We start from the raw sequence: 137,366 nt of genomic DNA, 5'->3' as shown, positions 1-137,366 counted from the left end.
ATAGTGTAACATAAATGAAGCGATGAGAAGTGAGGGGTTTTACATGGAAAGGACAATAAAGCCCAGACTAGCTGTATACATAGATATTTTCCTTTGGGCAGGGTAGGGATCAACAGGCCAGTTTATACCTGTGGTAACACCACTATTTAACTTATTCACCACTTCTAATTTTGGAAAATTAGTTTTTGAGGCCAAGCACATTATTGACAGCTGTCATAGAAATTTACTAACATAATGAGAGATACTGTGGACCTGAACACGTGTGAAATATCCCCGGAATAAAGAGAGTGGGGCAGCTTATATAGTATGTGTAACGTAGTGTAACGCCAACAGGCAAGACGTTAAAGCGACACGTTCTTTCTCATGGAAAGTTCCCGATAACACATTTTAATCAATGTCTGAAAACTGGTTAGAAGAAATCCTATCTTTGATAAAATCAGAGATGTATAAAACAGATGTATCAGTCTCCGATATAATAGAATATTTCACAGGACTAACGTTATTGAGCGTCGAACTGTCAGAAATCACAGGCCACGCTGGTATTTTCAATAGATACTTGGATATCATATTGTAAGAAGACGAAATCGAAGTATGAAAACGAGGCGCTTTTCTTCCAATGATACTCTCCGTATTTAATACTGAGGATATCGTAACCGATTATAAGATCAGCTTGCTTTTCATCCACCGTAATTTGGAAGAACACACAAAAACAATCAGAGATTAATATGTTATAACTGAGATAAAAGGTCTCATATAATAGCGCATTACCAGTCCGAGATAATTGGTTTATTTTCTTTAACATCCTATTAACAGCCAGGGTCATTTAAGGACGTGCCTGGTTTTGGAGGTGGAAGAAAGCCGGAGTACCCGGAGAAAAGCCTACGGTCAGCGCCAGTCCGAAGTAATTCATAGAGTATTTTGAATTACACGTAGTCTATACTAGGTCTCGAGCATAACTTCTTAATAAAGATATACGTGTATTTAAAAAGATTAGAAATATCTAAATCAATTATGCTTCGCGATTCCGAGATACTTCATAAATGCATGTATTTTGAATTACACGTAGGTCTCGAGCATACCTTCGTAATAACAATCGACTCTTCCACTTAACTAGAGGTGGTGAATCAGTTTGTTTATCTCGATGCTATTCACGACCCCATTATTTCGACAACAGGTGATTGGGGGTCGAGGTTACAATGCAAAATCAGGATAAAACCCAATACATCTCAGTACGTAGGTATCAAATTAACGACCTAGTACATCTCAGTACGTAGGTATCAAATTAACGACCCAGTACATCTCAGTACGTAGGTATCAAATTAACGACCTAGTACATCTCAGTACTTAGGTATCAAATTAACGACCCAGTACATCTCAGTACGTAGGTATCAAATTAACGACCTAGTACATCTCAGTACGTAGGTATCAAATTAACGACCTAGTACATCTCAGTACGTAGGTATCAAATTAACGACCTAGTACATCTCAGTACGTAGGTATCAAATTAACGACCTAGTACATCTCAGTACGTAGGTATCAAATTAACGACCTAGTACATCTCGGTACGTAGGTATCAAATTAACGACCTAGTACATCTCAGTACGTAGGTATCAAATTAACGACCTAGTACATCTCAGTACGTAGGTATCAAATTAACGACCTAGTACATCTCAGTACGTAGGTATCAAATTAACGACCTAGTACATCTCACTACGTAGGTATCAAATTAACGACCTAGTACATCTCAGTACGTAGGTATCAAATTAACGACCTAGTACATCTCAGTACGTAGGTATCAAATTAACGACCTTGTACATCTCAGTACGTAGGTATCAAATTAACGACCTAGTACATCTCAGTACGTGGGTATCAAATTAACGACCTAGTACATCTCAGTACTTAGATATCAAATTAACGACCTAGTACATCTCAGTACTTAGGTATCAAATTAACGACCTAGTACATCTCAGTACTTAGGTATCAAATTAACGACCTAGTACATCTCAGTACTTAGGTATCAAATTAACGACCTAGTACATCTCAGTACTTAGGTATCAAATTAACGACCTAGTACATCTCAGTACTTAGGTATCCAACTAACGACCTAGTACATCTCAGTACTTAGGTATCAAATTAACGACCTAGTACATCTCAGTACGTAGGTATCAAATTAACGACCTAGTACATCTCAGTACGTAGGTATCAAATTAACGACCTAGTACATCTCGGTACGTAGGTATCAAATTAACGACCTAGTACATCTCAGTACTTAGGTATCAAATTAACGACCTAGTACATCTCAGTACTTAGGTATCAAATTAACGACCTAGTACATCTCAGTACGTAGGTATCAAATTAACGACCTAGTACATCTCAGTACGTAGGTATCAAATTAACGACCTAGGTTTGGGGAAGTTAGTACTTCGACAACGTAATATAGAAAATACAGGCCATGTCACTTTAACAGTCAGGGATGGTTAACTCAAACACAAATTGCAATAAAAATACAGTTCACCTTAAATGCTATATAATGGGACATTCGGAAACCATCGACAGTCAATATATGAATAATAAAAAGCCAAATAAATTACAAGATGACTCGGAAGGCTGCGCTGAGTAAACGATGCAGCATTAACAGTTGGCCTGTGTGTGTACAATACCGTCTGCAATCTAAAACATTAAACAACTTGATGTGTTTCGTTTCTCCGTGTGGAGTTAATTTCAAAGGGCTAACATCAATCAATTATCCGAATAAAAAAAAACCTAAAAAATCTTAAAAGTGTACTTGTGTCATGTGATACGTGTATGATGCTACACAAGCGGGCCGACTGGATTGTTAATTAATATACCCGACACGGCGTACAAGGCTTTCATCGTTAGACGTGTTGTATACAAGTCTACGATGATAAAGCTTTGATAATGGATAGAATCTTTTCTGACCTACACATTAAACGCATTAAGAGCTATTTCAAACGAGATTCAAACTCAACCCGTTCGGGTTAATGTTCCCTTCTCACATAACAATTTAGTCTAGTCATAATTCTAAGGTTGAAACTATAATTCAGAGTTTTTATTATCTGTTTTTTCACGTTGACGTATCAGGATAATTGGCATTTCATCTGAAACGTAGACGAATTGCATAATAAGGAACTTCTTTTCAATTGTTTATTGTTGTAATAAGTTATTGTACTCATATCAACCACTCTCCAAAGAAGTGAGTCACTTGACGTTCTCAAAATTAGGACTGAGGAGTGAGTCACTTGATACTCTCAAAATGAGGACTAGGGGAAGTGACCACTTGACGTTCTCAAAATCAGAACTGAGGAGTGAGCCACTTGATACTCTCAAAATGAGGACTAGGGGAAGTGAGCCACTTGACGTTCTCAAAATGGGGACTAGGGAAGTAAGCCATTTGACGTTCTTAAAATGAAGACTGAGGAGTGAGCCACTTGACGTTCTCAAATACAGGACTGAGGAGTGAGCCACTTGACGTTCTCAAAATGAGGACTGGGGAAGTGAATCACTTGACGTCCCTCAAAATGGGGACTAGGGAAGTAAGCCATTTGACGTTCTCAAAATCAGAACTGAGGAGTGAGCCACTTGATACTCTCAAAATCAGGACAGGAGAAGTGAGCCACTTGACGTTCTCAAAATGAGGACTAGGGGAAGTAAGCCTCTTGACGTTCTCAATATGGGAACTGAGGAGCGAGTCACTTCACGTTCTCAAAATCAGGACTAGGGGAGTGAGCCACTTGACGTTCTCAAAATCAGGACTGAGGCGTGAGCCACTTGACGTTCTCAAAATCAGGACTGAGGAGTGAGCCACTTGACGTTCTCAAAATCAGGACTGAGGAGTGAGCCATTTGACGTTCTCAAAATCAGGACTGAGGAGTGAGCCACTTGACGTTCTCAAAATCAGGACTGAGGAGTGAGCCACTTGACGTTCTCAAAATCAGGACTGGATAAGTGAGCCACTTGACGTTCTCAAAATCAGGACTGAGGAGTGAACCACTTCACGTTCTCAAAATGGGGTGTCGATAAATGAGCCACTTGACGTTCTCAAAATCAGGATTGGAGGAGTGATTCACTTGACGTTCTCAAAATCAGGACTGAGGAGTGAGCCACTTGACGTTCTCAAAATGAGGATTGGAGGAGTAAGCCACTTGACGTCCTCAAAATGAGGACTGAGGAGTGAGCCACTTGACGTCCTCAAAATCAGGACTGAGGAGTGAGCCACTTGACGTTCTCAAAATGGGGTGTCGATAAATGAGCCAATTGACGTTCTCAAAATCAGGACTGAGGAGTGAGCCACTTGACGTTCTCAAAATCAGGACTGGATAAGTGGGTCACTTGACGTTCTCAAAATCAGGACTGGATAAGCGAGCCACATGACGTTCTCAAAATCAGGACTGAGGCGTGAGCCAATTGACGTTCTCAAAATCAGGACTGGGGAGTGAGCCACTTCACGTTCTCAAAATCAGGACTGAGGAGTGAACCACTTCACGTTCTCAAAATGGGGTGTCGATAAATGAGCCACTTGACGTTCTCAAAATCAGGATTGGAGGAGTGATTCACTTGACGTTCTCAAAATCAGGACTGAGGAGTGAGCCACTTGACGTTCTCAAAATGAGGATTGGAGGAGTAAGCCACTTGACGTCCTCAAAATGAGGACTGAGGAGTGAGCCACTTGACGTTCTCAAAATGGGGTGTCGATAAATGAGCCAATTGACGTTCTCAAAATCAGGATTGGAGGAGTGAGTCACTTGACGTTCTCAAAATGAGGACTGAGGAGTGAGCCACTTGACGTTCTCAAATACAGGAGTGGGGAAGTAAGCCATTTGACGTTCTCAAAATGAGGACTGGATAAGTGAGCCACTTGACATTATCAAAATCGGGACTAGGGAAGTAAGCCATCTGATTTCCTCGAAATGAGGACTGCATTAGAGAAGTGAGCCACTTGACGTTCTCAAAATAAGGGCTGTATTGGAGAAGTGAATCATTTGACGTTCTCAATATGAGGACTAGGGAAGTAAGCCATCTGATCTCCTCAAAATGTGGACTGCGTTGGAAACTTGGAGTAGTGAGTCACTTGACGCTCTCAAAATGAGTACTAGAGAAGTTAGCCACCTTACATATCTAGCATCGAATACGTCTAACTTCATACCACACACGTAAATGATAAGACAATGATGTAGACCTAAAACAATGACTCCATCAACTAGCAGTCGACATAAATTAGTCGGGAAGCACTGTGACATCGCGTTAGCCTTCCACCGAGGCGGCCTGGGTTTGACTCCCAGATCAGACATGAACATGTTTATGTTGGGATCACATGCCCGATCACGTGGGCTTTGGGTAGGTCATCTGGTTTCCTCATAAAGTCCGACCCCTCACACACTTTTATCCGGACCACCAAACGTGATTAATACTGTATAAGTTACAACTTGTTTCGCATTTGCCACAAAATGAATGAAATTTACAGCTAGTCTTTAACATTTATTACCGTGATATTGGACACAAGCCATTAAATATCTCTGAAAGGGATACAAAAACAAACGTAACTCGCTTTCATACAGTATCAGTATAATGAGCCGGGAGAGATGCCATACAAATCTGCCTGCGATATATCAGTGAATACCACTATGAAGTGACCCCGAAGTCGGATCTAATGAAGTTTGTTTGTTTGTTTTCCTGGGTTTATCGACCCCTTAACAGCCAGGGTTATTTTGAGGGGGACATCCCTGTAGTAGTAAGTGACTACCTCACTGAACTGTCAGTTACGTGCCACCCAGTGCAATTAGGGCAAAATATTCTGCCAAAAGAAACAACCATGACAGCACAGACCGGCCCGTTTCTCAGATTCCCGAGAAGCACAAACGGACACGGGTAGGGAGTGTCGAACCTTGCACCTCGGATCTTCACCTGAGGTTACGTAGCCAGCGCTCAAACCGACTAAGCTACAACGGCCCCTGAATTAAGAAGTACATGGTGGATAAGACCAGATGTTCCAGAAGTGTAAGCGTCATTTTGGTTCATTGATGACATTAACCATACAAAGGACTGGTCCCCCCGTGGTCGGTATAATGTGACGGGGTGCGCTATCATACAAACGTGTCCCTCGCTCGGGTGATGGGACTCGGGACAATAAACCCCAAAACAACTTAGAATACCGACATTTAAACGAAGCTGTAATTCTGACTCAAAATTTACAAAACGATGTCAAAATACGAACAAACTATATATTTGCACAGAGACTCACAGACAAGGAGAAGACCAGGTGTCCCGGACGATAAAGCGTCTTCTACTTCATCGACGACACCAACTACACAAAATAATCTAGGTCAAATCTGGTTAAATAACATTCTTACAACTAGTATCATTACAATAACGGACATACTATCGGTAGGTATTGGACACGTCTGACTAGCATATCGCCATCAGTTACAATCGCTATCATGAGTCCGTTAGAAATGGATGTTAAACCGTCTTAAATCACAATAGGGACTTAGTACGAATGTCCAACCATATTTATTGTATCTACTAGTATAATAAATATATTATATATGGTCAGTGGGTAGGGAATTGGTGCATTTTAACAAATTTGCAATAAATTAATAACAAACAGACAAGAGGTTGAATTTGTTCTCAAACTGTTTTGTGCACGCGTGAACGAGGAACTATATGTTATTTTTGCATGGAATTTCGTTGGTGGGATTTGAACTTGCTGACGTCATTATTTGATTAAAACTCCTTTTTTTTCATTCAAAGTATTATGATGAAAAATTGAGAATAACAATATAAGCAATGAATCGTCCTATCGGGTGTTAGTTTGAAGTCTAATATGATTAGGGTGACAAATAAACAATTCTGTCGCGCTAGCGGCCGACATTCCATTGTAACTCTAAATGAATTTCATCATGTCAGCTTAGAAGTTCTTAGCAACATCTTTTTGATAAAAGAAGCCCATTTTCCCAGTATAACGTTAAAATCAATGTGACGACAAAATGGTGTAAATTGAAGTTTATTTTTATATGAATGGAACTTTTATATAAAAAAGAGGAAATTCCATTCCAAACTCGTATTAAACTTGACTAATCCCGCGACGGAGATAGAAACACGGCATAAGGGAGGTAACTTCGCTTAAATATCCTGCCGAATGGCGAAAAAGTATTACACGACAAAAAAAAAGTTTGTGATCACATCTAGTCCTACAGTAGAACAGTTTTCAAAAAATCTTTCCACCAGATTCGTACGACATGAAGTATAGTGTGGCCATGTTAATAACCTCATAACATACTATCATACTGTCACAGCCAAATGAATAACAATATATATTCACTGCTGCTGATCCGTTTATCCCCCCCCCCCCCCCCCCCCGACATGGACGAGACAACAAGATAGACAAAAACCCCTTCACCAACTTCACATAGTTGTGTCGAAATGTCTACATATAATAAGTAGTGTTCATGAGCAAAGGACCCCAGAGGATACGTCCTGGCTGCTCTATACCGGCCGACTGCCATGTACCGCGAAAGTATAAGAGTTTTATTAACCTACACACGCACTTTTGCACGACATTCTCACCTATCACACCTGGACACAACACTGCCAAATATAGACACACACGGACACTACCGACAGGTGGTAACATACCGTATATGGTAATACACATCAACGTACGAACAGTAACGAATGTACTTAGCCATACAGATACAAGATAACTAATTATAGAATAATTTACCTAATACCTATATTATATATATATACTTTGTATCCCTGTGACAATACTATCACAAAATAGTTGACGGACTGACAGACGGACAGTGGATAACGGACAACCACCCCTGCACCATACCATAAGATTACTGGTACTTTGTGCCATGTGAGCTAACAGTTTGTTGTTGATATTTGTATGCCATCTACCATGTGAGCTAACAGTTTGTTGTTGATATTTGTATGCAATCTACCATGTGAGCTAACAGTTTGTTGTTGATATTTGTATGCCATCTACCATGTGAGCTAACAGTTTGTTGTTGATATTTGTATGCCATCTACCATGTGAGCTAACAGTTTGTTGTTGATATTTGTATGCCATCTACAAAGAGCGGCATGTTTGATGACATGTGCTGTACATCCACATACCTATCCTGATTCCCTGTGACCATAACTAGTCCGAATAGTTTTCAAGACAATCTTTCCAGATTTGTATGACATGAAGTAGCACATATCGTTAATGGTGTGGCCATGTTAATGCGAGTTATGGTCCTTTTAGTCCGAGTTTCCTCTTGCCCTCACACTAGACTCGGGACATTCTCACTGCTAGACATCTGGTTGAATTGTCTTTTTTTTTTTTATCATATCCTACTCGAAATATCTGTTGACTGATCATTGAAAACAAATATCAACAGTATAATAATACAGATAGAAGTGGGTTGATCTATTTTTCTCTGAAATCTATTTTACTGTATTACATCTTTACCAGTGAAATATCGAAAATTATTCATTCTAATCTATAAAAGTAATATTTTTCACTGGTGTAAAAAGAAAAACACTGTTTCTGATCTGACCAATCAAAAAATATATATGTATGTACTTTGACTAAATTCCTCCACCATGTAATGGGGGGTGGGTGGAGGTGGGGGTGGGTGGTGGTGGGGTAATATAAGCTGAGACAGTGGTTATATACATTCAATTTTAATTTTTATTCTTTCATATTTTACAACAAAAACATAACCAAGAACTGTCAAAATCTTAACGTTTATTCTTGAACATTGCAGGAACATTAAATTCAGCATTTTTCCCCTCCAGCTTGGTATAACTGATGTGGGTCAGTTTAATAATATCAGACCAACCAGTGGCATGCTTCTAGTCAGAACCTTTAACAATTATTTAGAAGTCATTTCTGTCATAATACATCTGGCCCACAACCATGAATATTAATCACGTTGATAATGTTAAAGCCCAGCAAGCCCTAACCTCCAAGGTTGACAGGCACTTTGTGAGATTACAAACTATCATAAAGACAACACTCAGATATGGGTCACAGGCTCGACCACAATGGCTCTCCCAGCACTATAGGGGCTAACAACGGTGATTTACTTATACTTTCACTCCTGCATCCTTCCTTCTTTCCATGAATTTGTTTAAAGCGATTAGCTGCTACCTTAAGGCTGGTGGACGACACACACTGTATCCTGGCACAAGATTTCTTCACAATTTGTGTCAAACAATTTAAAATCACAAGCAACTTCTCTAACCATTTTTTCCCAAATGTTTTTGTCTTGTTACTCCAGTGTTTCCTCCAACATTAAAACTCTCATGGGTACAAACATGAATGATTAATGACAAAACCTGTTTTGCTATTTTTGTATAGTAAATAAAGATGAATCATTATTGAAATCATTCACAGATGGCCTTGTAACTGGTAAAACCTGCGGACATCATGTAAACATTAGTAAGTGTTGACCAGTTTACTCCCCTATAATTGACTGATGTAGCTGACCTCCCTATAATTGACTGATGTATTTGTGTAAACATAAGTAAGTGTTGACCAGTTTACTCCCTATAATTGACTGATGTAGTTGACCTCCCTATAATTGACTGATGTAGCTATGTTTGTGTAAACATAAGTAAGTGTTGACCAGTTTACTCCCCTATAATTGACTGATGTAGCTATGTAAACATAAGTAAGTGTTGACCAGTTTACTCCCCTATAACTGACTGATGTAGCTATGTAAACATAAGTAAGTGTTGACCAGTTTACTCCCCTATAATTGACTGATGTAGCTGACCTCCCTATAATTGACTGATGTAGCTATGTAAACATAAGTAAGTGTTGACCAGTTTACTCCCTATAATTGACTGATGTAGCTATGTGTGTGTAAACATAAGTAAGTGTTGACCAGTTTACTCCCTATAATTGACTGATGTAGCTATGTTTGTGTAAACATAAGTAAGTGTTGACCAGTTTACTCCCCTATAATTGACTGATGTAGCTATGTAAACATAAGTAAGTGTTGACCAGTTTACTCCCTATAATTGACTGATGTAGCTATGTAAACATAAGTAAGTGTTGACCAGTTTACTCCCTATAATTGACTGATGTAGCTATGTAAACATAAGTAAGTGTTGACCAGTTTACTCCCCTATAATTGACTGATGTAGCTATGTGTGTGTAAACATAAGTAAGTGTTGACCAGTTTACTCCCTATAACTGACTGATGTAGCTATGTAAACATACGTAAGTGTTGACCAGTTTACTCCCCTATAACTGACTGATGTAGCTATGTAAACATAAGTAAGTGTTGACCAGTTTACTCCCCTATAATTGACTGATGTAGCTATGTAAACATAAGTAAGTGTTGACCAGTTTACTCCCCTATAATTGACTGATGTAGTTGACCTCCCTATAATTGACTGATGTAGCTATGTTTGTGTAAACATAAGTAAGTGTTGACCAGTTTACTCCCCTATAATTGACTGATGTAGCTATGTTTGTGTAAACATAAGTAAGTGTTGACCAGTTTACTCCCCTATAATTGACTGATGTAGCTATGTAAACATAAGTAAGTGTTGACCAGTTTACTCCCCTATAATTGACTGATGTAGCTGACCTCCCTATAATTGACTGATGTAGCTATGTAAACATAAGTAAGTGTTGACCAGTTTACTCCCTATAATTGACTGATGTAGCTATGTGTGTGTAAACATAAGTAAGTGTTGACCAGTTTACTCCCCTATAATTGACTGATGTAGTTGACCTCCCTATAATTGACTGATGTAGCTATGTTTGTGTAAACATAAGTAAGTGTTGACCAGTTTACTCCCTATAATTGACTGATGTAGTTGACCTCCCTATAATTGACTGATGTAGCTATGTTTGTGTAAACATAAGTAAGTGTTGACCAGTTTACTCCCTATAATTGACTGATGTAGCTATGTAAACATAAGTAAGTGTTGACCAGTTTACTCCCCTATAATTGACTGATGTAGCTATGTAAACATAAGTAAGTGTTGACCAGTTTACTCCCCTATAACTGACTGATGTAGTTGACCTCCCTATAATTGACTGATGTAGCTATGTAAACATAAGTAAGTGTTGACCAGTTTACTCCCTATAATTGACTGATGTAGCTGACCTCCCTATAACTGACTGATGTAGCTGACCTCCCTATAATTGACTGATGTAGCTATGTTTGTGTAAACGTAAGTAAGTGTTGACAAGTTTACTCCCCTATAATTGACTGATGTAGTTGACCTCCCTATAATTGACTGATGTAGCTATGTTTGTGTAAACATAAGTAAGTGTTGACCAGTTTACTCCCTATAATTGTCTGATGTAGCTATGTGTGTGTAAACATAAGTAAGTGTTGACCAGTTTACTCCCTATAATTGTCTGATGTAGCTATGTAAACATACGTAAGTGTTGACCAGTTTACTCCCTATAACTGACTGATGTAGCTATGTAAACATAAGTTAGTGTTGACCAGTTTACTCCCCTATAATTGACTGATGTAGCTATGTAAACATACGTAAGTGTTGACCAGTTTACTCCCTATAATTGACTGATGTAGCTATGTAAACATAAGTAAGTGTTGACCAGTTTACTCCCTATAACTGACTGATGTAGCTATGTGTGTGTAAACATAAGTAAGTGTTGACCAGTTTACTCCCTATAATTGTCTGATGTAGCTATGTAAACATACGTAAGTGTTGACCAGTTTACTCCCTATAATTGTCTGATGTAGCTATGTAAACATAAGTTAGTGTTGACCAGTTTACTCCCCTATAATTGACTGATGTAGCTATGTAAACATAAGTAAGTGTTGACCAGTTTACTCCCCTATAATTGACTGATGTAGCTATGTAAACATAAGTAAGTGTTGACCAGTTTACTCCCTATAACTGACTGATGTAGTTGACCTCCCTATAATTGACTGATGTAGTTGACCTCCCTATAATTGACTGATGTAGCTATGTGTGTGTAAACATAAGTAAGTGTTGACCAGTTTACTCCCCTATAATTGACTGATGTAGCTATGTTTGTGTAAACATAAGTAAGTGTTGACCAGTTTACTCCCCTATAATTGACTGATGTAGCTATGTAAACATAAGTAAGTGTTGACCAGTTTACTCCCCTATAATTGACTGATGTAGCTATGTAAACATAAGTAAGTGTTGACCAGTTTACTCCCTATAATTGACTGATGTAGCTATGTTTGTGTAAACATAAGTAAGTGTTGACCAGTTTACTCCCCTATAATTGACTTATGTAGCTATGTGTGTGTAAACATAAGTATTGACCAGTTTACTCCCCTATAACTGACTGATGTAGCTATGTTTGTGTAAACATAAGTAAGTGTTGACCAGTTTACTCCCCTATAACTGACTGATGTAGCTGACCTCCCTATAACTGACTGATGTAGTTGACCTCCCTATAATTGACTGATGTAGTTGACCTCCCTATAACTGACTGATGTAGCTATGTGTGTGTAAACATAAGTAAGTGTTGACCAGTTTACTCCCTATAATTGACTGATGTAGCTATGTTTGTGTAAACATAAGTAAGTGTTGACCAGTTTACTCCCCTATAACTGACTGATGTAGCTATGTGTGTAAACATAAGTAAGTGTTGACCAGTTTACTCCCTATAATTGACTGATGTAGCTATGTAAACATAAGTAAGTGTTGACCAGTTTACTCCCTATAATTGACTGATGTAGCTATGTGTGTAAACATAAGTAAGTGTTGACCAGTTTACTCCCCTATAACTGACTGATGTAGCTATGTAAACATAAGTAAGTGTTGACCAGTTTACTCCCTATAATTGACTGATGTAGCTATGTAAACATAAGTAAGTGTTGACCAGTTTACTCCCCTATAATTGACTGATGTAGCTATGTGTGTAAACATAAGTAAGTGTTGACCAGTTTACTCCCTATAACTGACTGATGTAGCTATGTAAACATAAGTAAGTGTTGACCAGTTTACTCCCTATAATTGACTGATGTAGCTATGTAAACATAAGTAAGTGTTGACCAGTTTACTCCCTATAATTGACTGATGTAGCTATGTTTGTGTAAACATAAGTAAGTGTTGACCAGTTTACTCCCTATAATTGACTGATGTAGCTATGTAAACATAAGTAAGTGTTGACCAGTTTACTCCCCTATAATTGACTGATGTAGCTATGTTTGTGTAAACATAAGTAAGTGTTGACCAGTTTACTCCCCTATAATTGACTGATGTAGCTATGTGTGTAAACATAAGTAAGTGTTGACCAGTTTACTCCCCTATAATTGACTGATGTAGCTATGTTTGTGTAAACATAAGTAAGTGTTGACCAGTTTACTCCCCTATAATTGACTGATGTAGCTATGTAAACATAAGTAAGTGTTGACCAGTTTACTCCCCTATAATTGACTGATGTAGCTATGTAAACATAAGTAAGTGTTGACCAGTTTACTCCCCTATAATTGACTGATGTAGCTATGTAAACATAAGTAAGTGTTGACCAGTTTACTCCCCTATAACTGACTGATGTAGCTATGTAAACATAAGTAAGTGTTGACCAGTTTACTCCCCTATAATTGACTGATGTAGCTATGTTTGTGTAAACATAAGTAAGTGTTGACCAGTTTACTCCCCTATAATTGACTGATGTAGCTATGTGTGTGTAAACATAAGTAAGTGTTGACCAGTTTACTCCCCTATAATTGACTGATGTAGCTATGTAAACATAAGTAAGTGTTGACCAGTTTACTCCCCTATAATTGACTGATGTAGCTGACCTCCCTATAATTGACTGATGTAGTTGACCTCCCTATAATTGACTGATGTAGCTATGTTTGTGTAAACATAAGTAAGTGTTGACCAGTTTACTCCCTATAACTGACTGATGTAGCTATGTAAACATAAGTAAGTGTTGACCAGTTTACTCCCCTATAATTGACTGATGTAGCTATGTAAACATAAGTAAGTGTTGACCAGTTTACTCCCCTATAACTGACTGATGTAGTTGACCTCCCTATAATTGACTGATGTAGCTATGTAAACATAAGTAAGTGTTGACCAGTTTACTCCCCTATAACTGACTGATGTAGCTGACCTCCCTATAATTGACTGATGTAGTTGACCTCCCTATAACTGACTGATGTAGCTATGTGTGTGTAAACATAAGTAAGTGTTGACCAGTTTACTCCCTATAATTGACTGATGTAGCTATGTGTGTGTAAACATACGTAAGTGTTGACCAGTTTACTCCCCTATAATTGACTGATGTAGCTATGTAAACATAAGTAAGTGTTGACCAGTTTACTCCCCTATAATTGACTGATGTAGCTATGTAAACATAAGTAAGTGTTGACCAGTTTACTCCCCTATAACTGACTGATGTAGCTGACCTCCCTATAATTGACTGATGTAGTTGACCTCCCTATAACTGACTGATGTAGCTATGTGTGTGTAAACATAAGTAAGTGTTGACCAGTTTACTCCCTATAATTGACTGATGTAGCTATGTGTGTGTAAACATACGTAAGTGTTGACCAGTTTACTCCCCTATAATTGACTGATGTAGCTATGTAAACATAAGTAAGTGTTGACCAGTTTACTCCCTATAATTGACTGATGTAGCTATGTAAACATAAGTAAGTGTTGACCAGTTTACTCCCCTATAATTGACTGATGTAGCTATGTAAACATAAGTAAGTGTTGACCAGTTTACTCCCCTATAATTGACTGATGTAGCTATGTGTGTGTAAACGTAAGTAAGTGTTGACCAGTTTACTCCCTATAATTGACTGATGTAGCTATGTAAACATAAGTAAGTGTTGACCAGTTTACTCCCTATAACTGACTGATGTAGCTATGTTTGTGTAAACGTAAGTAAGTGTTGACCAGTTTACTCCCTATAATTGACTGATGTAGCTATGTAAACATAAGTAAGTGTTGACCAGTTTACTCCCCTATAACTGACTGATGTAGCTATGTAAACATAAGTAAGTGTTGACCAGTTTACTCCCCTATAACTGACTGATGTAGCTATGTAAACATAAGTAAGTGTTGACCAGTTTACTCCCCTATAACTGACTGATGTAGCTATGTAAACATAAGTAAGTGTTGACCAGTTTACTCCCTATAATTGACTGATGTAGCTATGTGTGTGTAAACATAAGTAAGTGTTGACCAGTTGACTCCCTATAACTGACTGATGTAGCTATGTAAACATAAGTAAGTGTTGACCAGTTTACTCCCCTATAATTGACTGATGTAGCTATGTAAACATAAGTAAGTGTTGACCAGTTTACTCCCCTATAATTGACGGATGTAGCTATGTTTGTGTAAACATAAGTAAGTGTTGACCAGTTTACTCCCCTATAATTGACGGATGTAGCTATGTTTGTGTAAACATAAGTAAGTGTTGACCAGTTGACTCCCTATAACTGACTGATGTAGCTATGTAAACATAAGTAAGTGTTGACCAGTTTACTCCCTATAATTGTCTGATGTAGCTATGTAAACATAAGTAAGTGTTGACCAGTTTACTCCCTATAATTGACTGATGTAGCTATGTAAACATAAGTAAGTGTTGACCAGTTTACTCCCCTATAACTGACTGATGTAGCTATGTAAACATAAGTAAGTGTTGACCAGTTTACTCCCCTATAATTGACTGATGTAGCTATGTTTGTGTAAACATAAGTAAGTGTTGACCAGTTTACTCCCCTATAATTGACTGATGTAGCTATGTGTGTGTAAACATAAGTAAGTGTTGACCAGTTTACTCCCCTATAATTGACTGATGTAGCTATGTAAACATAAGTAAGTGTTGACCAGTTTACTCCCCTATAATTGACTGATGTAGCTATGTACCTCCCTATAATTGACTGATGTAGTTGACCTCCCTATAATTGACTGATGTAGCTATGTTTGTGTAAACATAAGTAAGTGTTGACCAGTTTACTCCCTATAACTGACTGATGTAGCTATGTAAACATAAGTAAGTGTTGACCAGTTTACTCCCCTATAATTGACTGATGTAGCTATGTAAACATAAGTAAGTGTTGACCAGTTTACTCCCCTATAACTGACTGATGTAGTTGACCTCCCTATAATTGACTGATGTAGCTATGTAAACATAAGTAAGTGTTGACCAGTTTACTCCCCTATAACTGACTGATGTAGCTGACCTCCCTATAATTGACTGATGTAGTTGACCTCCCTATAACTGACTGATGTAGCTATGTGTGTGTAAACATAAGTAAGTGTTGACCAGTTTACTCCCTATAATTGACTGATGTAGCTATGTGTGTGTAAACATACGTAAGTGTTGACCAGTTTACTCCCCTATAATTGACTGATGTAGCTATGTAAACATAAGTAAGTGTTGACCAGTTTACTCCCCTATAATTGACTGATGTAGCTATGTAAACATAAGTAAGTGTTGACCAGTTTACTCCCCTATAACTGACTGATGTAGCTGACCTCCCTATAATTGACTGATGTAGTTGACCTCCCTATAACTGACTGATGTAGCTATGTGTGTGTAAACATAAGTAAGTGTTGACCAGTTTACTCCCTATAATTGACTGATGTAGCTATGTGTGTGTAAACATACGTAAGTGTTGACCAGTTTACTCCCCTATAATTGACTGATGTAGCTATGTAAACATAAGTAAGTGTTGACCAGTTTACTCCCTATAATTGACTGATGTAGCTATGTAAACATAAGTAAGTGTTGACCAGTTTACTCCCCTATAATTGACTGATGTAGCTATGTAAACATAAGTAAGTGTTGACCAGTTTACTCCCCTATAATTGACTGATGTAGCTATGTGTGTGTAAACATAAGTAAGTGTTGACCAGTTTACTCCCTATAATTGACTGATGTAGCTATGTAAACATAAGTAAGTGTTGACCAGTTTACTCCCTATAACTGACTGATGTAGCTATGTTTGTGTAAACGTAAGTAAGTGTTGACCAGTTTACTCCCTATAATTGACTGATGTAGCTATGTAAACATAAGTAAGTGTTGACCAGTTTACTCCCCTATAACTGACTGATGTAGCTATGTAAACATAAGTAAGTGTTGACCAGTTTACTCCCCTATAACTGACTGATGTAGCTATGTAAACATAAGTAAGTGTTGACCAGTTTACTCCCCTATAACTGACTGATGTAGCTATGTAAACATAAGTAAGTGTTGACCAGTTTACTCCCTATAATTGACTGATGTAGCTATGTGTGTGTAAACATAAGTAAGTGTTGACCAGTTGACTCCCTATAACTGACTGATGTAGCTATGTAAACATAAGTAAGTGTTGACCAGTTTACTCCCCTATAATTGACTGATGTAGCTATGTAAACATAAGTAAGTGTTGACCAGTTTACTCCCTATAACTGACTGATGTAGCTATGTGTGTGTAAACATAAGTAAGTGTTGACCAGTTTACTCCCCTATAACTGACTGATGTAGCTATGTAAACATAAGTAAGTGTTGACCAGTTTACTCCCTATAACTGACTGATGTAGCTATGTGTGTGTAAACATAAGTAAGTGTTGACCAGTTTACTCCCCTATAATTGACTGATGTAGCTATGTAAACATAAGTAAGTGTTGACCAGTTTACTCCCTATAATTGACTGATGTAGCTATGTAAACATAAGTAAGTGTTGACCAGTTTACTCCCCTATAACTGACTGATGTAGCTATGTAAACATAAGTAAGTGTTGACCAGTTTACTCCCTATAACTGACTGATGTAGCTATGTGTGTGTAAACATAAGTAAGTGTTGACCAGTTTACTCCCCTATAATTGACTGATGTAGCTATGTGTATGTAAACATAAGTAAGTGTTGACCAGTTTACTCCCCTATAATTGACTGATGTAGCTATGTAAACATAAGTAAGTGTTGACCAGTTTACTCCCCTATAATTGACTGATGTAGCTATGTAAACATAAGTAAGTGTTGACCAGTTTACTCCCCTATAACTGACTGATGTAGCTGTGTAAACATAAGTAAGTGTTGACCAGTTTACTCCCCTATAATTGACTGATGTAACTATGTTTGTGTAAACATAAGTAAGTGTTGACCAGTTTACTCCCTATAATTGACTGATGTAGCTATGTTTGTGTAAACATAAGTAAGTGTTGACCAGTTTACTCCCCTATAACTGACTGATGTAGCTATGTAAACATAAGTAAGTGTTGACCAGTTTACTCCCCTATAATTGACTGATGTAGCTATGTGTGTGTAAACATCAGTAAGTGTTGACCAGTTTACTCCCTATAATTGACTGATGTAGCTATGTGTGTGTAAACATAAGTAAGTGTTGACCAGTTTACTCCCCTATAATTGACTGATGTAGCTATATGTGTGTAAACATAAGTAAGTGTTGACCAGTTTACTCCCCTATAATTGACTGATGTAGCTATGTAAACATAAGTAAGTGTTGACCAGTTTACTCCCTATAATTGACTGATGTAGCTATGTGTGTGTAAACATCAGTAAGTGTTGACCAGTTTACTCCCTATAATTGACTGATGTAGCTATGTGTGTGTAAACATAAGTAAGTGTTGACCAGTTTACTCCCCTATAATTGACTTATGTAGCTATGTGTGTGTAAACATAAGTAAGTGTTGACCAGTTTACTCCCTATAATTGACTGATGTAGCTATGTTTGTGTAAACATAAGTAAGTGTTGACCAGTTTACTCCCCTATAATTGACTGATGTAGCTATGTAAACATAAGTAAGTGTTGACCAGTTTACTCCCCTATAACTGACTGATGTAGCTATGTAAACATAAGTAAGTGTTGACCAGTTTACTCCCCTATAATTGACTGATGTAGCTGACCTCCCTATAATTGACTGATGTAGCTATGTTTATGTAAACATAAGTAAGTGTTGACCAGTTTACTCCCCTATAATTGACTGATGTAGCTATGTAAACATAAGTAAGTGTTGACCAGTTTACTCCCCTATAACTGACTGATGTAGCTATGTAAACATAAGTAAGTGTTGACCAGTTTACTCCCCTATAATTGACTGATGTAGCTGACCTCCCTATAATTGACTGATGTAGCTATGTTTATGTAAACATAAGTAAGTGTTGACCAGTTTACTCCCCTATAACTGACTGATGTAGCTATGTTTGTGTAAACATAAGTAAGTGTTGACCAGTTTACTCCCCTATAATTGACTGATGTAGCTATGTTTGTGTAAACATAAGTAAGTGTTGACCAGTTTACTCCCCTATAACTGACTGATGTAGCTATGTTTGTGTAAACATAAGTAAGTGTTGACCAGTTTACTCCCCTATAATTGACTGATGTAGTTGACCTCCCTATAATTGACTTATGTAGCTATGTGTGTGTAAACATAAGTAAGTGTTGACCAGTTTACTCCCTATAACTGACTGATGTAGCTATGTAAACATAAGTAAGTGTTGACCAGTTTACTCCCCTATAATTGACTGATGTAGCTATGTAAACATAAGTAAGTGTTGACCAGTTTACTCCCTATAATTGACTTATGTAGCTATGTTTGTGTAAACATAAGTAAGTGTTGACCAGTTTACTCCCTATAATTGACTGATGTAGCTATGTAAACATAAGTAAGTGTTGACCAGTTTACTCCCTATAATTGACTGATGTAGCTATGTAAACATAAGTAAGTGTTGACCAGTTTACTCCCCTATAACTGACTGATGTAGCTATGTAAACATAAGTAAGTGTTGACCAGTTTACTCCCCTATAATTGACTGATGTAGCTATGTTTGTGTAAACATAAGTAAGTGTTGACCAGTTTACTCCCCTATAATTGACTGATGTAGCTATGTAAACATAAGTAAGTGTTGACCAGTTTACTCCCCTATAATTGACTGATGTAGCTATGTAAACATAAGTAAGTGTTGACCAGTTTACTCCCCTATAATTGACTGATGTAGCTGACCTCCCTATAATTGACTGATGTAGCTATGTAAACATAAGTAAGTGTTGACCAGTTTACTCCCCTATAATTGACTGATGTAGCTGACCTCCCTATAATTGACTGATGTAGTTGACCTCCCTATAATTGACTGATGTAGCTATGTTTGTGTAAACATAAGTAAGTGTTGACCAGTTTACTCCCTATAATTGACTGATGTAGCTATGTGTGTGTAAACATAAGTAAGTGTTGACCAGTTTACTCCCCTATAATTGACTGATGTAGCTATGTAAACATAAGTAAGTGTTGACCAGTTTACTCCCTATAACTGACTGATGTAGCTGACCTCCCTATAACTGACTGATGTAGTTGACCTCCCTATAATTGACTGATGTAGCTATGTGTGTGTAAACATAAGTAAGTGTTGACCAGTTTACTCCCTATAATTGACTGATGTAGCTATGTTTGTGTAAACATAAGTAAGTGTTGACCAGTTTACTCCCCTATAATTGACTGATGTAGCTATGTAAACATAAGTAAGTGTTGACCAGTTTACTCCCCTATAATTGACTGATGTAGCTGACCTCCCTATAATTGACTGATGTAGCTATGTAAACATAAGTAAGTGTTGACCAGTTTACTCCCCTATAATTGACTGATGTAGCTGACCTCCCTATAATTGACTGATGTAGTTGACCTCCCTATAATTGACTGATGTAGCTATGTTTGTGTAAACATAAGTAAGTGTTGACCAGTTTACTCCCTATAATTGACTGATGTAGCTATGTGTGTGTAAACATAAGTAAGTGTTGACCAGTTTACTCCCCTATAATTGACTGATGTAGCTATGTAAACATAAGTAAGTGTTGACCAGTTTACTCCCTATAACTGACTGATGTAGCTGACCTCCCTATAATTGACTGATGTAGCTGACCTCCCTATAATTGACTGATGTAGCTATGTGTGTGTAAACATAAGTAAGTGTTGACCAGTTTACTCCCCTATAATTGACTGATGTAGCTATGTGTGTGTAAACATAAGTAAGTGTTGACCAGTTTACTCCCTATAATTGACTGATGTAGCTATGTTTGTGTAAACATAAGTAAGTGTTGACCAGTTTACTCCCCTATAATTGACTGATGTAGCTATGTGTGTGTAAACATAAGTAAGTGTTGACCAGTTTACTCCCCTATAATTGACTGATGTAGCTATGTGTGTGTAAACATAAGTAAGTGTTGACCAGTTTACTCCCCTATAACTGACTGATGTAGCTATGTTTGTGTAAAGATAAGTAAGTGTTGACCAGTTTACTCCCTATAATTGACTGATGTAGCTATGTGTGTGTAAACATAAGTAAGTGTTGACCAGTTTACTCCCCTATAATTGACTGATGTAGCTATGTAAACATAAGTAAGTGTTGACCAGTTTACTCCCCTATAATTGACTGATGTAGCTATGTAAACATAAGTAAGGTGGACCAGTTTACTCCACTATAATTGACTGATGTAGCTATGTAACATAAGTAAGTGTTGAACCAGTTGACTCCCCTATAATTGAATGATGTAGCTTATGTAAACATTAAGTAAGTGTTGACCAGTTTATCCCCATTAATTGCCTGAGTAGCTATGTTAACCATAATTAAGTTGTTGACCAGTTTACTCCCCTATAATTGACTGATTGTAGCTATGTAACATAAGTAAGTGTTGACCAGTTACTCCCCTATAACTGACTGATGTAGCTATGTAAACATAAGTAAGTGTTGACCAGTTTACTCCCTATAATTGCTGATGTAGCTATGTAAACATAAGTAAGTGTTGACCAGTTTACTCCCCTATAATTGACTGATGTAGCTATGTAAACATAAGTAAGTGTTGACCAGTTTACTCCCCTATAATTGACTGATGTAGCTATGTAAACATAAGAAGTGTGGACCAGTTTACTCCCCTATAAGTGACTGTGTAGCTATGTTTGTGTAAACATACAGTAAGTGTTGACCAGTTTACCCTCCCTATAATTGACTGAAAAATTGAGCTGACCTCCCTATAATTGGACTGATGTAGCTATGTAAACATAGCGTAAATGGTGACCAGTTGTACTCCCTCATAATTGACTGATTTAGCTAATGTTTGTGTAACATAAGTAAGTGTTGACCAGTTTACTCCACCTATAATTGACTGATGTACTATGTAAAACATAAGTAGTGTTGGACGCATTTACTCCCCTATAATTGACTGATGTAGCGCTGACCTCCCCTATATTGACTGATGTAGCTATTAACATAAGTAAGTGTTGACAGTTAACTCCCTATAATTGTAATGATGTAGCTATGTAAACATAAGTAGTGTTGACCAGTTTACTCCCCTATAATTGACTGATGTAGCTAGTTTTGTGTAAAACATAAGTAAGTGTTGACCAGTTTACTCCCTATAATTGACTGATGTAGCTATGTAAACATAAGTAAGTGTTGACCAGTTTACTCCCCTATAATTGACTGATGTAGCTATGTTTGTGTAAACATAAGTAAGTGTTGACCAGTTTACTCCCTATAATTGACTGATGTAGCTATGTTTGTGTAAACATAAGTAAGTGTTGACCAGTTTACTCCCCTATAATTGACTGATGTAGCTATGTAAACATAAGTAAGTGTTGACCAGTTTACTCCCTATAATTGACTGATGTAGCTATGTAAACATAAGTAAGTGTTGACCAGTTTACTCCCCTATAATTGACTGATGTAGCTATGTAAACATAAGTAAGTGTTGACCAGTTTACTCCCCTATAATTGACTGATGTAGCTATGTTTGTGTAAACATAAGTAAGTGTTGACCAGTTTACTCCCTATAATTGACTGATGTAGCTATGTGTGTGTAAACATAAGTAAGTGTTGACCAGTTTACTCCCCTATAACTGACTGATGTAGTTGACCTCCCTATAATTGACTGATGTAGCTATGTTTGTGTAAACATAAGTAAGTGTTGACCAGTTTACTCCCCTATAACTGACTGATGTAGTTGACCTCCCTATAATTGACTGATGTAGCTATGTTTGTGTAAACATAAGTAAGTGTTGACCAGTTTACTCCCCTATAACTGACTGATGTAGTTGACCTCCCTATAATTGACTGATGTAGCTATGTTTGTGTAAACATAAGTAAGTGTTGACCAGTTTACTCCCCTATAACTGACTGATGTAGCTATGTGTGTGTAAACATAAGTAAGTGTTGACCAGTTTACTCCCCTATAATTGACTGATGTAGCTATGTTTGTGTAAACATAAGTAAGTGTTGACCAGTTTACTCCCTATAATTGACTGATGTAGCTATGTTTGTGTAAACATAAGTAAGTGTTGACCAGTTTACTCCCTATAATTGACTGATGTAGCTATGTAAACATAAGTAAGTGTTGACCAGTTTACTCCCTATAATTGACTGATGTAGCTATGTTTGTGTAAACATAAGTAAGTGTTGACCAGTTTACTCCCCTATAACTGACTGATGTAGCTGACCTCCCTATAATTGACTGATGTAGCTATGTAAACATAAGTAAGTGTTGACCAGTTTACTCCCCTATAATTGACTGATGTAGTTGACCTCCCTATAATTGACTGATGTAGCTATGTTTGTGTAAACATAAGTAAGTGTTGACCAGTTTACTCCCTATAATTGACTGATGTAGCTGACCTCCCTATAATTGACTGATGTAGTTGACCTCCCTATAATTGACTGATGTAGCTATGTAAACATAAGTAAGTGTTGACCAGTTTACTCCCCTATAACTGACTGATGTAGCTATGTTTGTGTTAACATAAGTAAGTGTTGACCAGTTTACTCCCTATAATTGACTGATGTAGCTATGTTTGTGTAAACATAAGTAAGTGTTGACCAGTTTACTCCCCTATAATTGACTGATGTAGCTATGTTTGTGTAAACATAAGTAAGTGTTGACCAGTTTACTCCCCTATAACTGACTGATGTAGTTGACCTCCCTATAACTGACTGATGTAGCTATGTTTGTGTAAACATAAGTAAGTGTTGACCAGTTTACTCCCCTATAACTGACTGATGTAGTTGACCTCCCTATAATTGACTGATGTAGCTATGTTTGTGTAAACATAAGTAAGTGTTGACCAGTTTACTCCCTATAACTGACTGATGTAGCTATGTTTGTGTAAACATAAGTAAGTGTTGACCAGTTTACTCCCTATAATTGACTGATGTAGCTATGTTTGTGTAAACATAAGTAAGTGTTGACCAGTTTACTCCCCTATAATTGACTGATGTAGCTATGTAAACATAAGTAAGTGTTGACCAGTTTACTCCCTATAACTGACTGATGTAGCTGACCCCCCTATAAGTGACTGATGTAGCTATGTTTGTGTAAACATAAGTAAGTGTTGACCAGTTTACTCCCCTATAATTGACTGATGTAGCTATGTAAACATAAGTAAGTGTTGACCAGTTTACTCCCCTATAATTGACTGATGTAGCTATGTTTGTGTAAACATAAGTAAGTGTTGACCAGTTTACTCCCCTATAATTGACTGATGTAGCTATGTTTGTGTAAACATACGTAAGTGTTGACCAGTTTACTCCCCTATAATTGACTGATGTAGCTATGTAAACATAAGTAAGTGTTGACCAGTTTACTCCCTATAATTGACTGATGTAGCTATGTAAACATAAGTAAGTGTTGACCAGTTTACTCCCCTATAACTGACTGATGTAGCTATGTAAACATAAGTAAGTGTTGACCAGTTTACTCCCCTATAATTGACTGATGTAGCTATGTAAACATAAGTAAGTGTTGACCAGTTTACTCCCCTATAATTGACTGATGTAGTTGACCTCCCTATAACTGACTGATGTAGCTATGTGTGTGTAAACATAAGTAAGTGTTGACCAGTTTACTCCCTATAACTGACTGATGTAGCTATGTTTGTGTAAACATAAGTAAGTGTTGACCAGTTTACTCCCCTATAATTGACTGATGTAGCTGACCTCCCTATAATTGACTGATGTAGCTGACCTCCCTATAACTGACTGATGTAGCTGACCTCCCTATAATTGACTGATGTAGCTATGTTTGTGTAAACATAAGTAAGTGTTGACCAGTTTACTCCCTATAACTGACTGATGTAGCTATGTAAACATAAGTAAGTGTTGACCAGTTTACTCCCCTATAATTGACTGATGTAGCTATGTAAACATAAGTAAGTGTTGACCAGTTTACTCCCCTATAACTGACTGATGTAGCTATGTAAACATAAGTAAGTGTTGACCAGTTTACTCCCTATAATTGACTGATGTAGCTATGTGTGTGTAAACATAAGTAAGTGTTGACCAGTTTACTCCCCTATAATTGACTGATGTAGCTATGTTTGTGTAAACATAAGTAAGTGTTGACCAGTTTACTCCCTATAATTGACTGATGTAGCTATGTAAACATAAGTAAGTGTTGACCAGTTTACTCCCTATAATTGACTGATGTAGCTATGTAAACATAAGTAAGTGTTGACCAGTTTACTCCCCTATAATTGACTGATGTAGCTATGTAAACATAAGTAAGTGTTGACCAGTTTACTCCCTATAATTGACTGATGTAGCTATGTAAACATAAGTAAGTGTTGACCAGTTTACTCCCCTATAATTGACTGATGTAGCTATGTTTGTGTAAACATAAGTAAGTGTTGACCAGTTTACTCCCTATAATTGACTGATGTAGCTATGTAAACATAAGTAAGTGTTGACCAGTTTACTCCCCTATAATTGACTGATGTAGCTATGTAAACATAAGTAAGTGTTGACCAGTTTACTCCCTATAATTGACTGATGTAGCTATGTAAACATAAGTAAGTGTTGACCAGTTTACTCCCTATAATTGACTGATGTAGCTGACCTCCCTATAATTGACTGATGTAGTTGACCTCCCTATAATTGACTGATGTAGCTATGTTTGTGTAAACATAAGTAAGTGTTGACCAGTTTACTCCCTATAACTGACTGATGTAGCTATGTTTGTGTAAACATAAGTAAGTGTTGACCAGTTTACTCCCTATAATTGACTGATGTAGCTATGTTTGTGTAAACATAAGTAAGTGTTGACCAGTTTACTCCCTATAATTGACTGATGTAGCTATGTTTGTGTAAACATAAGTAAGTGTTGACCAGTTTACTCCCCTATAATTGACTGATGTAGCTATGTAAACATAAGTAAGTGTTGACCAGTTTACTCCCCTATAACTGACTGATGTAGCTATGTAAACATAAGTAAGTGTTGACCAGTTTACTCCCCTATAATTGACTGATGTAGCTGACCTCCCTATAATTGACTGATGTAGCTATGTAAACATAAGTAAGTGTTGACCAGTTTACTCCCTATAATTGACTGATGTAGCTGACCTCCCTATAATTGACTGATGTAGTTGACCTCCCTATAATTGACTGATGTAGCTATGTTTGTGTAAACATAAGTAAGTGTTGACCAGTTTACTCCCCTATAACTGACTGATGTAGTTGACCTCCCTATAATTGACTGATGTAGCTATGTTTGTGTAAACATAAGTAAGTGTTGACCAGTTTACTCCCTATAATTGACTGATGTAGCTATGTTTGTGTAAACATAAGTAAGTGTTGACCAGTTTACTCCCCTATAACTGACTGATGTAGCTGACCTCCCTATAACTGACTGATGTAGCTATGTAAACATAAGTAAGTGTTGACCAGTTTACTCCCCTATAATTGACTGATGTAGCTATGTAAACATTAGTAAGTGTTGACCAGTTTACTCCCTATAACTGACTGATGTAGTTGACCTCCCTATAATTGACTGATGTAGTTGACCTCCCTATAATTGACTGATGTAGCTATGTTTGTGTAAACATAAGTAAGTGTTGACCAGTTTACTCCCCTATAACTGACTGATGTAGTTGACCTCCCTATAATTGACTGATGTAGCTGACCTCCCTATAATTGACTGATGTAGCTATGTTTGTGTAAACATAAGTAAGTGTTGACCAGTTTACTCCCTATAATTGACTGATGTAGCTATGTTTGTGTAAACATAAGTAAGTGTTGACCAGTTTACTCCCCTATAACTGACTGATGTAGCTGACCTCCCTATAATTGACTGATGTAGCTATGTAAACATAAGTAAGTGTTGACCAGTTTACTCCCCTATAATTGACTGATGTAGCTATGTTTGTGTAAACATAAGTAAGTGTTGACCAGTTTACTCCCCTATAATTGACTGATGTAGCTATGTTTGTGTAAACATAAGTAAGTGTTGACCAGTTTACTCCCCTATAATTGACTGATGTAGCTATGTAAACATAAGTGTTGACCAGTTTACTCCCCTATAATTGACTGATGTAGCTATGTTTGTGTAAACATAAGTAAGTGTTGACCAGTTTACTCCCCTATAATTGACTGATGTAGCTATGTAAACATAAGTAAGTGTTGACCAGTTTACTCCCCTATAATTGACTGATGTAGCTGACCTCCCTATAATTGACTGATGTAGCTATGTATGTGTAAACATAAGTAAGTGTTGACCAGTTTACTCCCCTATAACTGACTGATGTAGCTGACCTCCCTATAATTGACTGATGTAGCTGACCTCCCTATAACTGACTGATGTAGCTGACCTCCCTATAATTGACTGATGTAGCTATGTTTGTGTAAACATAAGTAAGTGTTGACCAGTTTACTCCCCTATAATTGACTGATGTAGTTGACCTCCCTATAATTGACTGATGTAGCTGACCTCCCTATAATTGACTGATGTAGCTGACCTCCCTATAATTGACTGATGTAGCTGACCTCCCTATAATTGACTGATGTAGCTATGTTTGTGTAAACATAAGTAAGTGTTGACCAGTTTACTCCCCTATAATTGACTGATGTAGCTGACCTCCCTATAATTGACTGATGTAGCTGACCTCCCTATAATTGACTGATGTAGCTGACCTCCCTATAATTGACTGATGTAGCTGACCTCCCTATAATTGACTGATGTAGCTGACCTCCCTATAATTGACTGATGTAGCTATGTTTGTGTTAACATAAGTAAGTGTTGACCAGTTTACTCCCCTATAATTGACTGATGTAGCTATGTAAACATAAGTAAGTGTTGACCAGTTTACTCCCCTATAATTGACTGATGTAGCTGACCTCCCTATAATTGACTGATGTAGCTGACCTCCCTATAATTGACTGATGTAGCTGACCTCCCTATAATTGACTGATGTAGCTGACCTCCCTATAATTGACTGATGTAGCTGACCTCCCTATAACTGACTGATGTAGCTGACCTCCCTATAACTGACTGATGTAGCTGACCTCCCTATAACTGACTGATGTAGTTGACCTCCCTATAATTGACTGATGTAGCTGACCTCCCTATAATTGACTGATGTAGCTGACCTCCCTATAACTGACTGATGTAGCTGACCTCCCTATAACTGACTGATGTAGCTGACCTCCCTATAACTGACTGATGTAGCTGACCTCCCTATAATTGACTGATGTAGTTGACCTCCCTATAATTGACTGATGTAGCTGACCTCCCTATAATTGACTGATGTAGCTGACCTCCCTATAATTGACTGATGTAGCTGACCTCCCTATAACTGACTGATGTAGCTGACCTCCCTATAATTGACTGATGTAGCTATGTTTGTGTAAACATAAGTAAGTGTTGACCAGTTTACTCCCTATAATTGACTGATGTAGCTGACCTCCCTATAATTGACTGATGTAGCTGACCTCCCTATAATTGACTGATGTAGCTGACCTCCCTATAATTGACTGATGTAGCTGACCTCCCTATAATTGACTGATGTAGCTATGTTTGTGTTAACATAAGTAAGTGTTGACCAGTTTACTCCCCTATAATTGACTGATGTAGCTATGTAAACATAAGTAAGTGTTGACCAGTTTACTCCCCTATAATTGACTGATGTAGCTGACCTCCCTATAATTGACTGATGTAGCTGACCTCCCTATAATTGACTGATGTAGCTGACCTCCCTATAATTGACTGATGTAGCTGTGTGTGTGTAAACATAAGTAAGTGTTGACCAGTTTACTCCCCTATAATTGACTGATGTAGTTGACCTCCCTATAATTGACTGATGTAGCTGACCTCCCTATAATTGACTGATGTAGCTGACCTCCCTATAATTGACTGATGTAGCTGACCTCCCTATAACTGACTGATGTAGTTGACCTCCCTATAATTGACTGATGTAGCTGACCTCCCTATAATTGACTGATGTAGCTGACCTCCCTATAATTGACTGATGTAGTTGACCTCCCTATAATTGACTGATGTAGCTGACCTCCCTATAATTGACTGATGTAGCTATGTATCCATGGTTTCCTCCTGTAGTAGTTTGTTCTGTAGGTGTTCCCTGATTGTGTCTGTAGGATTCTCAATATAAGATGGATGAGCTAACACTTGCTTAAATAAAGAAATGTTGTTCAACCTGCAATAAAGAAAAGATAGATTACTGTATTTATCCACAAATAAGTAAGTATCGGCCCACATAAAAGCTCTCTCTTTTTTTTTCAGAATCATCAATTTAACAAAAAACCAAATGGGCTTGTCACCTGATTCTACAGTAATTTTGAAGTTGATCTATGTCATTTCTGCATATACAATGTACTAAGGTGATTACCACTTTATTGTAATATCAGAGTAGGCTAGGTTTATTTATGTCAATACATTTTCTAGTCCTTCATTTCAGCATACTACTTGCCTAATATCAGGGCTCTTGGCTATGGAAAAATCATAGTTTAAATATATAAGCCTATTTGACTCCTGTGACCTTGGATGTGGGTCAAGGTAATTCATTTGAACGCTCTTGGTAGCCCTTGACTCCAACACGCTACAGGCACAATATCAAGGCTCTAGGCCTCTTAGTTATTGAGAAGAAGTTGTTTAAAGATTTTGGCTTTTTGACTAACAAGTCATTCATTTAAACAAACTTTGGATGAGCTGAAATAGTAAGCTAACAAATAAGCCTTCCCCAAGCTTTCATACAACAGTTGTAAACTAGATAAGGGAGGGGGCTTATTAGAGGATGAATAAGATTAAATGTTGTCAGGGATTACCACAGAAATGTACTTAATAACAGGGACTCGGGGTCCACATAGAGTGGATTTTGGAAGACCTGTGTGTATTATCATTACTGTAATACAGTCTTCTATACTTTTACAAATGCTGTTCTCATATAAACCACAGGGACTTGGCAAGACTTCCTAGCCCAAGTTCATAAAATATATTTTATGTATCATTAGTAATATAATACATATACATGTAAGGACTATGGGCTAGGAACTTGTGTCCTTGTGCTGTCAACTGACTTCCTGTCATAACTTCTCACTTTCATGATTCACAAAGTACAAGTACCTTTTGTGAAACAGACTATACTTGACACTAGCCTATGCCAAACACCCCCGACCCCCCCCCCCCCCCCCCCCCCCCCCCCCCCATCTGATATCTAGTGATTACCAATATCTATTGATTACTGATATCGATTGATTATTGATATCTAGTGATTACTGATATCTAGTGATTACCGATATCTTGTGATTACCGATATCTAGTGATTACTGATATCTAGTATTACTGATATCTCGTGATTACTGATAGTAAAATGTATATTTCACACATACTAAATCTTCCCCATCTTAACCTGATGATACTTTATACTTACATTTGTTTCCGCCTTTGTTTTTCTCTCGGAATACTTTTTGTAGTAGTCTCTTTTTTGTCACTGAAAGTTGAATAATGTAAGCTAATTAAAGACACCTATTAGTGTTTTCCTCTATAAACTTGGCTACAATTTTAATTAGTTTCACTTTGACCTTTTCAACTATTTCATTTTATATATAATATACACATACTTTATGATTTTGAGTCTAGTAAAGACGATTATTTAATCCTGTACTGGAAATAAACTTAACTATTGGAGTTAAATATTGATGGATTGTACAAAAGACACATAAAATATTAGCAGCTTGAATACAAGTTAGTGGGTCACATTGAGCCAAAACATAATTGAACTGCATCACGCAGCTGTTCTGTCCTTCTAGATCTCTTCAGTGATATTAACGATCGATGGTGATGATACTCCTACAATGGAGGCAATAGAAAAAACTACAAATAGGTCTAAATAAAATTAGATGCCAATATCAACTCAATTAATATCAAATAATAAAAAATAAATAATAAATTTTCAATATTGGATATATATATGTATATGCATCTCCCTTGTTCTAACTGTAAGAGTTACCTCCCCTCCAGTTGCGAGTGTATGGACAGGTTTTATTATTTGTTGTTATACAGGAGAGACAAACTCTGATCATCACCCTATGATCTTATTCTCTTGGTAGCCATTTATTATTCTTGACACTGACCTTGATTTTGGGCCTGATGACCCCTTTAATAAAAGATCGAGGGTTGGCAGGGCGTCACCAAGTATTCTGATATCACCAACTACCGGTGTTTGTTGTCTTTTCTTCTTGGCTTTGGCTTCTGTCTTAGCTTTGTCTATAGAACTCAGCTCTGTAAATTTATTTTAAAAAAAGATATGTTAAAATATGATGCATTAGATTCATCATCTCATCATTTTCTGTTTAATTTTATTTTGGAACATCATTCTAACTCTTATCCCTGTAATGATTAGTAAGAATTTTATCTTACAGAAATATTCTTACTTTTCATCCATAGTTCATGCCTCAATTTCTTCTTGTCTTTTTTCTTCATGTTGAGGCCTTTGAGAGACTTGCTGGTTATCGTACTTCGGGTATCAAAGTCAGGCAGCTCCTGTTTTAATGTCTCTTTGTTTATCTTCAGTCCTAGTACAAGATACAAGAATTTTTCTTAGAGCTGTACATCTTAAACAATGAACATTTGTTCTGTAGAGCTATTTCTAGGAGTAAACAAACACAATAAACATCAGTGTAAAGAAAACAGTTCAAGTACCCTAAATAAAAATCTTCTTAAACTAACATGTGTTCTAATGAATAGTGTTGGCAGTCCAATATTTCGGACCAATTGTCGGGCCTTCAAGATGGATCCACAGACAATTTTCGCTTGAAAATTTTAAAAAACATAGAATCTCATAATAACTGAACTGACTTGTAAAATCGCCATCATTTATCAGCTTGTAAAAGGTGAGAACGTGAAGCACTGCACAGACCATAATAATGTAATTCTAACATCGCTACATACTTCTTGAATTCGGAAATCAGGTTTCAATAAGTAAGTGTATTAACATGTCTAAACTGAGTAATATTACATATCTAAACATCAGAACTGACATAGCTCCCAACATATCTTTTTAGTATAAAATATGAAATTGAAAGCAAAGAACTATTGATGACTGTGCCATTTTCTATGATGTTCTGTCCTAGACAGAATGCCCAGTACAGTGGAACCCCTATAAACCAAATATGCATGGGACATTGATATTTGTTCATTTTACAGAGGGTTTCGGTTTGGAGAAGTTGATCGAAATGACTGGTCAAATTCCAGATATAATTTATCAGACGGAGCCTTTTTTTTGGAATGTACCCGATTACAAACCGGCACTAGGCCTACTGTAATTTTTGGTATATTTTGACAGGAACTGGATACAAAATTGGTCTGATATTCGGAAATTAGAAGGATCAGTATTTGGAAGTTTTTTAATACTATAATAAAGAAGGACCAATTCCCTATAATGACAATTTGTTCGGTATTCAGAAGTGTTCAGTTTTTAGAAGGTTCAGTTTTGGGAAGTTACACTGTATATAAGTATACCCCCCTCCCCAACTTTGTATGACATAGTTGTTTAAACAATTAAACAGATTCTATACCATATATAGTACATTGTTATTTACCTTTAAATATGTTATCATCTTCAAAAGTTGGTGCCGGCGGCTGTGAAAATAAAATCCATCATTATATTAACACACTCATATGGTAACATTTATATTGTAGCATCATATCTAAATCTGCCAATCCTCCCTTGATTGGAGGGGTCCCAGGGACTCACAACAACTACCAGGTCTAACTCACATAAACTTTTCCTTAATTCACACTGACCTATGTCACTTAACCTAGAAAATACTCACACACAATTAATATACTCAGACGACATTAAATATAAAAAATACGCTGAAAAATTCACACTTGCGAGAGGAAACTCTCTCTGTGTTTTGCAGATTTCCATGTTCATGAATATAACATAAACTGCATGATTGATACATATAATTATACATGTGTATTACAATAATTTTTCATTTTGAAATATTTGTCATATAAAATCTTCTATTTTTCCTTCTTCTTTTAAGCTTATGGGTGTTCATTACATTGTGTAACAGTAACCACATGCTTCCTGACATCAATTTACAGTTTTATTTGTTTTCAGACTCTAGAAAGATTATTTTAGCTCTCACTTACTTACATATTATATTGTTTATATAGTACTCTCCTTTAAGGTGGTAAAGCATTACGATCACTTTTGATTAGTATGCTTAGTGTCAAATGCTTTTCCACTACAAATGTAGTCAACTATGTCCTAGGGACACTTTCAGACCACTTTTTATGATTCCATACACACATACTTGCCAACTTTTTAGAAGTCTCATGGAGGAGAAAAGTGAGTGACAACATTTTCAACTGGGCAACATGCTTTGCATGTCACACAAGTAAACATAATCTAAGGGAAGATAATTTGCTTTTGAAATCTTACTTCCCTTCCTGATTATCTCCCCTCTGTCAGTTAAAAAAAAAGGTTTCATTTCAAACTTGTCCAATGATCTGTAAAATTCAACTTTGGAAGGTATCAGGTATTTAGCAGTCAGTAACAAATTAATATATTATGAAATCCTTTAATTTTTTATCAGTTTTTGAAATTACCTGTATTTTGGTAATTGTTGATCAGACTTTTGTTTTAAAATAAAATTATTGTCAATTAATGCAAATTGTCCCTAAAAATGTTTTGTAAAATACTTATACCTTCATATCAGTTTCCATATCCAACATATCCACTATTTCAACCTTGTTGTCATCTTTCTTCTTGGCCGCTGCATGGAACTTCTGTCGGTTCTTTTTCATTTTACCCATTATGGTCTACATTAAATGTTAATAAATCAAATGTGAAGCAAATGAATTTGTTATGATTTAATGAATATGAAACCTATATAATGTAGTAACTGATCATTTACATAGAGGGATAATCTGGGTATTCCCCTAAAGAAAATCATGTGAAAATTCCCAATATAAAAGTCAATTTTTCAAGATTAAATATGCTTGACAATGTGAAAAGACCTCAGGCAATTTTGAATAGATAACAGATATAAATACCAAATGAAATAAAAGAAAGAATTAATAAAGGTAATAATCTATTAAGAAGAACATGCATTTGTTTGAATTTCACTTTTCCCGTTTCCAATTTCACATTTTGTCGCGTAAAAATTCCCAATTCAATGGACCCTGGGCCCGGACGAAAAATTGTAGGAAAATCCCTGTACCTAACCTTGACAGTACGCTGCCCTTTTTATAGATAATCATTAGTATTGTTTGATAATTCGATTCTCTTTCCATAAATTAGTGGTCCTACAGCAATGTTACGTGATTCTATATGGCGAGAAAGTCGTGACAGTCACAGATCCGCCAACACAATTAGACTGAATAAGACCACTTATATAAGTATATAGTAGAACAGGTCCAACACTAACAGTGAATACACTATAGACTACAGTACGCCTACCTATAAATCGTTTCAACAGTTCAATGTTTTGTATCAGTCTTGGAGAAGCGTTTGGAGCGACGAATTACTGTCGTTTAGATCTACAATGAACTGTGAACTATGAGTGAATTATGTTTCCTCTTCAATCACACGAGTTCCAAGTCAGATTTTTCTGTTAAAAACAATACCATGAACTGCGATTCCACGTTAGGTTTGATAACATGGGCGCCGCCATTTTCGTACAAACTAACTACTGTCTGACATCCGGAAAGAAAATCCGAAATAGTGTAATGTCGGATTATGTATTATATGACATTCGGAATGCATGCATATTAAAATCACAGATCTAAAATCCTACTCGTTTGAATTAATATAATGATGATTTTTTAAAGATAGCATTTAAATGAATAAATAATAAGATAAATATGTATATCTACTTGACATTCTTTATAAGCAAAATATTTAAAATTATAAAATTAATCTTAATTTTGAGTTTCCACCATCGCCTTATAAGTCAAAACAGCTGTAAGTGATGCAGTTAAGTTCTTTTTCAATCTACTGTCTAACTCTTTATTTGTATGGAAAGTTGCTCCTTTAGGGAAATTTCTGTTATCAACTGCATGTAATCTCATGTTTCATTAAACACCCAAATAGACTTATAGATTCCAGGATGAAGGAAATCAAAATTTCATAAAATTAAACCTAACATATGGAAAATAAAACAAAAACAAAAAAGCTGCCCATGGGCCCTAGAAGTCACCTGAATTTTGATATCTTTTTGCAGATTTGATTCCTCAGAGACCTTGAATTGGAGGTCAATATCCTAAATCACCCCAGCATGCCAAATATCAGATTTCTAGGTGTGTTGGTTCCTGGGATAAAGCTGTATAAAGATTTTAGCATATCTTAAGAGTCTGGTGACCTTATATGAAGGTCAAGGTCATTCATTTGAAAAATAAAACTTCATAGCCCTTCACCCCAGCATGCTAAAGGCCAAAAATTTCAGGCAGCTGGCCGGGCTTCTTGGTTAGCATACATGACCCCTGTGACCTTCAATGAATCTAATGTCATTCATTTGAACAGTCTTAATAGGTCTTAAATTCACACCAGCATGCTAAAGGCCTACTATCAGGGGTCTGAACATCGATCTTGCTTGGTGAGAAAAAGTCATTTAATTAAAGAGTTCAGTATATTTGATCCCTGATACCTTGAATGAAGGTCAAGGTCATTCATTTGAACAATCTTATTAGCTCTTCACCCCAGCATGCTAAAGGCCCCATATCAGGTCTCGTAACCTCCTGCTTAATCAGAATAAGTAATTAATTTTTTTTAGCATATTTGACCCCTGTGACCTTGGATGAAGGTCAAGGTCATTCATTTGGACATTGCTATAGGCCCAGTATCAGGTCTCTAAGCTTCTTGGTTATTGAGAAGAAATCAAAAATATAAATTGTTTATGCACAACGTAAAAGGAGAAATAGAATAGATCACGTAATTCAGACTTTGTCTCAGGTGACCTAAAAATAGAAAAGGAAAGAAAGAAATACATTGAAATCAAGCTTCTACCTCAAAGGTGAAAAGTCATAATTACAAGAAAATAGTCTATTATGAATTTCAAAGTTATTATCACTACAAAAAATTGTTATTGCCAGATAAAAAACGTTAATACAAGAACAAAATCTATAGACCTGGTAATATGAGATACATGACATAATATGTACAGGATTTACAATCCTTTTGAAGTGTATAATACAATACACATCATCATAATAACTATATTTTTCTTTAAAAACAGTATCTTTATCCAGTGTTCATCAAATCCATATTACTGACAGTGTTCACTACTTAAGATGGGTCAAGTTATTCCTCTTCCTTAAATTAATGCTGAATGTCCTTAATCTAAATATAATTTAAGGATATACCTTGCATGTTTTAACTTTCTTTCGAAATGTGTTGACTTCTTGCAATGGTCACATGAACCACAAATAATTTAAAAACCTCAATCATATCACATGATCTTCAATATGCTAATGTTGGTAATTTTAATTTCTGTAGATGTTCCCTGTATGATAAATGTCAAGGTACCAGGGTACCTGTTTGTGGCTTGACACTTTAAATTTTCTATCACTATTACATACTTTTCTGGATGATGGCACAGACTTGATTTGCATACCCTATATGAGGTAGATTTAATGCAGTGTGTACCAATAGATTAAAATTATTGATATCCATGTATTCCATTGTTCTCTGTAATATGCTCATTCTAGAATTGACTTTATTAATGATATGCTTGTCAAATTCAGTTTTCCATCAACGGTCTGCTCCTAATATCATTTTCTGAGTTCACAAACTTTAATGGTTGTAAACTTTCTGCTAAGGTGTATTTGAATGTATCCATCTTCGAGTTTCCAATGTGCTTCATTTTACATTTGTCCAGATAAACGTGTAGCTGCCAGGTTTCTGGTCATTTTCATGAGAACATGTCCCTATCGAGATTAACCTATAGCTGCCAGGTTTCTGGTCATTTTCATGAGAACATGTCCCTGTCGAGATTAACCTATAGCTGCCCGGTTTCTGGTCATTTTCATGAGAACATGTCCCACTATAGGATAGCACCATCTTGTTTGTTATTCCATTGGAAGCCTTTGTGTCATCAGCGAAAATGAAAGTGTCTCTTCCAACAATTGTCACAATTAACTGGCCTTTCATTTCTGTACAATTCAAAAATAAGTTGCCCAAGCACCGAGCGTGTGGAATGCTGCGCTCAAATTGAATATTAACTTTATTTCATTCATTTAAGCATTGATGTCATTTTTTTTTAGTTTCATCGGGGTATGAAACAAATTTTGTTTGCAAACTTCTGTAAGAATCCGCTACACGGATTCATACAGTTTGCAAACAAAATTTGCGAACAAAAATTGACATCAACGCTTATAATTAATTTTTGAAAATGATTTTCTCATTTAAAACATGTTTTATGTACAATTTTACTGGTTTTAAATGGGATTCTTTTTCTCAAATCAATACGCAACGTCAATTGTCGTATTGTGACGTCACATTTTTCGCACCATTCTCAGAATTTCTTTCATAGAAGAATGAAAAGAATTTTTCGACCAATCACATTTGAGTATTTACCATGAAAACAAAGAGAAATTAATTATATAAACATGAAAATAACATAAAATCATTTTCCTTCATATACATTGGATTCAAGTTTTTCAAATTATATAAATGGGGCTTTAATTTGTTTCTTACCAAGCATTAAGGTATGGTGGCTGCTAGAAGGACATGATGAATATATAATTATTGCTTTCACAGGTAATGATAATTCATTCCCACATAATGATTTTATTTTGTCACTATCATCATGTCTGTTCCCATTCTTACAAAGAAAATTCAACTTGAAAACAATGTTGCACTTCTTTATTAAAACATCGTCATCCTCACAACATATCATAATGAACATGTATTTTATACAGGAAATATGATGAATTTTAAAATTAATACGAAACAATTACTTTCATTAAAACAAATAAACTAAACAGTATGGCCAGCAATCTCTCTCCACATCTCCCAGTCCCAGAGTCGGGACATAACCCAAATTTAGAATGTGACACTTGCAATCTCAAGTGGCATCCACAATAATATAGACCATTGTAGCCATTGTACATGTAAATATTGACTACTTATATTAATGAAGAGGACGATGAGAAATAGGACATACCTAGCACAAAGTTCAAAGGGACGTAACTCTTGGTGAGGTCATGAGACACAGTATGTGAAATGGTATAAAAGTCATAAACTAGGTTCACAATAGCTTTTAAGTAAACTCCCTTACATCTCATTAACATGTCTTCTGTTATGTAACAATCCAGTGAAATATTTTAAATAAGAGGGAATTTTACAGGCTACTTTTGAAACCCCTGAGAGATATGTTCACAGCACTGCAAAAACTTCAGAGAGTCTTAAATATCTGTGGGGTGAAATTAATGTGACAGTGTGCATGATTACTAAAATAAAATCACTGCTAGGGATCGAACCAAGGACATCTGGCTTGCTACAGTCTTACGTTCAACTGATCAAGATAAAGAGAAATTCTCTCTAGCCAAGCAGAATATCATTAAGGGTAATTTTAAAATAAGATGAATCTTTCTTTCTTATCAATGTCCTACATATCTCATGTCAAGCAGTAAAGAAGCTGTTCTTTATGAATTACATTTGTGGATTAGGCTTAAAGAAAACTTGGCTTTATGGACGTTGAACGTTGTATGATGAAGACAACATTGTACACACATAAGTTGTAATACCAAGTAGCATGAAAATACATAAACTTCAAGACTTTCAGTGGAACAGATAATCACAAATACACTTTCTATGCATCTATGAAAATACCAACTTCTTGTCAGCATTAATGAACATGAATCTACATTAATTTTATCGCAATTCTCTGCCCCCATCAACTGTCCAGCTGTCACTACACCTGGGACCTCTGGCTTACGTACAACCGATCGAGCTAAAGAGAAGATCCCTCTAGCCTGGTATGTTACCAAGGCAACATACATTCAATATTCTGTGTAGATGGTTTGCATCCACAAAATGAAGAACTCAAATATTTCATGGTATACATTAGCCTATACAATACTACTAACACTTTAGATTCTAGTAGAACATGTAATTGACCCCCCAACAAAATTCCAACTTAAATCAACACTTCCCTTCTTTCTACTGTATGTAAATGTTTGGAATCATGTCAACTTAAACGATACTTTTGTTGGAGCACATCCCAAGATACAGTTACGCTTGAACACATCCCAAGATACAGTTACGCTTGAACACATCCCAAGATACAGTTACGCTTGAACACATCCCAAGATACAGTCACGCTTGAACAAAAAAATTCTGACATTTAAATACCCGTTTATTAAAACAGTAACAAATCTCACATTACAATCATCTAATTACAACATTCTACTTTTCCACTTATCTTATACACAACATTGAACAATGTGGCGATTCAACTTCTTTCACTACAGACTGCTTTCAAGCTCAAAAACGCCCCATTGTGTCAACATTAACCAATACAACCTCAACAAATCTCCTCACAGAAAACATGGTCGGAACTGAAGCTCAAAAGCGCTCCATTTTATAAACATACATGTATCAGAAGTCCTGTTACACACCGACAATTCTTATCTATGTTCATAATAAAGACACTGTGTAACACATACACACCTTAATATATTGTTCAAATCATTCAGATCTACAATTCATTTTATTTCATTTGGATCTCAATTCTGAGATTCTGTACCCAACATCAAACTGATGATTAATAGTTAAAAAATAGTTAAAATCATGTATCTCCAAATTGTTTCTCTCACTCCCCAAAAAATTTAATCATCCTATGTTATTCACTAACTAGCCGTTTCCTCGACTTCTTTCATGATTCCTCTATGGAAAATCTTGGTTTACGAATTAAGAATGTAAAGGACCGTTAAACTGGGTACTGCTATCATGAAATGATAACATTTAACTGGGTACTCCTATCTGAAATGATCATGTTAAATTGGGTACTGCTATATATCTGGAAATGGTATTAAAAGTTATTAATTTCAGTAGCAGTGCGTACTGTAGGGAAATACATGTACGTATTTTCAGCTTAGATAAAAACCACTAAGATTCTAATCTTCTCTTTGTTTGAATGACTGAGGGAAGAATTGTGAGCATCGGAATTTGATAAAGAGCAGGCTAAAGTGAGAGGAGTATTTTGAGAAAATCGGATTAAAACCACATATTTAATTCCACTTTAATACCCAATGCTCAAGTACCTGAAATATCAGAGTGGAATTAAAAATATGGTTTTAAACAGATTGTAATTTGAGATGGAATGAAAAGTTGACTCATCATAGAAAAACTGTTTCAGTGTTCATCAATCAAAATCATTCTGTGATTAAACTTCTAAATGTGAAACGAATCAAAATTCATGTTGCAAATCGCTTGGTCCACTGCACAGCTATTTTGTCATGCTCCTCACGATTGGTCAAATATTGCTGTGCAATATTGCCCACTAAAGGGTCGTGTGGATTACAGTCTGAGAGGAGGGAGGTCACTGAGAGGAGTATTTTGGAGATGGTCAGGGCTGGACTCCACTGGTCCTTTAGAATATCGAGACATATGTGGCCCTGATTGTTGATGTTACAATGGTAAATCCGAGTACGAAACGTCACCTGTAAATAAAAAATAACCAACAAACTTTAAAAGAAATTAATTTACCATTTGCCATATTTGGTTTTTTTCAGATTCTGCCAGTTATAATTTCAATTTCAACAAAATTTTATTCACTTTCAATATGTCAAAAGGATTGGACATCAGGCTATGCCTATTTAAGTCCTTTCCTTTTACTATGAATAAACAGTCTTTTATATTTGGACTCCCATCAGTTAGAAATGTGTATAATAAAGTTGATAATGAGATTAACATCATCATTAAACATTATATCTATAAAACCAGATGTGTAAACACTACCCTAAATTTAAATGCTCTTATTAATTCAATAAGAGAAAACTACAATGTCAAAAAGTATGCAGCAATTGGGAAGGGTGAAGCTTCTCTTGAATGTTTTAACAAAGGTTGGGAAAAATGGAAAAAGGTTCTCCTTTTGTAAGTATTTATTATATTGAATTTATTTTTCTTCTCAAACTCTGACTGTTTGCAAAAAGCCAATGACATTTATAAAATTCTATCATATATTTTCAGCAAGTATTTCTTAAAAGTGTTTTCAATTCACTTATCAATTTTTTTCTTTCTTCCGAAGGCCTTTTTGTTTGTCTGAAGTGTCTGTCTTGTGTTTGTCTGTTTGTCAATCTGTCTGTCTTTCCAATTATCTGTTCGTGTTTGGATGTCTTTATAGTTGTCCGTCGGGTGTCTGTCTGTCTAGCTGTTTGTCCTAATAGATGTCTTATATGTGTTTATATATATATATGTATTTTTTTTTATTTTTTCTTCAATCTGTCTGTCCTTGTAGTTGTCGGTCTGTGGTATCTGTCTGTCTTGTGTTTGTCTGTATCATGCATCTCCCTCCTTTAATAAAAAAAAAATACACATTTCTATCTTTTGTTTTGATTGTAAAGAAACATATAAAATATATTTCTTTCTCTAAGAAAATAAATAAATACAAACAGTGATATAAATGTCAGTCATAATGATGTGTGTATATATATACTTCCATACTATACAAATATTCAGATATGATTACTTGAATAAGTATGAAAGGAAATAGTATGAAAGGAAATAGTATGCAATGGATGCTTATATGTATCAAGAGTGTTTGAATTTGTGATATGAAAAAATGGATGAAGGTAAAAGGAACGAATGTATTGTCAAATTGTGTCATGTGTATTTATTTTTTGTTTTGAAAACTGAATAAAAATATAAGTTATAAAAAAAAACAATTAGGAAAGTATTGAGAATGACTGATTATACCCCGTTGCTTTCTGTTACATTTCCCTCTACCTCTTGTTTTACATATTGTTTGTTTGTTGGGTTTATCAACGTGGACAGCCAGTGTTTTCTCACTGAACAACATACAGGAGGCCCATCACATGCCATCCAGAGTAATTAGGATAAAGTGTCTTGCCTAAAGACACGACCATGACAGCACAGACCATTCCATTTCTCAGCTTCCTGAGAAACACAAACCGACACGGATATGGAGCATCTAACCATGCACCTCAGATCAACTGAGATTACACTGTCCGCGATTTAACTGACTGGGCTGTCCGCGATTTAACTGCCCGGGCTATCGCAGCCTCTTGTTTAATATAAGATATTCACAAAACATTGTATCCTGAAAAAAATATAAATAGCTTGAAATCTATGAAAGGAAGTACCCAAAACATTTTTCAAATTATTTAATTATGTACGACAATACCACTATGAACCAGACAAAAAGGCGAGATATATCCCAACGAGATTCTGATGTGCAATTAATGTAAACATAAACATGCTTTTAGATGACAGTTATGCCCGATATGAATGCCAGCAAAACAGGAAAATTCAATGTAGGATACCACCTTAACTAACTTATTAAATTTTTAAGTGCCATATTACTGTAATAGGAAAGGAAAATGCAACGACCAGACCGGGACTCCAATACTGGATCTCTGAACTCTACATGGACACTCTAACCATTTGAGCTACCTGATCACTAGCGCTCAGACCTATCCATTTCAGCTACACTATTGTCTATAGCTAGGACAGCTGTGCTGTCTAATTATCAAATGTAAATTAACTAAATCTAATCAGCTGTGCTGTCTAATTATCAAATGTAAATTAACTAAATCTAATTAACTAAGTATAACTAAATTTCTGTTTAGTCGGTAACTGAACAACCTTTTTATGTTGTTTCTTGTTATATAGGATCTTAAATGAATTTTCATTTCACATGACATTTTATAAAGTTTTAATTTTTGTGTGCATTGCTTTGGTTTGGTTTGTTTTTGTTTAACGTCCTATTAACAGCCAGGGTCATTTAAGGACGTGCCAGGTTTGGAGGTGGAGGAAAGCCGGAGTACCCGGAGAAAAACCACCAGCCTACGGTCAGTACCTGGCAACTGCCCCACGTAGGTTTCGAACTCGCAACCCAGAGGAAGAGGGTTAGTGATAAAGTGTTGGGACACCTTAACCACTCGGCCACTGCGGCCCCGCTGTGAGCATTGCAATTGGCAAACAAAAAGGAAAACATCCAGACAAGTCTCTTCAAATCCAGTTTGAAATGAAAACAATTCAAAGATAATTTTTATCAAATAATTCAGAAACCCTATGTTTTGACAGGTTTAAAGGTAAAAAGGGGGATGACTTAATGGAATGGAGACAACCATTTTGTTGCTCCATTCACAATTTATGACATCACATTATTGTCCATATTATGACATCACTATTTCTGTCTGGCACAGCAAATGAAAATTGCTCGAGGGTATATTACACGAATTAATTATATTAATTAATTTATTAATTATACGAAAATATTACACGGACAAATTGACTGGATGACAGGATGGTGATTATAAACATGAATTAGGACAAAGTATGGGTCATTGAACCTTCTTGCATAATGATATATGTTATATTTACCTTTGGTGGTTTAAATGGATAATCTTGTGAGAAGTTCAGGTCTAAGAAAAACACACCGCCTTCGTAGACAGAACTCTTTGGCCCCAGTATAGTGGAAACCCATTCGTATAGGTTGTCTCCCTTTGGTCCAGCACTACAAAGAAATAATATTCAAATCCAAACTATGAATCTAGTGGAAAAACCCATCAAATACCTTAAGTACCTTAATCATGGCATGCAGAGATTTATCTTCAAGTTTAAACAAAATTACTCTAGATGAATTGGTACATGATGGATTTTAGTTTGATTACCAGTATCTAAGTTTTTAAATTAGCTAAAAAGGTGAAAACAAAGGAGTAATTATCCTCGATTGAAAGCAAGAAGTTTTTTTTTAATATAAATATTATGAAACACTTAAGGTTAAATACATTAAGGTATTATCAATCTTAAAATGTTGCAAACTTTACACTCTATTAACACCCTCAAAAAGTTATGTACATGTATACTTTTTGATATCAATTTCCTCCAAAAGTTACAAACTTTACACCATTACCGCCCTCCAAAAGTTACATACGAGTACTTTACACTATAACCACCCTCCAGAATGTTACATACTTTACACTATAACCACCCTCCAATAGTTACAAACTTTTCACTATAACCACCTCCCAATAGTTACATACTTTACACTATTACCACCCTCCAGAAGTTACATACTTTACACTATAACCACCCTCCAATAGTTACATACTTTACACTATAACCACCCTCCAATAGTTACATACTTTACACTATTACCACCCTCCAGAAGTTACATACTTTACATTATGACTGCCCTCCAGAAGTTACATACTTTACACTATAACCACCTCCCAATAGTTACATACTTTACACTATATCACCACCCTCCAATAGTTACATACTTTACACTATGACTGCCCTCCAGAAGTTACATACTTTACACTATAACCACCCTCCAGAAGTTACAAACTTTTCACTATAACCACACTCCAAAAGTTACAAACTTTACACTATTACTACCCTCCAGACCCTCCAGAAGTTACATACTTTTTACAATATTACCACCCTCCAAAGTTACAAACTTTACACCATTACCACCCTCCTAAAGTTACAATGTTACACTATATCACCACCCTCCAAAATTTACATACTTTACACTATTACCATCCTCCAGAAGTTACATACTTTACACTATAACCACCCTCCAGAAGTTACAAACTTTACACTATAACCATTTCTTTAGTGATCTGCTGGAAGGCAGAAATCCTGAGATTTATATAAATTTTCAATAATTAGGTAGAAATCATAAAATTCATTACACTTGTCTTACCTGCAGTTAGGTGGAGGGTCCAGTGTGATCTCTGCTAGTTCCTTTTGTAATCTGTAAAAAGTAAAAGCTTTTATAATCGGACACTGACACATGATTTCTTTATCATAATTACCAAGCTCATCTAGATCTGCTGCAATGATTAAGTACATCTAGCAATCTTTTTTTTTTTTAAAACAAGAGGCCCAGAGGGCCTGCATTGCTCAACTGGATATTTCAGTAATAAAGGCAAAATACTCTAATTTGAGTTATAATTAAAATATTTTCCTACTTTTAAAGTGACCCTCCCTTAAATGGTTCAAACTACAGGTGGACTAAATCCTGACATTCTTGAAAAAGTATTTTAAAGTTTAATTTGTATTGTTTCCCCTATTGGGCCCCCTTTCTCCCACCCAAAGAGTGCCACATCCTTCATTTCAACATGATTTGCAAAATAATGCTCCAGGCTAAATTTCATCAAAAATCCATTCAGGCGTTCAGGACTATATTAGGGAGTCAGGGATTTAAAGGATTTACCTCAATTTCCCCATATCACAGGTAGGTCCGACCCCTCCAGCCCCAGGGGAGCCACATTCTTCGTTTATACAATATCAGATCTCCTTTGCCCAATAATGCTCCACAACAAATTTCATCAAAATCCATTCTGGGGTTCAGGACTAGCAGGGATTTAAGGGAAATGTTGACAGGCAAGGTGAGTTAAAAAATAGTTAATTATTTTATCATTACCAACGGCAACATTTCTGTAAGTTACTGTCAAATAATTCCAATTTTCAAACTCATCAGAGATCATTTTATACATGTATATGGCTTCATACAAAGTTTCATCAAATTTGTTTGATATTTGCTCAAGTTAACATGTTCACAAGGTCCAATAATGATACACAAAGGGAAATAACTCTGTAAGTTACTGTCGCATAATTCCCATTGTTGGACATGTCCGAATCTTGTTGATGTATATATGGCTGCATACAAAGTTTCATCAAGCTTGGTTGATATATAAATTACTCAATTTAAAGTATTCACAAGGCAATTGTTGATGTTGAGGGCAGACAGACACCGGGTGCCATGGTATGCCATAAGCTCACCTTGGTCCTTTGGACCAGGTGAGCTAATAAATCAACTCTAACCTGGGCAATCTGATCTAACAGCCCAAATAAACTGATCATAAGCTCATTCAGAGAATTACAGTCACCATGTGTGAAATTATATGCCAACAATACATATTCATAAATTTGTGAAAAGCAAGCCTGTTCCATGAGATACAGTCCCAATAAACTTTTTCTTTGAAATTGCAATTAGTCAAAGGTCAAAATTAGGTCAGAGTGACCTACTTCTGACACATACACATCGCTTCACCTCTGTGAACCCAAGCCACAAGTAAGAAGTTCTAGTGTCAAATCCTTGACACGCATCCTCATAAGACCCTGGCTGCCGCTGTCAGTGCCTCCTTGATATCCGTTCTCATATGACCTTGGCTGTTGATGTCTCCTTGACCCCTGTCCTCATATGACACTTGCCTGCCTGTTGGCATCTCAACATCCTTCTCCATACAACCCTATCGGTCTGTTAGTGTCTCCTTGACACCCATCTTCATAGTGATATGATCCTGGCTGTTGGTGTCGCCATGACACTCGTCTTTATATGACCTTGGCTGTTGGTGTCTCCATGACACCCGTCTTTATATGACCTTGGCTGTTGGTGTCGCCTTGACATCTGTTTTTATATGACCTTGGCTGTTGGTGTCTCCTTGACACCAGTCTTTATATGACCTTGGCTGTTGGTGTCTCCTTGACATCTGTTTTTATATGACCTTGGCTGTTGGTGTCTCCTTGACACCCGTCTTTATATGACCTTGGCTGTTGGTGTCTCCTTGACACCCATCCTCAAAGAATATGATTTGAGGACATTTTACCCAATATGAATCAAGTACTCCTCAATCAATACATGTATTTGTTATATACAAAATTACCATCAATTCTCAGATCAGTTTAAGTTAAAACCTACTTTATCTACTGAACCAATCATTGTCCCACACAAAATTAATCAATTTGCAAAAAGATGGCTGTAAGCACTGAAAAACACTGGAAATGCCTCTGGGGTCCCATAGTATTCTCCTACACACAATATGGTCTCCCATTAAGGAATTTTCATCCCATATGGTGTTGATGGAATTTGCTGGATGACAGTTTAACCTACCTACTAATACTGTGCGCTAGGGTATAATACTTTAATTAAACATGAATTACTTCTTAAGCTTAAACTGCTTCCTGTTTCAATTATATTTCTGTACACATGTGTGTACTGCTATTTCTGTACACATGTGTGTACTGCTATTTCTGTACACATGTGTGTACTGCTATTTCTGTACACATGTGTGTACTGCTATTTCTTAATCAATTATATTTCTGTACACATGTGTGTACTGCTATTTCTTAATCAATTATATTTCTGTACACATGTGTGTACTGCTATTTCTTAATCAATTATATTTCAGTACACATGTGTGTACTGCTATTTCTTAATCAATTATATTTCTGTACACATGTGTGTACTGCTATTTCTTAATAAATTATATTTCTGTACACATGTGTGTACTGCTATTTCTTAATCAATTACTGCTTCAATTCCTACGTAGCTACTATAATTCAATGTTATTTGTTTTCTGCTTCAATTCCTCATTACTCACACAGCGATCACTTAATACATGTACATTTTGTATATCATAATAATGCACTTTTTACTGTTCTGCTCTTAACTTGTAATTACTTACAAAACTGTTGCCAAATGTGCATTGGATTGAAAACCACAGGTATGCAGGTACCAGTGCAACAAATAAACTTCTTTTACATATAAATTACTTCATTTTATTTGGATCTGAACAGATAATTAGGATCTGAACAGAAAATAAGTCAACCTCATTATCTTAAATTTAGTTAGGTCATGATATCCTGAGTACTTAAACAAAGTAAATTTTATAGAATTTTCGCTGTAGAAAGTACTAGAAACTGAATTTCTAAGTTTGGCTGCAGGTAGATATACTGTATATAAAGGGCAACATGACTAAGCCATTTCATAACCCACCTCTTGCTGTACATTAGTGTTGCTTACTTGTCAAGTTTTATTGAGTAAATATTTCCCAATTTTCCCTTAAACATTTTGTTTGTTTTTTCGTTTGATTTTGTTTAACGTCCTATTAACAGCCAGGGTCATTTAAGGATGTGTCAGGTTTTGGAGGTGGAGGGAAAGCTGGAGTACCCGGAGAAAAACCACCGGCCTACGGTCAGTACCTGGCAACTGCCCCACATAGGTTTCGAACATGCAACCCAGAGGTGGAGGGCTAGTGATAAATAAAGTGTCAGGACACCTTAACCACTAGGCCACCACGGCCCCTTCCCTTAAACAACACAACATTTCCCAGATTTTTCCTTAAACAACACTAAATTCCCAGATTTTTCCTTAAACTACACTGATTTTCCCAATATTTCCTGAAACTACACTAAATTTACCAATTTCAAGGGTCCAGCACTAGCCCCTTTCCAAAGAAGAGTAAAAAATCACTGTATCATTGCAAATAATTATCATGCATGAAATTTGCTAGATATTAATATTGGCTCCAAAGATGCACAGGGATGTTCCCAGGGCTATTTTATACAGCAGATAATCTGGAAAGTCAAGTTATCTCAAAATATTCACCAATCTCATATACCTTATCAATCAAACAAGGTTGGTCTAAATTAAGTGAGAAATTGTATTGACATAAAAACACCTTAAACATCAATATTGAAGTAAAACTTCTCTCAAAGTAGAGAGAGTTAAAACACATGACAAGCAGACAGGGCTTTTTCTGGGCCCCATTCGCAATTGAAATTATTTGATCATACTAAAGCCAAATTCCCAAAATTTGCAGTTTACTGCTGAAGAAATCTTTCCCAATTCACCAATTTTCTTCCCAAAATGAGACAAAAAGGCCCTTTCCCACACCAGTGAGAAAAAAAACCTGGAACTGAAAGGTTTGTTACGACCACATGCAGTGTTTTTCTAAATATAAACTTGTGGGTGTCTTTTCCCAGTACATTTTAACCTTATTTTCTTCAAAATAAATTTTAAATTTTCCTAAAACTTCTGAGAAACAGAAAAATGTAATGTGTGTAATAATGTAATGCTAAAAATTTACACTGCATACATTACAATCATAAATCAATTATTGGAATGTAAATTTTTAATACAATTTAGACATAAAATTTTCCAAAGGCAAAATGGATTTTCAAATTTATAAAAACACATGTACTTATGAAAAACACTGACATGTGTATGTTTAATGAGAATTGGAGCTCTGAACTTAATTCTGTAAGATAGGTACAGAATCTGCAGTACATATGTATGTTTGAGCCATGTACATTATATCCAATCTGGTACATCAGATTATATTTAATCATTTATTTGAACACCCACTGATCAATTATATATGGCACTGACGCACAGTATATATGGTATTTGGATACAAGTTACACATATATACAACACCAAATCATACAAAGTCGCATCAATATGATATAATAAGTTATGTGACTAAAGGCATAGAATCTGGAGTATTTGCTCAAAAATGTTAGGGCATTACACAGCAAGAAACATATGACGGCCTCAGGTATCATAATCACAGTCGACTTAACAACCTCACTAGATAACCAACACCCTCTTATGTTAACATGTTAATAGTAGATCATTGTGTGTTACATTTGTACCTCGCTAATTTGGGTACATCAGAACTTGTTCAACAAGTTTGATATATCGGGTATTAATACAGATATATATATATAGTGACAAGCATCATTCTACCTTTTTAATTAATAATTAATGCTCAATATCAAGTATAATTCACTATCGTAAGAGACTCAAATTAGTAATATTGAAATTACACAATGACTGAACCCAATGAATTGGCATTTCTTTGTTCCCCTTAGGTGGCCTCTTTGAATTGATGGCCAATATTTCCGACACTTCTTCTCGCAAAACGCAATAAAATCATAAAATCACGTGGGTGACAACATAAAGTTGAACACTTGCTGAACATTTATATGTGATTAATTAATTAAATGATGCTATTGTTTTTATCTACCAGTCCGTTAAAGCTTATATGCAAATGAGATAATACCACACGAGGCTCCCATGGGGTTCTGAAATATTTCCCTGTATATATAACTGCACTAGTTATAAGATTACCTTTTGGCACTTGTGCTGTGGTTTTTGGTTTGTTTTGAAGTCTTGGAATCCTTGACAGTTGGAGCAGAGGTACGTCTTTGACTGGACACTGCTGCTGGTGAAAGGACAGGTTGTGTGCTTGCACTGGCACTTGACGAAGCCATAGTACTCCCAAGGTTTCTGTGATCTCCCGACTTAGTATCGACAAGTGTGCTTCTTCCTTGATTCGTTTCGAAGTTCACACTCTCTAACGAACACGGCAGACAGTTATCAAGTATCCATCAACTTAGAGTTTAGGATCTCCCGAGATGGCTTGTTAGTATTACAGTAAGTGATTGTTAGTGTGATTTCCCCGTCTCACTGTACGGTCATCTGTTCCCATTCATGCGTGAAGATTTTTTTCGCGGAGTACGGTAGTTATAGTCTGTTTCATATTTTGTAAATCAATCTTTCTTGTTATACCAATTGGTCCAAAGAAGGGTTAGTTTTACGCCCTTATTGGAAATTATTTCATGCTTCCACTTGCTCACTAAAACATTATTTTCTGTGAACATCTATTTATATGAACAATGTTTTTTTGTTACTATGCACGAGTGATTCGCATTACAATAAAATGTTGTGATAAATAAAGGGAAAACTGACGTGACGTAAAGCATACAATGCTACATATCGATCTGAAGAGACTTCTGAGCCGAATTTTGATCAGCACGCACCTATTTTGTTTATTGAATATTGGCATTTGTTGTCATGGAATTTAAACGACATGAATAATATTTTAACCACGGATATTAAACTAAGTAATAAACGTCTTATTATGATCTAACGGGAAAATGCGCAACAAAATGTCTGCCTCCGTTCGAGTTTGTCAGACACAATATAAGCCTTCTAAGTAATGTGTTGAAATGTTGATTTTCTTCTCTGTTTTATGCGAAAGTTTTTATTTTTGCTCGCTAGAGCTAAAACAATCTTACATTTCTTTCCTACAATGAAAGGAAAAGTCATTAGATCCAATATACCTGGGTTTGACAACAGGCGTCTGCTTCTGGTTTAGTATTACTAGAAAAAAAAATAGACCCTACGCATACAGTTGATATTGTTTTCTATCAAAACTAACCAGAAGGTTTGGCAGAGAGATCAATAATGGGACTGTACAATCTACTTAAAAAACATTTCGTCTGAAAACTTGATTTGGGTGGTGAAGACCACAGGGACTTGAGAATGTGTTACAGTCCTCATATGTACTTGGACCTTCCCTAAGTGCATAGTACATGTATATCACAAGAGACTTATATACCAGGATATACAAGTCTCTGATATCACAGTGTGAGAGGATTTTAGGGCTAGATTAAGATTCGGTAAAAATTACACCCCTGGTCTTCATTATATAGATGAACCTCTGGTATCATTTTTACCGAATCTTAATCTAGCCAGTCCCAAAACGTCTTAAATGTGATATACTCATGATCACTAGGGAAGGTCCAAATACATGTAGACTGTAACTCATTCTCAAGTCCCTGTGGTGTAGACAAGGACTTGACTGTTCAACAGTTGTGGTCTCGCATGCAACAAACAGCAAATAAGGCCACAGGTGTCTGCTTTTGGTTAGTATTTAGGCCTATAGGGAAAATATCAGCCCCTGCTTATTCTATAAATACTTACCAGAAGCAGACGCCTGTGATAAGGCTAATATCATTGTTGGATTAATTTAGAAGAATATTTTGACGAAGTTATTAAAATAAATTATATTTAAGACACTCGTTCGTCCACAATTAGCATATATAGAGTATGAGTTTAACGAAGGGCTACAAAGTAAATTCCTGGATTGAGGGATTTAACATGCGTACACTGACTGTCTTGGGAAGAGGCGACATGATTAATGTTGATAAGAATTTGAACAACTTCTACGATTGTGAGTTGTCACTGAGATCTCCGATAAAGGCACGTCACCGGGAACTAGAGGTTTAAGTTAAAGTACTACGGGCGTAACATCTGTAAATAATCCGGTGTTCGGTCTGTTGAGTCTGGAATAGTCTTCCCGAGGAGGTTGTATATAGGCAACTACAGTTAATTAGGGAATTTGAAATTGAATTGTACACTAAATAAAAAAAGCTTAATTTAATCACTTGACTGGTCTTGATTCTTTAGCGGAATAAACGAATAATATGTGTGTAATAAATAAATTGTAATATTATTGAATATAGACTTATAAGAGGCAGTCCATCAATTATCCTATTAAATGGGGGGGAAAAAACAACATTTTTTTTATCGAATGTTTAATCAAGCAGGCCACAAAGGCATATTACTATGTACATGTATATCCGGAGATCAGAGGCTGTGCGCTTTTGTTTATCTTTATTGAAATAGACTATATTATACAAGGTTTTCTTTAAACGTATCCGTGTTTATTAGGGAAAAACCCGATTGTTCCGAAAGAAAATTCATCACCGCTAGGTGGCAGTTTGGACAAGGTGGCGGCAGTTTCCTAACAATGTGATGTTAACTTTCTAATTACCCGTGATTGTATTTATCCTTTTGTTCCAGAGGTAATAATTCAAATTGTCTTCTATCACTTGTAGTTTTGTTTGTATGTTGATGCTTAATGTAGCGGTGTAGTATGTATCGGATATTTAGCATCGTCGATAAATTGGAAGAAAATTCCACATGGGTTGAAAATGTATTCTGAGTCGAAAACATAGGCATTTGTATCTTAGTAATTAACACACATAGTTAACATCCATTACCCCCGATATGTACTTAACGCATATCCGGGATATCTGATTTTAACTCCCGATGTTAATTACCAGATACAAGTGCCTATGGTGGGAAAAAAGGCGTTAAAACCCTTTTTCAAGATAACGAAGTTGATTACATGTTAATTGTGGTCTGTGATATTTCTCATTTTTTCCTTCTTATTTGGTCTGATCAGTGATCATAGTAACTTTCCTACTCAGTCAATACACTCAATATACAATTCAAACCTCGGACAAGTAAATTTAAATGTTAAAAAGCACGATATGAACGTTCGAAGTATCATATTTATAGAGGACTTATTTTTCAGTTGTATACAATCAGTGCCATTGGGTATATTGACAATCAATCTAATTAAAATTTAGATGGTCATTCTCACTACGTTACATGAGAATGACCATCTAGATTTTAATTAGATTGATTGACAATTGTTTTTAAAAGCATACATCTCTTTTTTGGCTTTAGATATTGGTATATGTAATAACTTGGATCAATATTTTCAGGGTATTTTCTGAGACTATTAGATGGCAGACATAGAGACGATGTCGGTAACCACCCATGATTCTGTAGACTCCACCGTCAAGTCTACTTTACTAGGAACGGACACGGAGAGTGAAGCTGGAGAAAAACATGTCATTGACTGGAAGAAGCGTGTCAGATCAGAATTTATGAGGATACGTCACTTAAAACGATTCAAAAGAGCAGATGAAGTCAAGGTGTTTTACAATTATTTACTAGCTGGTGATAAAAATCATGTTCAGAAACTGTGACTAATGATGTGTATATATACTGACATAGAATAGTAATGGAGGTCATCATTTAAAAAAAAAAATTATGTAATTGTAAAGTTGAAATATCAAGAAATTCGTTCCAAGATTATTGAGATTTTTTTGATTTGTAAATTTATGTATTAAAAGTTGAACTACACTGCATTTTTCTGTGCTACAGACTTGCAACCATAAATTCTAAACAGGATTGGTGGTAAATAACATTCAGTGGATAATTTGATAATTCAGGGGAGACAATTGTCTCAAGTTTGCATATTAGTAGTTCAGTTTTCCTTAATTAACCAGTAAGAAACTTGAGGCAAAGACCAAAGTGCAACTCTTATAATTTCCTTGTTGACAAAGTATACATTTGTTTTATGCCAGATGACCATTCAAAAGATTTTTAAAGAAATGCCTTACATACTCTGCTACCAGAATAAATTTGTGTCCTGTTAATATAACCGAGGTTTGACTATTTCAGACTGCATTTACCTTGAATAGACAGTTCATCAATCAACAGCAGGAGTTAAATAGTGAATGGTTAAAACAACAGCCAATCCAGTCACTGCATACACCGGAGACCTTCAGTCATGTTCCAGTCACTAGGAAGGTATTGAAATTGATATGGAAATTATTCCTAGAAGATGATTATCAAATTCATAATTATAAAGTTTGAAGTGAGTTTTACCATTTTCACAACTGAATCAAGAGCAGGTTCAGATTTTAGGGAATTTCTTAGAATATTTTTTGTGTCCATTTGTTCCTATTAATTAAAAACAAAATTGATGAACAGACCCATGCTACAGATTAAAGAAAAAACAACAGCTAACATTCAGTTGAATCCAATTAATCACTAGAGTAGTGATGATGTTTGAATGGATTTTGAACAACACGTACCGTTTCTGCTGCCCACTCAAAAATTGTTATTAACTGCCCCTGTTTAGCACTTAGCATTTTTTGGAGTTATACAACTAATTTGCTCGTTGTCTTAAAGTCTGTATCATGTGTACGGGTGGGGTGTCCTGCTGGGTGTCTTCGGCATGATGCTTCAGTTAAGTCAACATCACAAAGAGACAGACAGGAACATACAGCAGCCTCCCAAAACTCTACATACTCACCACATACATCTAGCACACAGGGTCACCCTCAATGGCCATAGTTGTTGTTAGGACATCAAACAATAAAAACCAAACCTATTAAATGTATTGTCTATATTATGTTGTTTCTTCGTTGTGTTGCTTCACCCTTGATAAATGATAAGGGCTATTCCAGTAAAATATCTACCCTGTAAGAGTACTCCCAGTTTGTCAATCAAGGATCACCCATCAGGGATTTTCCTACAATAGTAATAGGGTCGGTTAAAAGGACCCATATGCATTCCCCTAAGAAAATTCCCAATTTGCCACTGAAAATTTCCCAATTTTGAAGTCACTTTTGAATGATTAAGTAAGTTTTATCTACAAAGACCTATATGGTACTTTAAAAAAAAAACCAGTTATAGATAACAAATAAATCAAAAATAATATAAAGGCAATATTCATCAAAGAAAAACTGAAATTTGTATGATTTTCACTATTTTTTGTTTTTCCCAATGTCGCACTTTGTTGCCTAGAAATTCCCAATTCAATTGACCCTGGACCCAGTTGAAGAATTGTAGGGAAATTCCTGCCCATAAAAGAGATTTAATTCAAATACTACCATTATAGTAAACTTCCTCGTCTCCAGCACCTACCATGTATAGAATTTCTTTATTTCTGGAGTCCCGTCCCCCCCCCCCCCCCCCCCCCCACCCCCACCCCCACCCCCCCCACCCCCCCCGTTAGATATGAGTTTTACTGGAATAACCCTTAATCAAAGCTTTACTTTGTTCCAGTGCGAGGTGAAGAGTGGCATGTTTAACCAGACAATGTCGGTCTCTCTGCGAGTGATGAATATCGTCAAGCCCATCCCGACCATGTATAGCTGGGCACAGTTACAACAGAACTACATGGTAAGGCAAGCAATGGGAGCTAAATCAGTATTTAAATATGGTAATATCACCATATCAAGGACTTTGTGTTGTTCTAGTTTATAGATTCTTCAGCTCTGTGGTGTCGACAAGCCATCTTTACAAGGCGAAAATGGGCTGATCTGGCCCAATTCAGTTGATGTTTATTTGCACATTACCCCTTCGAAAATTTTAATTGTGAAACCAAAAATATATATGGTATTGCCTTTTTTGGTCACATGCAAATATAAACTGTTAAATCTGTATTCAAATAAATTTGTTATGAATAATACACTGATAATATGATGAAATTATTGTAAAATTTGTCGGTATGCCAGTCTTGTCAAATGGCCAGTTTAAAAATTCCCTCGGTAAAAACTCATTCATGTTATTGGGAAGTTTTGGGAAAAGTTGATGGAATTTTTCTATATAATGTAAGACATTCTTAAAATTTCAAGGAGATTTTTTGTAAAAATCTGGGTTAAAGTCCCCAAATCTTGCCTCAAAGTGATCCCTGAATCCTGTAGCTGCTTTGCTATCTTCTTGTTGAAATTTTGATGAAACAGTTGCTAACTGTTGTGAGTTTGAAAGGAAAATTGGGAATAAACAAGATATTTTGGTTGATCACAGCAATTATGAATACAGGAACAATATTACATCTTCTGTATATTTCCTTTTATGAAGATGTGGTCTTGGGTCATATAATGTCATATTTATTCATTACATATATTTCTCAAAAAAAGTTTTACTCAGAACTTTCAGTTATATACATGAAGGTAACAGATTTCGTAGATACCTGTTTGAATTTCAGTTAATTATGATGATTGAAACTATCAACAGGTTGAGGATGAAACTGTTCTTCATAACATTCCTTATATGGGCGACGATATATTAGACAAAGATGGAGCTTTCATTGAAGAACTCTTGAAGAACTATGATGGTAAAGTCCATGGAGAGAAAAATTCTAACAATTTGGATGATGAAACCTTTGTGGAACTTGTCAATTCTCTCTGGTTGAATTATCCTGACCCAGATCAGGAGGATGCTGAGCATAAAGGTACAGTGACACACATCAGACTAGGGACACATGCTTTAATAGACAGGCTCCATCCCCAAAGTATTCACAACAAATTGCCCAAATAAATTCTTGTATCAGATTATCTCCGCTATTTTGAAACTTGGAGATTGGGGGGTGTGGTGGGGAACATAGAATCGGACCTTTAGCTACCTAGGGAGTAATATTGAAATTAAAAAGCTCTATAATTTTACCATTTTAGAGACAGGGTCCAGGCTAGTGCTGAAATTAATCAGTTAATGTTTGGTTTTGTAATGTAATGGCTGACTGGCTTGCTGATTATATACATGTATATACATGTGCATTTGGTAGGTTATATGTATGTACATTACCTGAAGGCAGTAATCTTCATTCAAATCTATTTTATGACTGTTGATGTCTTTTACTGTATAAAATTGTTATTATGCTGATGTTACTGATGTCCGTCGCATTGTGTCCCGTCCTGATGCAAAGTATCTAGCTAATCTCAGGAACTACTGATGTGATCCTCACCAAACTGTATTTTGGGGTGTCAAGTGACAGTGGGGGCATTTATGTTTTACAGATATTTTCCAGTCTTTGTAACATTCACCAGTTTCATCAAAATTGTAATCCTTTCACATTTTGAAATGTACTAATAATACAACTAGAAATTAAATGTTTGTAGCTATAAAGAAATTGAACAGTATCATGAAATCAATTTTGATAAGAATATAAAATGATATTGATTGGAATTTCAGAATCATCAGGGATGGCGGAGTGTAGTGAAGATCTAACAAAAAGTGTGTTCCCCAGTGATATGATATTTGAAGCCATATCAAGTCAGTTTCCCGAGAGAGGAACAACTGACCACCTCAAGGATAAGTAAGTTAGATATATGGAGGACTATTCCGGTAAAATATCTGTTTCTGGATTCCTCCTGTAGGACCACATATATTAGTGGAATAGTCCTGAACACCTCAAGGATAAGTAAGTTAGATATACGGAGGACTATTACGGTAAAATATCTACCCGACAGGAGGTCTCCAGATTTGTCAAACAGGGACCAACAATAAGATACATTTTCTCTTATGCCCATCGTGTATAGATTTGTTTATTTGTTTCTAGATTCCTCCTGTAAGAACATCTATCAGTAGGATAGCCTAGATTCCTCCTGTAAGAACATCTATCAGTAGGATAGCCTAGATTCCTCCTGTAAGAACATCTATCAGTAGGATAGCCTAGATTCCTCCTGTAAGAACATCTATCAGTAGGATAGCCTAGATTCCTCCTGTAAGAACATCTATCAGTAGGATAGTCTAGATTCCTCCTGTAAGAACATCTATCAGTAGGATAGCCTAGATTCCTCCTGTAAGAACATCTATCAGTAGGATAGCCTAGATTCCTCCTGTAAGAACATCTATCAGTAGGATAGCCTAGATTCCTCCTGTAAGAACATCTATCAGTAGGATAGCCTAGATTCCTCCTGTAAGAACATCTATCAGTAGGATAGCCTAGATTCCTCCTGTAAGAACATCTATCAGTAGGATAGCCTAGATTCCTCCTGTAAGAACATCTATCAGTAGGATAGCCTAGATTCCTCCTGTAAGAACATCTATCAGTAGGATAGCCTAGATTCCTCCTGTAAGAACATCTATCAGTAGGGTAGCCTAGATTCCTCCTGTAAGAACATCTATCAGTAGGATAGCCTAGATTCCTCCTGTAAGAACATCTATCAGTAGGATAGCCTAGATTCCTCCTGTAAGAACATCTATCAGTAGGATAGCCTAGATTCCTCCTGTAAGAACATCTATCAGTAGGATAGCCTTGAACATGATAAGTAGGTTTAGCGACAGACGAGGCATGTGTACAACTATTGAGTTTTTATCTGGGTGGGCTTTTATTACAGAGACAGAATGTCTAAGATTAGGGCTGTTCCACTAAATTTTATATTCAACGAGAGGAATCCAGAAATAAAGAAACTCTATGTATGGTAGGTGTTGGAGGCAAGGAAGCTTATTATAATGATAGTGTTTGAATTAAATCACTTTTTTGGGTGGTACATGCTTGACAAACCTGGAGTACTCTTATTGGGTAGATATTTTACTGGAATAGTCTTTATTGATAAGTGACAGACTTAACAAATGGTAAGTTTTGTCACATAAGATAGAGACATCATTGAGGATAAGTGAATTTAAGATTATTGAGGTATATAGATCAGTTAAGGATTAAAAAAGTATGATAAACCAACTATCTTAAGATTGGACGATCTAACTTTATTATCATTAACTGATATAGTATTTGTTATAAGGACATGAATTAGGTTTCATTCATTCACTTGACAAAGCCATTAGTGCTATTTGTTATAGAAAATGAAGTTAAAGGAAAATCACAAGAACATTTCTTATCGGCAGGAGATAATAACTGCAACATACTCAATCAACACTGATTAGTAGGAACTTGATTTGACCGCAAGATACTCAAGTGTTACCAACTAATAGGAACTTTATTTGTAGTCTACTAAACCGGATATACAATGTAATAACCACAACATACTCAAGTGTTACCAACTAGTAGGAACTTTGTTTGTTGTCTACTAAACTGTAGATAATAACCACAACATACTCAAGTGTTACCGACTAGTAGGAACTTTGTTTATTGTCTATTAGACTGGAGATTATAACCACAACATACTCAAGTGTTACCGACTAGTAGGAACTTTATTTGTTGTCTACTAGACTGGAGATTATAACCACAACATACTCAAGTGTTACTGACTAGTAGGAACTTTGTTTGTTGTCTATTAGACTGGAGATTATAACTACAACATACTCAAGTGTTACCGACTAGTAGGAACTTTGTTTATTGTCTATTAGACTGGAGATTATAACTACAACATACCCAAGTGTTACCGACTAGTAGGAACTTTATTTGTTGTCTACTAGACTGGAGATAATAACCACAACATACTCAAGTGTTACCGACTAGTAGGAACTTTGTTTGTTGTCTATTAGACTGGAGATTATAACCACAACATACTCAAGTGTTACTGACTAGTAGGAACTTTGTTTATTGTCTATTAGACTGGATATAATAACTACAACATACTCAAGTGTTACCGACTAGTAGGAACTTTGTTTATTGTCTATTAGACTGGAGATTATAACTACAACATACTCAAGTGTTACCGACTAGTAGGAACTTTGTTTATTGTCTATTAGACTGGAGATTATAACCACAACATACTCAAGTGTTACTGACTAGTAGGAACTTTGTTTATTGTCTATTAGACTGGAGATTATAACCACAACATACTCAAGTGTTACTGACTAGTAGGAACTTTGTTTATTGTCTACTAGACTGGAGATTATAACCACAACATACTCAAGTGTTACCAACTAGTAGGAACTTTGTTTATTGTCTATTAGACTGGATATAATAACTACAACATACTCAAGAGTTACCGACTAGTAGGAACTTTGTTTATTGTCTATTAGACTGGAGATTATAACCACAACATACTCAAGTGTTACCGACTAGTAGGAACTTTATTTGTTGTCTACTAGACTGGAGATTATAACCACAACATACTCAAGTGTTACTGACTAGTAGGAACTTTGTTTATTGTCTATTAGACTGGAGATTATAACCACAACATACTCAAGTGTTACCGACTAGTAGGAACTTTATTTGTTGTCTACTAGACTGGAGATTATAACCACAACATACTCAAGTGTTACCGACTAGTAGGAACTTTGTTTATTGTCTATTAGACTGGAGATTATAACTACAACATACTCAAGTGTTACCGACTAGTAGGAACTTTGTTTATTGTCTATTAGACTGGATATAATAACTACAACATACTCAAGTGTTACCGACTAGTAGGAACTTTGTTTATTGTCTATTAGACTGGAGATTATAACTACAACATACTCAAGTGTTACCGACTAGTAGGAACTTTGTTTATTGTCTATTAGACTGGATATAATAACTACAACATACTCAAGTGTTACCGACTAGTAGGAACTTTGTTTATTGTCTATTAGACTGGAGATTATAACTACAACATACTCAAGTGTTACTGACTAGTAGGAACTTTATTTGTTGTCTATTAGACTGGAGATTATAACTACAACATACTCAAGTGTTACCGACTAGTAGGAACTTTGTTTATTGTCTATTAGACTGGATATAATAACTACAACATACTCAAGTGTTACCGACTAGTAGGAACTTTGTTTATTGTCTATTAGACTGGAGATTATAACCACAACATACTCAAGTGTTACCGACTAGTAGGAACTTTATTTGTTGTCTACTAGACTGGAGATTATAACCACAACATACTCAAGTGTTACCGACTAGTAGGAACTTTGTTTATTGTCTATTAGACTGGATATAATAACTACAACATACTCAAGTGTTACCGACTAGTAGGAACTTTGTTTATTGTCTATTAGACTGGAGATTATAACCACAACATACTCAAGTGTTACCGACTAGTAGGAACTTTATTTGTTGTCTACTAGACTGGAGATTATAACCACAACATACTCAAGTGTTACCGACTAGTAGGAACTTTATTTGTTGTCTACTAGACTGGAGATTATAACCACAACATACTCAAGTGTTACCGACTAGTAGGAACTTTATTTGTTGTCTATTAGACTGGAGATTATAACCACAACATACTCAAGTGTTACCGACTAGTAGGAACTTTATTTGTTGTCTACTAGACTGGAGATTATAACCACAACATACTCAAGTGTTACCGACTAGTAGGAACTTTATTTGTTGTCTACTAGACTGGAGATTATAACCACAACATACTCAAGTGTTACCGACTAGTAGGAACTTTATTTGTTGTCTATTAGACTGGAGATAATAACCACAACATACTCAAGTGTTACCGACTAGTAGGAACTTTGTTTATTGTCTATTAGACTGGACATTATAACCACAACATACTCAAGTGTTACCGACTAGTAGGAACTTTGTTTGTTGTCTATTAGACTGGATATAATAACTACAACATACTCAAGTGTTACCGACTAGTAGGAACTTTATTTGTTGTCTACTAAACTGGAGATTATAACCACAACATACTCAAGTGTTACCGACTAGTAGGAACTTTGTTTATTGTCTATTAGACTGGAGATTATAACCACAACATACTCAAGTGTTACCGACTAGTAGGAACTTTGTTTGTTGTCTATTAGACTGGAGATTATAACCACAACATACTCAAGTGTTACCGACTAGTAGGAACTTTGTTTATTGTCTATTAGACTGGAGATTATAACCACAACATACTCAAGTGTTACCGACTAGTAGGAACTTTGTTTATTGTCTACTAGACTGGAGATTATAACCACAACATACTCAAGTGTTACCGACTAGTAGGAACTTTATTTGTTGTCTACTAGACTGGAGATTATAACCACAACATACTCAAGTGTTACCGACTAGTAGGAACTTTATTTGTTGTCTATTAGACTGGAGATTATAACTACAACATACTCAAGTGTTACCGACTAGTAGGAACTTTGTTTGTTGTCTATTAGACTGGATATAATAACTACAACATACTCAAGTGTTACCGACTAGTAGGAACTTTGTTTGTTGTCTATTAGACTGGAGATAATAACCACAACATACTCAAGTGTTACCGACTAGTAGGAACTTTGTTTATTGTCTATTAGACTGGATATAATAACTACAACATACTCAAGTGTTACCGACTAGTAGGAACTTTGTTTATTGTCTATTAGACTGGACATTATAACTACAACATACTCAAGTGTTACCGACTAGTAGGAACTTTGTTTATTGTCTATTAGACTGGATATAATAACTACAACATACTCAAGTGTTACCGACTAGTAGGAACTTTGTTTGTTGTCTATTAGACTGGACATTATAACCACAACATACTCAAGTGTTACCGACTAGTAGGAACTTTGTTTATTGTCTATTAGACTGGAGATTATAACCACAACATACTCAAGTGTTACCGACTAGTAGGAACTTTATTTGTTGTCTACTAGACTGGAGATTATAACCACAACATACTCAAGTGTTACCGACTAGTAGGAACTTTATTTGTTGTCTACTAGACTGGAGATTATAACCACAACATACTCAAGTGTTACCGACTAGTAGGAACTTTATTTGTTGTCTATTAGACTGGAGATTATAACCACAACATACTCAAGTGTTACCGACTAGTAGGAACTTTGTTTATTGTCTATTAGACTGGAGATTATAACCACAACATACTCAAGTGTTACCGACTAGTAGGAACTTTGTTTGTTGTCTATTAGACTGGATATAATAACTACAACATACTCAAGTGTTACCGACTAGTAGGAACTTTATTTGTTGTCTACTAGACTGGAGATTATAACCACAACATACTCAAGTGTTACCGACTAGTAGGAACTTTGTTTATTGTCTATTAGACTGGAGATTATAACCACAACATACTCAAGTGTTACCGACTAGTAGGAACTTTGTTTATTGTCTATTAGACTGGACATTATAACCACAACATACTCAAGTGTTACCGACTAGTAGGAACTTTGTTTATTGTCTACTAGACTGGAGATTATAACTACAACATACTCAAGTGTTACCGACTAGTAGGAACTTTATTTGTTGTCTACTAGACTGGATATAATAACCACAACATACTCAAGTGTTACCGACTAGTAGGAACTTTGTTTATTGTCTATTAGACTGGATATAATAACTACAACATACTCAAGTGTTACCGACTAGTAGGAACTTTGTTTGTTGTCTATTAGACTGGATATAATAACTACAACATACTCAAGTGTTACCGACTAGTAGGAACTTTGTTTGTTGTCTACTAGACTGGACATTATAACTACAACATACTCAAGTGTTACCGACTAGTAGGAACTTTGTTTGTTGTCTACTAGACTGGATATAATAACTACAACATACTCAAGTGTTACTGACTAGTAGGAACTTTGTTTATTGTCTATTAGACTGGAGATTATAACTACAACATACTCAAGTGTTACCGACTAGTAGGAACTTTGTTTATTGTCTATTAGACTGGAGATAATAACCACAACATACTCAAGTGTTACCGACTAGTAGGAACTTTGTTTATTGTCTATTAGACTGGAGATTATAACCACAACATACTCAAGTGTTACCGACTAGTAGGAACTTTGTTTGTTGTCTACTAGACTGGAGATAATAACCACAACATACTCAAGTGTTACCGACTAGTAGGAACTTTGTTTATTGTCTATTAGACTGGACATTATAACCACAACATACTCAAGTGTTACCGACTAGTAGGAACTTTATTTGTTGTCTACTAGACTGGAGATAATAACCACAACATACTCAAGTGTTACCGACTAGTAGGAACTTTGTTTGTTGTCTATTAGACTGGAGATTATAACCACAACATACTCAAGTGTTACCGACTAGTAGGAACTTTATTTATTGTCTATTAGACTGGAGATAATAACTACAACATACTCAAGTGTTACCGACTAGTAGGAACTTTGTTTATTGTCTATTAGACTGGAGATTATAACTACAACATACTCAAGTGTTACCGACTAGTAGGAACTTTGTTTATTGTCTACTAGACTGGAGATTATAACCACAACATACTCAAGTGTTACCGACTAGTAGGAACTTTGTTTATTGTCTATTAGACTGGATATAATAACTACAACATACTCAAGTGTTACTGACTAGTAGGAACTTTGTTTGTTGTCTACTAGACTGGAGATTATAACTACAACATACTCAAGTGTTACCAACTAGTAGGAACTTTGTTTATTGTCTATTAGACTGGAGATTATAACCACAACATACTCAAGTGTTACCGACTAGTAGGAACTTTATTTGTTGTCTATTAGACTGGAGATTATAACCACAACATACTCAAGTGTTACCGACTAGTAGGAACTTTGTTTGTTGTCTACTAGACTGGAGATTATAACTACAACATACTCAAGTGTTACTGACTAGTAGGAACTTTGTTTATTGTCTATTAGACTGGATATAATAACTACAACATACTCAAGTGTTACCGACTAGTAGGAACTTTATTTGTTGTCTACTAGACTGGAGATTATAACCACAACATACTCAAGTGTTACTGACTAGTAGGAACTTTGTTTGTTGTCTATTAGACTGGAGATTATAACCACAACATACTCAAGTGTTACCGACTAGTAGGAACTTTGTTTATTGTCTATTAGACTGGAGATTATAACCACAACATACTCAAGTGTTACCGACTAGTAGGAACTTTGTTTGTTGTCTACTAGACTGGATATAATAACTACAACATACTCAAGTGTTACTGACTAGTAGGAACTTTGTTTATTGTCTATTAGACTGGATGTGATAACTACAACATACTCAAGTGTTACTGACTAGTAGGAACTTTATTTGTTGTCTATTAGACTGGAGATTATAACCACAACATACTCAAGTGTTACCGACTAGTAGGAACTTTATTTGTTGTCTATTAGACTGGAGATTATAACTACAACATACTCAAGTGTTACTGACTAGTAGGAACTTTGTTTGTTGTCTACTAGACTGGAGATTATAACCACAACATACTCAAGTGTTACCGACTAGTAGGAACTTTGTTTGTTGTCTATTAGACTGGACATTATAACTACAACATACTCAAGTGTTACCGACTAGTAGGAACTTTGTTTATTGTCTATTAGACTGGACATTATAACCACAACATACTCAAGTGTTACCGACTAGTAGGAACTTTGTTGTCTATTAGACTGGACATTATAACCACAACATACCCAAGTGTTACTGACTAGTAGGAACTTTGTTTGTTGTCTATTAGACTGGAGATTATAACCACAACATACCCAAGTGTTACCGACTAGTAGGAACTTTGTTTGTTGTCTATTAGACTGGACATTATAACTACAACATACTCAAGTGTTACCGACTAGTAGGAACTTTGTTTATTGTCTATTAGACTGGATATAATAACTACAACATACTCAAGTGTTACTGACTAGTAGGAACTTTGTTTATTGTCTATTAGACTGGAGATAATAACCACAACATACTCAAGTGTTACCGACTAGTAGGAACTTTGTTTGTTGTCTATTAGACTGGAGATTATAACTACAACATACTCAAGTGTTACCGACTAGTAGGAACTTTGTTTATTGTCTATTAGACTGGAGATTATAACCACAACATACTCAAGTGTTACCGACTAGTAGGAACTTTGTTTATTGTCTATTAGACTGGAGATTATAACCACAACATACTCAAGTGTTACCGACTAGTAGGAACTTTATTTGTTGTCTACTAGACTGGAGATTATAACTACAACATACTCAAGAGTTATCGACTAGTAGGAACTTTGTTTGTTGTCTACTAGACTGGAGATTATAACCACAACATACTCAAGTGTTACCGACTAGTAGGAACTTTGTTTATTGTCTATTAGACTGGAGATAATAACCACAACATACTCAAGTGTTACCGACTAGTAGGAACTTTGTTTGTTGTCTACTAGACTGGAGATTATAACTACAACATACTCAAGTGTTACCGACTAGTAGGAACTTTGTTTATTGTCTATTAGACTGGATATAATAACTACAACATACTCAAGTGTTACCGACTAGTAGGAACTTTGTTTGTTGTCTACTAGACTGGAGATTATAACCACAACATACTCAAGTGTTACTGACTAGTAGGAACTTTGTTTATTGTCTATTAGACTGGATATAATAACTACAACATACTCAAGTGTTACTGACTAGTAGGAACTTTGTTTATTGTCTATTAGACTGGATATAATAACTACAACATACTCAAGTGTTACCGACTAGTAGGAACTTTGTTTATTGTCTATTAGACTGGAGATTATAACTACAACATACTCAAGTGTTACTGACTAGTAGGAACTTTGTTTATTGTCTATTAGACTGGAGATTATAACCACAACATACTCAAATGTTACCAACTAGTAGGAACTTTGTTTGTTGTCTACTAGACTGGAGATTATAACCACAACATACTCAAGTGTTACCGACTAGTAGGAACTTTGTTTATTGTCTATTAGACTGGATATAATAACTACAACATACTCAAGTGTTACCGACTAGTAGGAACTTTGTTTGTTGTCTATTAGACTGGAGATTATAACCACAACATACTCAAGTGTTACCGACTAGTAGGAACTTTGTTTATTGTCTATTAGACTGGAGATTATAACCACAACATACTCAAGTGTTACTGACTAGTAGGAACTTTGTTTGTTGTCTACTAGACTGGAGATTATAACCACAACATACTCAAGTGTTACCGACTAGTAGGAACTTTGTTTATTGTCTATTAGACTGGAGATTATAACCACAACATACTCAAGTGTTACCGACTAGTAGGAACTTTGTTTGTTGTCTATTAGACTGGAGATTATAACCACAACATACTCAAGTGTTACCGACTAGTAGGAACTTTGTTTGTTGTCTATTAGACTGGAGATTATAACCACAACATACTCAAGTGTTACCGACTAGTAGGAACTTTATTTGTTGTATACTAGGCGGGAGATAATAATCACAACTCACTCGAGCGTTAGCGTTTAATAGAAACTTTATACATTATCTACTAGTTTCGACCCTATCGCAGGGTCTTCGTCAGGACATTTCTGTTTGATTTACCATGTAACATGACCCTATATGTTTTAGGTACAGGGAACTAATTGAATTAAGGGATTCCACCAGTCTGCCTCCTGAATGTACTCCCAACATTGATGGCCCCAACGCCCAGTCTGTACCCAGAGCACAAACCATGCACTCCTTCCATACTCTATTTTGCCGCAGATGTTTTAAATATGACTGCTTTTTACATCGTAAGTCCTACGTTTAGTGTTTCTAATAAGAGCAATTAGCTCAAGTTTGATAGGCAGTTTGTGTGAAAATTGTTATGTTTAAGTGAAATTAAAAAATTAGTGAATTAATTCAACTAGAACTACTTAATAAGCTGCAATGTCTGCAGCAGCAGTCGTGTAGATGTGTATCTTGACATAGATATTTTTCTAGAATAACCATTACTCTATTAAATAAACTTAGTAAAAGTTTTTGATATAGTTGGTCTGAATTACAGCTTACCACCCGACCCCCAGCATGCTGACAAGGAAAATACCAGAGACTCGCACAGAGAATGACCCATGTGGTACGGACTGCTATTTACATCTGGTACGTATTCACCTTATAACCTTCTTATGATGATGAGATTTAAACTTTTAAGAGTAAAAAGATGTTACTGAATGATGATAGTGAGGTTTAAGACTTTAAGAGTAAAAAGATGTTATTGAATGATGATGACTGAGATGTAAACTGTTTCCACTTTGGGAATATATTAGAAAATGATTAATGAATGTTTCAGATCACTGTGAAACAAGAGAAAGAGGTTCTAGTCTCTGATGTGGAGAGGTGGGACAAGGGAGATAAGCTGGAAAGAAGGGAATGTGGAACTAGTTCTCCAATTGCTGGAAAGAAACGGAAATACAACGGAGGGCCTAGCAGTGGAGAGGAGAGTAACGATGTACCTGGTAAATACAGTAACACACTTTGATTGTAGATTTTAACTTCTGGACCGTCTTGTCCAGAGTTTGGGATATGATGTCGGCTCCTGGACCGTCTTGTCCTGAGTTTGGGATATGATGTCGGCCCCTGGACCTTCTTGTCCAGAGTTTGGGATATGATGTTGGCCCCTGGACCGCCTTGTCCAGAGTTTGGGATATGATGTCGGCCCCTGGACCGTCTTGTCCAGAGTTTGGGATATGATGTCGGCCCCTGGACTGTCTTGTCCAGAGTTTGGGATATCATGTCAGCTCCTGGACTGTCTTGTCCAGAGATTGGGATATGATGTCGGCCCCTGGACTGTCTTGTCCAGAGTTTGGGATATCATGTCGTCTCCTGGACCGTCTTGTCCAGAGTTTGGGATATGATGTCGGCCCCTGGACTGTCTTGTCCAGAGTTTGGGATATGATGTCAGCTCCTGGACTGTCTTGTCCAGAGTTTGGGATATGATGTCGGCCCCTGGACTGTCTTGTCCAGAGTTTGGGATATCATGTCGGCCCCTGGACCGTCTTGTCCAGAGTTTGGGATATGATGTCATCCCCTGGACCGTCTTGTCCAGAGTTTGGGATATGATGTCGTCTCCTGGACCGTCTTGTCTTGAGTTTGGGAAATGATGTCATCTCCTGGACCGTTTTGTCCAGAGTTTGGGATATGATGTCGGCCCCTGGACCGTCTTGTTCAGAGTTTGGGATATGATGTCGGCTCCTGGACCGTCTTGTCCAGAGTTTGGGATATGATGTCATCCCCTGGACCGTCTTGTCCAGAGTTTGGGATATGATGTCATCTCCTGGACCTTCTTGTCCAGAGTTTGGGATATGATGTCGTCTCCTGGACTGTCTTGTCCAGAGTTTGGGATATGATGTCATCCCCTGGACCGTCTTGTCCAGAGTTTGGGATATGATGTCTGCTCCTGGACCGTCTTGTCCAGATCTGGGATATGATGTCGTCTCCTGGACTGTCTTGTCCAGAGTTTGGGATATGATGTCATCCCCTGGACCGTCTTGTCCAGAGTTTGGGATATGATGTCGGCCCCTGGACTGTCTTGTCCAGAGTTTGGGATATCATGTCAGCTCCTGGACTGTCTTGTCCAGAGATTGGGATATGATGTCGGCCCCTGGACTGTCTTGTCCAGAGTTTGGGATATGATGTCATCCCCTGGACTGTCTTGTCCAGAATTTGGGATATGATGTCGGCTCCTGGACCGTTTTGTCCAGAGTTTGGGATATGATGTCATCCCCTGGACTGTCTTGTCCAGAGTTTGGGATATGATGTCAGCTCCTGGACCTTCTTGTCCAGAGTTTGGGATATGATGTCGTCTCCTGGACCGTCTTGTCCAGAGTTTGGGATATGATGTCGGCCCCTGGACTGTCTTGTCCAGAGTTTGGGATATCATGTCAGCTCCTGGACTGTCTTGTCCAGAGTTTGGGATATCATGTCGGCCCCTGGACTGTCTTGTCCAGAGTTTGGGATATGATGTTGGCCCCTGGATCATCTTGTCCAGAGTTTGGGATATGATGTCGGCCCCTGGACTGTCTTGTCCAGAGTTTGGGATATGATGTCGTCTCCTGGACCGTCTTGTCCAGAGTTTGGGATATGATGTCGGCTCCTGGACCGTTTTGTCCAGAGTTTGGGATATGATGTCATCCCGTGGACTGTCTTGTCCAGAGTTTGGGATATGATGTCAGCTCCTGGACCTTCTTGTCCAGAGTTTGGGATATGATGTCGTCTCCTGGACCGTCTTGTCCAGAGTTTGGGATATCATGTCGGCCCCTGGACTGTCTTGTCCAGAGTTTGGGATATGATGTTGGCCCCTGGACCATCTTGTCCAGAGTTTGGGATATCATGTCGGCCCCTGGACTGTCTTGTCCAGAGTTTGGGATATGATGTCGTCTCCTGGACCGTCTTGTCCCGAGTTTGGGATATCATGTCGGCCCCTGGACGATCTTTTCCAGAGTTTGGGATATGATTTCGTCTCCTGGACCTTCTTGTCCAGAGTTTGGGATATGATGTCATCTCCTGGACAATCTTTTCCAGAGTTTGGGATATGATGTCATCTCCTGGACCTTCTTGTCCCGAGTTTGGGATATGATGTCATCTCCTGGACCGTCTTGTCCAGAGTTTGGGATATGATGTCGGCCCCTGGACCATCTTGTCCAGAGTTTGGGATATGATGTCATCCCCTGGACCGTCTTGTCCAGAGTTTGGGATATGATGTCGGCCCCTGGACTGTCTTGTCCAGAGTTTGGGATATCATGTCAGCTCCTGGACTGTCTTGTCCAGAGATTGGGATATGATGTCGGCCCCTGGACTGTCTTGTCCAGAGTTTGGGATATGATGTCATCCCCTGGACTGTCTTGTCCAGAATTTGGGATATGATGTCGGCTCCTGGACCGTTTTGTCCAGAGTTTGGGATATGATGTCATCCCCTGGACTGTCTTGTCCAGAGTTTGGGATATGATGTCAGCTCCTGGACCTTCTTGTCCAGAGTTTGGGATATGATGTCGTCTCCTGGACCGTCTTGTCCAGAGTTTGGGATATGATGTCGGCCCCTGGACTGTCTTGTCCAGAGTTTGGGATATCATGTCAGCTCCTGGACTGTCTTGTCCAGAGTTTGGGATATCATGTCGGCCCCTGGACTGTCTTGTCCGGAGTTTGGGATATGATGTTGGCCCCTGGACCATCTTGTCCAGAGTTTGGGATATGATGTCGGCCCCTGGACTGTCTTGTCCAGAGTTTGGGATATGATGTCGTCTCCTGGACCGTCTTGTCCAGAGTTTGGGATATGATGTCGGCTCCTGGACCGTTTTGTCCAGAGTTTGGGATATGATGTCATCCCGTGGACTGTCTTGTCCAGAGTTTGGGATATGATGTTGGCCCCTGGACCTTCTTGTCCAGAGTTTGGGATATGATGTCGTCTCCTGGACCGTCTTGTCCAGAGTTTGGGATATCATGTCGGCCCCTGGACTGTCTTGTCCAGAGTTTGGGATATCATGTTGGCCCCTGGACCATCTTGTCCAGAGTTTGGGATATCATGTCGGCCCCTGGACTGTCTTGTCCAGAGTTTGGGATATGATGTCGTCTCCTGGACCGTCTTGTCCCGAGTTTGGGATATCATGTCGGCCCCTGGACGATCTTTTCCAGAGTTTGGGATATGATTTCGTCTCCTGGACCTTCTTGTCCAGAGTTTGGGATATGATGTCATCTCCTGGACAATCTTTTCCAGAGTTTGGGATATGATGTCATCTCATGGACCTTCTTGTCCCGAGTTTGGGATATGATGTCATCTCCTGGACCGTCTTGTCCAGAGTTTGGGATATGATGTCGGCCCCTGGACCATCTTGTCCAGAGTTTGGGATATGATGTCATCTCCTGGACCATCTTGTCCAGAGTTTGGGATATGATGTCGCCCCTGGACCGTCTTGTCCAGAGTTTGGGATATGATGTCATCTCCTGGAATGTCTTGTCCAGAGTTTGGGATATGATGTTGGCAATGCAGGAAAAGCATGTATGACACACTGGTCTAGATTGTCGACATTTGGCAGTCACAAGTTTGATATTAATTGCACAAGTGTGTTCCTCAACAGTTCACTTTATACTTTGCAGTGTTGTCAAAAACTTCAGTTTAACAGAAAACTATATGGCATATTTATAAATGAACACAGAAATAATAAACCAATCAGAAGTGTGCTGATTGGTATAAAATGCCATCCATGAAAAACTCTCTTAACTTGTTGAAATATTTTGAAGTGAATCAGAAACTATAACTTCACATTTCCTTGAAGATTATTCATTTGTTGGTGACAAAGACAATTTGTTGTGAGAAGAACCTATCCAGATGAAAGTGGGGTCAAGGAAAGGGCTGATTTTCCAAAATATTCCAAAAATGCATTAAAAAAAACATTTAATTTAAAAAATATACCATAACATTAAACTCTATGAATTAGCCCTTCAAAAATGTGTTATTCTGTGAAAGAATGCTTTCATTTTAACAAAATTTCTATAAAAAAATAATATTGCAATATTGCATTTTGAGGAATTGTAGATCTTCAATAACTGTACCGACTTTTGATCGACTGTAAAAGCATAACCACAAGAAGTTTACAGACAAAAATACAATACACAGTATTTAAAGGATATTAACTGAATTTCAAGACATTTTCTGTAAAGTGTGAAGGATCTTATAAAACTTTTGTACACTGTATGACTCATCATTACAGAGTTCCTGGTGCCAAAGAGACCGTCAAGAATCACTCCAGGTTGGACAGGGGCGGATGAGTCCTTGTTCCGTGTTCTCCATGACATGTACAGGAACAACTACTGTGCCATAGCTCGTCTCATAGCTACTAAGAATTGTAAACAGGTATTGTAGATCCCTATAGAGGATCATCTTTGTTCTCCTCCCCATACTATTATATCTATCTGGTAACAAGCCTACACATACTTATTTCAGATTAGTAGAAATGGCTAACAAATACTATTTTATTGTGATGTAATATTAAAACCTTTAGAACTACTCCATTAAAATATCTACCTGACCCCCGGAATCCAAAATAAATCACTTCTATCTATGGTTGGATTTCTTTCCTATAAGTTCTAGTAATTTATTCAATAACTTCTATGGGTGGTACCCCTTAACACAACCTAGAGTCCTGGGGTGGGGTAGATGTTTTACTGGAATAGCACTTACTCTATTCTAGTAATGGCAACTTAGAGATTTTGAGTTGGACTCATGAGCTTAATACAGGATAATTGGTATATTAATACTTCTGTAAATCACTTGTAGATAACATAGATTTATTTTTGTGTTGATATGGGAGGAGATTCAATTATGGAATTCAAATCCATCACAATTATTTGTACAAAAATAACATCTTTGGATGTCGGCCAAACTTGGTTACTGATATAGGAGTCTTGCAGAGTCCATGACTCTTTTAACAGCTCATCATTGGCAAATTAAAAATCATTTCTAGCTCGGCATTCATGACATCATGTATTGCCTATTAAATATGTCTGAAGAGGTGTGTTCGCTAAATAAAGTGTTTATTAAATCTAAGTGATTGACAGTATACTTGTTGCTAGCGCTGGAGGGATAGCTTGTATAACATTGAAATGTGTTTGAAATGAATAAGATCATGGAAAAACAGTAAAAATGGGAATATCATACAAAATTCTATTTGAAACTAATGGTACTTGTACCATATTGATAAGGTACATACCTATTACAGAATGTTTATGAGGGACCGACGTACCTATTACAGAATGTTTATGAGGGACCGTGATAGCTCGGTCAGAGTGCCGGCTGTGTAACCTCAGGTGAAGATCCAAGGTGCTTGGTTCAATACTGTGTCGGTTTGTGTTTCTCTGGAAGCTAAGAAACAGGCATCTTCTGATTCATTACACTCCACGAACCCTCGGCAGATATAGTTGTGTTTTAACTGTTGTGCCCTGGAATCCCAGGGCATCCAATCAATTCACGTTTTACATTCAGGCTTGGTTTTGCAGTAAACGAAAATTGCGGTGCCCAGTACAAAGCTTCCTTTGTCGACTATGTCATGACATTTACCTAAATACAGAGACAAACAATCTTTGGGGAAACATTCACAGTGTTTGATCAATTGATAGAAGTTATTGATCACATATCTCATCAAAATGACACAAGCCTCCATGTGTGTTGTAAACATCATTGATGAAGTACATCGGTAATGTTTGTTTTGTTTGGTCAAAAATTTCATGTGTAAAGGGTGGTAATTTCGAATCTCCGCTAGAGGGCCAGAACTGACAACTATATATCTGCCAGGGGTTCGTGGAGTGTAACGTAATCAGAAGCCTTGACTAGCAAAGATTAGAAATAGCCCGGTTTGTGCTGTCAGGGTTGTGTCCATGGGAAGACACTTGACCCTTATTACTCGGGATGGCCTCTCGTATGTAGTTCAGTGAGGTAGTCACTAACTACTACAAGGAGACGCCACCCTCAAAATGACCCTTGCTGTTAATAGGGTGATAAATCCAGCAAAACAAAGTATGTTAATGAAGTTAAACATTCATGTAGTTGGAATCTGGTCTGAACAGGTAATAAATTGATAGCTGTCCTCTGATCCTAAACTCTATAATACAGGTGTATGATCCTAAACACTATAATACAAGTGTATGGTCCTAAACACTATAATACAGGTGTATGATCCTAAACACAATATAATACAGGTGTATGGTCCTAACTACTATAATACAGGTGTATGATCCTAAACACTATAATACAGGTGTATGATCCTAAACACAATATAATACAGGTGTATGATCCTAAACACAATATAATACAGGTGTATGATCCTTAACACTATAATAAAGGTGTATGATCCTAAACACAATATAATACAGGTGTATGATCCTAAACACTATAATACAGGTGTATGATCCTAAATACTTTAATACAGGTGTATGATCCTAAACACTATAATACAGGTGTATGATCCTAAACACTTTAATACAGGTGTATGACTTTGCCAAGAAGGAAGCCGCTCATATCCCTGATGTTGGAGAGGACAAGGCTCAAACTCCTCCTCGCAAGAAGACAAAAAAGAAACACAGGTAAAGTCTATACTGACATCCAACTCCGCAATCATAGAAATACAGGTAAAGACTATACTGACATCCAACTCCTCAATTATAGAAACACAGGTAAAGTCTATACTGACATCCAACTCGGCAATCATAGAAATACAGGTAAAGTCTATACTGACATCCAACTCCTCTATCATAGAAACACAGGTAAAGTCTATACTGACATCCAACTCCTCAATCATAGAAACACAGGTAAAGTCTATACTGACATCTAACTCCTCAATAAACACAGGTAAAGTCTATACTGACATCCAACTCCTCAATCATAGAAACACAGGTAAAGTCTATACTGACATCCAACTCCTCAATCATAGAAACACAGGTAAAGTCTATACTGACATCCAACTCCTCAATCATAGAAATACAGGTAAAGTCTATACTGACATCCAACTCCTCAATCATAGAAACACAGGTAAAGTCTATACTGACATCCAACTCCTCTATCATAGAAATACAGGTAAAGTCTATACTGACATCCAACTCCTCAATTATAGAAACACAGGTAAAGTCTATACTGACATCCAACTCCGTAATCATAGAAATACAGGTAAAGTCTATACTGACATCCAACTCCTCTATCATAGAAACACAGGTAAAGTCTATACTGACATCCAACTCCTCAATCATAGAAACACAGGTAAAGTCTATACTGACATCCAACTCCTCAATCATAGAAACACAGGTAAAGTCTATACTGACATCTAACTCCTCAATAAACACAGGTAAAGTCTATACTGACATCCAACTCCTCAATCATAGAAACACAGGTAAAGTCTATACTGACATCCAACTCCTCAATCATAGAAATACAGGTAAAGTCTATACTGACATCCAACTCCTCAATCATAGAAACACAGGTAAAGTCTATACTGACATCCAACTCCTCTATCATAGAAACACAGGTAAAGTCTATACTGACATCCAACTCCTCAATTATAGAAACACAGGTAAAGTCTATACCGACATCCAACTCCTCAATTATAGAAACACAGGTAAAGTCTATACTGACATCCAACTCCTCAATTATAGAAACACAGGTAAAGTCTATATACTGACATCCAACTCCTCAATAAACACAGGTAAAGTCTATACTGACATCCAACTCCTCAATCATAGAAACACAGGTAAAGTCTATACTGACATCCAACTCCTCAATCATAGAAACACAGGTAAAGTCTATACTGACATCCAACTCCTCAATTATAGAAACACAGGTAAAGTCTATACTGACATCCAACTCCTCAATCATATAAACACAGGTAAAGTCTATACTGACATCCAACTCCTCAATTATAGAAACACAGGTAAAGTCTATACTGACATCCAACTCGGCAATCATAGAAATACAGGTAAAGTCTATACTGACATCTAACTCAATCATAGAAATACAGGTAAAGTCTATACTGACATCCAACTCCTCAATCATAGAAACACAGGTAAAGTCTATACTGACATCCAACTCCTCAATCATAGAAACACAGGTAAAGTCTATACTGACTCAATCATAGAAACACAGGTAAAGTCTATACTGACTCAATCATAGAAACACAGGTAAAGTCTATACTGACATCCAACTCCTCAATCATAGAAACACAGGTAAAGTCTATACTGACATCCAACTCCGCAATCATAGAAACACAGGTAAAGTCTATACTGACATCCAACTCCTCTATCATAGAAACACAGGTAAAGTCTATATACTGACATCCAACTCCTCAATCATAGAAATACAGGTAAAGTCTATACTGACATCCAACTCCTCTATCATAGAAACACAGGTAAAGTCTATACTGACATCCAACTCCTCAATTATAGAAACACAGGTAAAGTCTATATACTGACATCCAACTCCTCAATTATAGAAACACAGGTAAAGTCTATACTGACATCCAACTCCTCAATAAACACAGGTAAAGTCTATACTGACATCTAACTCCTCTATCATAGAAATACAGGTAAAGTCTATACTGACATCCAACTCCGCAATCATAGAAACACAGGTAAAGTCTATACCGACATCCAACTCCTCAATTATAGAAACACAGGTAAAGTCTATACTGACATCCAACTCCTCAATCATAGAAATACAGGTAAAGTCTATACTGACATCCAACTCCTCTTCATAGAAACACAGGTAAAGTCTATACTGACATCCAACTCCGCAATCATAGAAATACAGGTAAAGTCTATACTAACATCCAACTCTGCAATCATAGAAATACAGGTAAAGTCTATACTGACATCCAACTCCTCTATCATAGAAATACAGGTAAAGTCTATACTGACATCCAACTCCTCTATCATAGAAACACAGGTAAAGTCTATACTGACATCCAACTCCTCTATCATAGAAATACAGGTAAAGTCTATACTGACATCCAACTCCTCAATTATAGAAACACAGGTAAAGTCTATACTGACATCCAACTCCTCTATCATAGAAACGCAGGTAAAGTCTATACTGACATCCAACTCCTCTATCATAGAAATACAGGTAAAGTCTATACTAACATCCAACTCTGCAATCAGGAGATGTAGCAGCATGTCATATAAAAACAAAATGTAGTGAAAGTCATTTAAAGCATTATATGTGTCTTAAAGTTCAATTAACTATATTGTGTTTCTAAAATTCTGTATTAAGTTATTTATCTCTTTACAATTGTCCGCTATAGTCGACAAAACAATATGCTGCCTCTTCATATAGTATTACCCATGTCCGTCCCATCCAGTCCCGGGCCATTTATGTCTTACAGACATTTTCTAGTTTTACATTAAAGACATGAAATAAAATTCTACCTACGTTAATGATTATATTAATAAAATTGTTTAGCCAATATGGTTCTACAGACCAAAAGTGCCTCTTTGTTAAATTAAACAATATTGTCCATATTCTATAGACTACAATTGCACTTGTGTGACAGGTTATGGTCGATGCACTGTAGAAAGATCCAGCTGAAGAAGGACTCGTCCACGAAGACTGTGTTTAACTACCAGCCTTGTGACCATCCCGGACTACGATGCGATGAAGCTTGTCCGTGCATCCTGGCCCAGAATTTCTGTGAAAAGTTTTGTCAGTGTAGTGGGGACTGTAAGTATTATGCTTTGTAGACTTTTACTTCTGTAAGGATTTTTATCAGTATTTGATATTAAGAATAAATGTTTTCAAACCTGGCTATTATATGCCATCATTCATAACATTTGGCCTCCTGGCATAGAGGTGATACTTTGAACATTTTCTACATCATTTATATCCAAGCAGAAACACATCACTTTATATTTTCTGACTTTTACAGGCGAGAACCGTTTCCCTGGCTGTCGGTGTAAGGCGCAGTGTAACACTAAGCAGTGCCCATGTTTCCTGGCTGTACGGGAATGTGACCCAGATTTATGTCAGACCTGTGGAGCAGGTAAACAGTAAAACAAGATTTCTTGTACTGGTGTAATTGATTGCTGGTGAGGTACAAAATGGCACTTCAATGTTGGATGGATATAAATGGGGAAATATATGTAACTATACCTGGATCACATGTTAATCATGGTTTTAATATCCAATGTTTTTGACAAAATTTAAGTACTGTATGAAAGTGTACTAAATATATACTTATATATTTTGTGTTCCATATATAAGTGTGTATTTTGTGTTCCATAAGTTTAAGATAGAAAAAAAACCCAGAAAAGACCAGAAAAAAACCCACCTACATTTGACACTGAATACTTGTTTTAATTTAATGACCTGTAACAGATTTGTTCTAACAAAACAAAACTGATTTGAAATGTCTATGGACCAATGCGTTTGGGTAATCCTGAGATACTCAGGAATTTTACTTTCTTTTGAAAAAATAACATCAAAAAAAAAAAATCCAGCCAAAATCTCGAGATCAATTTCAAATGTACATTGTATGTTTTTATGTATTAAAAAAAATCATTGTTTTATCAACAAAGCTGGACCAGTATTAATATGTTTGTTTGACTTACAGACCACTTTGTGGACAGCACTAAGATTTCCTGTAAGAATGTCAGTGTCCAAAGAGGCTTAAGAAAGGTAAAAAGTTAATTTTGGTTTTATTTTTCATTTTTGATTAAAATAATAAGCTGTATTTTTCAAAATGTATGATGCCAGTTTCTTTTCTGTTATTAACATCTTGTTCATAATCCTCTTTATAATAATCACTTAGATTAATGGTGTTACAGTGATATTTTGTATAGATTAATGGTGTTATAGTGATATTTTGTAAATATGATTAGGAAATAGCGATTCTATGTACATATCTTGGATATATATTGATTTGCTTGTGGGAGAGAAAAAATGTGATGGTTCCCCCCGCCCCGCCCCTTCCAAAACAAAAAATGGGGTTATGTGGTCAGAAAAAAGGTAACTGACCCCACCTATCCCTCCTCCAACTTGGATTTTCTCACAATATACAGTTACTACCTCAATTTGACGAAACATTCTATGGTACAGAGGGGTAGACTTTTAATACAGGCTGTATATATAAATCTTTATACAAAAATCTATAATGACACCTGAAAATATTACAATGGTATTTATATATCCAATACATGAATTATTGATCTCATCAGGCATGATTGACTTATTAAATGATAACAATTCTCTGGTTTCAGCGGCTATTACTAGCACCATCAGACGTAGCAGGATGGGGGATATTCTTAAAAAGTCCAGCAGAAAAGAATGAATTTATATCTGAATACTGTGGAGAGGTAAGCAAATAATGAATTTCTATTTGACATTTTAATAGTTCACGTTTAAACACTAAAAAAGATCCTGCTAAATAGCACATTTGTCATGAGTGGGAGCATGCAATGCTCTGCATTTGTATACATTTTTATATATTTTTTTATCAGAAAATATTTAAACATTGTCACAGCTGTAGATAGAAAGAAATGATTTTCAAAATAAAACAGACTGATTGTTACTTACTCTTTTCCTCTAATTGCCCAAAGTGCCGGTGAGCTTTTGCCATGACACAGCATCTGTCGTCTATTCGTCTGTCAACTTTTCCTTTAAATCCCTACTAGTCCTGTCAATGCCTGAATGGATTTTGATGAAAAAATTTGGTCTGGAGCATTATTAGGCAAAGGAGATGTTGTATAAATGGAGGATGTGGCTCCCTGGGGCCTGAAGGGCTGGGCCCAATATGGGAAATTGAGGTAGATCCTTTAAATTCTTACTAGTCTTGAACAACTGAATGCATTTTGATGAAATTTGGTCTGAAGCATTATTGGCAGAATGAGATCTAATGTATAAACGAAGGATGTGGCACTCTTTGGGAAGGAGAAAGGGGGCTGCCCAATATGGGGGGGGGGGGGGGGGGGGGTGGGGGGGGGGGGGGGGGGGATATTTTTTAAACTTAAATTTTTCAAGAGTGACAGGATTTGGTCCACCTGTAGTTTGAACCATTGTTGGGGGAGGTAGTTCAAAAATGGGAAAATGTTTGAAATATCTGGTATAACTTGAATTAGAGTATTTTGCCATAATTACTGAAATATCCAGGTGAGTGATGCTGGCCCTCTGGGCCTCTTATTATTTAAAATACCTATTTTTGAGATACCTTACCAAGTTTTTTCAATAGTCATATAGTACTAAGATTAACTTGCACATTGTGAAAATGATTTAGGGTAATAGAAATGTGATAATTGAGAGTTTATAGAAACATATCTACAAATATTTGAAACAAAATGTGTCTACTAAATTTGATGTTGTTGTTGCAGATAATATCTCAGGACGAGGCGGACCGACGAGGAAAAGTTTACGACAAGTACATGTGTAGCTTTCTGTTTAATCTCAACAATGGTACGCAATATAGTTTTACCTTTAACTTTATTTCTCGGGGGTTAGTTTGGCTTTGTAAAAAAAAAAAACATTATATAGATGTTCTACCTATAAAGTACACAAACACACATATATGTATAATTTCATAAACACAAAATGCATTTCTGACTCTCAAAAATTCATGCAGAGGAAACATCTTAAAAAATCATAAAATTTGGGGATGCCTATTGTCTTTAAAAGTCCTTAAATTTTGCTATGTGATTTGTAAAGGTCTTAATTTACTTTCCAATTTGAGAAATCTTGAAAACTCCTTGATTTAGGATGTGATTCAATATTTTATATTTGTAATTACACAAAAATACAATCTAAATTGGAAGAGGGAAACTTTGTTTAAATCTATGGTCATCGATTCCAATGGTGACAGTTGAAAGGCAAAATGCATTTTTTAAATCCATGGTCATTGATTCCAATGGTGACAGTTGAAAGGCAAAATGCATTTTGTGTCTCAAACTGATAGGACTCAATATTGAACTTGAAATAACATATGAAAGGTGAGAAGTGTTGGACATTGCATGAATGTTCCATGAAAAGTTTAATTATGGACTTGAAAACACCTTGAAATGACCTTGAATATGGTTTGATCATGTATTCCTCCTGTTTTGATTATAAAAGATAATTCGGATGAATAGTTAAAGTGTTATGTTGTTTCTCCATGTTGGATTGATATTGTTTCCCAGATTTTGTGGTGGATGCCACTAGGAAAGGGAACAAGATTCGCTTTGCCAACCACTCTGTTAACCCAAACTGTTACGCTAAGGTGATGATGGTGAACGGGGACCACAGAATAGGGATCTTCGCCAAGCGTCCCATACAGTCCGGAGAGGAACTCTTCTTTGACTACAGGTGGGTTTTACTGAATTTTATAATTGTAGTTCATTCGAGGCTTGCTGAGTGCTGGCCAGCCAAACACTTACACAAAGAAGAGATATCCTTGTTGCGAAACAGACCCATGTCATATTATTTTTCTCACCTACTTGCATGCAAATGTAAGTTTTTATGAAAGTTTTTCATTGCTCCATCTTCATTGCTCCTTGGAATCTGCGTCAAAATTGGTGATGTGATGATTTACGACATGGTTACACTGTTCTTTAATATTTACAGCAAAATTTTAGTTGTTTTATCCACAAAAATATTGACATTGTTTTGATTAAAGCCTATTGTTGCTAGATTGAGAAAATGTAGGCCTGTTATATTTCTCTCCTGTAAAATGATTTGTATGTAGTTTGTTTAAAAGATTTTAATGCATATTTATATATTGGTTTGTCTTTATTATGTGTAAACATACACATTCACGTTTTTCATAGTTGATAACATTCGTCATGGAAATAGATTTAATTCAAGTTTAACTACTAGTTCACTAAAGCTTGTTCAACACAGCTATTGATAAAATAGCTTGCAACAATGGAAGGATGTACTTCCAAACATTCATATGTTTCAGAACATTGATCCAAAAGATGATGTTATTGTTTCTTTTGACAGATATGGTCCAACAGAACAGTTGAAGTTTGTGGGAATAGAAAGGGATGCAGAAGTGACGTGATATTCATCGAGATGTCTACTACGGACATCTTTAGGTGCAATTTCTTTAGCTGTTTAAGAACTCGAGAAATTGTTTTAATATCAAACTGTTTAAGAATTAAATAGTTATGCTTAATAATGATTTTAAAATCAACTTGGGAACTGCCAAATAAGTAAATTGTGTTTATGACCTGTATATTCTTAACGATTAAAGAATTTTTCCTGATTTAGCAACGGCGTCAAGGAAGTATGCGTTTGGAACAGTCAAACATTTATAAACCTGCAAAATAACTCAATGAAAAGATATCAGTATAACTTTTGTTATGACAATTCAAGACATTGTATTTGAAACAGAATTAGAATTTACAGAAACCAAATTTTGAGAAACTCTTACCGTTTATTACAGCAATGTTATATATTTGTGTAGGAATTCTTGTTTATTAAAGGCGTCCAGAAGAGCTTATATGTGACAATTAAATCAGAGTGTTACCTCAGGTAAATTATCGCTCTGAACTCTGAAGTACAATAGCATTGTCCTGTAATAATCAGGTAAAGAAAAGCTTATCATGTGATCCTGTCAGACTCGCAAAACACCTCGTATATATTTAATGATGTACTAACATGTTTTTAAGTGCACTTTATGAAGTGTATGTGCAAGTAAAGTCCAGTATTGTTGATGTACTCTGTAGTCAATATTTCAGTAATGTCCAGTTCCATCTTTTAGTTCAGATGTAAACATTTGCTTTTTATGTGGTCAAAAATAAAATGAGACTTCTGAATTAATGTGTTTCACGTCATTGTATCAACATACCCTTGTTTTATCTCCGACTTATGGTGTGGGGTATTGTCTGTCCGGTGTCTATAGCTCCGACTTATGCTGTGGGGTATTGTCTGTCCGGCGTCTATAGCTCCGACTTATGCTGTGGGGTATTGTCTGTCCGGTGTCTATAGCTCCGACTTATGCTGTGGGGTATTGTCTGTCTGGCGTCTATAGCTCCGACTTATGCTGTGGGGTATTGTCTGTCCGGCGTCTATAGCTCCGACCTATGCTGTGGGGTATTGTCTGTCCGGCGTCTATAGCTCCGACTTATGCTGTGGGGTATTGTCTGTCCGGCGTCTATAGCTCCGACTTATGATGTGGGGTATTGTCTGTCCGGTGTCTATAGCTCCGACTTATGCTGTGGGGTATTTTCTGTCCGGTGTCTATAGCTCCGACTTATGCTGTGGGGTATTGTCTGTCCGGTGTCTATAGCTCTGACTTATGCTGTGGGGTATTTTCTGTCTGGTGTCTATAGCTCCGACTTATGCTGTCGGGTATTTTCTGTCCGGTGTCTATAGCTCTGACTTATGCTGTGGGGTATTTTCTGTCCGGTGTCTATAGCTCCGACTTATGCTGTGGGGTATTTTCTGTCCGGTGTCTATAGCTCCGACTTATGCTGTAGGGTATTTTCTGTCCGGTGTCTATAGCTCCAACTTATGCTGTAGGGTATTGTCTGTCTGGTGTCTATAGCTCCGACTTATGCTGTGGGGTATTGTCTGTCCGGCGTCTATAGCTCCGACCTATGCTGTGGGGTATTGTCTGTCCGGCGTCTATAGCTCCGACTTATGCTGTGGGGTATTGTCTGTCCGGCGTCTATAGCTCCGACTTATGCTGTGGGGTATTGTCTGTCCGGCGTCTATAGCTCCGACTTATGATGTGGGGTATTGTCTGTCCGGCGTCTATAGCTCCGACTTATGGTGTGGGGTATTGTCTGTCCGGTGTCTATAGCTCGGACTTATGCTGTGGGGTATTGTCTGTCCGGTGTCTATAGCTCCGACTTATGCTGTGGGGTATTGTCTGTCCGGCGTCTATAGCTCCGACTTATGCTGTGGGGTATTGTCTGTCCGGCGTCTATAGCTCCGACTTATGCTGTGGGGTATTGTCTGTCCGGTGTCTATAGCTCCGACTTATGCTGTCGGGTATTTTCTGTCCGGTGTCTATAGCTCCGACTTATGCTGTTGGGTATTTCTGTCCGGCGTCTATAGCTCCGACTTATGCTGTCGGGTATTGTCTGTCCGGTGTCTATAGCTCAGACTTATGCTGTCGGGTATTTTCTGTCCGGTGTCTATAGCTTCGACTTATGCTGTCGGGTATTGTCTGTCCGGTGTCTACTTTTTCCTTTACCCGACTTCTCAAAAACCAAAAGGACAAAGTTTACAAAGCTAATTAAATGACTATGGTCTGTATTCAAGGTCATGGGTCAAATTTGTCGCAATGCTCACTTTGACTACTTTGAATACCTAAAAGGTCTTCAATCAAGATACTGCTAAATTACAGAAAGGTTGAAATGACCTTGACCCTTGACTTATCCTGATTGACTTAGGCCTAGAATTATTATATCAGGTTACTGGGATCATGCCTGATGAAGTTAGTTTGCGAAAAGAAATAACCTTGACCCATATTTATTTTCACAGTGATCGAATTTGTTAAAACCCTCGAAAGACTTCTAACTGAAGCTTGTAGGTTCCTGGGCCTATTCCTCACAAAGTTCGCAAAAGAAAATACTTCACCAGAAAATAAAATAACTAGGTCAGACCTTAAATATACAACTGGTTAAAACACTCAAACCACAAAAATGTTCCTATTGTCTGTACAACAAACGACTGATCTTTTTGGGGTCCAAACAGCTCCAACTACAAGCACAATGTATGGAAGGGTCTCCGTGGATATATATGAGGATTAATATAGAGCACCCTTATTTCCGATTTGCGGCCTTGATGAGTGCAACTAGAGACCAAGTGTGAACTGCATACGAAGTTTGAAAAAAATTCTTCTAGCATTTCTCTCAAGGAAGTGATAAACTTCAATTGTTGAGTTCCAAGATGGCCACCTGTTGGCCATTTTGTTTTCCCGATCAAGCAAAAATTATATGGGTATATATAACTAGGGACAAAGGGGAACCTACGCTGGAAGTTTGTCAAAATCTAAGATGGCCCTGGCAGCTATTTTGTTATCTTGATACCAAAATCAAATGGGCACAACTGAGAAAAGTCCTTACAGTACTTCTAAAGAAATAGCATTAAAAAGAATGGTTTATGGATGGACGAACCACGGATGCAAGGCGGTTTGAATAGCCCACCATCTGGTAATGGTAGGGTAATGAATGCCACAACTTAAATCACACCTGAATGGACCCTGCAAGGAGCATCCATCCAAATTTAGCCCAGCATGCTACATAGTGGGAGTAGATCGGAGACCGGGAGCCCATACAACCCATACCAGTAGATAAAGATACGTAATAGTAGTCCCGGACAAAAGGTATGACATCAATATCGGTGAGTTATTTCACCTTTGAATATAGGTGGTGGTCACATTGGCCAAATTTTGGTTTAAATCGGGTGTATTCAAGACATCTTTTAAAATACCATTCGGATGAAAATTCACAGAAAATATTAAAAAATCAATTAAATCACAAATAGTTAATTGCCTGGTGACGAGTTAGAATTACTCTACTATATTGTACTCTGCAACTCAGATAATCAAGGTATATTTCTGCTTTTACAAAAACATTGTAAACTAAACATTCAACACCGTGCAGTGTTTGGGCACAGGCACAAGCTGAGATGCATTGAAAGGTCTATATGGGAGAGGGTGCTAGGGATTGTTTAAAATCACCTGGTGCCCCATCATACTGTCCATCCGTCCAACCATCAATCTGTCCATAAAGTTTGTTCTCAAAGCAAATTGGTCAGAATTAAAGGATTCAACTGAACAAAGGTCAAGGTCAAATTTTGGATCTTTTCACTGATGAACATTTTGTTATGGCATTTTTTAAAGCAGACTCTATCAAAATGAAATAAGGAGTCGCTTGACTAAAGGTCAAGGTCAAAAGTCCAGGTCACATTTTATATCTTTTTACTGATGTACATAATGTCATGACATAATAATGCAAAGCTGTTCAGAATTAAACAAGGAGTCAACTGACCAAAGGTCAAGGTAATGCTGTGGAGACTGCGCTAGCCAAAGACACATTTTGAATCTTTTTCACTGATTAACATTCTGTTAAGACATAATTGAAGCTAAGTTGGTCAGAAATAGTCTTTCAAATGATCAAGGTCACTGGGTCAAAGGTAAAGGACATTTGGTTCCAAGGTCAAGAACATAGTGAATCTCTATGATCCTGATTCTAAGTGAGGGAGGTATTTATGATTTAAAGTAAAACAAATTTAACAAAGAGTTTTATACAGGGCACTTGCTGTTCTCACGACCTGTATTCTAGTTTGATTCAAGTCTGATCCAGGAAACAAAATTGGCTGACAGTTGAAGTTTAGTACCGTATTATGATTTCTAATTCATGAAAAGTTCTTATATATCTCTTTGATTTCATATGTAGGTAACCCTTGTCTCAGACTTCATATGTAGGTTCCCCTTGTCTCAAACTTCATATGTAGGTTCCCCTTGTCTCAAACTTCATATGTAGGTTCCCCTTGTCTCAGACTTCATATGTAGGTAACCCTTGTCTCAAGCTTCATATGTAGGTTCCCCTTGTCTCAAACTTCATATGTAGGTATAACCCTTGTCTCAAACTTCATATGTAGGTTCCCCTTGTCTCAAACTTCATATGTAGGTTCCCCTTGTCTCAGACTTTATATGTAGGTTTCCCTTGATCCCTTGTTGTACCAATTTGATTTTGAGTCTGGTTAAGAAAGCAAAATTGCTGACAGTTTAAGTTTTGATTTGCTTTTTCTTATTCACAGAAACTTTGCCTCAAATATGCTAATATTTCGTATGTAGGTGTCCTTGTTATTAGATCATTAAAGTAGAGAAAAGATATATAGAACAAATAAAGATCATTCAATGGTGGGAGCCAATATCCCTCTTGAATCTCGTCGCTGCTCGAGGAAGATTGTGGAAGGGTCACTCATGTTGGAGAATGCATTGCCTGAGGACAGGGTCGCGTTGGCCGAGTGGTTAAGGTGTCCCGGCACTTTATCACTCCACCTCTGGGTCCCGAGTTCAAACCCAAGTGGGGCAGTTGTGTGGTACTGACCGTAGGCCGTCGTTTTTTTCCGGGTACTCCACCTCCAAAACCAGGCACGTCCTTAAATGACCCTGGCTGTTAAAAGGACGTTAAACAAAATCAACCAAACCAGACACGGTGAGGTTTTTTCGTGAACAATGTCAAAGGTTTACATATACCATAATTGCATCAGACTGTGGGTAGGGAGTTAATGCCAATTCCCTCGGATTCAGTGCATATTTTGCTCATTTTGGGTATTCAATATTACAAGAGCTGTTTGTTGTAGAACAGCAAAGCTCATCACACAAGTGTTTGTCAATAAATAATCAAAATATATGAATAGGTATTGGATAAATAGAGGTTACACAACGAGTGGTGGTTGGATATGGAATTTATTTCACACGAGTAAGTTATTTTTTTAAAGTTACAAAAGACACGAGCTTTAGCGAGTGTTTTTTGCAACTTTTAAAAAATAACTTACGAGTGTGAAATACATTCCATATCCAACAATTTCGAGTCGTGTGACCTGTTTCTACCACAATAATATCGGTTTGAACCAAAGGGAAACGTGGCCAAGTATAATTTCGCGTATGCAAATAAAGTGTACCGGTGACGTCCGGGACCCGGTGATGTGACGTCATTAGATTATTGATGACGTCAATAACAATTGCAGCTTGGGTCAAAGTTCACCGTGTTAGCCAATCAAAATGCGTACAGAGTTTCTACCACGTGTGGTATAAACAGATTGTTAATCAACAGCTGTAATGATTAACTGATGGTCTGATCTCAGAGTTGAATAACACAGGGTATTGTGGTAGAAATAAGATTAATATTAATTGACATAATTCATAAATAACTGAAAAATCTAATATCTTCATAAAATGCAAAGAATGTCGGAAGTTCAAAATATGTCAAAAAGCAGGATTTTATGGCGCGGGAAGGATGTCATAATTAAATATTTTTGCCTAGGCAGAAATAGAATATTGCCTAGGCAAAAATAATAATGCCTAGGCAAAATTCGATATCTGCCTAGGCAAAATTCGATTTTTGCCTAAGCATAAATCGAATATTGCCTAGGCTGAAATATTTTTGCCTAAGCAATATTCGATTTTTGCCTAGGCAATATTTTATTTTTGCCTAGGCAAAAATATTTAATTATGACATCCTTCCCGCGCCATAGGATTTTGCCTGAAACGTCTTTTAGTTCGACTCCCGGGGAGAGGATACACGTCTTAAAACCCCACAGGGACCTTAATGTCAAATATCAGTACTCTAGTACATTTAAAAGTGATGTGTTAATGCCTTTCAACACTTTCACGTGCAGCGTGTTCCATTTAGCGGAACGTTCCGGTTGTTCCAGTTCGAACCGGCCGTTCCGGTAAATGGAATGCGACGTTCCGCTGGAACGAACCGGTTCGTCTGGCACGTCTCATTTGAGGGTTCCATGTTGGAACCAATATGGCCGCCGTTGAAAGATCTTTGAGTCGAATTTCAACAGAAAGCATAATATTTAAGGTATTCTCAGGTTTCATGCCGAACTCAACGGCGTAAATCGTTATTGTTTTGTCGGATTTTACGCCTCTATTCTTTAGGCTATATCCGGGCGAAGTGCGTTTTTTGTCAACAAACACGGGAGAAATGAAAGCGTGTAAAAATAATGATCAAAATTTATAATACTTTCAGTGCACTGGGTGTCAAATGAATCACAAATGCCTAAAAGTATCCATAAGTTATTGATTTGATATCGAGTAGACGACGTTCCTGCGCAGACGGTTTCGTTCAACCACAGGCGTCTGAAGTTCTGACAGTAAACTGAGAAATAATGCCATAGAAAAAAATAAGAGTATCTACTATACGCAAAAACATACACATATTTGGTATTAACATATTGTGTCTTAAATTACCAGTTTAGCGAGTCTTGTCACAATACAATTGCATTTGTAAACTTGGTACCATGTATGTGCATCAGCCAACACATATATTTATCTACACCTGTTTTGTGCTGATGAATAATTGCTGTAGACATATTGATATTGGTATGACATTGTAAATTCATTCATATCCTGTTTATTGTAAAACATCACATATAATTTTGGCATAAAAGTTAAATTATCAAAGAAAATATATCTTATTTTATGTTACTTGTGCCCTATTCATGTATAAATGAAAGTTGTCATTTTCGAAGCAGTCCACTTCTTCATCATGACACAAGCCGACACAAATACACAGAACAGTTTGGTTTGGTTTGGTTTATTTTGTTTAATGTCCTATTAACAGCAAAGGTAATTTTAGGACGGCCCGCCGTGCGTGCGACATGCATGCGTGTGGCTACCCAAAACACACATACGCACTTGCCACACAGAACAGTAGATATACTTATATGTACATATATATATATGGGTCAAAGATGCAACGTTTACGGTAATTTCCAAGTTACATTGGATCCTCATTGGGTCCAACCGCGCCTGTCTTGTAAATCCTGGCGTCATGTACAGAGCCTGGCCATCCTATATATATATGTCTGCGAAACCCATCCGGTGGTCAACCACTGTCTGTACAGATATCAAATGTACATTAAAAGCAGGTGTTCATGTTTCATTTCTTTTATGTATTTGGGTTAAAATTATGTATATATACCAAAGCAACTTTTGATTAGAAAAAAAAGATACGTAAACGCAGAACTGAAAGAAAATTCTTTTAATCTGGTATGAATAAAGCATTATTTCAAAAAAAAACACAACGTTTTTGTACCTGTAGCACTAAAGAATTTTTTTTCTGTTGAAGTAAGAGGTTTTATGAATACTTGGCGCAGCTATGGAAATGTGTGTCCCGTCAATGGCACCAACAACTCCGGGAAAACCATTCACCTTATAGATGAATGATGTGGTGTTGAAAATGAAAGGTCTGGACACACGTATGAGTGTAGGACAAAAGCCCCCCCCCCCCCCCCCCCCCCCCCCCCCCCCCGGACATTAGCCCCTAGGACAAAAGCCCCTCCGGACGAAAGCCCCCCCCCCCCCCCCCCCCCCCCCCCAGACATTAGCCCCCCCGGACAGAAGCCCCTTCTTTAGAAATTTAGCTGGTATACTTTATATAAATCTGTACTTTTGAAAAACAGAAACTATATATATATATATTGTTGTTTTTATCTCTGAAATATGGAGAATAATTGTGTGGAAAATGAAGGTCCTTGGTTCAATGTCAGTGTAGCATTATATGTCTGTGGTTAAACATCATAATTTATTTTTTCAAACTTTATATTATTAAGTAAGCTAAAAATTTCAGGAAAACTCTCCATGATGAACATATTGTTACTGATTACACATAATTTTTGACTTCCTAATATACTGCAAATATTGATAATCAAAGAAATGCCGTTAATTAAGCAATAAACATTTGATCCCTATTTGCAGTGTCTCAAATTATAATATAATAAGTACCCAACCAAACATGTTGCTCTGCATTGTAATAAGAAAAGTTTAATTTTAGGAATGATTAAAATCAAAGAAACAATGAAGCCATTAATGATATATTTCTTTCAAGGAGAACACAACATCAATGAAAAACCTACCAAACACCTGTGTAACAGCTTATTATTTATGTAACAGTTCAAGTAGTTGTTGTTGGAACCGGTTGTTTACATTGCCGAAGCCACTGATGACATATGTTATGTATATGTAGCAATTAAAAATCATAAAAAAAAATATATATCATTTTTTTTTATGAAGGGGCTTTTGCCGAAGCCACTGATGACATATGTATATGTAGCAATTAAAAATCAATAAAAAAATAAATATCATTTTTTTTTATGAAGGGGCTTTTGTCCACTTTTTGATTAGTGTGAAGGGGCTTTTGTCCGGAGGGGCTTTTGTCCTAGGGGCTAATGTCCGGGGGGGCTAATGTCCGGGGGGGCTTTTGTCCGTACCTCCACACGTATAGATGAATGAAGTTTTATTCGGAGACAAAGCATAGATGTTGTTACTCTGACTCCAAGGTAGACTATACATATACACGTGTACTAATGGACCAATATTTCTGTCTATTTAAAGGGACATCACGGTAAAAACGTTGTAATTTTCATTGAATGTACGTGTTTTGTTCCTTTCCAGTTATGTTTCTGTGCTGTCCCAATGTTCACAGTCGATCCTTATGTCCAGCTTGACCACTCGATTTTGTTGGGAATCCCCCTCTAAATTTAGCGCGGAAATTATTTTTAAATCATCACGTGACTGTTTTGAAATCGAGGCAACACAAACACACGATAGTTTACAAGGCAAAATATTCCATCTGGGTTAGTTGGATAACGATATTATACAGTGGTTTAAATGTTAAATAACACGTTCTGTATATATTCCGGCACACATATTTATGTATAACTAAGTGTAAACACTGTTCATATAGTATACTGACAGTAGCGACGTACTGGTACAGACTATAAATATTACCGAGTTTGTGTAACTATTACCGAGTTTGTGGAAATATTACCGAGATTGTCATGACCTACTATCAAGCAATCAAGCACAATTCGAGCGGCGTCCGTATTACTGCTGTTTTCATGTTTGAACTGTTTCAATCTATTGTACTGCATCCCCAGTTTAATTCTAGGTTTGTGTTTGACCCATTTTCCCATTATTCTCTTCATTGCGGGAGCTGCTATCGTTTTCAACCGCAGTCGCTTCACATTGGAAGCCATTTTTGTTTTCAGGTGTTTTAGCATGTTGTGCGCATGCGTTTTTTCGTATATGTCACAAAATTTGCATATTCAGATCATTGATCAACGAATTGTGATAACCTTTTTATAATTAATATTAAATTGATGTTTTTTTATGTACATATATCATCAAATTCGAATGGTTATTGTTCATAAGGATATTTTTTAAATAGATATACCCAATAATATGAAAAAAATACAAAATAAAAACTGGTTTACCGTGATGTCCCTTTAAATTAAGCATTTCTAAAATAAAACATGTTTCGGTACATTTCGTCCCTTTGTAAAGATTGATGGCAGATTAGAAATAATCTGGCTTCATTGATAATAGGGGTAATAAAATTAATCTTTTTCTCTTCTTTAGTGGATACTTTATTAAAGTGTATATATCATACATGCATACATACATACATGCATCTGTACATGCATACATGCTGTACTGGTCAGTCCTGTCCAGGGCTAAAGCACGGGAAAGAGAATAGATCTTACTCCTCTGCCTCCAAAGGTAGTCTGACTATACATATACACATGTACTAATGGACCAATATTTCTATTTGAATTAAGCATTTCTAAAATAAAACATGTTTCCTCCTGAACTTTTCCTGGACCATCTGTAGTCGGGTTCCTTGAAATTTAATTTAAATGTGAAATATAATGAAAGGTATTTTTACGGGGAGAAGACAAACATACCTCAGATCTCTAAATATCATGGCTTATTAATACTTTTTACGTCTCGACATTTTTGGCGATGCTACTGTAATCTATCAGAAACTTCCAATCACAATGTTGGAGCAGTGATGTTCAACACCTACGTAAACGTTTATGTATAAAGTTTTTGTAACCACCGTTGGAATGATCATTAGCCAAAACCATTTCTTTTTACTCTGAAGATTGTTCCAATATATTGAAAACCCTTATAACAAACAGCTTGGATTTATTCCTGTTATTTGGTGTATTTTATACAAATACAACTTACAGAATTTCCTGCAGGAGTACTTGGTAAATATCTACTTCCCTTCTAAAACGGCTTGGAAACGGATTGTCTCACATTCTATTAAAACAATGGAAGACACCCTCTTGAAAGACAGACTTGTGACAGATTTAGACTTTTTGAGATTAAGAGACATCCATGATACAAATAAATATCCATATATTCTATGGAATACACCAAAAACTAGTAAAGACCTCCAAATTGTCAAGTTCGTGTGTAAAATGGTGGCATGCCCAGTGGAGGGAGCAACGATGTAAATTATGTAATGTATCGTACATAGACGCCATTCTCCACTTTGTAACTGTGTGTAGTGCTACAGCTGACCTTCGTGACATATTCACAACACTGGTAATAGATAAATACGGCATCGAATTATTTATCTACTTGGACAACTTACACCATGAGAATTTCCTTAGAGCTCTTCTTGGCAAAACAATTCCAGCAGAGATATACGAATCTATAGAGGATTACCAGGGATTTTTATTGGACAGTGCTAAATACATTAGAAGTGCTGCACATGTGTTTTTCTCCTAAACTAACTCATCATGTAACTTATGCAATACTACAAACAGTACCAGTATTAAATGTGACAGCAATAGTAATGTAATTCATACATGGACATGTAGAAAATAATTCAATTGATCACATTCAACCTAATTTTATGTAAATATTAACTTTTCATTTTGTAAATCTCTTAACAGAGGAATAAAAGATTTGATTGATTTAGGAATGACTTGTTAATTCTTTTATTTCTGATCAAACTAACATTTAGTAAATTAAATAATGATATTGTATATTGAAATATGAAACCAGATATTTGAAGAAAGGGGGCGAGTCTTTGGATTTGGCCAGTCTTAAAAAACAATATTAGACCGTTTACAACAGAATGTTCTATTATTATATTTACTATCATTTTCTTCCTTAACGATTTTGCTGATATCCAGATGATTCAAGAAAAGTCTGTCGAAACACTTGCCGGTAATTAAACTGGAATTGTTAATAGATACATCGATTTTAATGTGACAAGGTTTACTTAGTAATATTTTGTCGATCGAATGCACCTGCAGGAGTTATCGCTCTTGTGAACTTTCAACCCACATTGTTTTGAATTCACTGAAACGGCATAGGAGGACGAGGACTATGTTCTGTGGCCTATTTTGCGGCATTGTGCCGCGTAAGTAGATTTAAATGACCATTTTAAACTACAGTCAAACTTCGTTAACTCGAACTCGGATAACTCGAAAACCCCGTTCAACTCGAAGTATTACTCCGGTCCCGGCAAAAATCCTTCTTTTTCTTAGTAATAAAAACTCGGATAATTCGAAAAACTCGGTTATTCCGAAGTAAAATATTGGTCGCGATATTATAAAACCTATGTAAAATGTACCGGTTATCCCGAAGTTGAAAACATCATTTTCATTTTTAAACAAAATGTGTCAACAAAATACTCATCGTACGTCTTGGTTAAATTGTTTACAATTTCGTGCACGGGAAATATCCAGTTTTTGTTTCGTTTTGTTATTAAATTACCTTAAACATATCTGACTATTTTTACTGTAAAATCCGTCAGTATTGATGTTGACAAACAGAACTTACATAATCCCTTTGATGATTAAAGCAGTGCGATAATTATACCCAAGTTACACCCAAGCTGGCGCCTCTGTACAGCTGTCTAGGTTACCATGTGCGTTCAGGCGGAACTATCCGACACACCTGAAATCACAACTATGGCCGGGTTACGTGTGAATTAATTCCAGGACTTCGTTTCTGATCGAACTATGATAAACTGTGCATTTCCTGCTGCTACTGCACTTGTCAACACGTGATCTGTGCCGATACATTGGTGTATGTATTATTTGCCGCAGACTTCGTATATTGGTTTTTTTATGATTTTTAACGATAATATAATTTTTGTACCACGATAGAAATTATTTAAATAGATTTTAAAGTGATGAAATTTTGTGTTAATCTTCTCGTCTTTCACTCACTTAGAAATGGCATGTCGGACACGACTCCCAATCACAAATATACTGGCTTACTTGATTTCAAAACGATATGCTAGTATTGTATCATATATTATTTACTTTTTAGAAATGTCGTGTCTAGCATAAATAACAAGAGATCCCAGAGGGATCTTGGCGCCCACCATTGAATGATCTTCATAGGTTCCATGTCAGATTGATCTTTTCTCTACTTTTCCCTTCATTTTACTAATCTGTGCAAATTGAGACATCCCTCCAGTACTTTTCAAACAAGGGAATCCTAGCTATATAAGAAATTTGAGATTTAACGATAATGGCTGTTTGTTTGCCAGGTTGTTTTCATGACAGACTGGTCCAAAAATGCAATACAAGGGACCAAGGGGAACCTACTTATGAAATTTGAGAAAGATCCATTCAGTACTTTGAGAAATACAGATAACAAACTTCAATTGTCAAAATCCAAGATGGCGGTCTGTCGGCCATATTGTTTTCCAATTGATCTCAAAATGCAATTAGCATAACGAGGCACCAAGGGGAACCTCCATATGAAATTTGAGAAAGATCCATTCAGTACTTTCTCAGAAATAGCGATAACAAACTTCAATTGTCAAAATCCAAGATGGCTGCCTGTCGGCCATGTTGTTATCTGATTGGTCTCAAAACGCAAAATGCATAACTAGGCACCAAGGGGAACCTTCATATGAAATTTGAGAAAGATCCCTTCAGCACTTTCTCAGAAATAGCGATAACAAACTTCAATTGTCAAAATCCAAGATGGCTGCCTGTCGGCCATGTTGTTATCCGATTGGTCTCAAAACGCAATATGCATAACTAGGCACCAAGGGGAGCCTTCATATGAAATTTGAGAAAGATCCATTCAGTACTTTCTCAGAAATAGCGATAACAAACTTCAATTGTCAAAATCCAAGATGGCTGCCTGTCGGCCATTTTGTTTTCCGATTGGTCTCAAAACGCAATATGCATAACTAGGCACCAAGGGGAGCCTTCATATGAAATTTGAGAAAGATCCATTCAGTACTTTCTCAGAAATAGCGATAACAAACTTCAATTGTCAAAATCCAAGATGGCTGCCTGTCGGCCATTTTGTTTTCCGATTGGTCTCAAAACGCAATATGCATAACTAGGCACCAAGGGGAACCTACATATGAAATTTGAGAAAGATCCCTTCGGTACTTTCTGAGAAATAGCGATAACAAAAATTGTTAACGGACGGAGGGACGGACGGACGGACGACGGACCACGGACGCAGGGCGATTTGAACAGCCCACCATCTGATGATGGTGGGCTAATAAATACGATTTTGTTATAATTAGTATTTGAAATCAAATAGGCGTGTTTCTGTTAAAGGGACATCACGGTAAACCAGTTTTTATTTTGTATTTTTTCATATTATTGGGTATATCTATTTAAAAAATATCCTTATGAACAATAACCATTCGAATTTGATGATATATGTACATAAAAAAACATCAATTATTAATTATAAAAAGGTTATCACAATTCGTTGATCAATGATCTGAATATGCAAATTTTGTGACATATACGAAAAAACACATGCGCACAACATGCTAAAACACCTGAAAACAAAAATGGCTTTCAATGTGAAGCGACTGCGGTTGAAAACGATAGCAGCTCCCGCAATGAAGAGAATAATGGGAAAATGGGTCAAACACAAACCTAGAATTAAACTGGGGATGCAGTACAATAGATTGAAACAGTTCAAACATGAAAACAGCAGTAATACGGACGCCGCTCGAATTGTGCTTGATTGCTTGATAGTAGGTCATGACAATCTCGGTAATATTTCCACAAACTCGGTAATATTTATAGTCTGTACCAGTACATCGCTACTGTCAGTATACTATATGAACAGTGTTTACACTTAGTTATACATAAATATGTGTGCCGGAATATATACAGAACGTGTTATTTAACATTTAAACCACTGTATAATATCGTTATCCAACTAACCCAGATGGAATATTTTGCCTTGTAAACTATCGTGTGTTTGTGTTGCTTCGATTTCAAAACAGTCACGTGATGATTTAAAAATAATTTCCGCGCTAAATTTAGAGGGGGATTCCCAACAAAATCGAGTGGTCAAGCTGGACATAAGGATCGACTGTGAACATTGGGACAGCACAGAAACATAACTGGAAAGGAACAAAACACGTACATTCAATGAAAATTACAACGTTTTTACCGTGATGTCCCTTTAAGGATGCGTGTTTATGCAGAGACCTATAGGTCTCTGGTTTATGTAAATAATTTTTATAGATATAATATACCAACACGTCTGCCTTGAAACTCGGTTAACTGGAAGACTCGGATAACTCGAAGTTTTTTCACGATCCCGACGACTTCGGGTTAACGAGGTTTGACTGTATTATATTCTATCAAGTTGAAAAGTGAAAGTAGATGGCATCGTAAAAGGTAGATTGTGTGTTATTTACCAGTTGGCCAGACGATGAACTCCTTCATCATATTCCATTATGGCGATGATGACTCGGGCCTTAGTCCTGGCGATACTACTGACAGTGACATCGAAGCGGTCTGCTATCTCTGTGTGTGAATTTTTATTGGCTAAGTACCATATGGTTACCAAAACTTGCTTTTAAATAGATATGGGCTTACGGCCCTGCTCATGATAGTCCGGCACTTTACCAGTGCCATGAATAAGATCTATTAAGATTTCAAAACATCCAGGGACCATCAGATATGCTGGATAGTGTCTGATAGGGTCGGAAGTCTATAGTGATAATAATTTATTTGTTAGTTAATCGCACATCATTCTGGCTGTACATCTTAGTTGAAATTTGAAACTTTGAATATGCTTGATTGCATTATTATTTGATTTATAAATAAAAAAAAAATGAAATTTAAAAAAAAAAAAAAAAAAAAAAAATCCTGGTCATTCTGAAATGAGAATGAAACTCCTGTTCATCATAATATTTGACAATAGTCAGTACATAAAAAGAAATTCGGGTACGTTCGTTTCTTATATTACAAACCGCCGCTGCTGTTTCTACAGTATCGTCATCGTCCTCGTTGAAAAACGACGAAAACGTATAGGATGCTGACGCAATCATGGTTATGTCCGCCATGTTGGATTTCGCGTGCGCAGAACGTGAATGGAACGTCATGTACCATTTAGCGAACCCGTTCCAAGTTGGCACAACCGGAACGTTCCGCTAAATGGAACACGCTGTAAATGTTGATATTAGAAAACCAATGCCGACGCCGATATCTTGGTGACAACATTAGCTCTCTCTTTCTATAAGACGAGCTAAAACAAGAGGAAAATGAATTCTAACAATCTTAATTACAAGGTGAAAATTCCATTTATTATATTGCATTTACAAATCCTTATACAATTTAAAAGTTTGAACATAATACAACACCTTACATACAAGGACTTACTCTGATATGTAACCTGTACATTCAGTATCAACCAACAGACGTCTTGTTTTATATTAAATACAGACATATGAACACATTGTTTCTTGGAACAGTAGAACGGCTTCCAAACCACTCTTCAGACACTCATTAAGTTCAATTATATCAATATTCAGATGCATGTGATAACAATGACAACAACAGGTAAACTTGTAATTGGAAGCGTAATTCCACGGTACCCCAGTGGTTAATACATTCACTCCCCCACCCCCTTATGAAAATGTATGTACCGGTATGCCGCCACTTGAAATGGAGTTCAACTCAAAATTTAGCCAAAGTACCTGTTCAAAATTAAAAAAAAAAAAAATGAAAATGTTACGGCACAATAGTAATTTTTGAAAAAAAACCTTTTCAAACAAATTCAGGATAAATGAAAATACTGATAGAGGCGACAAATTACAACAAAACACTTTATGGTCGAGGGCATAAATAAGGCAAACTACTCCTGTTAAAGAATTACTCCAGGGAGGAACTAGTCTTTGGGATTATGAATCATTTACCTTAAATACAAGTTTAAAAGGACAACAAGTACAGTCTGACAACACTATACGATGAGTATTCTACATCAGTGGACAACCACTACAACATATATCACAATAACGGGATGAAAGGACTAGACTTTGCTGACATATAGTGATCATTTAATGCTGTCAAGGAGTTAAAAGAAAACATACACCAGATTAGTGATTGATAGAAAATGACATCATAGATCAAGATCTTTCTGTGTGGTAGTAGGTACAGGGAACTTGGTACGAATTCCCGACCCATGGTCAACATATATAATATAGTACATTTGTCTAGACTCTGTGTTGGGAATTTGTGTCAAGTTCCTGTGTACATGTGGTGACATGATAGACTATTTAACAATAATGACATTTACTGTATACCATATGGAAAAAGTCGTGAGATCTTGTTCATTGGTACTGTTATGGGAAACTAGAAATTCCACCAATTTGTTTGGAATGTATCGTATATGTCCCTGGAGATGATCATGAGTATAAGCTTACTCCTTTTTATCAACACTTTTAGAATAACTTTTCAAAATGAGTATATGGGATGGGCACAATTAGTATTGCACATGATTAGTTTAAGACTGACGTCTCATCACCCTATAGCTATACAATGTAGTCAATTACAGTCTTTAGCTACCTGCAGTCATATGTTCTGATAGATCTAGCTTATATATGTCATATTAATCAAGATAGGCATAAATTTTTGCTAGAAATCATTTTATGAAAGTACAAATCTTAAGCTTTGCAAGTTCTTTTTAGGACTGTTTAATTGTTATTTCCTCTATACCAGGTATTCATATAAAGATAATTATAGGTTACAGGCCTTGATTTATGAACTTATAATAGTAGCTGTTAATATACGTAGTATTACTCTCTTGCATTGAAATACAATTTGCATCATCTTGACTGCTCGAGTGGTTATAATTAAGTGGCTATCTATATAACCCTCACTTTTCACAAAAAGTCAATTTTTAATTTTCTAATTTGAGGAATACAAGTAATCATGAGTTAGTCTCCCAACTTGTTTTTTTTTTTTTTTTTTTCATTAAATTCGACTTGATATCATGATTATGAAGTCTACCAAGCTTCAAAGAAATCAAAAGACAAATTAGATCTCCAGACAAGATTCAATTACTAACAAGAGGCCCAGGGGCCTTAACGGTCATCTGACTCTAAATTAAAAACCTTCTATTATTGTAGTATGTATTCTCTGTAGCAAGTATATAGTGGCACTGTTGGCCATGGTGGCCATCTTGGATTTCTGACCGATCCAATAAATAACAACACTTGGCCAGAACCATCTCAGGATCATTTCTGGTAAGTTACAGCTGAATCCCACTGATGGAATTTGAGAAGAAGTTTGAAATAGGTGTTGTTCAGGAAAAACCATGATTGCGCAATCATGTTACAAAATGGCCGCCGTGGCTACCATGTCGAAGCTTTTACGAAGCCAAAAAATAACCACACTTTGTTGCCTCTCCTTCCTTAACATCCTCACCAATTTCCAGCTCAATCACACCAGTGGAACTGGAGAAGAAGTTTAAAACGTGTTTTTCAAGATGGTTGCCATGGCGGCCATCTTGGATTTCTGACCGACTTGAAAAATAACAACACTTGGTCAGGACCATCACAAAATCATTTCTGGTAAGTAAGAGCTCAATCCCACTGGTGGAATTTGAGAAGAAGTTTGATATAGGTGTTGTTTAGAAGAACCATGATTGCGCAATCATTTTACAAAATGGCTGCCGTGGCTGCAATGTCAAAGTTTTTACGAGGCCGAAAAAATAACAACACTTTATTGGCTCTCCTTCCTTAACATCCTCACCAATTTTCAGCTCAATCGCACCAGTGGAACTGGAGAAGAAGTTTAAAATGTGTTTTTCAAGATGGTTGCCATGGCGGCCATCTTGGATTTCTGACCGACTTGAAAAATAACAACACTTGGTCAAGACCATCTCAGGATCATTTCTGCTTAGTAAGAGCTGAATCCCACTGGTGGAATTTGAGAAGAAGTTTGATATAGGTGTTGTTCAGAAGAACAATGATTGCGCAATCATGTTACAAATGGCTGCCGTGGCTGCCATGTCAAAGTTTTTACGAGGCTGAAAAATAACAACACTTTGTTGCCTCTCCTTCCTTAACATCCTCACCAATTTCCAGCTCAATCGCACCAGTGGAACTGGAGAAGAAGTTTAAAACGTGTTTTTCAAGATGGTTGCCATAGCGGCCATCTTGGATTTCTGACCGACTTGAAAAATAACAACACTTGGTCAGGACCATCTCAGGATCATTTCTGGTTAGTTAAAGCTGAATCCCACTGATGGAATTTGAGAAGAAGTTTGAAATAGGTGTTGTTCAGAAGAACAATGATTGCGCAATCATGTTACAAAATGGCTGCCGTGGCTGCCATGTCAAAGTTTTTACGAAGCCGAAAAATAACAACACTTTATTGGCTCTCCTTCCTTAACATCCTCACCAATTTCCAGCTCAATCACACCAGTGGAACCGGAGAAGAAGTTTAAAATGTGTTTTTCAAGATGGTTGCCATGGCGGCCATCTTGGATTTCTGACCGACCTGAAAAATAACAACACTTCCTCAGGACCATCCCAGGATCATTTCAGGCAAGTTTCAGCTCAATCTCACCAGTGGAACTTGAGAAGAAGTTTCAAATGTGTTTTCAAAATGGCGGCAATTGCGGCCATCTTGGATTTCGGACCGACCCGAAAATTAACAACACTTGGTCAGGACCATCCCAGCATCATTTCAGGCAAGTTTCAGCTCAATCCCACTGGTGGAACTTGAGAAGAAGTTTAAAATGTGAAAAGTTTACGCACGGCGGACGGCGCACGGCGCACGACGACGGACGAAGCATGATGACTATAGGTCATCCTGACCCTTCGGGTCAGATGACCTAAAAACAAACAAAGGACAATACCTATTGTAAAAACAGTCAAATTAAAATTGCTTTCATAGAACCACAACTACACATCATGATTATAATGCATATCATGTTTCAAACAGTATGGTTGAAAAATGTAAAGTAGATCTCGGGACAGCAAGTTTATGTCTGACGGATAGACAAAGCCCTGCCATAATATTTCTACCAAAGTTAAAAAGAGAAGCAAGTTAGACATTTTTCTCCACAGTGAGAGATTGGACACTCTGCTTTAAGTGTGAGGATCTATATAAATTCAATTAAAAATTTCAAAAGATGAATTCACTATTTCAGTTTCCTGTCGTTAACTGCAGAAGTTATTGATCAGTATACATTAATAAGTTAATTTCCAGGTAACACATTATAATACATAATGCACTTTTTTTCTCATAGTCTGTCATTTACATTGTATATATCAATTATATAAACATTGTATATATCAAATGTATATAAACACTGTATATATCAATTATATAAACATTGTATATATCAAATGTATATAAACACTGTATATATCAATTATATAAACATTGTATATATCAAATGTATATAAACATTGTATATATCAATTATATAAACATTGTATATATCAAAATATATACATTGTATATATCAAATTAACACATGTACAATTCATTTAAAACCACAATATGGTAAACATACAAAGATAATACATTGTATAATAAAGTGATATATCTACCATGTTTTAGACAGAAGATTTATTTTACATTAGAATGCTGACCTCCAGAAAAAGCTTTGTATTTTCAGCCCATATCCTTACCAGGTATTGTGAGATTTCTAAAAAAATGAAATTATAGATTATCAATATATGTATGTTTCTCTTGTCTGGCTCTGAAGTACATTTAGATATTTAGGGCGAATTTGTTCTCCTAAAACCAGTTTTAGTTTCGAACCGGTTCTGTAAACTTTCCATTTGTTGAGTAAACCAGTTTCAAACCACATTTAAACTGAAACCGGTTCATTCATTTGTTTCTGATAAACCTAAACTAGGTTTATTAAACCATTCAAACCACCACCGGTTGTGGTTTGGAAGGTTTCGTTTCTGAAAACAAGATGGCGAATGTTGTCAACACACATGCAGAATGTGCTCTTGAAGTGCGCTACGTGCTCCAAACTTGCCAGCTATGGCTTGTAGTGTCATTTGACTGGACAAATAAAATATAAATTATAAATATTAATAATTGTTTTCCCATTGGTATGGCAGTTTTCCCTTGTGTTTGAAAGAAAGTCTGCTAGAACTGCATGCGTTTCCCTGTCATTGCATTGAATTGTGGAAGTATGTCTTCAACATAATTTGGGATTCGGGGGATTTTTGTGCGTTCAGGAGGTATTAACGTTTCAAATACTGCTCTGAAGCTTTTTCTCCCAAAGACACCATATTGAAAACTAGAATTTCGCATTTGTTTCTCAAGAGCAAACCAGTTTTAGTTTACAAACCGTTTTGAAAACCAGTTTTAAACCATAAACCCAAACCTAAACCAGTTTTTTTGCAACAAATTTGCCCTAAGTAACCTATGTTGACCTAGTTGTGCATTTTAACTAATTGTAAGAAAAAGATATAGCTGCAATAGTTAGTTGGCCATAAATAAATTGTGACAGTTATATACTGATATTTATCACTATTTTTCACAAGAAAATCTTTTCAATTTTCAAACTTGACCTGCGAGATATATCAATTGAACTGTTGAAATTTTGAATTTAAAACATCGGAGATTTCTTGCTGGTTGTGATATCAGGATGATTCAGCTACACAGGGAAACTAATTCATTGGCATATAAACATTTAGTAAATAGATTCGTAGATTAAGTTGATACCAATGTATTTAGCCCCAGCTAACTTTCAAAAACTTTAAAATGTTGACATTGGTCATCATCATATACTTTTTAATTGAAGCATCATAAATTGTCCACACCGATGAGAAGTTCATCTAAATTTGATGAAGAGCTGACCCTGTGTTTTTGCCTTGTTTACATTCCTACTTTCCAGCAGAAGTCATATATATATACAATGTATGGCTATATGATCTTGCTGTATTACATGTGATACAATAAAATGGGAACTGTTCTTAAAATGTACACGCTGGATAACAGTTTAACTTGACTATTGGTTGTAAGAGTTGATAATATATTACAATAATGTCTCATTTTCAGCAAGAGTATTTTCTGTTGTTCTTTTTTTTTGAAATTCAAAAGTCCACATTTTCCTACTGAAAGTCAACATTTTCATGTTTCACATGAAACTGTTCAGAGTCACTGCTGAATGAACGGGTCCTTCCACTTCTTTCTGAAGCATTTTGCTGGTGCTCCACAAGGGCTTCTTTCATCACACGATCTGATATCTTTGCCAAGGTTTCAAGAAGTTCACTTGTATGATTCTGAGCTTCAAGGTAGGCTCTCAGAGTAACACATGCTTGCATTGCATCCATTGTTGATGGAACGGTACGATTGTCCTCAGAAGCACTCTGTGACCTGTTCTGCTGACCAGCGTCCGTACTGTGGTCACCAACTCCATAATTTTGATTCCGCATCATCATCACATTATCATCTGATATGTCCGTCACTGGCAGTTGGGACAAGCGACTACCAAATGAATGTTCACTTGCATCGGACTGCTTGCCATCAAAACCTTTACGAGATGTTGATGTTGAGGCACCAATATGCCCTGTCCTAAACAATTTGGAATAGTATTTTTCTAATGCTGTACTGTTATTCACGACTCCAGAATCATCATTTGGTCGACAAGTCTGAGGCTCACACGTAGAAATGTTCTCATCCACCCGTGCATACTCGTCCAAAATTCGCTGGAAGCTGTATGTATGTGAATTAGAATTTCTGTCTTCATCCTCATCATCTGTTGTTGGAATTGTATCTCCCTCCTCAACATCCAACGATTTTATTCCAGACAGTTTAAAGGAATTGAAGATTTTTGCAGGACCAACACAATTCCAAGCTTCTTCCAAGAGCAAGATGGCATCTTTAATATCAATTTTTAAGTCTGTGTCATTAAGTTGCTCTTGTCTTGCGATCAGATTTCGTCTGTAATGGACTTTGAGCTGGTGTAAAACTCCCTGATTCATTGGTTGAAGTTTTCGATCTGTAGCTGGAACGAACACAAGTGATATCGCCCTCAGACCTTCTACAGCTGGATGAACAGCATTCCTGTCTAATATCAAGGTAACTTTTCTGTTCTTTTCATAAAATCTCACATCCAAATCCAAAATCCATTCCATGAAAATTTCTGATGTCATAAATACATTATCATTTGAAACATATTTTAAACCGGATACTGGAGATACAGGGCTTCCAGATTTGAAAGGATTGTCCTCTTTACCTATCACAAGCAGAGGCAACTTATCTGTACCCGTCATATTTGTACCAACCATCAGTGTCAACCTTTCATCATTGTTCTGTGCTTTGGGAAAGTTTAAAGTGCTGAGGCTTTCTTTACTTGGAAGAACACAATACAACAATCCTGTTTCTGTTGCATTGTAAATGTCATTTGGATGTGATTGTGAACATAACGTTGGAAAGCATTTGCCTTTGTCATTTTTAAAACTAATTGCGTAACGTCCTTTGAATCTGTCTAACCATCCTGTTGAACATTTAAAGTTGGTTTCTCCCATACTACTTGCAATTTCTCCTGCTATATTCTTCAGTATTGTACCAGAAATTGGTAAGTTTTGTCGTCTGGCATCATCATACCATTTGTAAAGAGCCTGTTCAATGTACTCAAAGTGTCCTGTCCGCATTTTCTTCCTCTCCGGACCATAAGTACTATTCAAAAATGCGTTTTTTATTTTGTCTGCACACTTCAGCCATGATGATAAGGTATTTGATGGAATACCAAAATCTTTTGCAATATCTGACTTTCTCCTATTCCCACGTTCCACAGCAAGTATAGCTTCATACTTTGTTTCGATGGATTTGACATTTAGTTTTCTTTTCACTGCATATCTGCCATTTGAGGTCAAAATCAGTCCTGTTCTGTCTGGTATACATAAATTACTGGGTATATTTCCAAGGGCAACATGACTCTCGGTTTCAATTTCATCAGCTACATCAGTCTCGGGTGATATTGCGACACCATTTTCTACCCCGATCTGTGATGCTGGTGTAGAGGGACTTGCACCCTCACTCACCTCGGGAATATCGGGGGATTCTTCCAATTTCCATAATGTTTTATCACTAATCACATTGATGATTGAAACCGTTGGAATATTGATCTGTGCTGTGGGTGTGGAGGGACTCGCACCCTCACTTACCTCAGAGATATCAAGTGATTCGTCCATTTTCCACAAGGTCTTGATACTCATATCGGTCATGTTTGCAATAAATTATAAATGGTTTTAGTAACGATCAGCTAAAACCATTCTATAACCTCGGCCCATGCTGCGTAAAGCGATCTTTTGAACAAGTCGACATTGGGAAAAAAACAGTTGACGATAATTGCTGCGAGCAATCAGGTCACTTTGGCTCTTACTTGTCTTCTGTGCAGGGCAAACTACTGTATGATAACGATGGTAAACAACAGAGATAGGTTCATATATTTGATATACGTGCACTTCCAATGGTGACCTGGGAATTTTACATTTTCCATTGCGATTAATCTTGTACTTCTGAGCACATGTTAGAAATCCATGCATGCAGATACGTCAATAGAACAGCAGGATAAAATGGTCCTAATTTGCCAAACTTTCCTTTTACAGTCATCCGGTCCTAATGTTGCACATAAAACCCACTAAGACTCGATTCGAATACCGGAAGTTGAAATCAATTAACTAAAACGAGTCGGACTACGTTACAAAATTTCCGCTTCCGTAGAACCAACGGAGTCTAAATTAAAACTAACTAAGCTAAGGAATAAACATGTCTGTGTTTGACAATAAACATTATTTAAATTTCAAATAAATACTGTGCATATTTAATATTTACCTGAGTCATAGAAGTCTACATCATATCTAGTGGCTGCCTCTGTACTACAGTACCAATAATATATTTATAATATACATGTTATAATATCGGAGTTGTAAATGGCACAGAAGTAAGATTAATATATATATCAGAAACTAACATCTTTGACATATAAATCATAATAGTCTATAGAGTTGTGAAAAGTGCATGTAGTCAATATAAAAACTTAATGAAAACATGAATATTTTATATATTTCAGTTTTTTAAATAGTATTTTATATCAGTGCCAATTATTACCGAGAATGGTCCACGAATCCATGAAATTGTTTTACATAACTATAATACCTTTATAACATTAACGATAGTAATAATTATACTGGGTATAATCCGGAGGTTTCTGATGTTTAACGGACTAAAAATAATAATATATAAACTAACCCAATATCAGATTGTTTAAAAGGCTGATAAAGCATCTATCTACAGTATTTAACTGGGTATTGCTAAAACAAGACATGTCCCCTACCAGCTTCGACTTAAAAAGTGACCCTGACTTTGACCCTAAAACCCTGAAAGTTGAAATTATGGTCCTTTATCATTGTACATAAATCCCTCAATGAATGATACCTCTAGAGCGCTAACAAACATTGGCAGTATGTACATACGTACAGGACGGACGGAGAGACATACGTACAGGACGGACGGAGAGGAAACCTTTAGTCCTTCCGGTTCCACTGGTAGGGGACTAACCAGTGATCACAGTTAGTTTTTTTTTTAAATTTGCAGTATGTTCGTGTTATGTCTCCTTGTAATAGGCCGGAACTTTTGCTGATTTATAGTGCTACCTCACTGAAGCATACTGCCGAAGACACCCAGCAGGACACCCAATAAGACATGATTCAGCTCACTAGTACTTCCTAAATCCAGACTGAACTTCCTCACTAGACATGTGATAGAAATTTTGATTATTGATGCGGCCATTGGTGGTTATCGAACTCATTAGTCAAACATCCAGCTTCCTACTATCTTATGATCTATGGTCGGTGAACAGAAATAGCGGTGACAAATGTAAGTGTGAAAATCCAAGATGGCCACCTATCTAGCACTTATTAAGCAATAGCGACAAAACAATTCAACTGAATTCTTCTCCTGGTGGTGAAAGGGGATTATAGGGGATCGCCCCTGGAAGAGAAATGGAAATTCCCATGGAGGCAGTAAAGAGGAACTCCTCTGGACGGGGAAAAAGATTCCAATGGAGGGATCGAGTAAAGGAGAACTCCCAGTTGGAAGGTAAGGTCCAATGCACAGGGGGGGGGGGGGGGGGGGGGGGGGAGAACTCACATTGTAAGGGAAGGGGGGTCCTATGGAGGGAGAAAAGGAGAAGTTCCCTGGTAAGGAAAGGCAGATTCCCATGGAGGGGGCAACCTGGAAGGGAAAGGAAAGGGGATTCCCTCAGAGGGAGAAAAGGAAAACTCCAATGGACGGGGCAAAGCTCCTCTGAAAGGAAAGGGAATTCCAATGGAGGGAACAAAGGAGAACTTTCCTGGATGGGGAAGGGACATTCCCACGGATGGGCTCCTCTGAAAGGAAAGGGAATTCCAATGGAGGGAATCTCCACGGAGTTAAGAAGGGGGATTCTAATGGAGGGAGTAATAGAGAACTCCCATGGATGTGGAAAGGGGGGGGGGGGTCCCACGAAGGGAGTAAAGGAAATCTCCCCTGGAAGGGGAAGGGAGATTCCCACAGAGGGAGCTCCCCTGGATGAGGAAGTGGGATTTTCATGGAAGGAGTTCTCCCCTGTAAGGAGAAGGGGGATTCCCATGGAGGGAGTTCAGAAGAAATCATCTGTAAGGAGAAGGGGGATTCCCATGGAACTCCCCTGTAAGGAGAAGGGCGATTCCCATGGAGGGAGTTCAGAAGAAATCACCTGTAAGGAGAAGGGGGATTCCCATGGAACTCCCCTGTAAGGAGAAGGGGGGTTCCCATAGAGGGAGTAAAGGGGAACTCCCATGGTTTGGGAAGGGGAATTCCCATATGGTGTTGTGTTACAATAGATAAGTGTAAAGATGACATGTTATGCTCATTACTGAAAGACCCAAACATTTTAGTATGCAAAGATAATGGCTCTTCATGACTGACCTGTTCAACAACTTAGTTCTAAGACTTAATGATATGGATCCCAAGTCAACACCCCTGTTCTGGAATATCTTTCATCTTTGCATGCAATACTTAACCTTATACCACGACTGTTGGCCTCTTGGTTATCAAGATGTAGCATATTTGACCCCTGTGACCTTGAAAGTAGGCCAATGTTGTTTTCTAGCATGTTGATACCATACTATCATGACTCAAGGCCTTTTTCTTATATAGAAGAGGTTAATGAAAGAAACTGATAAATCTATAACAATAAAAATATATATATATATATATATATACCAGACTCCAGGGCTTGAATTGCTCTATAGAAAGGAATGCTGGGGAAATTATATTTTCTGCATTTTTCATGAGCTTATGTAAGTGATGTTTCAGGCAATTGTTTTTTTACTAATGGGGTGGGGGTATGGCAAGTCAAGTTATTTATTCATGGACCAATGTTGATCCAGTAACCAACCAAATAATATAAGATATCTTATAAACTTTATGATGTAGTTTATATACTTTTTAAGATATAAAGATATAAGATATCATATAATAAACGAGATATCTTATTTTTCTTTATATCTTATTTTCTTTATATCTTATTTTCTAGGAGTTCAAAGTTGACTAGATGGATAGACGAAGGACTACAGACACTTTGTACCATTTGAGGTAAAAATCATCCAATTACTGCAACTTTACAACAAAAACAATTTTGATTGTAAGAATATTTTTTTATTTTGAGCGATAGCTTATTACACAAGAATTAAGGTTTGAATCCAGTCTATAACACTGAAATGTACGCGAGTGTAATACTTTCTTTCTGAATTTGTCCATTAAGTAGTGTGCTATTGTATATGTCAACCAAAATCTCAAAAATGTATCTATTATTGCATACTTATATACAAGAAATTCTTGTCTCAAAAATGAAAAATACAACTGTATCATAATACTGTATACAAATGCAATTCCAGACATTGTCTTAAAATAGAAATGAAATAAAAAAAAATTTTTAAAGCAAAGTAAAACAATTGATATGTCAAAATGTGAAAAACATCAATAAACACATAAGCATCATCCTTCAGAATATTTCTGTCCATAAATAGTGTTGAGAGATGTAACGAGGCCAAATCTAGTGAATTACTGGTTTATCGCCTATATAGCTATATGGCTCTGTCAATTTCTAGATTTCATCTCGTCAACTTTATAAAGAAAAAGGAAATGCCCAAAAGAATACAATGTACTGTGACTTGTACAGGAAGACTAGTAAAGCTCCGCTACTTTTTCTGAGTAGACAGCTTACATCAGATATCTATATATTAAAGCACAAAGCTAACAAATTTATCCAAATTCTTGCTTGATAATTTCACCAATCTGAAATAACTACACATATGATAAAGCATAATAAATTACGCCTGAATACTCTACATCCATCGTACCACGCTTAAAACCCTGAAGAGAGAACATGATTGCATTTTTGTAATGTACAACACATTTAAACTTTATTCTAAAATTTTAATAAAATATCATAGCATGTTTTTTCCCCCAAAAATTTCAACAACAACAAAATCTATTTTCTTTTCACTTTCAGATGAATTACAATTAACACAATTAAGAACAAACCAATAACAGCATTCTGATTGTATCAAAACTGTATTTTAACAGACATGATGATTATAACATCTAAAATCAGTTCATGCAGGTATAATCAACTGTTGTGAAGTTTCTGTAATATAAGGCATTAAAATATGGCCAACTAACTGAATTTTCTCCTGATGATAAATTGCAGTACATAGACGTGGGGTTGATCATATTTTGGTGGTCATAGTTCCAGTTTAAAGGGTAAAAAACATTTTATCGCTTTTAGAATAAGAAAATTAAACCAAATTATTCACATTTCAAAATATATAACCCTCATTGCGTATCATGATGCAAAATAAAAAACAAAACCTAAAAATCCTAATCAGAAATACATCTCAGAAATTCATGACAGAAACAGAAAAGAATAAGGTCTGATTTAATACACAAACTTTGAAAAAAAAAAAAAAAACGAACAAGCAAGAAAAATCTTTGAAACTTTAAAACTCAGAACACAGGGGCATCAAAAGAAAAACAAACAATCCCTTACCATTATTTCAGAAAAGAAGAAAAGAAAAAGTCTGTACAAATTTGAGGACAAATTGATTCAAAAATACATGACAAATATAGATAGCCTTAGACAAAAAAAGTGTCCATGATTTTAACCTATGGATTACTGAAGCCTTAACTTTCATCTGAATATTTCTACATACTGGTACCTCGTAATTTTTATAACAAAACTAAATGTGTTAAAAGCATATTCTTTACAACCGAAAGACAATTTTACACTTTGGCCGCAAAAAAATAAATGCATGATTTAATAGATACAATGTACAGTTAAATGTCAGCAGTAGATAAACGCTCTGGTTTCACACTCGACCTCCTATAATTACAGTGTCACTGTTGATTTCTTTGCCCGATCAGCATATTAACACCAATTCCCCAAATTCACATTCTAAAGAAACATTTGAATTTCAATTTTTTTCCATTTCTGCGGTTTAAATCTTTTCTAATTTTATAAATTATCCTGGGTAAAGTTTTATTATGAATTTTGACAACTGTTTTTTTTTTCAAAATATATGTAAAGGAATAGATGTTTTGGTTAAACCATACATTCATAAAAATACATCTGGATTGGGTTACATATCAGATGTTTTTAACATCGAAACAAAACAAGCATCTGTTTATCTTACATTCTGTTTATTAGCACTATTTACTAGATACATGTGTAAATAAACTTTTTAAAGACTTTTCTGTCCTTGATAAACTTCACATTTGTAATTTTAACTGTTTATCCGTCATTTTCAAAACAGATATATTAATTACCAGTTTACAAAGTGTATCTAGCGATTAACAACTTTCAGATTTTTATTTTCATTCTTTACCGTTATTGTAATGTAAGATGTCCATTTATCAATGATCATCTACAATTAATTTTGTTTTCTTTCTAAATACTGTTTTCAACACATCTCATTTCCTTCAGTTTGAAGTTCTTTGTTTAAATTTCAATTCAATAATTTTATTCTATCTTTTCCCTCAACCAAAGTGTCTTTTTTCTTCTCATATTCTGTGAACGAGTCCCAGCTCAAGTTCAATACGAGACTAGAATGATATCATTTTCATTTAGTTCAACGAGGCTGGTGGATGTTGTGGACATTTTTCACAGGCGCACGGGAATCATGAGTGGGTAGTGGCTTGTTGTGATAATGCTTTACGGCTTCTGGGGGAAAATCTTTATCTCCCTGAAATATAAAAATCAATATAATAGTAAAACTAGAAAATGTCTAAGACATCAATGCCCCGGCTGCCATGTGAAATTAGTTTCAGTGATCTATAAAAAGCAATCTAATTACAAGAGATCCCAGAGGGATCTTGGCGCCCACCATTGAATGATCTTTATAGGTTCCATGTCAGATTGATCTTTTCTCTACTTTTCCCTTCCTCTAAGTCTTACTAATCTGTGTAAATTCAGAAACAGCCCTCTAGTACTTTTCAAACAAGGGGAACCTATATATAAAATTTAAGATTTAGCGATAACGCCTGTCTGTTGTTTTCGGATTAGTCCCAAAATGCAACACCAGGGACCAAGGGGAACCTACATATGAAATTTGAGAAAGATCCCTTCAGTACCTTCTGTAAAATAGCGATAACAAACTTCAATTGTCAAAATACAAGATGGCTGCCTGTCGGCCATGTTGTTTTCCTATTGGTCCCAAGATGCAATATGCAGAACTACAGACCAAGGGGAACTTATAAAAATGTTTGAGAAAGATCCCTTCAGTACTTTCTAAGAAATAGCGATAACAAACTTCAATTGTCAAAATCTAAGATGGCTGCCTGTCGGCCATGTTGTTTTCTGATAGGTCTCAAAATGTAATATGCATAACTAGGCACCAAGGGGAACCTATATATGAAATCTGAGAAAGATCCCTTCAGTACTTTCTCAGAAATAGCGATAACAAACTTCAATTGTCAAAATCCAAGATGGCTGCCTGTCGGCCATGTTGTTTTCTGATAGGTCTCAAAATGCAATATGCATAACTATAGGCACCAAGGGAAACCTACATATGAAATTTGAGAAAGATCCCTTCAGTACTTTCTCAGAAATAGCGATAACAAACTTCAATTGTCAAAATCTAAGATGGCTACCTGTCGGCCATGTTGTTTTCCGATTGGTCTCAAAATGCAATATGCATAACTAGGCACCAAGGGGAATCTACATATGAAATTTGAGAAAGATCCCTTCAGTACTTTCTCAGAAATAGCGATAACAAACTTCAATTGTCAAAATCCAAGATGGCTGCCTGTCGGCCATGTTGTTTTCCGATAGGTCTCAAAATGCAATATGCATAACTAGGCACCAAGGGAAACCTACATATGAAATTTGAGAAAGATCCCTTCAGTACTTTCTCAGAAATAGCGATAACAAACTTCAATTGTCAAAATCCAAGATGGCTGCCTGTCGGCCATGTTGTTTTCCGATTGGTCTCAAAATGCAATATGCATAACTAGGCACCAAGGGGAATCTACATATGAAATTTGAGAAAGATCCCTTCAGTACTTTCTCAGAAATAGCGATAACAAACTTCAATTGTCAAAATCCAAGATGGCTGCCTGTCGGCCATGTTGTTTTCGGATTGGTCTCAAAACGCAATATCCATAACTAGGCACCAAGGGAAACTTACATATGAAATTTGAGAAAAATCCCTCCAGTACTTTCTCAGAAATAGCGATAACAAACTTCAATTGTCAAAATCCAAGATGGCTGCCTGTCGGCCATGTTGTTTTCCGATTGGTCTCAAAATGCAATATGCATAACTAGGCACCAAGGGAAACCTACATATGAAATTTGAGAAAGATCCCTTCAGTACTTTCTCAGAAATAGCGATAACAAACTTCAATTGTCAAAATCCAAGATGGCTGCCTGTCGGCCATATTGTTTTCCGATTGGTCTCAAAATGCAATATGCATAACTAGGCACCAAGGGGAACCTACATATGAAATTTGAGAAAGATCCCTTCAGTGCTTTCTCAGAAATAGCGATAACAAACTTAAATTATCAAAATCCAAGATGGCTGCCTGTCGGCCATGTTGTTTTCCGATTGGTCTCAAAATGCAATATGCATAACTAGGCACCAAGGGGAGCCTACATATGAAATTTGAGAAAGATCCCTTCAGTACTTTCTCAGAAATAGCGATAACAAACTTCAATTGTCAAAATCCAAGATGGCTGCCTGTCGGCCATGTTGTTTTATGATTGGTCTTAAAATGCAATATGCATAACTAGGCACCAAGGGGAACCCACATATGAAATTTGAGAAAGATCCCTTTAGTACTTTCTGAGGATTAGCGATAACAAGAATTGTTTACGGACGGACGGAGGGACGGACGGACGGACGGAGGGACGGACGGACGGACGACGGACCACGGACGCAGGGCGATTTGAATAGCCCACCATCTGATGATGGTGGGCTAAAAATCTAGATAGTCATTCTCGTTCCGTTACATGAACATCTAACGACATAGCAGAAGGGGTCACGTCAGGATGACCTTAGTGTTATGTTCATTTCACTTTCAGGGCGAATTGTCAATTTGTCGAAGTCATCGAAGCAAACCATTTCGTCACATCGTGCATCTGAAGCAAGCCTTTTCAGCACAGCATGTATATAGCTATACTTCCTGGGACGAAATGATTTAAAGGGACATCACGGTAAAAACGTTGTTATTTTCATTGAATGTACGTGTTTTGTTCCTTTCCAGTTATGTTTCTGTGCTATCCCAATATTCACAGTCGATCACTATGTCCAGATTGACCACTCGATTAAGTTGGGAATGCCCCTCTAAATTTAGCGCGGAAATTATTTTTAAATCATCAAGTGATTGTTTTGAAATCGAGGCATTTTCATTTGTAAACACAAATACATGATAGCTTACAAGTCGAAATATTCCATCTGGGTTAGTTGGATAACGATATTATACATTTACGTACAGTGGTTTAAATGTTAAATAACACGTTCTGTATATATTCCGGCGCAAATATTTATGTGCATATAAGTGTAAACACTGTACATATAGTATAGTGACAGTAGCGATGTACTGTTACAGACTGTATAAATATTACCGAGTTTGTATAAATATTACCGAGTTTGTTATGGCCTACTATCCAGCAGTCAAGCAGAATACAAGCAGCGTCCGTATTACTGCTGTCATTGTTTTCACGTTTAAACTGTTACAGTCTATTTTACTGCTTCCCAGTGTAATTCTAGGATTGTCTTTGACCCATTTGGCCATTATTCTCTTTATTGCGGAAGCCTGTTAACGTTTCCAACCGCAGTCGATTCACGTTGGAAGCCATTTTTGTTTTCAGGTGTTTTAGTTGGTGCGCATGCGTTTTATCGTGTATGTCACAAAATTAACATATCCAGACTGTTGATTAACGAATTGTGATAACCTTTTTATAATTAATAATTGATGTTTTTTATGTACATATATCATCAAATTTGAATGGTTATTGTTCATAAGGTTATATTTTTTAAAGATATACCCAATATTATATGAAAATATACAAAATAAAAATTGGTTTACCGTGATGTCCCTTTAAGCCTATGCAAGCTTTGCCCTGAAGTCATGCTAGTTCGCACATATAAAATTCACTTCCAAGATTCTGGAAGTAGTCATATGATTGGTTAATCTAAAAGGTCAACCTGACGTGACCCCTTATGGGATGTTGTTAGATGTTCATGTAACAGAGTGAGAATGAGCATCTAGATTTTAATTAGATTGTATAAAAAGTAACAATCACATTGATTTTTAAATGACTAAGAAATGAGGCAGCTAGAGTGATAACACTGTATTGGTTGATGATTTTCTATATTTAGCAACCGTGACCTTGACCTTGGAACCCTCAAACACAATATCTAAAGTATACTTGTGATCTTGACCTTGACCTTGGAACCATGAAACACGATATCCAAAGTTACTCATATTTGACCTTTATATAAAGATTGACCAAAATATGTCAAGAAAGGAGTGCCAAGTGTTTACATTGAATCGGGATAGGAGGGGACAGGACGGACATGGCCAAAACTATTTTCCTCCATTTTAAAGCGGGGCATAAAAAATATAAATGAAATCAAAAAGAAAAATTAATATACCCTGGTATAATTTCATTAAACTTTTATGGTCCAAGGGGAGTTAACGCTATTTTCAGATTTTTACACTTGTTTAGTTAAATCTCATGTCTACTATCTCGGGACTCATTTTGTGACTCTGTGTTTGCCGGAAAAACCACAAGACCACAATGACATATGCTAGTCGATACAATTTGTTTTTTTCCCTTATTTTCACAGCCAAGAAAGATTTCTAACAGCTGTCACATAAATCTTTAAGCAGGGTTCCTGTAATATTTTACCTGTGTCACTGTCCCTCCAACTATCACTGACTGGTGATGGGTATCAGCTTTAGGAGGACTGAAAAATAAAAATCTTTGAATACAGATCTATTCACTGTATGCTCATTGATGCCAGTTAAAATATAGTATGCATAAAGTTTCTTCATTATTCAATTACAATAGAAAATATGCTTTTATCTTCATTGCATATATAATTTGCATATCCATTAACAGGTACTTCATAATAATGAGATTTCATTATGTAAATCTCCCCATTCAGTCCAATTTCTATTTGCTAGATTGATTCTAAATTGTCCCACAATCCAAGATCTTTTAGACCTAGAAAGCGTAGATTTTATGATTTGGTCTAAGAATCATAATTAACACCTGTAATCTAATATGATAATTATATTGTGAGTCAGTGAGGAAAGGTAGACAATATCTTCCAGTGCCTGTAACTTTTTTAATTTGAAACCCTACAATTAAAGTGGTGGTATATATATGTATATGTTATGTATCTTATTTTTATCATTATGATACTATGGTGTTAATGAAGGTCGGTTGAGGAGATCCTAAGATATGGCATGGCTTTGAAATGGTATGTAAGTAAATTAAAACTGCATGCCTTCCTCCCTGCAGGCCCAAAACCCCAAATAAAACGGTGGATGTAAAAAAATTATTAGAATCAAATGCATATGCTTGCAAATCCTTCTATTATCATCTGGATATTGTTAAAACTATTAGTTTGTGAGGATTCTGAACACCTGTAAGAATTCCATTTGCCATTACTACGTATCATACCTAGTTCCAAACTCCTCCTGTTCCTCCTTTGTCAGTGGTTCTGATGGCTTGTCTTTCCCCTCCTTGTGTTGAACCACACGCATACCTTGAACCTTCACTGAAACATAACATAAGAGTTACAATCACTGATGATTACAAATCTATCGGTCATCGTTTAGTCATTTTAAATATTTTCCACAGTTCATAGAGTACTCTATAGCTGTTGTACTTTGAATGTTTCTACAAGGGTGTTCTGTCTTATTGTCTAAATTGTCAAATGCAAATTTGGTTTGATGCATTATTGGCACATGCTAGAGCCGGTAGTTGAGTGTAAGCATGCAAGGTGTTTGTCTTTCTAGCCATGGGCGCCTGTGGGCATGGACAAACAAAATACATACTAGAAAGTTGACACGAACATGGAATCTTTTAAGTTAGAAATCCCACACACAGAGCCTTAAGATTTAGTACACAATGACTTATTGTCGTTCACACTGACTAATTGTCGTTCACACTGACTAATTGTCGTCCACACTAACTTATTGTCGTCCACACTGACTTATTGTCATCCACACCGACTAATTGTCGTCCACACCGACTTATTGCCGTCCACACCGACTTATTGCCGTCCACACCGACTAATTGTCGTCCACACCGACTAATTGTTGTCCACACTGACTTATTGTCGTCCACACTGACTTATTGTTGTCCACACTGACTTATTGTCGTCCACACTGACTTATTGTCGTTCACACCGACTAATTGTCGTTCACACAGTCTAATTGTCGTCCACATCGACTTATTGTCGCCCACACCGACTAATTGTCGTCCACACTGACTAATTGTCGTCCACACTGACTAATTGTCGTCCACACTATTTGTCTTCCATACTTGCTAACTGCAGTTTGTGCGAAGGTGACTGTGTGTTTAAATTACCTAGAAAATGGATGTATCCTCTGTTTCAGTCATAATTTACATAATGATTAACTTTATTATTGAAAGGCTTCACTAACCATTTGCATAATATTATTTTGCCAAATTGGCATGTTAATTATGTATTTTCTGTGAGGAATTGTGCTGCTGATCAACTATAGAGAGATATAAATACAACATCATAACATTCCAGTGCAGTGATTTATATTTAGTTGAATCTTTGTTGTCAATTTTGGCAGGGTACATTCAATTGGAAATGTGGCTTACTATCAGACCCTATCACATACACACACCTGGCAATATATAGATTATAATTATTATAAACCCGTTACCCTGTTGAGTGAGAGTTGTTGAGGATTCAATGATGTAGTCCCCCCCCCCCCCCCCCTGTTTGTTGGGGGGGGGGGGGGGGGGGAAGTCTCTAGCCATTTAATAGTAGGACACAGGACATGTCTAGTCATTAGTCAGGAATACATAGATAAAGACATAAGGTATTTCTGGTTATGTTTCTATCATAAATTAATTAAAGGACAAAACATGTCCTTGTGTGTAGAAAGGGGCTAATATTTTTTTCAATAAAAATGAACCAGATACAGTTTATCTTTATGCCTCTGCAGTAACACTGTAATATATATATGCTAAAATAACAGTGCTAATACTTAATCAAAGTACTGAAAGTACTGTAGGAGGCGTTAGTCAGATGTAAAAGGAGATATTTGAAATAAAGCAAGAATACAAATTAAACTGATATCAACATGACTAAACATTTCCACTTAAGTGTGTCAAACCAACCGGACATAATGGTTTTCACAGTCCTGATGAATGTAATGGTTTAGACTGTTCCGATATACATAATGGTTTTAACCATCTTAAAGTTTCAAACCTACTTCTAAAAGTAGTTAAACATTTCTTATTTCAATCAAACCTTTACTTAAGAAGTCAAACATTTTAAATTGTTTTCAAATCGACTTCTACTTAGGTACATGTCATTAACATTCATACTTTAAACCATCTTTTATATTTAAGTAGTTCAAAATTTGCATTTATGTGTTTAAAACAAACTTATATTTTATAGGCCTGGGTATTAGAAATGTCGAAACAATATGATATGCATTTCGATATGTTATAACAATACACGATATGTATTGAAAATACAGGGAGTGTCTGCTACTTTTTTTGTTGAAAGTGTGCAATGTCTTTCAATATCTTGTAAACAAAATTGTTTATTCCTTTCTATTTTGATCTTAGAATAATATCAAAATTAGATTGACGGCTTTTAAAAGTTATTACACTTTTTTTTCAACAAAGACCTCATTTGTTAAGGACAATTATTTTAAAATTAGATATCAATTACATCTATTTTAATAGATCCAATGTCAATATTAACAATAAACTGTGATTTGTGATTTGTTGCTTTTTAATTTACCACCAAGATGTAGATAATAGCCTAGTAGCTATAGGTACTGTATATAAATATACAGCGTTTTACATGCAAAATATTGAAGAAAACTTTCATATTTGATATCAATAAGTCCCTTGGGGTGGGGAAAGAACCCTGGGCCTATTTTTACATCAGGATTGTGTTCATCTCTTGGTCAATTTGGCTTAATTGACATAAATAACTTCTTCTCTGAAACTAAGCAATCGATATAGCTCATACTTGACTGGTAGCATCATTTTGGGTAGGGATTCAAAATTGTAAAAATGGTGGGGTTGACCCCTGGGGGGCAGGGTCAAAAGGGGTCAATTGGTTTCTCTGAAACTAAGTTATGGATATAACTCACATTGGTGTGGTAGCAATCCCTATGGGGTTGTACCCAAAGTCAATTTCATTTCATGGATTAATTGCACAATTTGGTATAAAACCTACATTTGTATGGTAGCATGGTTATGGGGTGGGTATTCAAAATTGTACGAATGTTGGGGTTAACCTCCCGGGGGCTGAAGGATGGGACCAAAATAGGTCAATTTCGCTAAATTGACATTTTTAGAATAACAATAAACCAATGTACATGTACCCATATAAAATGCTTATGATATATTGACATAGAAATACCAGCGACAAATTAACTTAAGCATCATTCTTGTTTCATATCTCATAAAACCAGGTGAGCGATACAGGCCCTCTGGGCCTCTTGTTTTATCTGTGAAACCATTCAGATCCCAACTCCATAATCTTGCTGGACACCCCTTTTGAGCCAACAATTGAATTGCAATTTATGGATAATTTTTAATTTTGGCAAGAAAACATTCTTTAAAGGGCATGTCTGCATCATTTTTAATAATTTGCCCTTGAAACTTCGCACACACCTTCATAAGAGCCGGTTCTTTAAAATGTGAATGAAGGTCATGGTCAGAGAGATAAACTCAATATTTGTAGCCAGTCACACATGTTACATGTATCTGTTTGCCAAATATCCAGCCTTTTTGTGTATGTGCAGTTTTGGGTCATTTTTTCATTTTGGTAGGAATTTCTTTTTAAAAGTGCCATATCTGCGTCATTTTGATTATTTGACCTTGATACATTGCACACACCTTTAAAAGGGCCGATTCTTTAAAATGTGACCCAAATTAATAATTTTGAAAGAACTTTGAATTTTTTTCATCATTTGACCCCCGTGACCTTGAATGAAGGTCAAGTTCAAATATAAGTATAACATTTGTAGCCAGCCATACGTTATCGATGCGCCAAACATCAAGCCTTCATGTGTATATAGATAAAAGAGCAGAAACCTTTATTCTGCAATTTTGGATTATTATTTAATTTTGGCTGGAGAAAATAGCTTTATGATTCTTTTCCAAGTGCCATATCTTTCTGCCTTATTTTTATCTGATGACAATAAAATATGCACATTCTGTTTCAGTGGACTATGTTCTTTCATATGAAATGAAAAAAATAATCAATTTGAGATTTTTATTTTTGACATTCGAACCCATAACAAGTCGTTGGCCTTGACATTCTCTGACAATATGTCATTGAGAAAAGTTTGCCCTAACCACGTGCTAACCAATTTCCAAAGAAAATGAAACAAATTATGCTAAAATATGTGTGATGAGTTTCCTATATAAACTATAGTAAAATGTATCCTCTCCCCAGGGAGAATGCGACACATAGGGGGCCATGAAATTAACAATTTTGATAAAACAGCTTAAGAACCTTTTGTACACCATTCTGCGATATCTTGGTCTTAAGAAGAAGACCGACGCATGACGACAGATCAAATTATAATGGTGTATATTATGAGCTGAATGTCAAAGGATTGTAAACTCTGTACAAATTGTATTATATTATCAGGCAGTCAGCCTAAATGTATGTTTCATATCTACCATATTAGAAGTTTGAGGTTTTGTACGATATATATATATACTTAATTTGTACACATACATTAAATGAGTTAGCTGCTTTCATAAATTAAGATGTTTTTTCTAGAGTTTACTAGGCCGGATGAAATATGATCATGAGCAATCAGTATGGTCAATATGTGATTTGATAAAATGCCTCTCGTAGGTCAACCACTCATGATCACTCAACTTCTTTTTGTAGGAGTCAATATTATATGTACGAGAATTAAACTCTCGCGATGTCTGTTGCACATAAGTACAAAGAAATACATTATCACTTAAGCCGAAAAAAATCACACTTAAGTAGCAATAACACATAATAGTCGAAAACCCAATATATGTTATCAGTGATAAGAAACAGTACTTATAAGCATTTTTGGCAATTTATCCTGAAACAGCTATAGCCTTCCATATTTGACATCCCACAGATTGTTGCTTGTATATATATATAGTTTTAAAGGTCAACATTGGAAAAAACCTAAATGGTTATACATGAATTCATAATAAATAGAATTATTGACAAACAAGTTTCATTTATTTTCACACTTTCTGGAGACCAATAAGGAGATTGATGATTATTTTAAGGGATATGTTCGCGACATGAAAATCAAACATTTTTAATTAAATTTCAAAAGCAAATATAGATTTATTTTGAAAGTTATGAGGAATATTGATATTTGAGAAAGTCTTATATTATATGGATTTGATATCGATTGCCAATAGATATACATGTATTTATCATTTTACATGAAAACAACAAAAAGTTATATTACATGAAAACAACAAAAAGTTGTACTAATAGGTTAAAATGCAATTGGTATACATTTTGTTAATCTACAATTACTTTGTATTGTTTAAATATTCTATGTAATACAAACATTTCACAGCTTGGTGCATACAAATGTATATATATATTACATGAAAACATTTGAAAAGGTTGAATCGTGAGCTGAATAATATATAAATAAGACAAGCTGGTTCAATAATAATTTAGCATTTTCATATATATTACGAGCGCGAGTAGCTACTGCAGTAAACCTTATCACAGAAATCCAGATTCTGTATATTGTCTCTGTCGGGGAAGGTACAGCACAAATGACCACCACGACAGATATGTGCCAGTTTTCTTAGTTTTAAAAAATAAACGATCGAATTCCATCACGCCATCACGTAGGTCTACCGATTCATGGATTTGAAACACAGGGACTTCGATCAGTTATCGCAGTAATCCGAAGGGTTCTGGGGTTGATATCGCCTTAAAGCTGATTAAAGTCTGCATATAGTATATAGCAAGATCGTCAGAAAATTCGGACTATAATCGCAGTAGATATTGTGATTTTGTGGTCTGGCCAGGCTTGAACAACTTATCGTAAACAGTTTCGTCCTAAATAAACAAACACTTATTTCAGTGAGTCAACAAACAGATTTAAACTTTGTAAGCAACTTGCCTTTAATTCATGTTGATAGATATTAATTTCTAGCGACAAACATCATTTTGATGCTTCGTGTGAAGCCCGTGTCCACGTGCTTCCATTTTGACAGAGTGCTCGCTCACGTAAACAGACGGAACACGTGATCGCTAAATATCGGACTAAATCTCATAAAATCTCGTGAACAAACTACCAAGTTCACTGTTGTAAACAAAAGAAATGTTGTTAGCCAAAACCTGGAGGGTATTATGAAAATCAGGAATTTGTTTGCGCTTGGTTGTTATGCCATCCTTATTTCTAGTAGTTAAACAAGTGTCCTCTGTAAGGTAACGTCAGAATCTCGCAGTTATCTCCCTTCAAACAGTATTTTCAATATAGATTTGCAAAAATCGATGCAGGTGTAGATATTAACAAGACATTATTCTTATTGCTTATTCAAAATAATTCCTGGAATGTTCAAAACATTATCAGCATAGTTAATACATTTCTGTGCACATCTACTTTGAATGACGGACTACAATACTTGGAACTAATTATAAGCGAATCATTACCCCTAGTTACAGAAATTACCACCAGAGGTCTCAAATTCCGGGCTTCCGCCGAAGAGAAATTTATACTGAATATACCTTTTTTCATGTAAAAGCACTTTATTTGTAGTCTTGATAGTTTTCATAAATGTATATATAGTTCAACTACATCATATATGTACCGAAAGAAACTACAAAATGAACTGTGAAAGGAAATATAACGAAAATGAAAGTGAGAGATTGTGACGTCACAACTCGTAGGTGATTGTAATATGGCAGGCGTAAACGCCTCCATAAAAATGGTAACACAATAAATCAAATGCATGACTCATGTCTACTAGGAAATGCACGTTAATATAATATGCGTCGTAGTACAGGGTCGTTGACCAGCTAATCGTTATATATCTCATGCAACCTATTTTTAGCAGCTCATCCTGGGCAGTTCAGCCCAATTCTGTTTTATTTGCCTAAAACTTTAAAGCGCAAATCTATAAAATTCATGGAATTACAATACATCGATGCAACAAAAAGTTTCGTCAACAGAACTAAGAAATAGACTGCAAATAAAGTCGACCCAAATAGCACAACATGGGCCCTGGCCTTCAGACATGCTGTCGACATGGGGAACAGCTGCTTATTTTTCTCTTGTCCTAATTCCGTTATTTACATGCAGTTAAACCTCTATTTCTTGATGCAGATACCTGCAGGAGGATGTCCTCCTTTCAAATCCGCCCCTTCTGCAGATGACATCTCTTTTGTGCTCAGCAAACGATGAACTTCTAGACCGAAAATCGAGCTCTTATTCAGTAAATGTTTACGTGGTTTGTGTTTCTTCTGGGTATGGAAGACCAATGGGACAATAAATATTAATATTTTCGTTTGTTTAAAGAGCCAGGTGTTGAAGATGGCCTGCCGACTCCAACACTATTTAATAAAAAAAACAAGTAGATATTGTGTTGTCGATATATTATTTAAAAAATACAACAAAAAATCCTTTCACCACGCACGTGTTTAGGAATGTATTCGTTCCTTGTTTCTTTCCATAGTTTTGACGCCCCCGCCGATATCAACCAATCAAACAACAGGATTTACTGTCTCTTATGAGTAAAATTAAAAACGAAGAGGCGAGAGAGGCTGTGACCTTGTGGATTTTATTAAATCTGCAAGGAAACTAAAATGAAGTTATGATGGTTGTAGGTAAGTAAATAATATACAGTTAATAACCCAAATATCAAGATAAAAGTTCGTATTTTTTGTTTTTGTTATTATGTCGGTATTCTATGTGTTGTTTCTGTAACATTATCCGTACATATCCATGTCCGTAATACATTTTAACATTACTTTTGCCTAATAAGCATGTTATTAACCATGATTTCTCATTCATTGTCTCGTAAGTACTTGAAAACGAAGGGAATCGAAATCGAAAAGAGTTTCGGTATTTATGGTGAGCGTTGAACTGAAATCCTAATCGAGAGGTAATCATATCCTAGCTGCGATAACGTAGCTCTGGATGATGGACGGACAGTTTCTGACATATGGTCGTCGTCAGAGCAGTGTAGGCTGGGTATGAATATTCGTTCTAATCATATCCTGCAGTTGAAAAGAGGCTACAGCACCCTGACCAAGGCCTAATTCAAAATTATATTTTCTTTCGTAGAATCAACTACAGCAGCACGTAACACAACATAACAGCACCAACAGAAACAATGATGCCCTGTGACATCGATCTTTTTTTCCTTTTCTTTTTACATAAAGGTTCAGTTGTCAATGATCAGTCATCCACTGATTATCTTTGTACCTTGTATACGACACATTATCACTAGCCCTCCACCTCTGGGTTGCGAGTTCGAAACCTACGTAGGGCAGTTGCCAGGTACTGACTGTAGGCCGGTGGGTTTTTTCCGGGTACTCCAGCTTTCCTCCACCTCCAAAACCTGGCACATCCTCAAATGACCCTGGTTGTAATTACTTTAAACCAAACAAAACAAACAAACCAATTGTATACGACAGTGCAGAACGAATATTCATACCCTGCCTACACTGCTCTCCGGTATGAAGTCCCTCCCATTGCCGATAGTGTAGCAAGCCCCAATGTGATTCACATCGGGCAGTATATTAGCTATGATTATAATTTATTGGATAAAAAACTCCTGTTTATTGATGATTCTGGTGTCTATTATATATCAATATTCAATCCACAAACAAACCTGCACATTGCGTCATTTCTTTGACAATTAATGGTAAAATCCAAAACGAGCAAGACACACGGAGATATCAGTTCAAACATACCGCGAGAGAAGTATCATGGTGGATTACGGAGACAACTCTGTGTAGTATAATAATGGAATGTGCGAATTTAAGCTTTCCGGATGTGACGGTAGGCTAAGACATTGGTAAAATTGCATTACCAATGGTTAATTATATCAAATATTACTTGAAAGTTACATGACATCCACTATTTGTAGCATTTTTCAAGGTTCATTGTTTTACAACACTATGGTCAAAGGGAATCGTATAGCTCTGGCGACGACCATCTGTCAGAAATTGCCCATCCGTCGTCCAGAGCTACATTATCGCAGCTAAAGACAGTCGTATATACAGTAGGTTATTATTTGCCTATAATACGCCAACTCTGAACTCAGAAGAAATATTCAAAAATAACCTCCTTGTCCACACAATAAGCCCGGCCTGTCGGTGTCCACAAATAAACTTGACCATATAGCTATAGTAAGCCATTTTCTTCTCTCTTTTTTTTTCAGAATCATAAATTTTAAAATTGAAAGTTAAAAGTAGTTCACAAACAAGTCCTCTCATCATACTGAACTTTTACAGTCTGGGAAAGGTCTTATTTGAGGATGAATACAGTATGAAGAAATAAATCCAAAAATAGGAACTCATTTAGAGCAGTTTCCCTTTTTAACCACTTTTTTATGGTGTTTAGGTCTCTTTTAACCCGTGCAGTTATTGTTTATTCTCTCTTTTCTCGGTTTTATTCAGACAAGTCGAACATCAACAAAATATCAAAATTTCAAAAAATAAAAAAAAAGGATTTTGATAGGTAATATGAAACAGACAATAAGATCAGCATAATCATGTTAATTTTCATAACTCGTATTTTTACGACAAACATTGTTTAAAGCAATATTTATAAACTGATTTTCATATTTATAAAAAGTAATAAAGAAATTATTCAAAGACATGCAATTTAGTAGAAATACTAATGTATTAGTCCTTTTACATTTTTAATGTCCCATCTATGACCTCCGTCCGAATTTTAGATAAATCATCACAAGCAGTTATGAAAAGGCACTAGTAACGTCAAGAATATATTGTTTTAATTGGATAATCAAGTCATGGTTACTGTCTGTAAAATGAAAAAAGAAATTCTATTTGTAATAATAATTCACTTATTTTTCCTCACCATATTTTACTTTCATCCTCTTCAGGAGTAGCGAATTGATAAGATTGGTTTCACAACTTTCTTGTTCTATTTCCAGAATCTGCAATCAGCTGAAAACGGCAAAGACTTGATTTAATGATAATGGAGGAAACAGAGAAAAGAAAAGCCAAAGAAATGTTGAGGGAGAGAGAGTAAGTCAGTAATAATTTAATTTACTACTCTTGGCTGCTTTGTTCAATAGAGGTATGTGTCAATCTCCTAGAAGGTATAAGACTAGCAAAAACAGGACAGGTCCACGTGTCGTATTCCTACAAGGTTTAAGGACAGTAAAAACAGGACAGGTCCACATGTGTCGTATTCCTACAAGGTGTAAGGACAGTAAAATCGTATTCCTACAAGGTGTAAGGACAGTAAAAACAGGACAGGTCCACATGTGTCGTATTCCTACAAGGTTTAAGGACAGTAAAAACAGGACAGGTCCACATGTGTCGTATTCCTACAAGGTTTAAGGACAACAAAAACAGGACAGGTCCACATGTGTCGTATTCCTGCAAGGTTTAAGGACAGTAAAAACAGGACAGGTCCACATGTAATTCACCAGTGCTTTCCTCGGTCTTGAAACTTATGTCCTCAACACACATCTTCATTGAGGTCTTTGCTCTCTGTTTTGATCTATTTTACTTTATTTGTTAAAGAGTGTTTGATGCAGGGTTGATTGAGGAGAGGGGTATATTAGTCTGACATCATGACGACAGTTCTAGTTAAGTTTATGATTACAAACTTCCTTATCTTGATCTCCTTTGAAAAGATCCTGAAAACCCTGCTTAACTTGAAATAAAAATTCAGCTCCGACAATAGTTATACCTTGTTACTTGGGATATCTTGAATATATCACGCTGACATCGAGATAAATTATGTAGCAGCTTTTATTTAGTTCAACTGAAATTCACAGTGTGTTTCAGGATACTGTGAAAAAATGACCCTGGCTGTTCACGGGGCAATAAACCCAGCAAACAAACAAACAAATGCTACAGCTCTGATGAACACACTTGGCTAGTGAAGATGGGATTGTATGTACATATTAATTATGTTTATAGGTACATAACAGGGAATCCCCTTGTGACAAAGTCGAGGAGGGGATGTAGCATTATACATGGGTACATGTGCATTCAAATTAATTTTCAAACAGGTTTTGATCAAACTTCATATAATGGTCAAGTATGAGATTACCTTGAATGAGTTGGTGTTTGAGAATGCCAAGGACAATGACGAGGTCACTGTTAATAGTTTATACATTTTTTATTTCTAGAAAAGCTTTGTCAGTGCTCTAGAGACTTCATTATCTAATGAACTTTGAACCCGTTTGTGTTTTAGGATGCCAAGGTCAAGGACAATGCTGCTTCTTGTTAAAAACTTTTGTCATCCCATCTAGAGCACTGACAAAGCTTTTCTTTAAATGAAACTTCTTTTTGAACAGATTTTGATCAAGCTTCATTTATTGGTCAAGTATGGGAATGGCCTCAGGACTTACTGTAGGATATTTCAGTGGGTATACAATGAGTAAACTGAATGTGTTTCAGGATGTCAGCACCAGCCATGGACTGGATGTACAAGGGAGAGAAGCCATGTGAGGAAGACTATCTCCTAGGGAAGCGTGTAGACAGACATGTAGAGAAAGAAGAGGAACCTCCAAAGCAAGGTATAGACACAGAGTGAAATCTAATTATAGATAATAAGATCTAGGTGTATTTGGTCACATGACTGTACATCAGATTCTTTTCATCCATGATCAATTTGGCCTGATTTGACTGGTTATTTGAATTCACTGTTTTGTCACATGACAGTCATGTGATTGTGTGACAACTTAAATGGTGCGTTTTATAAATAACAACAGGACTAACCCATTTTGTTGTATACAGTATATTCCTACTGGTAGGATGTTTAATGTTTTTGATTTTTAAGTAAATTTCACCAAATATGAACATGTGGGGAGCTTGAGTTGTTAAAAATGAGGTCAAATAAAGCTGAGATTTGAATATATACAATTGTCATTTATATCATCGTATGGCATAATTTGAAATATTCCTATCAGAATCAGATTTTGTTAATTATATGGTGACAAATTGTTGTTTCAGATGACATATTTGGGGAGAGAATTAAAGCAAACATTGCTCTTGATATGGCAGCCAAGGCGAGAGAAGACCCATTGTTTGCAATACGGTGAGTTGTCTCCCATTAACATCCACCACTGTTGTGTTTTGTTTGCAATACGGTGAGTTGTCTCGCCTTAACATCCAACACTGTTGTGTTTTGTTTGCTTTACGGTCAGTTGTCTCGCCTTAACATCCAGCACTGTTGTGTTTTGTTTGCTATACAGTGAGTTGTCTCCCATTAACATCCAGCACTGTTGTGTTTTGTTTGCTATTCGGTGAGTTGTCTCCCATTAACATCCACCACTGTTGTGTTTTGTTTGCAATACGGTGAGTTGTCTCGCCTTAACATCCAACACTGTTGTGTTTTGTTTGCTTTACGGTCAGTTGTCTCGCCTTAACATCCAGCACTGTTGTGTTTTGTTTGCTATACAGTGAGTTGTCTCCCATTAACATCCAGCACTGTTGTGTTTTGTTTGCTATTCGGTGAGTTGTCTCCCATTAACATCCACCACTGTTGTGTTGTGTTTGCTATACGGTGAGTTGTCTCGCCTTAACATCCAACACTGTTGTGTTTTGTTTGCTATACGGTCAGTTGTCTCGCCTTAACATCCAGCACTGTTGTGTTTTGTTTGCTATACAGTGAGTTGTCTCCCATTAACATCCACCACTGTTGTGTTTTGTTTGCTATATGGTCAGTTGTCTCCCATTAACATCCAGCACTGTTGTGTTGTGTTTGCTATACGGTGAGTTGTCTCCCATTAACATCCACCACTGTTGTGTTTTGTTTGCTATACAATGAGTTGTCTCCCATTAACATCCAGCACTGTTGTGTTTTGTTTGCTATACGGTCAGTTGTCTCGCCTTAACATCCAGCACTGTTGTGTTTTGTTTGCTATACAATGAGTTGTCTCCCATTAACATCCAGCACTGCTGTGTGGAGCAAGGTTTTACTTTTATAAAAGATGAAGTGTTTTAGATATATTAAATTGCTGCAGATATCAGTCTTATCCACCAAGTTCTATACTCATTTCTGATCGTGTCACTGTGATTTGTAAGGTGTCGTTATAGCTCAATCTTGACCGTAACCTCAGGTGAAGATCTGAGGTGTGCGGTGTGGCGGTTTGTTTGTGCCGATGTGGTTGACCGTAACCTCAGGTGAAGATCTGAGGTGTGCGGTGTGGCGGTTTGTTTGTGCCGATGTGGTTGTATCCTTGAAGAAGACATTTTATCCTCATTTCTCTTAGTGACGGGGCCCCCAATATGTTGTTGAGTGAGTTAGTCACTAACCCCACATCAAAATGACCCAGCAGGCTGTTCACGGGGCAGTAGACCCAGCAAACTACCCAGCTGGCTGTTCACGGGGCAGTAGACCCAGCAAACTACCCAGCTGGCTGTTCACGGGGCAGTAGACCCAGCAAACTACCCAGCTGGCTGTTCACGGGGCAGTAGACCCAGCAAACTACTCAGCTGGCTGTTCATGGGACAGTAGACCCAGCAAACAAACTCTTAACCATACTTCTTCTTTTTTCCATCTCATTTTAGAAAACGAGAAGAAGAAGCAAGGAAACGTCTCCTCGAAAACCCAATTAAGATGAAAATGCTAAAGAAAAGCGTGAGTAACTTTTCCTAGTAAACTTTACCTTCAGTGTATTTCCTGCCTATTTTTGGGGTCGAGAACAGGCCAAATTTTGAATTGTGTATGCTCTTTATTTTTCCCAACAGAGTCATCTATATTCCCAATGTCTTTGAATATGGTATCTTTATGCGATGACTTTTAAATCCAGCAACTTGTTAGCACCATTTTTCTTCTAACTTGGCCAAGATTCTTCTAATACATGAGCAAGTGAAGCACTTTACATTTAAGGGAATGTGTTGAAAAGAGTAATTTGACTGAACCATAAGATTTCGTTTGCTATTTTCATTATTCTAATCACCAACCTGTTTAATTTTTCACTGATCTCTTTGGAACTTTTTGGACTTTATAATCTTAATGAAGTTATGATTTTCCTTTGCTTTAGTTAGAAAAACAACATAAGAAGGAAAAAAAGAAAAAGAAAAAGCGTGATGATTCAGAAGATGATGACATTATGCAGAAATATCTTTCTATTCTAAACAAAAAACAAAAAGGGAAATTGGACAAACCAAGACACGGCGAGTCTCACCACAGACATCAAAATGATTCAGGTAAAAGTGACAATGAACGTTATTCAAGAAGGCAAGAAGATTTTCATAGAAGCAGACATAGAAAAGACTTTGATAATCGCAATGCTAAACATCTCAAAAGTCATGGAGATTTTCATACAAGGAACAAACATCAACAGGACTCTGATAGCGATTCAAATTCAAGACACAGAAACTCTTACAGGAAAGGAAACAAACTGCATAGAAACAAGCATGATATTGACTCTGATGAAGCAGATGAAAGAAAAAGGTCCAGGGACAAAAGAGGTGAAGTGTTAGAAAAAAGAAGGGAGTCTGATCATTATTCATCCAAACACCAAAAACAGCAGCAACGTCCAGATAGACACTATAAGTCAGAAAGGCAGCCATCAAGTGATGATTCTGACAGCAGTGATAGCAGTGATGAGAGCAGTAGTGAGGATTCCAGTGAAGACGATCAAAGATACAAAGCAAAGAAATATGGCCTGATTGTCAATGTGAGTCATTTTATTTCATTCTTTTTGTCATAATATGAAATTTTGATGCATTTTACTTCACACTCAGATGCTGAAGTATATTTGATTAGAAACAGGTTGCAGATTTTAAGTGAAAATATAAAGATATTTCAATATCACAATTTGAATACAGTATTTATCAACTTAATATAATTTTAGGCATGGCCTATGTGAGAGCGCAGCAATCCCGGTGCCCATGGAATTCGAGAAACAAGCACACATAATCTAGTGTTCTAGAATAGTAAATCCCACGTTACAAAATGAATATATTGCCAACAGATCTATACACTGGTTTGTAATAAAGTATATATCAACAAGAATTATGATTTAGATAACTTACTACAAAAACTAATCGTAGAATAAGTCTTAAAATAGACTGATTAAGCGATGACAAGGTGACGGGACAGCAGATCTCGCAGATGAGCAGCAGACGACAACAAAAAAATTCGGAAGTCCTCTTTATTTTATGTGCTATATTTGTTAAACTTGTATGCAACTCGAAAGGACCGGAGCTGCACTCGTAAAACACCGGAAATATTTTCGTTGAAAATTATACCGTTACGTTTTGAATATAAAAAATTAAGAACTTGTTCGTGATAAATTTTATTAACAAATTCTAACTAGTGTGAAGTCAAACATTTGCATATTTTTAAAATCTTGATATTTTGTAATCTCCCGAGAATGTGACTTTGAATACAGTCTTGCGCAACACTGGATCTTGTCGTGACTTCCTGTTTCCGGTTACTGAGAAAGTTTTTGAACTCTAAGTATATTGGGGGAAAAGGGGGGGGGGGGGTTTCCGAGACATCTCTACCATTAAGTTCGCTACGCGAACGGGCGTCGCCCGTTCGAGCTGCGCTCTCTATTATATTTAAATTGAAAAAGAATTGAAGAAGACAGTTATACAAAATGTTCTTAGAGTCATAACAAAAGACAAGAAAATACCTCTTATAGTTTGGGAAAATTTAGCGTGGATGCTTTAGAAGAAATGTCACAAGTTCCTTGTATGTATGTTCAATGATATAATTTTAGAATTATTTCAAGTCTTGATATATACTCTTCTCTATAAAAGAAATCAATCGATGTTTTGTTTGTGGAGATTTTGTCATAATCTCAGGATCCAAATGGTTAAGCAATAAAACTCTCTGAAACTTCACAAGGTCAAGGTCGCTGTTACTAAAAATGGAACTGAAAATACACTGTCAAAATACTCATAAAACTTTTTCAAATGATGATGCACTGTAAAATGTAGACTGCTGTAACTAAAAATAGAACTAGGAATATACATCAATTAATGTCTATAAAGGTAAGATTTTCTAAAATTTCTTATGATGATACACAAATCTACTATAACCAGGGGTTTAAAGTCCTAGGGTCAATTTGGGTGGCATGAGTTTCAGGTTCAGCGATGCACTATACCTATGTGGACTACTTTTATATTGGGAGGTTGGGGAATGTATTCCTGCCAAGTTTGCTTGTCCTCACTGACTACAGGGATGATGTTAATTACTGACAATGGTTTTAAAAGTCATTGGAAAGGTTTCTAAAAAGGTACAGAACAGAAATATTTTAACTTGTATGGAATTGTTGAATAACAACCAAAAATTATTTATAAATGTCTGAACATGTTAAAGACTGAAATGATTCATTATATTTACAGAAGAACAAAATTCAAACAGGTGCCGATAAGAAATCTGAAAAACCAAGAAAGATATCACCTGAACCCCGCTCCAGGTCACCAGGGTCATGTAGAAGGTCAAGGTCACCAAGAAGAAGGTCAAGGACCCCAGAAACAAGGAAATCTTCAAAATCTGGAGAAAAGGAAAAACGAAAATATTCTCCTCCCAGGTACAGTAGATGTGGTTACTTCATTGTGCTGTCATTGACCAATGTATTGTGTCAGGTTTATGTATTTATACATGTTTTAATGGACAGTTGATATAGCTCACCTGTTGTAGAGAGAGGGGGGGAGGGGGGGGGGGGGGAGCCCTGGCATCAGTGTTAGTATTGGTACTCAATGTTTTGGTGCAAGTACTGAATCAGTTAACCCCTTAAAAAAAAAAGGCTTTGATAATTGTATTAGGGAACTGATTCTTGTTTTCAGGGTTTCTTTGGCATTTGATGGGAAAAGCATGTATCTTTATTATTGGAAATAATTCCCAGATAGTATACATAGCAATTACAAAAAAAAAATCAATGTATCTAAAATATGGGTTATTTCAACATGTGGCTCATTTATGTACAAAATACCACAATATATTAAATATTACGATATAGATTCCAGTTGGTTTTCCCACCCATAATGTTGTTGTGTGGTATAGCGACAAACAATGTGTGATGGACATTTTACCTATGACGTACTCTTGTTACCTGACGTACTCTTGTTACCTGACGTACTCTTGTTACCTACGACGTACTCTTGTTACCTACGACGTACTCTTGTTACCTGACATACTCTTGTTACCTGACATACTCTTGTTACCTGATGTACTCTTGTTACCTACGACGTACTCTTGTTACCTGACATACTCTTGTTACCTGACATACTCTTGTTACCTGACGTACTCTTGTTACCTACGACGTACTCTTGTTACCTACGACGTACTCTTGTTACCTACGACGTACTCTTGTTACCTGACGTACTCTTGTTACCTACGACGTACTCTTGTTACCTGACATACTCTTGTTACCTGACATACTCTTGTTACCTGACATACTCTTGTTACCTGACATACTCTTGTTACCTGACGTACTCTTGTTACCTACGACGTACTCTTGTTACCTGACGTACTCTTGTTACCTATGACGTACTCTTGTTAGGAAATCATTATAAACCCAAACTACAGTCAGGTGAAATCAGTTATTAATGTTAGAGTATAAAACATTTAGTCAATAAGAATGTCAGTCAAAATGTAACATGTTCTGAAATCTTATCAGGAAATTGACATCAGAGGAGAAAAAACGAAAACTTGAAGAAATGATGAGCAATGCAACATGGCGCGAGGATAATCGTAAACAGAATGTCAGTCGTTACATACAGGAAGACGAACAGGAGGCGTTACGTCAGAAAGATGACTCAAAAGGCGACAAGTTCATTAAGTATGCTCATTTTATATTCCAATTATTAAATGTCATTTTCTTCATCTCAGTTTTAATTTTACAAACAGTTTTCTTTGAAGTAATTATAAGAAATATGTTATTTCTTTCTTTCTTCCTTGAGGTTAGTATTTTCACTTTCAAATTTTATTTATTTATTTCTTCTTCACTTAATATTATATTCAAATAATTACTAAATTTTTGAATAGATCAAGAAATGAATCTCTTGGTGGAATGAAATCTAAGGTTCTCACTTAATGAGTTAATTCCTTTGTGTCTAGGTTTTCTTGAAATATCGTTTTCATTAGTTTCCTTTATTTAGATTTTAATAATTCTTAGACAAGTTCTGTGTATTAATTGGATATTAATATTTTATAAGTGACAACTGGAAAGTCTTGAAATGTTCGACCTAAAATGTTATACTGTAAAAGTCACCTTTGTTATAGCAAGTATATAACAATTAGTCCAATGATCTTTTAATCAAGTTTTGAAATTTTCTATATTTGTAGTTCTATGATGTCCAGTCATGCAGAAAAGAGTTCCGTGGCTGACAGAATCAAACGAAACAAGTACAATATTCAGAGGACCAAGGCAGACATGAATAAAGACTTTCTCAAAAAATAATCACGGAACTTAAACACGTTAAAACATCTGAAGATTTTCTTACAATGGTGCGAAATTACATTATTTTTGATAAAATAGATATTAACCTATACAAAATTCTGTATGTTTTTGTACACACAGGTATTTAAAATCCTCAGTAGGTTTTTAATTCAATTTGAGAAAAAACAGCAGAGGTTGAAAAAAATGTAACCAAGACCGGCAGCAAATTAATAATAAGTTATAACGGTTTTAGTGTTAATGTTGCATTCAGTATTTTGAACTATTTTACCATATAAACATGTACTAAGTTCAATTTTGGTAAAACCAGCTATTTCAGTAAATCAAGAATCTGACATTTTCACTCATGAAAATGGAATAAGGAGAAAGAAACATCACTGTCTTCTTATTGAAATAGCCAAGAAAAAGTGTGGGGAAGTATTATTATGATTTATGACACATCAGACCTGTTTTACAGCCATGCTGTAAATATCATTAATCAAATTCTGGTGTCATCAATAATTCATGACATCACACAATTGTCTCTGTAGAGAAAAAAAAGATGTACATGACTCGAAATGCTGGTCTTGTATAGAAATAAATGAGTTTTTTGACCATGAAAGCAAGTTATGGGATGAGCAGAACCTTCCAACTTTTTAAATGTAGCCGCTCAACGGTCATGTGTGTCCAGACGTAGCATATTTAGATAGGGTTTGGTTTAGTATTGTTTAACAAATTCTCAACAGCCGAGATCATTGACCCAGTTTGGTCAGAAACATCCTTGGGGGAAGGGGAACAGATTTTGCGTAAATGGTGACTATGATTCCCAACAGGCTAAAGGGGCGCCCAATAGGGGAAATAGAGGTAATTCCTTTAAATCGCTACTTGTCATAAAGTTATGAATGGATTTGAACCCAATTTAGTCAGAAACATCCTTGGGGGAAGGGGAACAGATTTTGCGTAAATGGTGACTATGATTCCCAACAGGCTAAAGGGGCGCCCAATAGGGGAAATGGAGGTAATTTCTTTAATTTGCTACTTGTCATAAAGTTATGAATGGATTTGAACCTAATTTAGTCAGAAACATCCTTGGGGAAAGGGGAACAGATTTTGCATAAATGGTTGCTGTGACCCTCCATTCCATAACCATGTATAGCATCGCTGGACATTAAGGGATAAACACAATTCTGATGTAAAAATAGGCCCTAGGGTCTTCCCTACCCTAAGGGACTTTGTTTCTTTAAACACAATCATGTTGTAAAAACAATCCTTGCTGTCTTTCAGACCCTTAGAAAGTCTGGACTTCGTTATTTCTTTAAAGCAGTTGGGATCCCCGCACTATAGCCATATATATAGCATTGTTTGAGATTGACAAATAAAGCTAGGTATTAACAAATCTAACCAGGTGGGCAATACAGGCTCCATGGGCCTCTTGTTATAGACTCTGGTTTGTCTCGGCCACGAGACAGAACCCTTCCTCACAGGGGCGAACGCTCAACTTAAGACCAAAAGTGTGTTTAGATATGACAGTCTAATGAGTGGTTCAGTTGTTGCTGGGTTATGACTTACAATCAGATGTAACAATCATTATAGAAAATATTTAAAGGCAGAAATATAATAGGGTATCTTACATGAGTGGCTCCTCTTATGGCATATCACATTATTGAACTTGTTTAATAAATTCCGTGTAGACACGAGTGTAAGATTCTGTTCATCACCTAACTCATATTTATGGGGATATAAGTGAAAATTTTCAAAACAATTTCTATATAGGACAAGCAGAGTTCAACTTTGATGGTATCTTT

At 36.5% G+C, this 137,366-nt stretch overlaps 6 protein-coding genes and 1 long non-coding RNA gene across 13 annotated transcripts; 2 read left to right on the top strand and 5 right to left on the bottom strand.

Moving 5' to 3' along the window:
- Positions 1–23,820: 23,820 nt before the first annotated feature.
- Positions 23,821–34,902, bottom strand: LOC117318182 (ribosome biogenesis protein slx9-like). Of its 3 annotated transcripts, none has more exons than XM_033873208.1 (8): positions 34,690–34,902; positions 33,936–34,049; positions 32,816–32,855; positions 31,649–31,789; positions 31,349–31,496; positions 30,646–30,705; positions 29,210–29,412; positions 23,821–23,909 (listed from the first exon to the last, which is right to left on the bottom strand). In XM_033873208.1, the coding sequence occupies exons 2-7, from the start codon at positions 34,041–34,043 to the stop codon at positions 29,289–29,291; spliced, it is 621 nt and encodes a 206-aa protein (XP_033729099.1). In that variant the 5' UTR covers positions 34,044–34,049; positions 34,690–34,902; the 3' UTR covers positions 23,821–23,909; positions 29,210–29,288. The 3 variants fall into 3 exon arrangements, with proteins under 3 accessions (XP_033729099.1, XP_033729100.1, XP_033729102.1); XM_033873209.1 differs by having other exon boundaries at positions 23,823–23,909; positions 29,238–29,412; XM_033873211.1 differs by lacking the exons at positions 23,821–23,909; positions 29,210–29,412; positions 30,646–30,705 and adding an exon at positions 30,739–31,064.
- A 5,297-nt stretch (positions 34,903–40,199) lies between these two features.
- Positions 40,200–50,719, bottom strand: LOC117318181 (ubiquitin-conjugating enzyme E2 E1-like). Its single transcript, XM_033873207.1, has 4 exons — positions 50,345–50,719; positions 45,128–45,178; positions 43,798–43,930; positions 40,200–40,892 (listed from the first exon to the last, which is right to left on the bottom strand). Exons 1-4 carry the CDS (start codon positions 50,485–50,487, stop codon positions 40,647–40,649), a joined length of 573 nt encoding a protein of 190 aa, XP_033729098.1. The 5' UTR covers positions 50,488–50,719; the 3' UTR covers positions 40,200–40,646.
- Positions 50,720–52,746: 2,027 nt separating this feature from the next.
- On the top strand, positions 52,747–83,266 carry LOC117318179 (histone-lysine N-methyltransferase EZH2-like). Its single transcript, XM_033873206.1, has 18 exons — positions 52,747–52,866; positions 53,575–53,787; positions 54,320–54,448; positions 55,712–55,828; positions 56,666–56,882; positions 57,620–57,743; positions 67,604–67,767; positions 68,022–68,113; positions 68,304–68,469; positions 72,718–72,860; positions 74,988–75,085; positions 78,040–78,206; positions 78,412–78,525; positions 79,096–79,160; positions 79,742–79,837; positions 80,849–80,930; positions 81,647–81,812; positions 82,449–83,266. Exons 2-18 carry the CDS (start codon positions 53,596–53,598, stop codon positions 82,507–82,509), a joined length of 2,193 nt encoding a protein of 730 aa, XP_033729097.1. The 5' UTR covers positions 52,747–52,866; positions 53,575–53,595; the 3' UTR covers positions 82,510–83,266.
- A 15,248-nt stretch (positions 83,267–98,514) lies between these two features.
- On the bottom strand, positions 98,515–102,564 carry LOC117318178. The gene is made up of 2 exons (XR_004530309.1): positions 102,073–102,564; positions 98,515–100,294 (listed from the first exon to the last, which is right to left on the bottom strand). It is a non-coding gene; the product is annotated as an uncharacterized LOC117318178 (long non-coding RNA).
- Positions 102,565–104,320: 1,756 nt separating this feature from the next.
- Positions 104,321–106,438, bottom strand: LOC117317447 (tigger transposable element-derived protein 4-like). The gene has a single exon (XM_033872258.1). It carries the CDS (start codon positions 106,436–106,438, stop codon positions 104,321–104,323), a length of 2,118 nt encoding a protein of 705 aa, XP_033728149.1.
- Positions 106,439–109,873: 3,435 nt separating this feature from the next.
- On the bottom strand, positions 109,874–124,498 carry LOC117318177 (death-associated protein 1-like). Its single transcript, XM_033873205.1, has 4 exons — positions 124,339–124,498; positions 117,430–117,526; positions 116,650–116,707; positions 109,874–112,480 (listed from the first exon to the last, which is right to left on the bottom strand). Exons 1-4 carry the CDS (start codon positions 124,385–124,387, stop codon positions 112,367–112,369), a joined length of 318 nt encoding a protein of 105 aa, XP_033729096.1. The 5' UTR covers positions 124,388–124,498; the 3' UTR covers positions 109,874–112,366.
- A 253-nt stretch (positions 124,499–124,751) lies between these two features.
- LOC117318176 (pre-mRNA-splicing factor CWC25 homolog) lies at positions 124,752–135,812 on the top strand. Of its 5 annotated transcripts, none has more exons than XM_033873204.1 (9): positions 124,752–124,834; positions 127,135–127,228; positions 128,618–128,736; positions 129,173–129,257; positions 130,733–130,802; positions 131,209–131,847; positions 133,526–133,713; positions 134,803–134,964; positions 135,471–135,812. In XM_033873204.1, the coding sequence occupies exons 2-9, from the start codon at positions 127,173–127,175 to the stop codon at positions 135,583–135,585; spliced, it is 1,434 nt and encodes a 477-aa protein (XP_033729095.1). In that variant the 5' UTR covers positions 124,752–124,834; positions 127,135–127,172; the 3' UTR covers positions 135,586–135,812. The 5 variants fall into 5 exon arrangements, with proteins under 5 accessions (XP_033729095.1, XP_033729092.1, XP_033729091.1 ...); XM_033873201.1 differs by lacking the exon at positions 124,752–124,834 and adding an exon at positions 125,010–125,081; XM_033873200.1 differs by lacking the exon at positions 124,752–124,834 and adding an exon at positions 125,020–125,112.
- Positions 135,813–137,366: the final 1,554 nt, after the last annotated feature.

This window comes from Pecten maximus, chromosome 19 (genome assembly GCF_902652985.1).
Source record: "Pecten maximus chromosome 19, xPecMax1.1, whole genome shotgun sequence".
Taxonomy (NCBI): Eukaryota; Metazoa; Mollusca; class Bivalvia; order Pectinida; family Pectinidae; genus Pecten; species Pecten maximus.
Note: the sequence above shows the minus strand (reverse complement) of the source record. Positions and strands in the feature narration are given on the sequence as shown.

What these genes read in the sequence shown, in the direction of transcription:
- LOC117317447 (XM_033872258.1), bottom strand. Translation starts at nt 106,438, where the DNA reads ATGACCGATATGAGTATCAAGACCTTGTGGAAAATGGACGAATCACTT.
- LOC117318182 (XM_033873208.1), bottom strand. Translation starts at nt 34,043, where the DNA reads ATGGGTAAAATGAAAAAGAACCGACAGAAGTTCCATGCAGCGGCCAAG. An exon ending in GCATGAACTATGGATGAAAA is followed by an intron (nt 31,497 to 31,648) that starts GTAAGAATATTT and finishes ATAAATTTACAG; the next exon opens with AGCTGAGTTCTATAGACAAA. An exon ending in TCATCAGGCCCAAAATCAAG is followed by an intron (nt 30,706 to 31,348) that starts GTCAGTGTCAAG and finishes TTCAACTTTCAG; the next exon opens with TGACAAAAAAGAGACTACTA.
- LOC117318179 (XM_033873206.1), top strand. Translation starts at nt 53,596, where the DNA reads ATGGCAGACATAGAGACGATGTCGGTAACCACCCATGATTCTGTAGAC. An exon ending in TCCAAAGAGGCTTAAGAAAG is followed by an intron (nt 79,161 to 79,741) that starts GTAAAAAGTTAA and finishes CTCTGGTTTCAG; the next exon opens with CGGCTATTACTAGCACCATC. An exon ending in GAACTCTTCTTTGACTACAG is followed by an intron (nt 81,813 to 82,448) that starts GTGGGTTTTACT and finishes TTCTTTTGACAG; the next exon opens with ATATGGTCCAACAGAACAGT.
- LOC117318176 (XM_033873204.1), top strand. Translation starts at nt 127,173, where the DNA reads ATGATAATGGAGGAAACAGAGAAAAGAAAAGCCAAAGAAATGTTGAGG. An exon ending in GACCCATTGTTTGCAATACG is followed by an intron (nt 129,258 to 130,732) that starts GTGAGTTGTCTC and finishes ATCTCATTTTAG; the next exon opens with AAAACGAGAAGAAGAAGCAA. An exon ending in TGAAAATGCTAAAGAAAAGC is followed by an intron (nt 130,803 to 131,208) that starts GTGAGTAACTTT and finishes CCTTTGCTTTAG; the next exon opens with TTAGAAAAACAACATAAGAA.
- LOC117318181 (XM_033873207.1), bottom strand. Translation starts at nt 50,487, where the DNA reads ATGGCTTCGTCAAGTGCCAGTGCAAGCACACAACCTGTCCTTTCACCA. An exon ending in CACAGCACAAGTGCCAAAAG is followed by an intron (nt 45,179 to 50,344) that starts GTAATCTTATAA and finishes TACTTTTTACAG; the next exon opens with ATTACAAAAGGAACTAGCAG. An exon ending in ATCCATTTAAACCACCAAAG is followed by an intron (nt 40,893 to 43,797) that starts GTAAATATAACA and finishes TTTTATTTACAG; the next exon opens with GTGACGTTTCGTACTCGGAT.
- LOC117318177 (XM_033873205.1), bottom strand. Translation starts at nt 124,387, where the DNA reads ATGTCATCTGCAGAAGGGGCGGATTTGAAAGGAGGACATCCTCCTGCA. An exon ending in CAGGAGGAGTTTGGAACTAG is followed by an intron (nt 116,708 to 117,429) that starts GTATGATACGTA and finishes TTTATTTTTCAG; the next exon opens with TCCTCCTAAAGCTGATACCC. An exon ending in TTGGAGGGACAGTGACACAG is followed by an intron (nt 112,481 to 116,649) that starts GTAAAATATTAC and finishes TTTATATTTCAG; the next exon opens with GGAGATAAAGATTTTCCCCC.